The 144179-nt window shown below is 32.0% G+C and overlaps 3 protein-coding genes across 4 annotated transcripts in view; 2 read left to right on the top strand and 1 right to left on the bottom strand.

Moving 5' to 3' along the window:
* Positions 1-48939, top strand: part of LOC145260597 (choline/ethanolamine kinase-like) — a 152259-nt gene extending 103320 nt beyond the window's left edge. Inside the window, exons 4-9 of the mRNA XM_080118874.1 lie at positions 26328-26435; positions 27266-27324; positions 28006-28090; positions 32159-32267; positions 42479-42649; positions 48695-48939. Coding sequence (XP_079975000.1) covers positions 26328-26435; positions 27266-27324; positions 28006-28090; positions 32159-32267; positions 42479-42649; positions 48695-48766 — 604 coding nt within the window. The 3' untranslated portion in view covers positions 48767-48939. The remainder of the gene's footprint in view (positions 1-26327; positions 26436-27265; positions 27325-28005; positions 28091-32158; positions 32268-42478; positions 42650-48694) is intronic.
* Positions 48940-63751: 14812 nt separating this feature from the next.
* Positions 63752-83615, bottom strand: LOC145260596 (U6 snRNA-associated Sm-like protein LSm8). The gene is made up of 4 exons (XM_080118873.1): positions 83478-83615; positions 77405-77445; positions 73731-73858; positions 63752-63986 (listed from the first exon to the last, which is right to left on the bottom strand). The coding sequence occupies exons 1-4, from the start codon at positions 83506-83508 to the stop codon at positions 63896-63898; spliced, it is 291 nt and encodes a 96-aa protein (XP_079974999.1). The 5' UTR covers positions 83509-83615; the 3' UTR covers positions 63752-63895.
* Positions 83616-83778: 163 nt separating this feature from the next.
* LOC145260595 (uncharacterized) lies at positions 83779-142069 on the top strand. Of its 2 annotated transcripts, XM_080118870.1 has the most exons (19): positions 83779-83985; positions 94952-95133; positions 97644-97829; positions 101837-102001; positions 102306-102449; positions 108791-108901; positions 111417-111527; positions 114039-114155; positions 114985-115116; positions 118063-118431; positions 120495-120519; positions 121811-121862; positions 123076-123160; positions 126046-126266; positions 127710-128056; positions 130364-130443; positions 135657-135795; positions 138815-138949; positions 141764-142069. In XM_080118870.1, exons 1-19 carry the CDS (start codon positions 83961-83963, stop codon positions 141868-141870), a joined length of 2733 nt encoding a protein of 910 aa, XP_079974996.1. In that variant the 5' UTR covers positions 83779-83960; the 3' UTR covers positions 141871-142069. The 2 variants fall into 2 exon arrangements, with proteins under 2 accessions (XP_079974996.1, XP_079974997.1); XM_080118871.1 differs by lacking the exon at positions 111417-111527.
* Positions 142070-144179: the final 2110 nt, after the last annotated feature.

The raw sequence follows: 144179 nt of genomic DNA, 5'->3' as shown, positions 1-144179 counted from the left end.
CAAATAATGAAGAATGTCTGACTTACTGTTTGGTTTTTAATGTATTTCTAATACTTTTTATTTATTTTTGAAATTTTGGATAGGAGTGAATTATCACAATTTGAAGACCTAAAGAAAACAGAAAATGTCAATCTTGACTTTGCTTTTTAAAATGTTTTTCCTTAATTTTCTTTCTTAATTATTAAGAGAAGAGAAGAGGAGAGGGGCTAGACATTAAAAAAAAAAACGACACCGGATGTTATAAACATCAGACACGAGATCATTCAAATGAAATTAAAGAACAACAATTGAGAAAAGAAAGAAAATAAAGTATAGAAAAGAAAACGTCTTATGGAAATAGATTGGTGTTCTTCCTTCTCTTCTTCATTGAATAGGCTTGTGTAATGGGAGGATATATATTTACAAGTACACATTGCTCTTTATTATAAAGTGAATTATTTCATCATTAACAAATGCAGTTTTCAGTTATAATTAGATTAGAAGTGTTTTAATTTGAATAGTTCTGTTTCAGTTGAATAATGTTCGCTTTTTTTTATAAATATTAATAAGCATAATATACAATATAAATGTATTTTAAATTCAATGCTGATGGCCAAGTTTAAATATCAATAACACTTCTAGTATGTTAAATTTAGTAGCAAAGTCTCACATGTATTTGTTTCTCGTTTATATGTAACTTTGATAGATGCATATTATGTTTTTACTTACTGTTAATTGAATATGTATTGAAATAAAAATAAAGAAACATTTTTAAAAAATCTTCAATTAAAAAAAAAAAAAAATGTAAGGTTGATCATATTTTTAATTATTTTTCTCTTAAGTCCTTTATCCAATAATATGTCACTGCTTGGGCAATGCCGGGTAAATACAGTTAGGAATTAATTATTTCAATGAAAATAAATAAATAAATAAATAAAAACACTATTAATAAAGCATGTTTTATTAGTTTTTCCTTGCCTGTCAGTCATTATCATGCGACATTGACAAATTTGTATCATAATCCATTCAATTTGCAATATTTCTGAGCCAATTTTTAAAGTATATTATATATATATATATATATATATATATATATATAATAAAGTGTTTTTGAATATGTAATTCATGTTTTTTATTCGTTGAATTATTTTTACAGTGAGTTAAAACTGTATTTGCGTCAAACAACAGAAAATGAGAAACAAGATTTTTTAAACATGTTTTTACAAAGTTATAGCAGTCAGTTTTTATCAATATTCTTGGAATTGTACTCCAAATCAGAGCATAAATGAATTTCTTGTGAATTAGTCTGTGCAAGTATTTTTGGTCCACCGATTTTATCATTGGCATTCGTGTGTCTGTTAGTCCGAACGATTGGCAGATAACCATCCATTAGTTTTTCCTGAAATTTTGCCACAAATTGTATTTCCATAGATGTGCACAGTAAAAAAAATTTTTTGCAAAAATTTCTGTTGCGTCCCCAGGGGCTCAAAAGAAGTAAAAAAACAAATGCCCCAAAATGGCTAAAAATGACATGGTTGCCCCATAACTTTTGATCTATTTATTAGATTTTTCTGAAACTTGGCTAAAATGTGAAACCCATTGTTCTTAATATAAATCCAGTATGGGTGACCTTAGCAAAATTCTGGTTCGCATCTCTCTGGAACTTTTAGTTCTAAAAACGTCCCTTTTTATGGCTCTTTTTTCATATTTCTCAACAAAAACTTAATATATCTGACTGTATAGTGGTTTTTCATGGTAGTCAACTCAAATATATATGTGTTAAGGCCTGAAACTGCACCATTATCCATTTATACTAGGATTCGGCATCCCCAAGGGCTCAAAAGAGGTAAGAAATGCCAAAAAATGACACGTTTTGCCCCATAGCGTTTGATTCATCCATTAAATTTTCCTGAAACTTGCCCAAAATGTGGAGGCCATTGTTCTTAATATAAATTCAGTTTGGTGATCCTGGCAAAATTCTGGTTCGCATCCCTCTGGAACTTTCAGGGCTAAAAAACATGCCTTTTTGGAGCTCTTTTTACATATTCAAAAACTTGATATTTATGTCAATATAGTGGTTATACATGTCTGAAGGCGTGAAACTGCACTGTTTGTTCATTTTTTTTTTCACTGGGATTCGGCGTTCCCAGGAGCTCAAAAGGGGTCACAAATGCCCCAAAATTGCAAAAAATGACACTTTGTACCCCATAACTTTTACCCCATCCATTAGATTTTTCTTAAACTTGGCGAAAATGTGAAGGCAACATTGGCCCTTTACACTTCTCACATTCATCCTTTCTTCACTATTTTTTTGTGGCGTCATCTCACATGCAGCACCAGAGGAGGACCATACATGTGCAGCTTATTTTCCATATAATGGTGTCTATTTTTAACCCATAATTGTTTAGCTTTAAATTCTTATAACTTTTGAACCACTAGAGTTATTTGCATAGTTCAAACAGTTTTGAATTCCATTTACTGAGCTTTTAAATAACAATAATCTGATATAAAAAAAAATAAACTTCTAATGCTTATTTATACTTACTTTTAAATTTAAAATCTAATGACTATATTTTATCAAATTTATGTTTCTTTTTGAATATTTTAAATTTTCCCCATAAAAAAAAAATGAATCTATAAAATATTTTGAAAAATGTTGAATCAATTTGATGAGAAATTAATTAGACAATGGGAAATATTTTAGCATAAAATATTGCAGAAGTAAAAAAAATATGCAATAGAAATTTGAAGTAAAAATTATGTTGAATTATATTTTCAGGATTGATATCATGGCAATGATATCAATCCTGAAATGACATAATCATGTGCAGAAATGTCACTGCATTGCATCAGTGATGTTGATGTTCTTTTACTGTTGATGATAGTCCTTGTTTTGCTACATGGAGTTGATGCTTAACACTTTAATCATAGAAATGCTTCAAGAGACTCGGATTAAGTGCATGCTTCTTGTGCTGTTTGCTCTTTGTGTTATTTTGCGTCGTTTTCCCCCTTGCTAAACTGCCTCGATTTTAATCATTTTTCCTATTAATTTCAACCAATTCTATATACAACTACGTAGGTTTAATATTCCATTGTACAGAATTTAGTTTGTTTTCTTTCCTTAGCTGATCTAGTGCACATTTTTAAACTGTTAAGTAGATTTACAACTAAAATATGAAGATTGTAATTATTTTTCCAGCTGGTCTTTCATGATTAACACTTAATGTTATTATCTGAGTTTATTAGAAACTTATTTCAACTTAATCTATGCATTTTATTTCAAAGACAATAATGTTCGTATTTATTTTTTTTATTATTCAACTAATACATGTCTACTGACAAACAATTTTGACAAGTAGGAAATACAATATTTATTGGGATTTTGTCAGCAATATTCATGTCAACAGCAACTACTATTTTTATACTAACCCTTTGATACTTTGATTACTTGTGTCTAATTTGGATATGGCATGTTGATTAAACTGAAATGGAATGCGATAAAAGTCGTACTTCATTCTATTTTGATTACGAATAATTAATTTACATTTAGTTTTTGTTTCTCACACACACGCACATATACAGGGTGACCAAAAAAAAAACAAAAGCTAAATGGAAGCCATCTAGAACATATGCTGTAGAACGGAGAAAAAAGGCCAAAGACTCTAGTGTTTTGATGATGTTTTGAATATAATACACTAGTTATGACCAAACTTTCATTTCATTCGGACAAAACACTAAGAAATGGGGCCTAATTAGAGTTGGGCCCGTTTTTTGGGGGGGGGTCACTCTATATAAATGACCTTGTCTGTGTGCAGAACGGTCTCTACCAAAATACTCTGTCAATTTTTAGTCTTTTTTTTTTTTTTTTTTTTTTTTTTTATTACATTTTCACCCCAAACAAGGCAAATTGCCACTTTGGTGTAGGGGGCTACTATCAGGGGCAACAACTACTGGGATACTATGTAGGGATTTGGGCAGCAAGATGTCGGTTCACGATACACTTGAACTTCTGCACGTCAGTACTGTTGGGGAAGCAAGGACCTGGAATGGAATTCCAGAGTCTAGCGGTTCTGGGGAAGAAACTATTGGAGTAAAAAGATCTTTTACATCTAGGGATCTCTACAGAGTTGGAGGGTGGGATTTAGCAGCCTGTCGGGTTTGTCGAGGGTGCTCACGTCGTGGGGGCACAAATATTGCAGTTCGTCAGAGCATTCACCACTAAAATACTTGTAGAAAAGGCAGAGGGATGCAACATTTCGTCGATGGGACAGAGGCTGAAGCTTAGATGCCAGTTCAGGGCCTATCAGGTTTGCAACTCTCTTTTGAATCTTGTCAAGGAGCGAGAGACTAGTAGCAGATGCACCAGCCCAGATGTGACAGCAATACTCCATACATGGGCGAATGGTGGCCTTATAGAGGTACAGGATACTTTCGGGTGTTAGTAGTTGTCTAGCACGGTAGAGAGAGCCCACCTTTCTTGCAGCGGCCCTGGCAATGCCTTCAATGTAATTGTTCCAACTCATGTTTCCTGTGAACATTAGGCCAAGGAGTTTGAAAGATGTACTCTCAGATAAAGAGTCGTTGGCCATTGCTATAGGTGGTAGAGAGGATTTCTTGTAATTATTGAATGAAACTGGTTTAGTCTTGGCAGCATTGAACACGACCAACCACACAAATATAGGGAATTTGTACCTGCGGAACAAATTCAATTTGTTTTCAACTGGTAAAAATAGCTGCTAAGGGTTAAAATTGAAAAAAATTGGAACTTAACACGTGTGTTACTTCTAAGCATGCGCAAATATACATTTATACCTTTCACAACATTATTTTTTAAGTTTTTATATGTGTATTTGCTCAGATGATAACAGATAAGGCTGGAGAGCTACATATTTTGGTTTCAATTCTAGCTGATGGCAGCGAAGTCATATTTTTTTTAACTTTTGAAATCACTACTATATATTGGGTACAATATAATTATCAATAAATTATTGACTCTACAATAATAAACATGAAATCTGCATTCATTAAAATATATTTAAGCGTCTTTTATGACTGGGCAACAACAGGCAGCCTGCTAGTATGTGTGTGTGTGTGTGTGTGTATATATATACATATATATATATATATATATATATATATTATATATATATATTATATATATAATATCTAAAGTTAGATATGTTCGTATCTATAGGATTCACTCCTAAACTAATTGATTATAATTATGAATTTTAGAACAGTGCTAGGTGTAAGGGTGGGTAATATTTGCTATATATATATATATATATATTGTTACAAACAGCCACCGCGACATCAAATATTTTTTCTTTATCTGCTAGCGATAGGATAAACATTTGATTGTATGTTCAAACTGAGCGAGAATCCACGAATTCCTTATCCCTTTAAACCCCAATATTAAAGTCAATCTGAAGGAATCTTCTTCCACTGACCGAGGACAGAAAAGGTGATGTATGGCAGCAGAACAGTTATTACACTGTGATCCTATCTCGGAAACCAAAGATTCAACCAGCTAGAAATATTTCATCAGCCAGGGAGAAAGGAAGAAAAAAGATTTCATCAATTCTATTTTTAGAACCGAGATGCAAAACTAAGAAAGAAAAAAAGCAGGAGGCGAAACCCCCTCTCTCACACATTCCGACCAGAGTCCAGCCTCATTTCTTCTCTGGCACCCTTAAAGGAAAAAGTATGCCGGTCAAAGGCGAACCATGGAAAAGTTATATTGGAATACCAAAAGCAAATGCCGACAGGCATGTATTGAAAAGAGGATGAAAAAGAAAAGTATTGAAAAACTGAACTTATTATTTGAATTTCTTTCTCCCACAAGAGAACTCATTCGGACTAAATGTATCGCTCATAAATTGTGAAAAGAAAAAGAACAAAACAAGACAAAAAAAAAGAATTGTAAGTGCAAAATTTTGTTTCTCTTTCTGTCAAGCTGAAGATTGAATTTTTCCTCGTGGTCGTGGAGTCTAGTCGCGTTGTTAATCCCTTTTCTTTCTCTGCAAGATTTTCACTCAGCTTACATGTTTAAAAATACCCCCAAAATCCCATAAATGTTGAATATATTTTTTTTTCTCGTTAAATCTTTCTTTCCCTATCTTTAATAAATGTACTTCATATTATTTGGAAGTGTTTGCCTCGTTCTTTCTCGCAATTTTACTGTGTTCGACTTTTGTGTTTATTTTGCATCCCGCTTGTTTCATGTGAACAAATTGCCATTTTTTTTTTTTTTGTTTTGTTTCGACCTTTTTTTGTAATAAAAAGGAAAATTGAACCTTGCTGGGACCTTGACCATACCACTAAGCAGAAAATTTGTCTGCCTGCGATAAACGTTTGCTTTTCATAAATTCCTTTCCATATCCTTTGTTTGCTTTTTATTTTTTTAACCCCTTTCCCCCGTCACGAGTGTGACAATATATATAAGAAAAATTAAATATATATGAAAAAAATGGCTCAAGCAGAAACATTGTGTTTAATAACATTTGTCTTAATAAAAATATGCTGCCTAAATACGTAGGATAATATATATATATATATATACTAGCAGTTCAGCCTGGCTTGGCTCTAGCCCTATGTACTGGTGATAACTTTATGTGCATGCATATATATATATATATATATATATATTAAAAAGTTTGACTCGTGTCGAGGTAACCTACATCTAAAATTTCAAGTGTATAGACTCAAAATTATCGGAGGAATTTGGTAGTCTGCAAAGGTCAACTCTTTCAACTTTGACCTCTTGGCAGCCAAAATTTCGCCCCAAAACTGATTAAAAAGCTCGCTGCATGTCTGAATACCCTTTATGTAAAATTTCAAATGCTTAGACCCAAAATTGGCTGAATAGTTTGCTACAGACTGCACAAATCAACTCTTTTGAACTTTGACTTCTTGACAGCCAAATTTTCGCCCAAAACAGATTAAAAAGCTTGCCCCATGTCTGAATACACTTTATGTAAAATTTCAAATGTTTATACCAAAAATTGGTTGAGTAATTTGGTAGAGACCACAGAGGTCCATTTTTTTTTTTCAACTTTAACCCTCAGTTTTGGCCCCTTAACATCTATTGTTTTGGGCTCAAATCAAATTAAGTTTGATCCATCTCCAAGTAACCTACATCTAAAATTTCAAGTGTTTAGACTCAAAATTGGCGGAGGAGTTGGGTAGAGTTTTCAAAGGTCAAATCCTTAAACTTTGATCTCTTGATAGTTAAATTTCTGTCTGAAAACCGATTAAAAAGATTTTCCCAAATCTCAATACCCCTTATGTCAAATCTCGAGCTTATAGACTGAAAAATGACAGAGTAGTTTGGTAGGGAAATGTACACACACACAATTTCACTTTTATAGATATATAAACACACACACACATTCTATTATAGTTTGTTAATTAAAGATAGAATAAACAAGAAATTCTTTTAAATAATAATTAAACTAAAAATCAAATAGAAATTTAATATTGATTGAAGTGGATGTTTGATAGGAACCAGATATGATCTGTTGAGAAAAAGGAATGCATTGTAAAAATACAGTACAAAATACAAGGGATAAAATCGACAGACTCTACTATGTTATTTATAGAATTTCAAAAGTAAGACAAAAAAAACACTGGAAAAAGTTTAACCTAAAAAAAAAAAAATAGTTTTTAAAAAATTAGAAAAAATAATTGTATATTTGTAAATAAAATGATTTTCAAAAACCAATGTCGTTCAGTTTTGTCATAAACTTTTTGGAACACATTTGCATTAATAAAAACATAAATGAAAAATTTGTGAAAAATCTGTTTTTCACTATTAGTCTGGAGATGTTTTTGTTGACACAGAAGATTCTGTCGATTATTTGGCTCTGATCTAACAGATTTTTTAAATAGAAAAAAAAGCATTGTTCTCGTTTGTTTGAAATACTTGTTAAATAGTTTAACACTAGCAGGCCATCCAGTGTTGCCCGGTCGTAAACTATGCATAAATATTATATTTTAATTAATGCAGATTTCTTTATTATAAACAAAAATACCACAGGTATTAAATGTAACGTTAAATTCCTAACAAAAAAAAAAAAAAAAGAGAAACGGAAAGAAACTGAGACATATGCATGCGAGTATTATATTTTTTCTAAACAGTTCACTTCTTGTAGGCAAAAACATACTTCAAATAAGATTGAAACCAAAACCTAAAGTATGATAACCAGTAGATCAGCTTGACACTATCTTTGAAAAATGTTTTCAAGCCTACTTATGTGAACGATTTGCGTATGCGTAGTCATGAAACAGTCAACAAACAGATAAAAATCTGATGACCCCCCCCCTCCAATACCAATTTTTCACTTTTTACCCCTTAGCCTTTTTTTCTGGATGAAAACCGATTAAAAAGTTTTTACATGTCTGAATACCTCATATACCAAATTTTAAGTATGTAGATCAAAAAATTTGTTGAGTATGTAGGTTGAGGTTCTTCACACATACACGTTTTCACTTTTATAGATATATGTGACAAACAGAATATTCCTGAATAATTTTCTTTTCTGTATAAGAAATCCTTTGAGACTAGGACAGTTTCTATTTTGTTTGGATTTACTACAAATAATAATGAAAATGTTTTCAATACTTTTTGCAAATAGTCTAATAGTTTTCATGAATAGTAATGAAATAAAAGAAATCAATGTTTTCTTATGCGTTTCCAAATAGATGTTAAATATTTTAGATTGAAAATATTGTTCAAATAAATTTATCTAATGCAGAATATTTACACAGGAATTAGTTTGATTTTGCCAAAGAAATCCTTTTAGACTGTGACAAGCTTTATTTTGTGTGGAGAGCAGGATTATCCACAAATAATATTGAAACTAATATTTAAATACTTTACTTTTGTAAATAGTCAAATAGTTTTTCATAAATAGAAATTAAAAGGAATGTAAAAGTGAGGTAAGAATCAATAGTTTTTTTTTTTTTAGTTTCATTATTTAAGAAATGCATTGTTTTGTGAATGTCAAAAATGTAACTTGCATGTAAAAGCATATCTCACATGTGTGAATGCATGCGACCATTTCTTTGCCAAAGCATAATCCAGAATGTTTACAGAAAGTATAAGCAATGGGTATTCTGAATAGCAGAATGGCATTCCTTTAATCTGTAAACAGGGGCGACTGTGATATAGATTTCTAAGCTATTATGTAGACAATATTCAGGATAAAATGAAATAATTTAGGTGATTGAATCAAAGTCCCCTTCTATTAAAGACCCGATGTAACTGGTACCAGTGAGAGTAGATAAATACTAGTGAGTAAGAATGGCTGCTACCTTCTCTCCTTTCTAGGGCAATTGCTCTTGTCATATCTAAGGCATTTGATAGGGTATAGAATGAAGGTTTACTTCACAAGATCTCTAGCTATGGTATAGCTGGAAATGTCTTAATTATTAAATCATTTCTTTCTGACAGGTTCATAAGAGTAGTAGCTGATGGGCAAAAATCAGAAGCTCACAGTATTAATGCTGGAGTCCCTCAGGGGTCCATCCTGGGCCCAACTCTTTTCCTGATCTACATTAATGATCTTCCACATCACATCCTTACATCATTTGTAGGCATTTATGCTGATAACACTACCATCTATGGTAGCACATCTAAGACAGTAAACGACCAAGTTCTCTCCGATTCTCTCTCCTCTGATCTTGAGCACGTGGTACAATAGGGAAAGGAGTGGCTGGTTACTTTTAACGCATCTAAAATCTAGCTTCTCTCTTTATATCATCAACGTTCTGATCTACATCTGGCATCAATTGAAATGAATGGCTCTCGTCTTGAGGGGCCTCAAATTTTGACAAGCTTCTGGGCTTGACCTTTATCCCTGATCTTAAATGGAACAGGTGCATCAAATCTGTTGCCAAGGCTGCTGGAAAAATGGTGGGATCCTTCTATCGATCCAGTAGATATCTCTATTTATATAAGAGTCAAGTACGTCCAAGCATGGAATACTGTCGCCACATCTAGGTAGGAGCTGCTAGAAAGGACTTGTCCTGCCTTTATAGAGTTCAAAATAGACTTTGTAGCCTCATAGGAGATATCCTTTTCTCTTCCCTGCAACCTCTGTCTCACAGAAGAGATGTTGCGAGTTTGTCTCTGCTGTATCGTTATTTTTGTGGAAAGTGTTTGACTGAGCTTCAATCTATGGTCCCCCCTCGCCAAACGTTCACAAGAAACACTCGTCTAGCTGAAAATACTATCAATAATTCCCCCCACTCGTTATCTGTGCCTAAACCTAAACGTAGATTCCATGAACAAAGCTTCCTTCTTAGAACTGCACGCCTGTGGAATTGTCTTCTGTTTTCTTGCTTTCCAGCTGACTATAATATGGTTGTCTTCAAGTCTAACGTGAACAAATTCTTGATGAGTCGTTCCACTTGTTAACAAATTTACCAAATTTCCATTTCTAACGATTACTATATTGTTCAATTTCTACTGTACACTCTTTAACCCTTATCCTCGAGTGGCCTCTTGGCCTTGATAAGTGGTGGTGCCTATGTAAAAAAAAAAAAAAAAAAAGGTTTATTTGGGAGAGTCCAGTAACCCGTTGAAAATATAAATATTGAAAGAAGACTATATGAATGCATGATTTCTGGAAACACATGAGGGATTAACCTAATTGAATAGTGGAACAGATTAGCATGTGGACGCTTTGGTTATTAAGCTATTATGTCTTATTGTGTTATTGTGTGTGGTGATGATCGGCTTTGCTTTATTGTAGAGATACATTTTGCTTGCATGAAAGTAAGTTTAAGAGAATAGTTTGAATATTAGAATGTATAAGTTAGACATTGCTTAGAATTTTTTTTTTTTACATTTTCAACCGGAAGTTACATTGTTATGAGATAGGCAGATCGCTAAATAATGGAAAACAGTTGATGTATTTGAAAAGAAAAATGGGGAAAAGAGAAGTTAATATAAAGAATTGAATTGGAAGAAGAAAGAAAAGGCTTTAAACGCAAACAAAGGAAGGTAGAAACAATTGTATGCTAATAAACTATTTATAAAAATTGTATATATATATATATATATATATATATATATACCAGCAGGCCAACATGAAAAGTGAGTGATTCAAGAATCGCAATCCCATTTTGGATGGAGGATCATACACTGACGTGTGTGTGAGTGTGTCTGTGTGTGCATTGAAAGAGAGCAGAGCTAAGTTTGTAATTTGAATCACAACCTCCAGAAATAAAGTGACCAAAATTTTCACTCAAAATGATATTTATTTATCCACGATAAAAAAAAAATAAAACTGCTGTAATAAAATGCAAACCGTCATAAAAAGATGGTGAATTAATCAGATATTCAAAGCAATATGCAAATTAGTTAATCTTAGGGAATCCATCACATACACATGAGTAATCTATATAATTATAAAACTCAAATGACCTTGTAACAATCTATGTAACCCACTTTCCGGTTTACGACATCCAGTTGCGCATGCGCACATGACCTGCGCACTGAAATATTAACGTTATTTCGAAATTATTATTTAACATGGGAAGAGTGGGGTTTAAAATAACTTAAACGTAATACAGAAATCAACGATGTAAAAAAAAAAAAAAAAAAAGCAGATATATCAAAATTTGAATTTAACTATAATAAGTGCTATGGTATCTGTTCAGTGCACATTTACCTATAAGTATGGCTAACCACTTATAATTCAGTAATTGTAAAAAAAATTTTTTTCAAAAATAATCAATTATAATAAACAGAACGATTCATAGAAATCTATCTATATTCTTTTTTCATTTTAATATACTTTCATAGAAATGTTTCTGTTATGTCAAAAAAAAACTTTTCTTTACTTCACAAGTGTCACGCTCATACATGAATTCCATAGCTAATATAACATACTGACCCAACAGGTCACGGGTAGTCTAGTATATATTATAAAGCTACTGTTCTGTTTTGAATATGAATTTAGTGTTTTAATCACCATATCAACGAATATGTGTGTTTATATATGTTAAGACGATTTTTTTGAGTCCTCAAAATCCGTCTTCTTGTAACATGGAATGAAAGAAAAGAACAGGAGGATAAAAAAGGGGCAAATAAAAACTAGACCCAAAAAGTAAATTAAGTCTGATTTTTATTAAAAGAAATAAATAGCCATTGCTTTTTGTTGCTCAAAACATGGTTAATAAAATTAACCTAATTAATAAGTTAAAACAAAAGCCAGATAACATACATAGATAAAAGCGGGGTCTCTACATAAAAGACAATTATTTAAAAATAATTATTAACTCCAGTGAGAAAGTTAGTTTGTCCAAAATGATAACAAATTGAAGAACAAGAAATACTCTCGCTTTTCAACTTGAATAAAATGAATTGTCTTACTTGATTATAATGTAAGTGACATGCAAAATCTTTTAATGTTTGTATTTTATACAGACAGAGTTTTAAAAAAAACAAAAAATAAAATTTAAAAAAAAAAAACAGCCTTTCCTGAAAGGAAATTCTGGAACTTCTAGTTAACCTGCTCAGATTAACTTAAAATGTATCTTTGGCTCTCTTGCCATCATACTCTTTCATCATTCTTTCTTTTGGAAACTCTCTTTGGAACTCTCTTCTTTAAATTAAAAGGAGAGATTAAATAAAATAAGTTGATAAACTTGAAAACTTGATCAACGGAGCCCAAAGATGTGTCCGTTCTCTTAAGGGAATCTTTTGGAATTTATTCAAAATAGTCGCCAGAGGCGGTTTTGATGGTATTTGAGAAGGGAATCTCTTTCCTCTCACGCCTTTTTCCCTTTGGTCATTACTAGTCCCTCTGCCATGCGAAATAGGATGGGGGGGGGGGCAAAGAGGATGACAATAATGACCAGTGATGAGACAGAATGACAGGAAACCCTCACTGACAAGAAAACCGGCCTCCCCACCATATTTTAATACTGCTTAATGGCTGAAGGGTTAAAAAAAATTCTCAATGTGCAAGTTTTTCTGTATGTGCATAATAACGTGATGTTTATATCTTGTAGCTTGTTTCTTCCAATGTTTTGTCTATTCACTAAAATAGTGTTATTTGAAACAACATTTCATTATGTGGGGAAAATCCCAAGTGCCCTTTTTTTTAAAAAAAGTTCATAGGGCATCACTTTTAACTTTGTTTAGAATACTTCTGGCTTTCAGAAATGAATTGATAATATGCAACTCCCTTTTTTTTTTTTCTTTTTTTCAGCTGTTTTTACTATGAGAAAAAATATTCAGCAAACAATTGTTTAAAATCTTCTAACAGGATCGTGTATTCACTCTTATAAATGCATTAATAATGAACCCATTTATTTACTCTAGTCATGTATCATGCTAGCAAAATCAATTCTATGATGACCTGCTGTCTCATACCACGTGACCCGTTGCTATGCCTGACAGCTGCAGTCGTTGAATTTATGCTGCTGAGTCATCTAATATGACAGCCATTAAAAAAAAACACATTTATGTATAATAATGTGCTTATTCACTATTTAACAAATCAGATCGTCTGATTGGCAAATACGAAATATGCAAGTAATTTAAGAATAACTAATGTTTAAAAATGAAAATCTGATATTAGTCATTGTAAAATGAATTGCTCCAAAATTGAATACTATTGTCTCGTCAACCAGTTTAAAAAAAAACAAAAAAAACTACTCTTTGTATTTTATTTTAATGTAAGTTTTATGTAAAGAATATTTAGCTGACAGTTATTTTTATGGAAATATTAGTGTTAATGTAAGTTTAAAAAATTACACACCTAAAATGCACTTTTTATCATATTATTAGTCATATTATATTATCATATTATTAGTTGTATTATATTATTAGTCGTATCATTAATAGTAGTATCAACAATACAGTAACAGGACAGTTTCTAAACACATGCATACTCCTTCTGTTTTTAAAGTTAAGATAAATTCTTCTAGACTGAGGGAAATATGTGCTCATTAAGAAATAAGGACACTGCTAAAAATAAAGAATTATTAATGGCAAAAGGAAACAAAATGTACTTTTCGCCTCATTGTTATCACGTGCCATGATGAAGTAAATTTTTTATTGGTAACATAGTATTAGTAATAAAATATGTGCACACATTCTCTCTCTCTCTATCATTAATAAGCACACACATTAAAACAAAAAGTATTGACAGGATGAAAACGTTTGCTCAAAGATTAATAAGAGACTATAGAAGTTTTGTTAATTCTGTTGTAATACATTATTTGTAATAGAAGATAACTAATGGCATCATTGTTTTGAAATAATAGAATGTGACGGCCATGTTGACTGTAATGAAAAGTATTCTGTAGTGTTCGGTAAATGCAACATATAAAATGATGTATGTCTGAGAAGCTGATGAAACTGTCGTTAGAATTGGAAGTGGATATAAAAGGGGATTATTCATTAGCTTCTGAGGAAATGAGTTATTTGTAAAGATAAAATCACATAACAAAATGAAATATTTCCAGTGATTCACGATAAACATAGACTATATTTGCTTCGGTGGTGTATGGGAGAGTAGAAGTAGAAAGAAATCAGTGGGTAAGTTGGCCTGCTGCCACCTAAGCATGTCGTATTTGGGAGAGTGAATTGGCATGGAAAAATTGTAGCAATTAATGAATTGTAATTAAACAGACTGATTATTACCAGAAAACATGCATAAGATACAGGCAGGTAGTATGTCTAGTTTGGATTAATATGTAGCCCTAGTTTTTCTTTTCTTATATTGTCATTTTAAAGACAGGAATAATCATTTCTATTTTATTAAGAAATGACATCTCGGTAAAATTCATGCTTTCCTCAGATATTAAAAGTTAACAACGTAAGGAACAAAAAAAAAAACTTGTTTTTTTCATTGATGTCAGTTTTTTTTCTATGCTTTTTAATATGGTGTGTTCTGCTGAAATATCCAGAATAAAATAATTTCTATTTAGAAAGTTAACTGATCAGATATTGTGTATCTGTGTGTATAAATGCAAATAAGTGATTTGTAAAATTTAGAAAAATAAAAACTGATGAATTTATAGATCAAGTAAAGATTAGATACCCCATAGCAAAAGACAAAGATTGGCGAACATTTCAAGTGACACCGGTTGTTTGAGCTTGATATTGCTGTTGGTTGTTTGTAAACATGTCAAATAGCAGACATGGCCGAATGTTCGTGAGCAAGATTTTTTAAAAATATATTTACAAAACTTTTTAAGATTTAAAAGAAAAAATATATATTTACAAAACATTTTCTTTAATATTAAATATTTACAAAACTTTTAAGGATTAAAAAAACAAAACTTTTTTCTATTTACGCAAAACTTTTTAATGTAAGTAACAAAACGAACGTATTTAAAGAAAATATATTTAAATAAATGGGTGTCTTTCTCAGTGCATTCTTTTTATATATTTACAGAACTTTTTAATAAAACTAATATATATAAATAAATGGTAAATTTTTACGATGTGCCCCAGCATATTATAAACACTCCAACCTCCCTATGTTAAGAACAGCTTTTGGAATAAACACCCCAACCTCAAAAGCCGTTCTTAACATGGGGTGGTTGAGGGTGTTTATACTATGCTGGGGCAGGTCGTAAAATAATACCAAATGAATAAATAAACCAATATTATAACTGAGAATTTCAGATGATGTCAATTAAAAAATACATAATTTTAAATAAAATTATTATAACCAAACTTCTTAATGACAGAAACAAATATAAAATTTATTCGGATTTTTGCGACCAAGGTTAATTTTTATGTACAGCGTTTTTTTTGTTTTTTTATATATATATATCTTTCTTTGTGCGTTTTTAATACAATGTAATATTTATTTAAAGTGCGATGTAATAGGTGGTCAGTGAAGGAGAAATCCTTCTAGACCGAGGCAATTTTTATGCATAATAAAATCACAAGTATAAGCAAAACAATCGAGATTTTAAAAAATATATTTTATTCACATATCTTTTATAACTTTTATTTTTATAAAGATGAAGTGTAGTCTCACACAATACAAATCTTTTTATGATTTTCATTTTTATTTAAAAAAATAAAAACTTGCTATTTGCTTGCTTCTCCATAAAGACAAATTAAGTACAATTAAATTTAGTGTCCGAAATTTTCAGTTTCTAATGTTTTGTAATTAATATAGGTCATTCTTTTTATTTTTTTTTTTTATTTTTATAATTATTATTATTATCATTAGTTTTATTAAAGTTCTGTAAATATATTTTGTTAAATTTACGTTCATTTTGTTACTTACACTAAAAAGTTTTGTGTAAATAGAAATTTTGTTTTTGTCCTTAAATGTTTTGTAAATATTTAATATTAAAGAAAATGTTTTGTAAATATATATTTTTTTCTTTTAAATTTTAAAATGGTTTGTAAATATATTTTTTTTAAAATCTTGTTCGCGAACATTCGACCATGTCTGCTATTTGACGTGTTTACAAACCACCACCAGCAATGTCAAGGTCGAATAACCGGTGTCACTTGAAATGTTCGCCAATCTTTGCCTTCTGCTATAGGGTATCTAATCTTTACTTGATCCGAATTTATTTGAAATAGTTAATTAAAAAGAAAAATGTAATAAATAATTTTAACTTGTAGTATCATGTTTTAGAATAAAATAATTTGGGAAACAATCGACCATATTTTTAGTTTCTTATATTTTAAATTGAAATTTTTCCTTTTTTTTTTTTTTTTTTAAGTAATATAAATTTTTCTTCTATGTGTTTCCACATTAATAAGTCTTACATGTTTTCTTGCTACTTATATTTAATTGCTAACAGACATATTTCTTTTTTTTACTATTCTCATAACTCTTCTTCATACGTGAGTAATGTATACCTCACAGGTAAATTACATTATTACTTATCTTTTAATGCAGGATTGAAAATCCCAAGTGAAAACCTTGATAATATCAACTCTTATCAACTATACTCCATTTCATGCTCTCATTTTCTAAGATGCCTTTCATCTGGTGGTGACTCGTGTGTATTCATATCCATTTGTTATTTTTTTTTATATCCTTATTTGTTGTCTTGTAAGAGTTAAGAAATTAAAAATAACAGAAAACCATTTTTTAAGGACTATACATAATTGTTCAAATTAATTTCATTTGTAACTTTGTTGGTCTTGAAAAATTTGATAAATCAGAACTTTCTCGGCAACTTACTATCTTATGCAACAAGGTTTGTTGTTCCATTGTTTTTGTTTTGTTTCTTGCGTTTTTGTTTCACTTGTGTTTTTTCTTGTTTGTTTTTGTTTTGTTTCTTGCGTTTTTGTTTCACTTGTTTTTTCTTGTTTGTTTTTGTTTCACTTGTGTTTTTTCTTGTTTGTTTTTGTTTTGTTTCTTGCGTTTTTGTTTCACTTGTGTTTTTTCTTGTTTGTTTTTGTTTCACTTGTGTTTTTTCTTGTTTGTTTTTGTTTCACTTGTGTTTTTTCTTGTTTGTTTTTGTTGCTTGCTCCTCGTCTGGATCCGTGTCTCGCCCTTCATTTGGATCAGGTCTCACTCCTGGTCTGGATTACTCCTGCATATTTTATCTGTATTTGTGATTTGATGATGGAACGTGTTGCAAGAGAGTGGTTATCTAATGTATTAGTTTATATAATAGAAAGCAAATACACTAACTTGCCTTGAACATCCTTTACCATTATATTCGTCTCCACATGGCCACCCAATAATCTGTCTTCCCTAGTGCTTTCTCCATTTTTTTTCATCTGCCTACCCTACTTTCCAATTTTAGTGATGACATTGACATCTCGTGAGGCCGAAATGTGAAGACATTAACAATCTGAAGCAGAAATACTAACATGACTAAATTCAGCATTAAACGACCCCCAAAAGGCTTTATATACTGTTAAACAACCAACCATATCTAAACAGAATACTAACCAATTTATTAATAACTATATCTAGTATTGCCTAGGAGTCTTTTTCCTTTATTTTTTGGTTCCGCTTTTGTTTTCATAAAGTCAAATGTAATTATTACAGTATTATTGAGTTATTGGTTATTAATAATTATTAATTGAACTAAATTTTTATAAAACTATATGGCAATGTTTCAATTTTTATCAAATTATTGGATGTAAAAAAGCTTCCAAAACTTTCAATCAGAAATTAAGAATTTAAAGCCAGAAATGACTTTCTATTTGATAGGTAAAATGCTTCCTTTCAAATTTCAAAGAGTCACAAAGTAATTCCTTCTTTTTCTTTCAAATATTAACAAAATATTAAAATGGCTGACTTGTTTATGAAGAAACTGTCCTAAAAACGGAAAATCAAAATTAGTCTGACAATGAAGGGAGTGATGATAATTTGCCGTAATTACAATGAAAAAGTTTTCCATTTAGTATGAAGAAAATCAGTGTGAGAGACAGCATTATTTGTATGACGTCACAACGTCACAATTTTTTTTTTTTTTTTTTTTTTTTATTGCATTTTGGATTTCAATAAGTAATTGATTAGAAATAATGGTGAATGATTAAAAAAAAATCTGTAAGTCATGTAAATGCGAGAAACACAGTTATACAAGAATTGGTCACACCATATTTTTAATATAGATTATTTATTCAAAATAAGTTTCCATTATTTCACATAAAGTAAAAGCTTCCTTACACCATCTCTCTTCCTTTACTCTTCCTCCATTATTGACCCTCCCCCTCCCCAATCTCTTTCATTCTGATGACAGAGGAATAGAGGGAGAGCAATAGCTAAAAAAAAATGTATTCTTACTAACAAATTTCAGTTGGTATGTCCAAATCATAATGGAGAAAGCAAGAATAGAAAGTACATCCAGTTTCTGATTGGTTATGAAACCAGTCAACCTACAATAAAATTTAAGAGCGCAGTTAGGTCGTGTGTGTGTGAGATTTAACATGTGAAAGGTCAAAATGATTGGTGTACAAAGAAAAAAATATTCAATAAAAAATAAATAAAAGCTTTGTTTAGCTTAAAATGCAATAAATTTAAGTTTTATTTTATTAAGCTTAGGTTAACATCAGTTATTACCAGGTATTTCAGGTTAAACATCACTAACAAGCATTTTTTTTTTTAATTTTACATTAATTTATTTTTTTAATTAGTATTGTAAAGCCATGAATGGATTTAGTGACAAAAAGCAAAGCTATGTGTGACGTTTGTCATAATGGTAAAAAAAGTAAAAAGAGAGAAATAAAATTCTCATGTTTTTCTTTTCATTGCAAAATATTATTTGAATTCAGTAATGTAATGAAAATTATATTTGTTTTAATGTATTCCTGGGCAACACTGAATTTTTTGTCTTCCCCGTCAAGTATATACCACATACGAAATATACTACTGTATTATTATATACACCTGCTCTATAAAAGACATTGAGCCCTTTCCTACTGACCAAATACCACTTACTAAGTGTAATACTGTATCATAACACAAACCTTCTGGATGTTCTGTTTAAATTTCATCCCCTCTCACTACCAATAATATTTTGTTTAAAAATTCTGAGACGTACAAGAATACTTTCAGAGGTATTAAAGGAAGATAAACAAAAAGCAAAATTTATCAAAAATCGAATTCTTATTGGTGATTGATAAAAATTTGATTATTAATCTTTGTATTTTTATCAATCTTATATTTAACATTTATGTCAATGTTATATATTGAGGTGACCTTGAGGGACAAGGATAGCGAGGAACTTATCATTGATATTACATGGGAAAATGTGGGAAGAAGATGAGAAACAGGAGTCAGGAACTATATTATTAACAAGCAGAAGTCAGAATTTACTCAGAGGCAAGGGAAAGTATTGGCATGCAATTCTTAATTTAAAAAAAAAAATCTTTTTCTTCCTTTGTCTGAAGTTTGTATCTCAGATAAAATAAATAACTATATGATTTGGGTATAAATACCTTTGTATCAGTTAACTGCAATTAATGACAAAGCAGTCAAAGATATGTTCCTATGAAGATGTGCCTAGCAGAACAGTTCTATCAAACCAAGTAAGCCATTCAGTCATCACGATTCTCTTAAACTCTTTTATCCCATGGAAGCATTGTCATATTGTCACCAAAGTAGCTAAACCAGTGTTTCTCAACCTTTGATGACCTATACTTACTGAGTATCCCAACACTCATGGCGCCCTGCATTTCAACTAAAAAAAAAAAAAGCAGATTTTGTTTCATGTTGTTTATTTAGTTATCTGAAATTATAAACAAAAGTGAACATTTTGCTGTTGAGCTTGTGTGACAAGATCTCTTATATTCAGCTCCGTTTTGGGCACAGTAAGATGAATATCGTTCTTAATATAAAGATGGTTTCTGGACTTTGTTTTAATAGTTGGCAAGTCAGAAAATGCACATTCGCAAAGGTCTGTCATAGTGAATTGTATTACAGTATTGTAGATGTCGTCTTGCTGGGTAAGGGATACACCTCCTGAACAGACAACCAGAAGCTTTGTTACTGAAGGTTAGCTTCATTGCTTTTGAAATCTTGAACTCTGTCTGCTCTTCTGCTTCACTTTCAATAAGGTTCAATTTCAGTGATGAAAGGGTTTCTTGTGGCCTGGAACATCCAGTGGTGCTTTATCAAAATAAGATTTTAACTCAGCAGAGAGAATTTCGAGATGTCTAGTGATGCAACTTTTGATGCCAATAAAAAGTTTAATCCTTTGCATTTTCAAACGCTCATCCAAGAAAGGAAATAAGGTTGTAGACCTAGCCTTGATTCGTGCCTTCTAGTTTTCAATTTGAGCAGACTCTTGCAAGCTTTTCTTGGACATCATTGACTGTCACATCATCATCTTGGAAAGATTGGTTCATATTATTGAGTTCACTAAAAATATTGGTCAGGTAGGTGAGCATCATGGCAGACTCTTCATTGTCAAAGTAGACATCAAGATTGTTTTCATTCTCTTGTAGAAAGACTTCCACTTCCATATAGAGTTCATACAACTGAGAGAAGCATTCCCCCTCTCGATAGCCAATGAACTTTAGTGTAGAACAGAAGTCCCATATGTTGCACTCCCATTTTGTTGAAAGAGCCGATTTTTTGCCTTTGCATGAATGAAGTTGATCACTTTGACTGCAACAAACATGGTAGTAGTGTTTTTAATGCAAGAGCATGTCAGTGTAGTGAACTGTGGGAAGACATGTGTAGCTATTCATTCTTGACAAGTGTGATGAACCCTCTTCTGGTGCCAATTACTAGCTAAGTCCATTATGGTTTTGCCATCTGTTTCTGTTGTGGTGGTCAGAGTATTGCAAAACAAAAATTCTTCATTTATCTTTTCTTCTGTTTTGTATCAAGCAAAGGTGATCAATTGGCTCTCTCAAGCAGTGTCTGTAGACTCATTTAATTGTAAGTTAACCTGGAGCATACTTTGCTGGATTTCAGAGCAAACTTTGACATACTTCAGTGGCCATGTCATCAATCCATTGGCAGATTGTGTCATTAGAAAGCGAAATTTGCTGGATCATTTTTGCCTTTGGTTTGAACATCAGTTCCACCATTTTCTTTGTACATAACTTGATAAGTCTCTCTGCAATAATGTGCAGTTTCTTGCAGTTTACGTTTTGGTATGCCAATTCATAGCCGGATTGTTGAGCAGGTTTTTTTTCTGGACGAAATCCAAATTTGGGAAGTGTCATGTACATTTCGTAAACAGAGTATCATCACAATCCTTCTTCCTTCACGGATACATCTTGTCACGGTGGTTTGAAAATTTGAAAGGATGTAGTGATGCATTTGACATCACCACTGAGCAATGCAAACATTGGATGCATTCCACGTCATCTCAAGTAACATTTGTGAATCCAAACTTGATGTGGCTGTTATTCCATTTTCAAACCTTCAACATCTTAGAAATTGGAAAATGGAAAAATAAAAATTAATTTAAAAGGAGTTGTGCTTGAGGGCTATACCGATGTGGTTCTGACATCATCTCACTTGAAAAGTAAGATTCTACATTTCTTTATTATTGCATTATATTCCAATATCTACTTCATTTACAGGTAGTAACGGTTAAGTTAGGTACTATTTGGCTCTTATTTCATTCTGGTTTTACTCTTATTATAAAATTTAATGAGTGTTTTTGTAGGGCTTGGAACAGATTAGACAATTTACATGTAAAAAGCCTTTCGGTATACAAAAATTTCCTAGATATAAAAACCAAATCAAAACAAATTAATTTTATATCTAGAGGTTCCACTATATAAACCATGACTTTTTTTCATGGCTGGAGTCTTGTCATCTTATTTATACATTGCAAGTGTCTACATTTTGAATTACATTTTTCCAGCATCCTCTTATGGCTCCCCAATCAAAGGTCTATGGCTCCTCCCTTAGGGGGCTATGAGCTCCTGTTGAGAAATCTAGAACTGGACAATCTAGATGATATAATACATTAGTGTTTACAAATGAGATTTCCCAAGAGGCAATTTCTGTATGCCCTTTCTCCCAACTAAATTTATATTTGTTATAGGGTTAAAAGTGTAAATGACCTTTTTAGATCACAGTGAACGTTGCATGGAAAGAGATATGGAACATACAAATATCTGTGCGTGAGGTCGCCAAGCTAATCAAGAACCTTGATTCCAGTAAAGCAACTGGCTCTGATGGCATTCCAATTATAGTGCTGAAAAAGCTCCAACCAGAACTTGCCCCCATACTTACAAAACTGTTTAAGCATTTCCTTAAGGAGAAGTGCTTTCCAACACCCTGGAAAAACTCATCAGTGTGCTCTGTATTTAAGAATTCAGATGAAAAGTCATCTCTCTCTCAGTACAGACCAATAAGTCCTGTGTGTCATGAGTAAGTTGTTGGAATCCATATTAAATAAAGAAGTAGTCAACCACCTCAACAGAAACAACCTTCTTAGTGACATGCAATATGGTTTCCGTTCTGCCAGATCTATAGCAGATGTGCTAACAGTTATATCTCATAGGATTAGTGAATCTCTCAACAAAGGCTTCCTTTCTAGGGCAATTGCTCTTTACATATCAAAGGCCTTCGATAAGGTATGGCATAAAGGCCTACTTCACAAGATCTCTAGCTATGGTATAACTGGAAATGTTTTCTCAATTATTAAATCATTTCTCTCTGATAGGCTCATAAGAGTAGTGGTTGATGGGCAGAAATCAGGGACCCACAGTATTAATGCTGGAGTCCCTCAGGGGTCCATTCTGGGCCCAACTCTCTTCCTGATCTACATCAATGATCTCCCAAAACACATACTTAAATCATTCGTTGACATCTATGCTGATGACACGACCATCTATGGCAACACATCAAAGGCCGTAAATGACAAAGTTCTCTCTGATTCTCACTCTTCTGATCTTGAGCGCATGGTACAGTGGGGGAAGAGGTAGCTGGTTACTTTTAATGCATCTAAAACCAAGCTCCTATCTTTACATCATCAACGCTCTGATCCCTATGTGGCATCAATTGAAATGAATGGCTCTCGTCTTGGGGAGGCTCCATGTTTTGAAAAGCTTCTGGGTTTGACCTTTACTCCTGATCTGAAATGGAACACGTACATAAAGTCTGTTACCAAGGTCGCTGGGAAAATGGTAGGATCCTTCTACTGCTCCAGAAGATATCTCACTGCTGATGCAATTCTCTATCTATATAAAAACCAAGTATGTTCAAGGATGGAGTACTGCTGCCACATCTGGGCAGGAGCTGCTAAAAACAGGCTTTCCTGTCTTGACAGAGTACAAAATAGACTTTGTGGCCTAGTGGAGGATGCCCTTTTCTCTTCCCTGCAACCTCTCTCCCACAGAAGAGACGTTGCGAGCCTGTCTTTGTTTTATCACTATTTCTATGGCAAGTGCTTGTTTGAGCTCCAATCTCTGGTCCCCCCGCGCCAATCTTTCACAAAAAACACCCGTCTAGCTGAAACTACTGTCAATAATTTTCCCCATTCTTTATCTGTGCCTAAATCAAAATGTAGATTCCATGAACAAAGCTTCTTTCTTAGAAGTGCATGCTTGTGGGGTTCTCTTCCATTTGCCTGTTTCCCACCTGACTATAATTGGGATGTCTTCAAGTCCAACATAAACAAATTCCTGATAAACCGCCCTCTTAAGGAAGACTCTTTATCAAATCTCCATTACTAACGATTACTACAATATTATCTCATTCATTACTGTGCACGAATAACCCTTATCCCCAAGTGGCTTCCGGGCCTTGATAAGTGGTGACTACTATGTAAAAAAAAAAACAAAAAAAAAACATGGTATGGTCATAATCATCATATGATTATGATAATTACACTTCTCTCATTTTTGTTCTAAAATCGTCCCAGAGATATGATTCTCTAAATTTTGCAGAAAATGTGGATTTTTTTTTTTAAGTTAATGATAAGCATTAAAAACTGCACTATAAAATCTTTTGTTCCTTATCAAAAAATCTCTCATTCCTAAAGCATTTTAAAATATCCACATAAATTTAAAAGTTAGCCATTTTTAATTCGTGTAGATCAAATGCAAATGATGTTCTTGACATTTGATCGCATGAACAATTTTTTTTTTTTTTTTTTTTACTGAATGTGACAAATAATTGGTCTGGCTTTTGACATGATTAGACAAATTTTAAGCTGCTGAAACTCATCATCATCATCATCATCATCATCATCATCCTCATCATGTTTTGCATACAAGCATGTACTGGATGGCTTTAGGAAATTGACTTCCCAACTAACTTATCTCTTACCAGGTTTTTATTTCTTTTTCTCTCAAGCCCATCCTTATCACTTCCTTCCACATTTTCCTTGGCCTTCTCCTATGAACTAACCCTGCTACCCCAATTGTTCTCCATCTACTAATCCAAGAACTCTCATCCATTCTTTCATGTGATTATACCATCAAAGTTTTCTGTTCTGCACACCTTTATCAGATTTAATCTTCCTCGGGCGTCATCAGATCTAAGCTTATCTGTAAGAATCACATTACACATTCATGATATCATTCTCATATCATTTCTCAATATGTAACGCATATTTTAATTCTCACTGGCTAGATTTAATTTCCATACATTATCATACTGCGTTCAGATGCCTGATAAACTCTTCCCTTGATTGACAGTGTTAAAACTCTGCTGGATAATTAATGGCAGAAATACAAGAAGAATTTTACAAACTTTAATTTTGTACTAAATTTAAAGAAATGATTGTGTAAGTTGTATTTGAAGGCTATAACAATGCAGTTTTAAAAAAACAAAAAGAATCTATTTGCTACTAGACATGGTAAAAAGAATAATGTTGAAAGAGATTGTCGGACGGACTTCCTCATCTTGGTTGTTATAGTCACAATGTTTCGGCCGTTTTGCCTTCCGGCCTTCATCAGGTGTTTTGTATCGAACTGGGAAACCGTTTGTTAGGAGTCTCCAACCCAACCCTTTATTATTATTACGGAGGTACCGTGTTCGGACTCCAGCTAGGCTCTGGGACATAGTTGCTGATTCTCTGTTTTGAATGTTACTTTTCACTACCTTCGTTCAGGATTGAACTCAGAATGTTGAAAGATTTCAGTAATTTTCAATTAGAGCATAATGTGTCGAATGAGGATGCTGTTGTCGTGTCATTCTTTGAATTTTCGACGTATATTTCATCTTCAGAAAAAAAAATATATATGTACAACATTTGAGCACAAGGTAGAGTAGTTGCTAGTGTAATTGCAAGAGTTAGGATTGGATGGAGTAAGTTCAGAAAACTTTTACCATTATTAATCAGCAGAGTGTTAACGTTGTCGACAAAACAGAGGCTATCAAGCATGTGTACACAGTGTGATGATATAAAAAATTGAAATTTGGCTATTGAGGGTTGAGAATATGTGTACTGCATGGTGAGAAATGAGGTGAGAATGATGTAATGCGTAATGCGAGTCTCAAAGACAAGCTTAGTTCTGGTGACCTCAGGAATATTAAATGTTAGCAGTAAAAAGGGGTGATGTAGGGGAGACTTCAACACTATGGTCACATTGAATGAATTGATTACAGTTCTTCGTTTGTAGATGTAGAACAGTTAAAGTAGCAGTTTCAGTTCACAAGGTGTAGACCAAGGAAAACATGGAAGGAAGTGATAAGAACAGACTAGAAAAGAAAATGGAATAAAGACCTGGCCAGAGATAGATTAATTTGGAAGTTAGTTTTTAAAAGTTGTCCAATGCATCCCAGCAAGTAAAATGGATGAAGTTAATATTTATATATGGAAAAAAATTATGAGCTTTGCTGGACAGTATTATTGCATAACGGATCATAACCACTCTGATTGTATTTGAATTCTCCCTCGCATATCTTAGAATAGATTACACATCTTACAAGAATTTGACTGTATGTAAACTTTTTTTTTTCTTTTGTTTTTAGGTGGATGAGTGAAGTGAAAGAAGCGTTCCTTTGCAATGGCTTAATTAAGAATGAAAAACTTCGGAAATCATTACCTAAGAATCTAGAGAAAGAAATGCTAGACCTTTTGTGAGTATATAATGTTTTTTCTTTCCCTCTGTTTTCTTCCTTACCTTTTCTGTTTGTATAGATGTTTAGAATCAGCATACAACCTTTTAATCCTTGTTTCTTATTCAGCAGTTCAAATGAAACTTATTAAGTTATTGCTTTGTTTGAATAATGTTTTCTTGTCAGAAAGCAATGCTTTATCAACACACAAAATTCAAAGTTTTACATTGTTTTGAATTATTTGCAACAGTAACCACTTAAATAATTGTAATTTGTAAACTAATAATCCCATTATTTAACGGTTAGTACTTAAAAATTATGTAATTTTTTTTTTTTTGTTAGTGACTGCATTTATGTCAGAACTGGCAGTGTTATTAACTGAATTTCTTCAAGTGCATGCAATAGAAATAAGACAATTCCTCCTTGAAGTTGTTTCTTTATCTTTGTTGTTTCTTGCTCCCATATACTAGTTATTGTATCCTTTTTCAAGTGTCTACAATGGTAGACATAACCCAACCACTGCCACCACCGAAAATACCGAAAAAAGAATTAGCAGGAATTTTTTTTTTAATATAAATGAAAAATGATAAATGTGAGAGGGCATTAAGTGCAACAAGTTCATCAGAGACAAACAATGCTGTTGACAAGTCTTTGAATAATGACACTGACTTTAAAAAAGATTTCTTTGAAAAATTATCTTTTTAAAAAAATTTAAAAAAATTTATTTTTATTTTTTTTTTACTAAATATAAAATTTGATATTTTAACATGAAATATTTTTATTTATATTACTTTTATTTCTGTTTATTTAATATTTTCTATTTTTTAATTTTTTATTTTTTATTTTTCCAGGGATAACCTTGAAAAGATGGATTCTCCTGTTGTGTTTTGTCATAATGACTTGCAAGAAGGTGATATTTTTGTTTTTCGTTTTATAATCTCTTTTTTATTTAGTTAGTTAAAAAAAAAAATCTAAATAATTTGGTTAATTTGTAGGGTTAACATGTTCAGGTGCATTACAACACGAAAGTGCATATATAATGCATAAGATAATGGTCACTCTGTCGGCTGGATGTGAGGTTGGATAGGCAATCCTATGGTCACATCGTCCTCTAATATCTATTCAATCTGATTCTTCAAAAAATCTAAATCTTATTTGTCTCCCAAAGTAGATAAAAGGTGATGGCTGAGTGTCAATCATGTTAAGAACAAAAAAGATTACCGATGATAAAGAGTAATGTTTTTTTTGTTTTTTGTTTTTATTTTATTTATTTTTTTTTTTTTTTGAATGGTGCTTTCTGAAAGTAATGTTTCCCTCTCTCCAAAGAATTTCCTTCTAGGAGTAATGTTTCCATTTTCACTGTAAAATTTCCTTCTGAGAGCAACATGTTCTGGCTATCTGCTCACTTTGTGAAAAAAAAAAAAAAAAAAAAAACAATGATGCTCCCATTAATTCAAACCAGATTGTTTGAACCTAGTAAGTCTATTCACAAAACTGCGCTCACTCATACTTTCAGACTTATAAAAACCTTACAAAAACAAAACAGAAGTTCTTTTGTCTTTTTGCTGATGACTGTATTTATTTTTTTCAGGAAATGTGTTATGTTTAGATGTTTGTTCCGACCCTTCTAAAAAATTGACTGTGATCGACTGGGAATATTGTGCATATAATTATCGGTGAGTACATACCTTTTATACTATAATTATACTAAATGTGAGTTACTCAACGTTTGTTTCCATAAGGCTTTTTTCATGTATAAAAGCGAAAATGTGTGTTAGTGTGTCCTTTTTTCCAGGGGGCGCTCGGTTGGCTCACTCCTTAAAACTTTTTATATGCTGTTAAATCATAATATCTATGACTTAAGAATGGGGGTCACGTCTATCTTTAATTTACCCAACTTTTACGCCCTATTTTCGAGATTTTTTTCAATCGCTGCGTGTTGATTCGGCTTTTTCGTATAAAAGCGAAACTAATTCGAGGCTGGCATTGTTCCCAGCGCGATTACCGGGAACGTCCAGAAAGCAATCAGCTTTGATCAATGCAGAGTTTCTCCTTATATCAAACAATTGCTATTCAATTTGGACAATCCCCTTTTCAAGGGGAGCTGGTTTCCCCCACTTAACATTTTGGGGAAACAAAACCACCCAAAGTTGGGTAAACAAACCCCAAAAAACTGCCCTGCAGTAAATGTGTTAATTTCGCTACTTCTATTTGACCTCATTAAGTCATTAAATGCGGGCACCTGTCAATTCTGTTTCAACTTAAATAAATTCAAACGTGTTTCAGTTACTCTTTCTTGATGGCCGAGCGGGTAACATGTCATGTTTTTTTCACACTTTATTTTCCAACTTCATCTCAAGGCTTCGGGTTTGATCCTACCTACCTACCAAAACTTTTTTTAAACTACCCCCCCCCCGACACAAACACCCGGGCAATGATTTTTTTAATAAGTTTTAACATTGTTTCTTTTTACATAATATTTCAACAGGGTTATTACTTTGCTTATTCTTTTGCTTTGATTTACTGCTCCCCTCCCCACCGAGAACACACACACCTCTAAACACCCGGGCAATGCCAGGTACCCCTGCTAGTTATATATAAAGCAAAATTGTATGTCACAGCATTACAGTTGAACAGTTGATCTAAGAACTAAACTAACCATAAATTGGGAATCAGCACTGTTGAGCCAATGTCCTTAATGATGTTAAGAAATTCCTGAATCTTTATTAAAAAATTAGAAGTAGATAAAAACATTGGAAACCAATGCTTTGATATTGATAAGATCTCTTTTCCAGTTTCGATTTGCTATAGTGTTTCAGTCATTTTAATCATCATGAATCTGAATAATTTTTAATTTTTTTTAAATAAAAAAATGGATGAAATGTAGTCAATAGATGAGTATTATTTATTAACAACTACGGAAGACAGTAATTGCAGTGAATGCAGTCAGAAGATTCAGAGTTCTTATCCGTCGCGGTTACCACCTGACGAAGGCCAGAGGAATAGTTGGCCAAAACGTTGTGAAACAACAAAGAAAAGATGATAATAATCCGCAATAAATAAAATCAATAAATAATACTCATCTCGATGAATTCCAATTAAATAATATATAGTCAATAGATGTTCTTAACTTCTACTCTTGGCTATAAAAGTTGATAAACACAAACAGGTATTTCAATTAGTATATAATATTTAAAACATATTTGTTATCAAATCTTTGTATATAAAACAATGTCTGTATATTGTTTGTGCAAAAGGTTAGAAAATCTACATAAAATCCAAGTGTATTGTGCAAAATTTACCAGGGAAGACAATCTAACTGTTACTGAATTGCTGCATTATATTTATACTGCCTCTGGGATGTGTGCATTTCATGGAAATGTACACAACCCTTGGACGATTAGCATAAATTTTTCATTGATAATCAAGATTCTGAGATGTGGTATATTTTACACACTGGTTCATTAGTCAATGATAAAAGGGAAAGCTAAAAAAGAATAAAAAAAAAAATATTGCTTCAGAAAAATACAGAGAAGATTATTAAGATCTTAAAGAGCCATAGACTTAATAAACTTACAGAAAAGAAAGTATTTGAGCATAAAAAATATCTTTAGAAAAGAAAATGTTAAGTAATAGCTAAATTCCAAAAGGTTAGAGGGGGTTCCACACATGGTCAGAAGGTAAACAAAGTTCATTTATATAAAAAAAATAATACTTGCACTCTTCAATGTTATACGTAGAAAGAAGACCATGAACAAAGCTTCTTTCTTAGAACTGCTTGCTTGTTTCCCTCCCGACTTCAACCTGGATGTCTTCAAGTCCAACACAAACAAATTCCTGATGAACCGCCCCCCCCTTAAGTAATGACACCTAACCAATTCTCCAATACTATTGCTACACTATCCCTTTGATTACTGTACACACAATAACCCTTATCCCTGAGTGGCCATTGGGCCTTGATAAGTGGTGAACTCAAAAAAAAAAGGGGGGGGGCAATAATTCTTATGGGGAGATGCCCAAAGAATGCTGAGATATTTAAAGGGATAGTAAACTATGCCATAGACAGCTAAAAATAGATCAAAGATGAGCACTGAAAAACTTGGCCAGTGAACGGATTTGAAGAAAACCCTTAAGAAAAATGGACTTGCGAAGAGAGATAAACACCAAGGAATCAACAACCCTCTACATGCCAAATATCTACATGCCCCCATCTTTAAGTGACTCATGAAAACAGAACTCCTTATAACTTTAAATACTTAAATCAGATTTTAATGAAATTTAAACTATATGTATAAGACACTAATTCAAGAGGGTTTGCCAATATATCAGTTTCTTCTGATTATATAAATTGATCAAATGAAGGGAGGGGACAGTAAAACCAACAAAATTAATCTTTATATTAATACGACAGTGTGTGTGTGTGTGTGTGCTATTTTGTGTGTCACGCTTATATATTTTCTTCCAAGTGACTGTCGTTTAATTGTTATGATCTTCCATTTCTTGTAATAAATAATTTTACCAAGAATTCTTCGTAAGTTTTGGTTTTCGTTCAAGCTGATGTACCTAAGTCATGGATATATTTTTTTATTTTTTGAAATCACAACTTTATAATATATAAGAATCGATAGAAAATTGACTCTGTAATAATATATACAAAATCATAAAGTAAAATCATATTAAAGCATATTTTATGACCAGGGTACACCGAGCGTCCCTGCTAGCTTAGATTAATACTTTTGCAGTTTTAACAAAAGAGCTACAATAATATCAGAGCATCTTCATTTATACTGAACCTACAGAATGCCAACATCAATATATTACATATAAAAGAGTCCACTGTGGAGTTTCCACAGGTCTACGCTAGTAAGAGTATTATAAGCATAGTGAAAAAGTACATAATAATGATTCTCATTCAATCATGAGCAACGTCGGGTCTTTCTGTTATTTTATTATAAAAGAAAAAAGTAAATGCATTGACTAACAATGGTTGATATGCCATAAAATCTAATCATAAATATTTTTTTTAAATCTGTTAAATTGACAAAACTTTACAATCATGATATACATTTTTATAAATGCTTCAAGGGAGATCTTCAGTGATACACTACCCTCATTGCTGATTTCGGGTTTCGCATCATATCAGCTTAGAAAACAACTCTGACCTGACTCTGAATGCACTAGATCATCTCCTTCAAAGCTATCGGCTATGTGTGCCAACCCTGCAAAAAAAAAAAAAATGTTCTGAAAACCTACGACTTTTCTTTTCAACAACACGACAGTAAACATAATGCTTTATTAAAAATAAACCAAAGTAAATATTGGGAATGGCATGAAACTCAGTTCTTCACCTTCTTTCCTACTAATTTTTTTTCCATGGCTTTGATCTTTTTAGCCAAATCCATTTGGATGCAGCTAGCATTTTACTTATAATTTCCTTATAAGCACAAACCCCTGTTGCTCCCACTATGCCTGCTTTTGCATAGTGACTGACCTATAAAACCCCTGCAATCAAGCTCTATCGAGTAAAAGTGACTCTTCCATTGTTCAATCAGTTCCTAGTATTTTTCTTCTCTTGTTTGGTAATGTGATTGATTCTTCCCATGACATGACAGTTCCCAGATTATGCATTACATCGAGGTTTTTTTTTTCTGAATGCAATATCAAGTTGGATCTTAGCATTGTTTTGCCATGTGTCTAGGGAATAATTAATAATAATTAAAAAAGTTCTTTTTTCTAATTTTCAGAGGTTTTGATTTTGGTAACCATTTCTTGGAATGGTGTTATGATTATGACGTGAATGAGCCGCCATATTTTCATTTTTATGAAGACAGTTATCCAAATAAGAAACAACAGGTAAGAAGATTTGTAAACATGTCCGTGTTAAATATTGCTTTTAAATAAAATTGTCTCCTCACATAAATGAGGTTGTTCTACATCTCATCTTGTTTAAATGTGGAAAGTGATAATGTATGTACAAACATGACTAAACTCATCTCCATATATAATAAAATAGGAAAGATTATTCCCATCTGGAAAAAAACGTTATAGCTTTGCAAATGCAGACACCACATGCAAATTCAATGTGGTCAGACTACTAGCGAATATCTGCTGTAGATTTTGCACATATTATCACTCTCTTTCATCTGTTATTATAAAATCTTATATTTTTTCTTAGGAGAGTCATATTACGCAATAAGACATATTCATCAGTAGTAACACGAGTTTCATTAATTATTTTCTCCTCGATGAAACTGGGAACTTATTCTACATTGGTCACAGTTCTAACAACAGCACTGTCCATGTTCAGTTTTTACATTTACTATTACTACTTTTGTCGGATACGCTTGGAGTAATAATCCCTTCAAGTTATAGCCACTTTTTCATTGGCTGCTTACATGCATTTAACAGATTTAGAGAATCATGAAATAAACACTTGCTGAACAGTTAAAAAAAAAAAAAAAAAAATCACAAAATAAACTTTCATCGCCCGGCAACATAAAATCAGATAGTTTACGCCTTAGACAAACACCTTTTGTCATCATAACGCCTATACTTCTATTCTTACATATTGCCTTAATACAGCAATTGTACCCTTTTTATTCAACAGTGTCCAACGAGTGATGTCACCAGATTTGTTCACTTTGAGTTTTGTTTAGTCGCTGGGACTGGGCTGTTTTTTCAATGCGGGTCCTGGTTGCTGAGAGGATCCGGTCGGACAGGTTGCTACTCTCCCCACATTGCTTTTGATAGAATGCATGACCTGTTCAGACCTGGTCTCAAGTCAACGTCACTGGAAAGTAGAGGTCATTTCACATGAAAAGAAGAAAAAAAAGTTGATAATTGGGCTTATTATATGAAAATAATGATAATTATTTACTGGAAGTTATAAAACTCTGATCATTCATAAGTTTCTGACTCAAGATGCAAATGCTAGGGAACTGGCAACTTCTATTAGTAAAGTTGAGGCGATTGACCCCAAGTCTGAGGGCTTGTCTCTTTACTGTGTGGCTTTGAACCCAGTGAGATTTAAGTCAAGGGTTTTTTTCTCTGAATGGTGTTGGTCCCTCGGCGGTCATGCAGTATGTATTCAAGGTTATTTTTGCCTTTCATTATATTGAGAATCAGGCGGGCTTAACCCCGATTCTTGATCCACAGAATTTCATTTCACAATTCTCAGTAAACCAATCTCAGGCAGTTTTTTTGAAATTCTCAAGTCCTGAAAAAAATTGTTCTTTTCTTCCTCAAATCTGTATCTGACTACCACTCTCAACAGGAAGGCCCCATTCACCCTCTATTACCTTCACCATCACTCACATGGGAGGGTTCCTTATCCTTTTACTCCATTTGCAAAATCAAGGGCTTTCCCAAATGCTATTTCATACAAGTAAAAAATAAATTGGATGTCCTTTGAGAATAACCAAATACCCAAACAATAATTAATGAGCACTTGAATTCCTGTCTGCTATCTTGTTTTTCTTAACCAAAGAAACTTATAATATCTGGCCTATATTTCGGGTGACCCACAAACAAATTTAACTACCCTGAGGAATAAGGTTACTTGTTTTTCTTAACAAAGATGGCATTGAGATGAGACTTGTCAAATTGCCGAAAGTCTCCATTTCTGATATTTTTCAAGATATCTTTATAATCCAAGACATCAACTTTTAGAGTTAGTGTTTTTTGTTTGTTTTTTTAATGTTCATTTATGTCAACGCAATTACCATGGAAGGGAAACGGATTTCTCTTTTATCAATTCATTATATCCACCATCATCCTCATCATCCTCATCATCATTATTGTTGCATCCAACGATGTTGTCACAAATACCCAATTGTAGTCACAGTCACTAAATTGCCCTGTGACTTTATTGAGAGAAAAAAATATTCTGTATAGGCATTAAACAATTTTTTTTTACCAGATCTGTCCTGGCTTTGTGTCAGACTTTCACCAGGCAATGCCAGTACACAGGTTCTGCTAGTAAATAAATTTCTTTTACTCCTACAACTAATTTGTTGTTTTAATGAACTTAAGTGTAATTGATATGCTAGCTTAACCACAAGTTGTATTCACAATAGCCCTCATCCTTTTCTGAAGTTAAAAAAAATTTATGTTTTTGGTTCGTGTTCAGATTTCCTCTTATATTCAGAAACAAAATTTTTTTAAAATCTCTCTGATGTATGTACTTGCGGCAGAATGAAAATGTCATATTCCAAAAATGATGTAAATTGATCAAGTAGTTTTATTTTTAAGTAAGGAAATCAAATTTTACAAGTAAGCAAAAAGCGACTGTTTTATGATGCCATCTTGAAAAAACAACAGCAGATAATTAAAAATTGTGAGATCAGCCTTGTAATGCCTATGATTTCCCAGTAATCGCTTAAAATCATTTTAAAAATGATTTTCATTATAAAAATAAAACTACTTGATCAATTTATGTGATTTTTAAAATATTATCTTTTCATTCCATCCTGAGGATGTACGTAATAAAGATTTTTCTGTATTTTTGTTTTTTTTAATATAGGGGAAATTATGGACAACAACTAATTTTTTTTTTTAATTAAAAGAAGCGCCAAAATGCATTTGGAAGGTAAAAAAAAAAGATCTAATAACATAGTCTGAACAATATAAAGTTTTATTTTAAATATTTAAGACAGATATTTTATTTTTCTCTTTTTTAATAAATATTTTTAACAATCTTTAATAACAATTATTTTTTTTACTAATGAAATACCCACTGGCATCACCATTAGACAAATTACTAGCTTTTGATTTCCTAGTAAATCCACATTTAATTGATGGAAACTTTTGGAAGCTATTTACATTCACTCATTTTATAAATAGATTGAATCAACATTTATGGCATAACAATAAATAATTATAAATGTTGATTTAATGTTATAACAATTTGGTTTAATTATTTAATGACAAAACTGTATCATAATGATTAAATTTAACTTTTGAAATCCTACTGAAGAAATAATTTGGTAAATTAAATAGTAAAGTTTTAAAAAGATAAATATTTCAAAGCCAAACACCCCTTCCCCGAAGAGTGAGAGTTAAATGTTTGAAGGGCAGTTCCAGAGAGCTACCAATGCAATTCACTGTACTTCTTCAACCAGATTGGGTTCCTTTGGTGATCCCAATCAAGAGAGTTTGTTAACGAGGCTTGTATAAATCAGATGATGCTATTATTTGCTCGCCCTGTGTTGCTGGAAACATGCTATCGTGATCCCCATCCCTAAACCAGAGAAAGACAATTCAGATCCACAAAATTTCAGATCAATTGCATTGACAAGTTGTCTCTGCAAAACATTCAAAAGAATGATAAATAAATGACTGAATTGGTATCTGGAAACCAACAACTCAATTGCCAACCTACAAAGTGGTTTTAGGAACAAAAGAAGAACAATGGACAACATAATCCGATTGGAAATCTTTGTCAAAGAAGCTTTCCTTAAAAAAGAACATGCAATAGCTATCTTTTTTTATTTAGAAAAGGCTTATAATACAACATGACGATAGGATATAATAAAAGACCTATGCAATCTTGAATTAAAGGGCGGACTACCCATCTTGATAAAATATTTTCTATCTGACAGGAGTTTTAAAGTAAGAATCTGACCAATCCTATCAAACATAAAAATACAGGAAGAAGAATTCCCACATGTACATATTTTATCAGTCACGTTCTTTAATATAACAATCAATAATATTGTAAATTGTCTAAGCAATGAGATCATTGGCTCCTTATATGTGGATGACCTTGTAATCTGCCATAGATTAAAAAATAGTCATACTTCAGAATGCCAACTACAAATGTGCATAAATAAATTAACACAATGGGCCACAGAAAATGGCTTTAAATTTTCAACAACCAAAACGAAATGTGTCCGTTTCTGTAATCATAGGACCACAATAACCAATCTTAGAGGAACAAAAATTGAAATAGCTGACCAACATAAATTTCTGTGACTTATTTTTGACAATAAGTCCCAGAAATTTATCTTGGTCAGCTATTTCAATTTGCATCTCTCATTAAAATATTTAAAATAAAATGTTTCAAAACCCTACAACTATTAAGGGTTGTAGCAAATACTGAGTGGGGATCAGACTGCTCATCACTCTTAAAATTAAAATGTGAAAAATTAGGCTAACAATATTATCTGAAACTCAGATCAAACCCCAAAAATTCTGCCTATTAATGCACTTTCAATCCCAACTACACACATTTATTAAAAAAAAAGAAAATGCAGTTAAACCCTTTGGACTCTACATGGAAGAAACCATAAAACCACTTACTGACAATTCAATAGATCAAACCAGCATCCATGAGGAAAATCTCACAGAACTTCCACCCTGGCTGTTAAATTAACCTAAAGTCATACTAGACCTGACAATATATACTAAATCCAATACTCACCCCACAGACTATAGAGATTCTTACCCAAATCGGACACACGTTTACACAGATGGTTCTAAAGATCCAAACAGAGTGGAATGTGCCACTATTTCAGAAAACACTGGCAGAAAAGATTACCAAATAACTTTTCAATCTATAATGTAGAAAATTACAGCCATAATATCTAGAGAAAACTCTAGATATTATCACCAACCAAAACTCCAATAAATTCATAATATTTGTAGACTCATTATCAGTACTTGAATCATTAAAAAATCAAAAATTAAACCATCCCTTACTAATCAAACTGTTACAAAAGATTTATTCTATCAGACAACACAAAACTTTCTTCATCTGTTGGATTCCTAGTCACTGTGGTTTCCATGGAAATGAAAAAGCTGACATGATAGCCAAAAATTCCCTAAAACTCTAAATAAGCGCCATAAAGGTCCCACATATGGACTACAAATGTTCAATAAACAATTTTATTATAAAGAAATAGCAAGAAAACTGGAACAATTGCCAAAACAACAAACTCTTCTAAATTATGCCTATACTTTAAAAAAAAAAAAAAAACCTACTAAATCTCAGAAAATCACATAAAGAAGTAGTAGTCTTTTCACATATCTTGATAGGACACACATACATAACTCACTCCCATATACTAAAAAGCGAACAACCTCCCAAATGTATACCATGTCACAAACCTTATACGGTGAAACACTTCTTACTTGACTGCTATGACCTCACAAGAATTCATCAACACTACTGCAAGGCCATAAACTTAAAAGAACTCTTTGAAAAGGAAAATCCTAAAACCATTCTAAATTTCCCAAAAAGAGCAAATCTTTACCATAAAATATAGATGCCATCAAATAACAAACGATACCAAAACATTACTCGAATATACCCAACAAAAATCAACTCCGAAAGCATCTAAAAAAATTTAAATTTTATATACAGCATTAAATGACCCAAACAAACAAACTATTATTGGCCTTGGTCTCCCTGATATCTTTCTAGTCAGAAAGATTTTAGGTAGGTTTTTATGCAAGTTTGTACAAAACCCTTAATAAAAGATTAATTTACGATACAAAAGTACAGAGTAATTTTTAGAACAAAACAATGAAAAGTTTATTTCGAAAGAAAAAGAACTTTATTTCCAAAGTGAAAGAAAGAAAATAGAAAGTTCTAGGATGTTTTTGTGTTGAGAAGCAGTAACTTGAAGTGTCCCCAGGTTGTCCAGTAGAGATTTTCAGTGAAATAATCACAGCCTGGGGGGAGGGGGGGATCAGTCAACAGAGGTTCTTCAATCCTCATTTCCAATGTGATTTTTCTGACAAAGGGTGAAGAAAAAGCTGCTTTCTATGTCAGTAGTGCTTTGTAAAGAGTAGCCTGAGATGTCGGAAAATTTCTGTTTCTATGTCTATCCTTGTGGTCATATCACTAGTAAGGGTGCTGGAGGTAAACGTTTCATCTGGGCTGACACCCGCCTGATAGTCAGGGACCTGAACCTTGGATTAACCACTAAGGAGGCTGTCCTATCAGCAGGTGAAAAGTACCGGGGCTGCTGTATTGCCATTTGGTGAATGGATTCTGGACCATACAGTAATTTCTGGGAGGGCTTCTCGATGCCATACTAGTGGGTAATTGTTATGGCTTTACCTTATGTGCCACAAAAAAAAAAAAAAAAAAAAAAATTCTTGTCTTTTTCTCTCTTATTTTCCCTCTCTGTCCTGCTCCAACCAAGTTTACTGACCTGCTCCACAAACCTAAAACCTCAATCATGACAAATCTCCAAAAAAGAAACCCGAATAAACCTATAACCCCATCCACCAACGTAGACCCCTACTACCAGGTCTCCTTCTCCAACATCAGGAGTCTACGTTCCAACCTTCCAGAGGTTGAAACACAATTACAAGAGACGAAACCGGACATATTCTTTCTAAGTGAAACTGGCATAGGGCCAACCACTTCTCTAGACGAATTCATAATTAAAGGATACTCCAACTTAACATCTAAATCTGACCCCCAAGATCGCCATGGGCATGGAATATGTGCCTACATCAAAGATGGCTTTCCATGTGGTAGGGATATCTCCAGAGAAGACCCTAATTTACCTTATTTGTGCTTTTGGGTTGCACTAGCTTACACCACTGCATTTAAATTTGCCCTCTATTGCCCCCACAACAATGGGGTTACTATCTTTAAGAACATATCTGAGAAAATTGACCACATCCTGTCTGCTCATCCTTCGGCTAACATTCACATTTGCGGTGACTTCAATGTCCATAATGTGGAATGGCTGACCCACTCAAATAAAACCGATGACGAGGGGAGGTTTTGTCATAATTTTGTCATTGCCTATGACCTCACTCAGATTGTTCACGAACACACCCGTGTGCCCGATACACCCGGTCAATATGCAAGCCTTCTAGACCTTTTCCTCACAACTTCCCCTGAGCTGTGTTCATGTTCTGTTCTATCTCCTCTAGGATCCTCTGACCACTCTGTTGTAGCAGTTAAGATAAAAATGAAATGTAATAAGTCTTCAGACGTACTTCTCCACCGTACTGTATATCGATACTCTATGACTGACTGGGATAGCTTCTGTACATTCATATCTGACCTACCTCTGCATTCCATGTTTAAGAAGGATGGTTAATTATAGGCATAGATCGATTCATACCATCCAAAAAATTCCAACAAAAACCAGCTAGCCATAGTTCTCCCCAGAATGTGCTGCTGCCATCGCGCACAGAAATCACTTTTTCCATAGCCACTAACATAATAGATGTACTGAGACTAAAGCTGCTTTCAGGACTGCCAGCAACCACTGTAAAAGAGTAATAAAAAATGCAAGAGAGCTATATGCTCAGTCTGTTAATTCCAAAGTAGCTGAGCAGCAGCTTGGTTCCCACCAATTCTGGCAAATAGCAAACAGGATCTTAAACAGAAGTGTGCGTTCTATCCCAACTATCATCAATGGACCTCAGGTCATCTCGTCAGCATCAAACAAGGCCAAACTATTTGCAAAGAACTTTGCAGCTAATTCTACCCTATGCGACAATGACCATCAACTCCCTTTATTTCCTCCTATAACAGACAACATGCTATGCAACATACAAATATGTGTGCGTGAGGTCGCCAAGTTAATCAAGAACCTTGATTCCAGTAAAGCAACTGGCTCTGATGGCATTCCAATTATAGTGTTGAAAAAGCTTCAACCAGAACTTGCCCCCATACTTACAAAACTGTTTAAGCGTTGCCTTAAGGAGAAGTGCTTTCCAACACCCTGGAAAAACTCATCAGTGTGCCCTGTATTTAAGAATTCAGGTGAAAAACCATCTCCCTCTCAGTACAGACCAATAAGACCTGTGTGTCATGAGTAAGTTGTTGGAATCCATATTAAATAAAGAAGTAGTCAACCACCTCAACAGAAACAACCTTCTTAGTGACATGCAATATGGTTTCCGCTCTGCAAGATTTACAGCAGATGTACTAACGGTTATATCTCATAGGATTAGTGAATCTCTTGACAATGGTTTCCTTTCCAGGGCAATTGCTCTTGACATATCGAAGGCCTTCGATAAGGTATGACATAAGGGCCTACTTCACAAGATTTCCAGCTACGGTATTACTGGAAATGTTTTCTCAATCATTAAATCATTTCTCTCCGATAGGTTCATAAGAGTAGTGGTTGATGGGCAGAAATCAGAGGCCCACAATATTAATGCTGGAGTCCCCCAGGGGTCCATCCTGGGCCCAACTCTCTTCCTGATCTACATCAATGATCTTCCTAAACACATACTTAAATCATTCGTTGACATCTATGCTGATGACACGACCATCTATGGCAACACATCAAAGGCTGTAAATGACAAAGTTCTCTCTGATTCTCTCTCCTCTGATCTCGAGCGTGTGGTTCAGTGGGGGAAGATGTGGTTGGTTACCTTTAATGCATCCAAAACCAAACTCCTATCCTTACATCATCAACGCTCTGATCCCCATCTGGCATCAATTGTGATGGATGGCTCTCGTCTGGGTGAGGCCCCGTGTTTTGACAAGCTTCTGGGTTTGACCTTTACTCCTGATCTGAAATGAAACACATACATCAAGTCTGTTGCCGAGGTCGCTGGAAAGATGGTGGGATCCTTCTACCGCTCCAGAAGATATCTCACTACTGATGCAATTCTCTATCTGTATAAAAGCCAAGTACGTCCAAGGATGGAGTACTGCTGCCACATCTGGGCAGGAGCTGCTAAAAACAGCCTATCCTGCCTTGACAGAGTACAAAATAGACTTTGTGGTTTAGTGGGGGACGCCCTTTTCTCTTCCCTGCAACCTCTCTCCCACAGAAGAGACGTTGCGAGCCTGTCTTTGTTTTATCGTTATTTCCATGGCAGGTGCTCGTCTGAGCTCCAATCCCTCATCCCCCCTCGCCAATCTTTCATGAGAAACACCCGTCTGGCTGAAACTACTGTCAATAATTTTCCCCCACTCTTTATCTGTGCCAAAATCCAAACGTAGATTCCATAAGCAAAGCTTCTTTCTTAGAACTGCACGCCAGTGGAACTCTCTGCCGCTTGCCTGTTTCTCACCTGACTACAACTTGGACGTCTTCAAGTCCAACATAAACAAACTCCTGACAAACCGCCCCCTTAAGTAAGACACTCTATCAAAACCCCCCAATACTAATGATTACTACAATACTATCTCATTGATTACTGTACACGCAATAACCCTTATCCCTGAGTGGCCTTCGCGCCTTGATAAGTGGTGACCCCCATGTAAAAAAAAAAAAAAAAGGTCTGTCTTCTTTGGTGGTCTGATCTCCTCTGGTCCTACTAGCTAGTTTCTGACAGGTGTAATTAGTTCCTTAAGGGACATATAGGATTAATGCACCCTAGTAGCTGACTGGTCAATACGTGGCCTCATCAATCAGCAAGGGGGCATTAATCCACAAAAGAAAATAGTTTGTTATGGTGACTGCTACAAGACATGGGTACTTGCAGAAGGGACCACATGAAAGCTGCCAACATTCTAAGTGAAAATGTTTCTATAGAATGAACTGGTTTCAAACTTGGTTGTCAGTCCATGTCAGGATAAAGGTAATAATAAAGGAAGAATAAGAAAGTAGGAATATCACCACATTAAATCTGTAGTTGGAGATATATATATATATTAGCTAGCAGAAAGCTTATTTTGTTTGTTTTTTGTTTTTTTGTTTTTACTTTTTTTTATTTAACTGGCTTTACAAACTCCTATTTCCTGATTCAAACACTTTAAGCTGGGCTAAATGAGAAATTACAATTTATAAAATACTAAGAAATATTTTAGAAAAATGCAACATGAAAAATCATTTTAATTGTTTATTCAATTAAATTTTTTAAATTTCTTTTTTATCCATTTTCTTTTCATTATTTAAAATTATTTTTTAAAAGCTTTTTTTACTTTAACTTTTCTTTGTTTTTATTGTTTTATGCGTTTTCTATACAAACATTAGATGTAAACTGTTCTTTGTTTTTATTGTTTTATGCATTTTCTATACAAACATTAGATGTAAACTGTATGCTCACCATTCCTTTTTTTCTCTTTCTAATTTAGTTGAATAGTTTTTTGTTTTTTTTCTGATGAAGCTTTGAAAATTTTTCTTTACTTTCAGTATGAATTTTTTGAAGCTTACCTTTCCACTTATAGTAAAACAGAACCAACCGAAAAAGACCTGCGACGATTGTATATTGAGTCCAACACCTTTACCTTGGCATCACATTATATGTGGGGCTTGTGGTCCCTTGTGCAGTCAAGAACATCAGAAATTAATTTTGGATATTTGGTAAGTAAAATGCTGTCATTGTTGGAGTGGTGAGAAGCTTGTCGCAGAAAGCTATTTTGTAGTCATGTCACTTTATGTATTTATTAGACTCACCTGGTTTGATAACAAGAAAAAGGTTACCAGGTTCCAGTTAAGACAGACTTCTCTACAATTTAAATGTTTCATCAACACAAGATATCGTTTGGAAAGAGTTAAAGAATCATATTCAACAAGGTGATTCTGCCAATGTATATGTACTATAGAAATATAATGGAATCCAAGTCTTTAGTCATGCTTCTTATGCAAGTTACTGCCCTATTGACTGGAGCTGTATAATACACTAACTGCCCATCTGTAGAGGGGTAAGACCCCCCCCCTGTCCTAATGAGGCCACCTGTTGACTGTGGATGGCAACCTGTAAGGTGTTGGGACGGAATCCTAGTGATGGAGCAGTGATTGATCCAGCAATAGAGTGGTTAATGGCTTCCAACACACCACTTTGGCTTTTACTTGGGCTGACAGGTACTCTGATAGGGCCTGATCCAATCAATCGACTGGTCTTGACATACCCTAGCTCATATGCAGTTATTTTTCTCCCGAACATATTATCCAATCTGCTCAGCCTTATATAAGCAAGGAGGCGAGAACTGAGGGTCAATTGTATTAAAAGAAAAAACTGACACCTGTTGCATTATTGAACAAAACCCAGAATTTGGCAGAGAATTGGATTTTCTTTGGCACAAGTATATTAGTATTGTATCCCTGTTTCGGTCAAGGTGAATGGATTCATTGCCAACCATAGTTGGACTTGGTGGTGGGTGGTGGAGCATTGAACCAATGAAAATCGAAACTCAATCATGGCTTTCTCTTTTTAAAAAAATCCAATTTAGATTCTGATATCGACTTAAACTTCCCAAAATTTATTATTGAATCATTGGATGAAATTAAACTTGACAAATTATTCCGTTTTCTGATTGAAAAAGTTATATCAAGTAGCTCAAATAAAAAATGTTTAAAAATTTCAAAATGGCAATCTGTTAGTGGAAGTTTAAATGAAGAAACACGCAGAAAATCTGTTCAAAATGAATAAATTCCACAACATCAAATGCAAAGTACGTCCACATTAATCTAAATTAAATACCTCAAAAGAAGCAGAGAGCTTTCAATAGCAACGCCAGAGAAAATCAAAACAGCATTAAAAAAAAAACAGGGTGTGAAGGAATATAAGAGAATTACCATCAGACGAAACAACAAAACTATGCAGAACTATGCATCTACTCACGCTTGATAAACCATCAATACCAGAAGATATTGGAATGGGCTAGATAATAGAAAGAGTAGAACAATTCATACCAGCTCGCCTACAATGTTTCAAATGTCAGAAATTTGGTCATCACAAAGACTTTTGCAGAGGACACCAAGTATGTGGGAAGTGTGGTGAACGTGACGCAAACCACACAGTGAGTGCAAAAATATAAAATGGGCAAATTGCCACGAAGAACATCCTGCCTTCTCAAGGACCTGCAATGTCTTCAAGAAAGAAAAGATGTGAAATACACCAAAAATTCACCATTCTCAGAAGCTAGAAAATTGTTAAAAGCTATATGGGAACAAAAATAATTTGACAATGGTAAAAAAAAAATCTCAGGACAATACTCAAATAGATAATTATATAAAAAAAACTTACAGAAAAGTTAATAAATTTGAACACAAATAAATGGCCATCATTTCAAGAAAAGCTTAAAACAAATGTATTCAACAAAAACAAAAATCTATTACGAAAACAAAATTAAATGTGGATAACAATGTAGAAATGCCCAAAGAGAGTTCTCGGACAACTGAATCTACAAAGTGAAAGACGTCAAAGATCACCAATCCGACCTCCAACCTAACAGAGACATGATTGAAAATAAGACAAAAGAAAGTACAGGTAAAATGCAGAACTCGAGTAAAAGAATAACATAACCTGCTTTGATAACATCAAACAAAGTTGCGGAATCTACCTCTGCATTCCATGTTTAAAAAGGATGTGTCCTCCATAGCATCAGATCTGACCGAATGGTTAATTGTAGGCATAGACCGATTCATACCATCCAAAAAAATTCCAACAAAAACCTAACAGCCAGCCATGGTTCTCCCCAGAATGTGCTGCTGCCATCGCGCACAGAAATCACTTTTTCCATAGCTACCAATGTAATAGATGTACTGAGACTAAAGCTGCTTTCAGGACTGCCAGCAACCACTGTAAAAGAGTAATAAAAAATGCAAGAGAGCTATATGCTCAGTCCATTAAATCCAAAGTAGCTGAGCAGTGCTTTGGTTCCCACCAGTTTTGGCAAATAGCAAACAGGATCCTGAACAGAAGCGTGCATTCTATTCCGACCATCATCAATAGACCTGAGGTCATCTCGTCAGCATCAGACAAGGCCAAACTATTTGCGAAGAACTTTGCAACTAATTCTACCCTATGCAACAATAACCATCAACTCCCTTTATTTCCTCCTATATGCAGCATACAAATATCTGTGCGTATAAAAAGCACTGTATGAAAACAACGCTAGCAAATAAATACTGGGAACTTAAGGAAAGCGGACATTTACCAGTAATTGAATGGAAAATAATAAGACAAGCTACCACATGTAGAGACCTAGACGACCCATGTAGATTATGCCTTCATGAAAAATTTGCTATCCTGTACTTTAAAGAACCCCAACATCTATTAAACTGTAGAAGAGAAATAGCGAACAACTGTGTTCACAGGATAAAATTTACTCTAGGATAGCGATACAAAATTTTAAAACTAACAAAAACAATAGAAAATAAACAAATTAAATAAAATAAATTAAATAAACATGAATATACATAAACTATCACACATATATGTTGTGTGTATATATATATACACACATATATATATATATATATATATATATATATATATATATATAAACTAACATAGAAAAAAACTAACCTAGATTTAAAACAGGTCAAGAAACTCAATATCCAGGCTAAATGGAGCACACACAAAGGAACAGGTCAACCAGAGGTCAAATAGGCCTTTGTCCGGTAAGTGCATGTTCATTGGCTGATAGGAAGGGCGCGGTGGATACTAGAAATCTGATTGGCTAACTAAAATCTCAATAGAAGGTGCGTATATAAAAACGACAGACAACCACAAAATTCGCGCATAAGCCTGAAGAGTCCTAGAGTGGATGAAACGCGGAATATTCTGTGTAGCTTAATCGTCATATATATTTCATAACTTACTAACTAGCTCTACTTACATATTGAGCATTTGTGAAGTAAGTACTTAAAGTTTATGCATAAATTTATACTTTCATATATTAATTTTATGTGAGTAAATGAAGTAGTTATATATATGCACACAACATATGCAGGCTGGATTTAATCTTTAGATAACTCACAGTGGTTGATATGCCATAGAACCTAAACAGCCAAATTAAAATTGTTTATAAAATGTATATCTATTGAAAATTTATAGTTTGATCTATAACTGTTAAATGTATTGATCTGTTAAATATGTAAACTTATTGAAATTGCTCTTTACTTTTTCTTCAACTTTTATAAAATTTGGGTTAGCGTTAATGAACCAAAATGGGTTGATACGTTGTAAAACAACCAACCAGTCGTCCAAGTTATGATGAGAGGTGAGCAAGGAAATATACCATCTGTTTAAGTTGGCATCTTAACTATAACTTGTTTATATTTGGCTGCCAAACGGTTTGAGCAGAAATGAAAAAAAGACTTGCATACACAAAGTGTTATAATCACATGCTGTATCACTATGATTAAATAACATATACAAAAAATATATATCTTAATTGTATACTGCAGCAGTCATTATACCTGCTACCCTCAATTCAGATATAAGAAAAAGGGTTACTTTGTATTTGTAACATCTCACATATTGGCATGTTACCTTCTGTGTGTTGTCTTTAAACATGGCTCCTCAAATATGGCATTGTGCGTGATCTTTGAACACGGCTCCTAATTATGTCGGGTGTTGTCTTTCAACATGGCTCCTCTAATATGTCATTGTGTGTTGCAAATTGATCAAGTAGTTTTATTTTTAAACCGAAAATTATTTTTCTACGAATTTGAGTTTTTTCAATGTCCTAATACTGGTCTATATAATGGGTATATATTAGTGTCTTTGTAATGTATCTAAATCAATACATGTTATATAACCAGCTTAATAACGTGTGCATATATCTACATTTATTAAAGTGTATCTGTGATCATCTAGTGTTGATTGTATGCACTGTGTGTGATCATTTAGCAGTGTTTCGTTTAATCTTTCTAAAGTTTGTTGTGGGTGTATACCGTTCAGATACTGTTTCTGACTGGATGTTTGTCTTACAAAGAGATGAACATATTTCTTTGGTTCAAAATCAGATAAAGGAATATATACCTTCTGGAATAGTTTCTTGACATGCTGTCCTGAAATTGAAGACCCTTCCCTCTAAAGAACTCATGATGACAAAGTTATAACATCTCCATGGTTGCAACGACTTTTGTTTCTCTGAGTGCACACCTATTTTTCTTTTGTTGTTACATCTTCTCTAATTTCCCAGCCGAACGTGTCCTGGCTGACAAAGCCAACCTTCTCTCATGGATATCTCCCAACTCTGCATCTCTTAACAGACTAACCTACTACATGGTTTGTCCCGTGAATATTTATAAAATCCTTTCTTCGTTAGTTCGATTCTATGACATCAGATCCAGGTCAGTCATTATTGTCAATCTTATTGCTTTGCTAACTAAATTTTAAAGTCTTTTATTATTATGAACTAAAATTCCTAAATATTTCATTATAAAAAAAATCTAACTATAAATATGTCCCTCCATTCTTTTTACTATTAAAACATTTTTCTTAATCATTCCTTTTTGTTATTGAAGTATTATTTTTTTAAAACATTGACAATCGCAACCACTTTCACGTTTTTATTTTATATTAAAAATGTCTCCCTATAATATCGCAAGCTTAAAAAATTTGGAGTTATTTCTTTTGTTTTTAAAATGGCAATGCAATATCATCTCTGTTCGTTTGGTCACAAAATTTAATTTTTTGATTTAAAAATAGAATTATATGATCAATTGATGTAATTTTTGGTGTTTTTCTTTTGTTTTTAATAGAGAGGAAATTTTGGTTAAGCACCATCACTTACATGGTAATATTAAAGTTGTTTCATTGATTCAATCATTTTGAGATGACATGTTGTATAAGACTGAAAATACTCTTTTTTTTTTTCCTAGAATTTTCTGAATCATCTTTCACCAATATAAAAGTTCACAAACAAAAAAAATGAAAATATAATCAGTTTTCATGAAACGCCATGCATCAACTTGTCAGGTTCATTGTCAGTAATCTTCTAAACTTCAGTGACAAATTCATGTATTCTGACAGCATCAGATTGTTGATCTTGTGTTTTTCTCTTTGATGTCACTTTGTAGTTGAATCAATTCTTTCAATTTTTTTTTTTTCTGACTTTTTTTATACCTTCTTTTTCATTTCCATGTTGAGGAAGTTTGAAATCTCTTTGTTTATCCTCATGAAAAAAAATTTCAGAAACTACCTTGAACCAAGTGTAAAAGAGATTCAAACAATTGCACTTAAAGGATGGTTAGAATTTTAAAAAGATCTCTCTGGTAGACTATATGAGATAGTGGGTGAATGTCTTGCATCCGATAGGATGTCCCATCCCCAGCTTAAATAAAATGATGAGAAAATTAAAATAAAAACAAGTAGTCTTTATGCCTTGCACAAATATGTAGGCTCACAATTGCCCATAATCAATTATTCTGACATATAACAGAAATAGTCGCGCTTTTCATGAAGACCAAACTGACAACAAAAGTATAAAACAAATATATGCATAAAATTAGCAGTTGAACTGTGTATCTTGTGAATGTGAGTTTAATAAAAGTTTTAAAAACTGAATTGATATATTTTTTTTTTTTCACCTTTCCTTCTGTTTCCACCTTTCCTTTTCTGTTTTACAGAATCTGTTTTTCACATTTCTTTTTCTTTTCTCCTACTTTCAGGAATATGCTATGAACAGGTTTGAACAATATAAACAGATGAAGTCTCAACTTCCCTCCATCTTGGCTGAATAGTCTACACTTTTCCACAGCAGGATTTAAATTTTTTATGTATCTGCTAATAAATAATACAATGAACGCAAAAAAGAAATGAAGAAAAAGTTGTTGAGTTGCACTGCTGATCTTCATTATGGTTTTGAGGTGGCACACAAGATAGCACCCCTTCCTCCCACACACGCACACAAAAATTAAACTGAAAGAAAGAAAATTGACAAATAGAAAAAAAAAACTGTTAAAAGATAATCATACAAACATTTATTACTTTATTTTGTTGAAATTGCATTTTAAAATCCACAACTTAACTTTTTTAGTTCTTGTCCAGAATTTCCTTTGTATTAAAAAACAAAAATTTTTAAAATCTGTGTAATGTACGTATCTATGACAACAAAAATTCCATGTTCCAAAAATCACATAAATTGAGCAAGTTTTTTATTTTTTTTATTTTTAACTGAAAAAATGAAATTTTATAAGTAAGCGAAAAGGAACTGTCTTATGTCGCCATCTGGTAGAAACAAGGGCAGATAACTTCACAATAATTCACACTTGCAAGATCGACCTTGTCTTGTAAGATTTCCCATTAATTACTTGAAATTGTTTTAAAATGATTTTGTTTATCAAAATACTACTACTTCATTAATTTATGGGATTTTTTTTTTTTAAATATGATCTTTCTGTCACGGGTACGTATATCAAAGATTTTTCTGTATTTTTCATTTTTAATATAGAAGGAATTCTAGACAATCATCCCCATTATTTTTCATTCTAATTTATAATGTAATTTTATATGATTTTCTTTTGAACATATTTTTTTTTCTTGTACCAATATATATTTTTAAAAATTATTAAATTTCCATGATAATTTGTTATTTTCTGTCGATGAACAAGATCTGACCATGAGCAAATTATCTGCTGTTTTGTCAACAATAATCAAATGTGTATTAATATTATGCTCTATCTCTAATGTTGAGCACTCTAATTTTGTAATTAAGGCAACTTATGAACTAAGGATACTTCTTAAATGAGAATCTTGTAACCATAAAATGATTGATTTTGACTGGTTAAAATTAATGGATGAAGAGATATTTTCTTGTTTAATGGCCGATTAAATTGTTTCATCTGTTTAAATGGATTTTTATTTATTTTTTTTTTCATAACATAAATTTAAAATATGTCAGCATTTTCTGAACTATTTTTGGCTATTTTGAAAACTTAGAATTTTATCTTAATATGATTTGTTTATTCTTGGTTCTAAGGATTTATTATCTTATATCTTATCCCCTCTGTTGCCACATGCACTAACACAAACACTTACAATGATTTTTATTTCTTGACATTCAGTTTGACATATTTTAGAAAGATTAAGCCTACTACCCCATCCCACCAATAAAACGATTGGACAACAAATATTTTTATCATACAGCATTTGTTATGAAAATATCAACTGAAACTATTAATAAATGACTGTCCCTACTGATATCCTAAGAATGCAGTGTCCTCATTATGACATGAACTATATCTGGTGATGAGTCCTCATTTAGAGTTTAGGGAGTCGGTACATTTGTTAATCATTATTCCTGAATACCATCAATGAGGAAAATAAAATCAGTTGTGAGTATGATATGAAATTGCTGCCAGAGATCGATACACAAATCTCCATCTTGAATAAATATTTCAAAATACTAAGATGTTAAAATGGTCATCAAATGCTATAAAATAATCCAAACTAATGACATAAATTTTTTTTTTTTTCTTCATTTAAAATCACAAAACCCTCCTTCAGATTGACTTAAAAACCTTGAAATGATATTAGAATCATTGATCCAAAGGATTAAATGTAACTAACAATTCTGCTCCTCCTGTTTCCTTCAATTAAGGAGATGTGTGGGGGCATGATTAGTGTCAAATCCTATTATGCTCATTCAAGCACTTGTACAATTAAGGAAAGGTAGGAGCCCATCCTCCCTATTTTGTCCCATTCTTAGCACAGCAGTTTATTTACAACTGCTTTTGCTCACTTGTTGCTATTGCTTTGCAATTTAAGTCCTATTTACTATTTGATATCATTGAAATAAAAAATTATTGATGAAAATATAAAGAGAAAATTAAATTGACTACTAATACTACCATGACTACTACTACTAATTATAATAATAATAATTATTATTATTATTTTTTATCTATATTAAGTGAATGACATTCTTTTGGTTCTTGTCCAGAATTCCCCCTAAATGAAAAAAAAAAAAATCTGTATGATGTACATACTCATGACAAAAAAATATATCCTAAAAATTTATAAATTGATCAAATAGTTTTATTTTTAAATAAGAATCAAATTTTATGAGTATTGAAGGAGTGACCATCTTGCCTGCCATTTAAAAAAATAAAAAAGAATAAAAAAACAAGCGATGTAAACTCAATAATAATTCATATTAGGTTTATGTTGTAATGCTTACGAATTACTATTAAAATGATTAAAATTATAAAAATGATTCTTTACAAAAATGAAGCTATTTGATCAATTTAAATGATTTTTGGAATATGATATTTTCATTTCATTACAGATACATACATCATACAATTTTTTATTTTTTATATTTTTAATATAGATGAAATTCTGAACCAGAACCATTTTCTTTCCCTTTTCATTATTTTTTTAGATTTATGCCTTTCTCTCTTCAAATAGCAATTTGTTAGACGCAATGCTATAGCAGTTTAAATTTTAGAATCCGACTGAGAAAACATCTATAATCTAATATAGATGTTTTCTTATTAATATTTATGGTGTACTTTGCAAACCTAATGTTACTGATTAGCACACTAAAAAAAATCACTTTTATAACTATTTCATTCCTAAGTCATTGTATTAGTATCACAAAGCTAATAAAATATGGTGACATATTAGTTTCTCTTGGTAAATTGTTTTCTACTAAATAAAATAGTGGAAGCCGAAAAAAATGAATTCATTTTAATAAAGCATTTATTTTTAAATATGTAAGTATTCCGCAAATTAGCATTTATCAATAACAAAATTTATATTCATTTGCTAGCTATTAATCAAAATTTTTTTTTTTTTTTTTTATTTATTTTTGTTTATGTATTTTAATTAAAATGACTGCTTATAGTTGTGTTTTTATGAATGTGTCCTGAAGAATATTTCCTGGAATTTGGTAGAGACCCCCCCCCTCACCTCCAAATGTGCATAGGTCTTGTCAGTCATCGACCGTTTTTGCTTTTCAGTGGTGTCAGCCAACTGTTAGCGTTTTTGTTTGGGAAGATCAATATCAAAATGGTTGGAGGCCTTTTCAAACTATGATTTATTTATTTTTAATCTAAAGTGTTTTATTCAAATATATCCTTCATAATAGCCTAAACCTTTCAGAGATCTAGTTGGTATTTGGGTTCCTTCTCGGCTGTGAAAGTCGAGCTATTTTTTTGACCTGGGGTCATTACGGTTATTGCTGGTTTGCTCCTATTTCCTGATGTGACAGAAGTCAATTTTATGCAGCCGGCCAAAAACGCTGCAGATTTTCTGATTTGGTTGCTACCCTTGCCTCATGATGGCCAAAACTTATTTTTGGTGGATGGCTAACAGTTACCAATGTCCGTGCAAATTAATTTGAACGCCGAACCTCTACAGGATACCAGTTTGAAGATGCTATCAACAAGACATTGTCTGAAATAATGTAAATCCAGTTTATGATCGAAATAAATACATTTTTGAAAAATTAAATTGATATTTCAGTCGTTTAAATTTGAATGAAAATTGTATCATATTGACTTGTATGCAAAAAATGTGTTCTTGTGCATTGGATTTCAAATAAATGCATTTTCAGTACACTTGTGTTGAAATTAGTAAAAATTTCCAAAAGTATCAAAAATAATTGAAGAGAAAAATAATTACAAGTAAAAATAAAATTTAGCGTTTTATCAGATATAAATGCTAAATTCCAGGGAAGTTAATTGCAATTTATGATGTTTTCACAAAATAATTGGATTATTTTTTGATATTGTAGCAAAATTCGAAAATTGAATTTCATGTGAAACCAATGGTATCTAATGAATTTTCATGTCGTATTTAAAAAAATAAATAAAAATGGTAGAAAATTAATTATTAATGAAAATAGTATTTGAAGACCATTAACAAAAATTGAGTTTTGCAAAAAAAAAAAAAAAAAAAAAACTGGAGAATTTGATTGTAACAAAAGGGAGGTAAATCTTTTCTGAAAATTCCAAATCTTTGGACAATTTTAGCAAATCTTAATTTTTGCTAATCATCTTCGAAAACTGTTTTCATTAATAATTAATTTTCTATCTTGTCGTTTTTTATAATTTTTGGATATTTTTATTACTGTAATATAATTCAGTAGATTCCATTGGTTTCACTTGAAATTCAATATTTCGATTTTCGGATGTTGCTACAATAACGAAGAAGAATCAATTGTAATCCGCCATTTCAAAATAGAAAATGACAGTCCACTCATTTACAAACATATATATATATATATATATATATATATATATATATATATATATATATATATAATTAGTTCTACCAGATCTACTCAATCACATTTCATAATATTTGTAATTTTTTTACTAATTTTAACATAACACATAAGTGCATAATGTTTTTCGTACCTAAAATGCATTTTTTGAAATCCCATTATATTGCACAAGCACTAAAAAATGTTAATGTGTAACAGAAGTGTGTGTGCATCAAAATTAGTTGCACCTGACGCAGCTTTTTACTTTTCTTTTTTCATTTTTAAAGTTACATTTAATTTCAATATTTTTTGTTCATTATTGAAAAAAATTGTTAGAAAACTAAGATGTCTTTATAAAATTATTGCATGTAAATAGCTTCAGAAATGTTTAAAACAATAAGAATTCTGACTTCCTATTTGACAATTTAAATGCTTCCAAATACGTTTTAAATTTTGATTGGCCACAAAATAATTCATTTTATTTATTTATTTATTTATTTTTATTATTATTTTTTTTTCAATTAAAAAAAAATTAAAATGGATGCCTTGTTCAAAAATTTAAATGCATTATGATGCATTTAAATTTGTAAATTATTATTTTTTTTATTGAAATCACTCCAGACAAGGCAGGAAGCTACTTTATGTAAGGAGTTAAAAAAAAAAAGATGATTATTGCAAAGACAGATGCCTATTGACCTTTGTCTTCAAAATACAAAGGTTATAAGTAGAAGAAAAACAATTAGCAGAAATATAATTTCATAAGCCTGCAGTTCTTGGAAAGCTATTGGGATTGGAAGTTTTATAATATTGTGGTGTCAAAACAGTGAATGTGTGAAGACCACTTGACAGTCAAACAAGCTGGAACAAAAGAAGCAGTGAATAGATCAGACACTTCCAAAGACCACCTACCATAATTGTATTTATAGTAAAAAAACCTGAGACTAGCAACATAATGTCTATGAGAAAAAGGGTGGGAAGCCAATCAAATTACAGGCACATTTCTGGTAAATCTGTCCCTCAGATTCATCAACTCCAATATGGCAACATACAAGGTCTGATAGATTTATAGAGAATTATCTCAACAGTGAGAAAATGTTTGGATTAATAGAGAAAATTAACTTTATGAGAGCAGAAAGAGCAATGGATTTAATGTATGAATTATAAGATTTCATGAGAGAGATCAAAAAGTTTCAGTCAATTTCTCCTAAAGAAAAAAGCCATCCCTGAAAATCTCAAGAAGAAAAGGGGCACACCTACGATTGAAAGACACAAGCTGGGGCTTAACAGGATTAAACAAAACAAGCCATTTTATACCCCAATTTACAACTGGACTTAAAGCAAATTCTAGATCAGCTGCGCATTCCAAATGATGCCAGGGAGATGGGCGAGAAGAAACAGTCGAATAGAGAGGAATTGAATCAGGACTGGAAACCTTAGACTGGTCAAGATCAGAAATAACGCTAGCAACCATCTTCAGAGTAATAATGACAAAGCTGAGAGAATAATCAGTTTTGAAAGGAAAATCAGGAAGAACATCAGAGTAATCAAGAGAAAAACTGTCAACAAAAAGATGAGCAAGAGATCAGCCTTATTCTTAGAAGATGAAACCACCTGAAGATCGTTAAATAACAGACTGCCATTATTAACAATACTATTATCACAAGAGCCAACCTTTTAAGATAAAGTAGTCGCAAATCCTTTGAGAATATATTGCTTTTTTTGTAGGTATTATTGGCTCTTCTGAAGGATTATCTGAAAGTTTCAGAACCATCCAGACGATCAGTAATGACTACGGCTAGGACAACAGAATATTCTTACCATTGTTTTGAGTTTCGAGTATATATATCTGACACAGTTAATCAACCGAGAACCACATCATTTTATATAAAAGCATATGAGATATTAACGGATACACACACGAGTCAAAACAATGCAAAGAATATGCTGTTGCCCTAGCCCTAGTAATGACTATGATGGGAAATAACAGAAATGTAAGTAAATAAGAACCAGAGGGTAGAATAGGCTTTTGTTTGTAATTTACGAAGAAGAATGAAGGTGTCAATTCCAACAAGAAGCCAATCAGTAAATAATTCAGTAGTAAGACCATTAGAAAATATAACAACCATAGAACGCCATGATATGTCATATACAAAGCTGCAAAGTGTATCCCAATCAACCTTTTTGTAGTTAAATGTCTTTATATGGAAGGGATGATCAATAGAAGATTTCATAGAAAAATCAACGACTGCATGATCATGAATAAGTCAAAAATGAAAAATATGCAATACGAGTCAGAAACAGAACCGAGAAAAAGATCAAATAAGTTGATGAAGGTCATTATTAGGAAGAAGGTGACAGTTTGGGATAAGTCATGAGCCAGAGAAAAATTGAGAAAATTTCCAAGGCTGCTGCAAAAAATGTAGGCTCTCTCTACTGTGCTAAAAGAATACTCGCACCAGAAAGTATCTTTACAAAACTAAAATTCACCTATGCATGGAGGCTTGTTGCCACATCTGGGCAGGTGCATTTGTTACTAGTTTCTCAATCTTAGACGGGGTTCAAAAAAAAGTTTCCAATCTAATAGATCCTGCACTATTGACCAAGCTCCAATCTCTGTCCCATCCCTGCAATGTTGCATTCTTATGCCTGTTTTGAAAGTATTTCAATGAATAAAATAACTACACTTGTGTTCCCCTCGATATATATATTCCTGGCTAACCTGACAAGCAACAAAATCACACCCCTTCACTGTAAAGATCCCTACAACTCGCTGATCAACTCTCCACAGTCCCCTGTCAGACACGATTCCAAATAATAGCCTCTTACAGTTCAAGTGGCAATATGCTTTGTTTGGGGGTAAAAAGAAGTTAAAAAAATTTTAAGCAGCAGCAGTTATATCTGTGCAATTGGTGAAAATGATGAGCAATGACGTCATCAATACTGCTTACAACAAGCAAGCAGTTATTCTCAGAAGGGGAAGAGTACAAAAATAATAAATAGTAAGTGAAGTGCAGCAAAGACATATAAAAGACACACACAAGCTTTGGGGAAATCTCTGCAAAGAATAAGGATAAGACCATGTAAATTGTGGACAAGAGGCAAATACGGATATACATGTAGATCATTGCTATCAATGATTAGTTTCATAAAGAGTGTAAGGATGTGAGATTTTCCCAAGAGGAAAAGTTTGATTTAAGGAAATAGAAAGGTGTTTGTTGTGTGGATTTATAGAAGGCATAAAAATAAAAAGGGATAGAAAGGTAGATTCACTTCAAGACAAACTAAGACTGGAAAAAACCCTCACTACTAGTGGTTAAGCTACAGGACTCCAAACAGGCTAACCAAAAAAAAAAAAAGCCTTTCAAGAGCCTAATAAGGATGGAAGGGATTACAAAGCTGATTGACAAAAAGTCTACCCCTAAACTGGTTAAGTGATTGACTAGAAACTGGTGTTTTTACCATGACACCATCAATAGAAGGCTTTTCAATTAAGGTTAAGATGGGCCTTCTCTCCAAGAGATAAGGCTGGCCACGCCAGGCACCAACCTGGTATTTTAAAGAATTTCGAGTTCAAAGGTGAACATGAACCATAAGGTGAGTTAAACTATTTAAATACTCACATATATATTTTTATGTACTGCATGTATTTTTTCTTAATCCAACAATTTCAAAATTGTCAAGTTTGATTCTAAATAGAGCAGTACAAAAGAAATGTACATTTTCTGATTCTGTTAAAAAAAAAAAAATGCCAAAATTTAAAAAAAATGAGAGGAAAATCCTTTTCTTTTACTACTGATAAGAATATCATCTTAATTGAAATTTGAAAATGTTCATTGGTCCCCCGACAAAGGAAGGAATGGACCTAGTAATTCATTCCTGTTCGTTTGTTCACACTTTTCTCACTTGAATTTTTTCTTTTAATTTTGCACAAACATTAGTCATTGTTAAAGTAAATTTTTGTCAGAACAGATTTTCTAGAATAACTTTGGAAGTTTTTGTGGAAACACTACAAATAGAGAATATCTTAAGATCAACAATAAATTAGGGGTCCAACAGCCTCCAAAAGTTGTCTGGAGCCCACCCCTCCACTGCTGACAGAAAATGAAGCAATCACGACCACCCAATAGAAAGTCCTTTCTCCAAACTCTTCTTTTCTTTGTGTTATTTTGTCCAACTTTAAAATTCCATTGAGAATTCACCTCTTAAAATAATCATGAATTACTTCCCTCAGTCATGGAAGAGTGCTGTAGTTGGAGGTGAGAGACACAATCTTTTTTTTTTGTTTTACTCTTGTTCACCCCAAACAAAGCATATTGTCACTTGGACGTAAGGGTCTACTATTTGGTTCCATGTCTACAGGAGACTGTGGGGAGATATTTGTTCATATTATATTTAAACTTCTACATGTTAGCACTTAAATGCCGACTGCACACTATCCTCGAGTGTCTAAGGTCTCTCTGTACCAGGGTTTGTCAGAACAATCTGGCATGAGGATACTTTTTCATACAAGTAAACCCTCACCAAATATTCAAAATCACAAAGTGTTCACAGCCCAAATAAGATCTCCCCGGTATTGCTAACCAGCACTTGCTTTTACAAAGAACTAGCCTGGGTGCCCAGCGTTGCCCGAGTGTTTGGAGGTGTGTGTTGAGCAAGAAAAAAAAAAAAAGCGGTTGTAGGCAGGCTCGAACCCGTGACACGAAGGCAGAAAAAAAGTGAAAGAAAATCTGACGCCTTACTTCTACTCCATGATGCAACCGGAAGTTCGGAACATTAAAATTAAGCAAAGTCAATCCAACCGATACAATGACTTGCAAAAAATCGACCCCTCCTTGTAGAAAACTGCCCAGTTGAGGGTGAATGAATTAATGTTTTTGGCTGATTTTTCGATATTTGTCGTCTGAGACGAAAATTTTAGACAGACATACAAACATACATTTAAACAGACAGGTGAGATTTATAGTATAAATGACACCTTTATAATGTCACATGCAAACATACATACATACATTTAAACAGACAGGTGGAGATTTATAGTATAGGTGCATCTTCTCCAAGACACCGGACAAAAGAAATCCTTGTCCTAGAACTCAGTAAGACCAAGAAACCACAAGAAAGATATATAATAACATATTTTAATGGTCAATTTAGAAGAGGAAAATTATATTCCCAACTTTTTTACTCAGTCAATGTTTAGGAGGTTAAAGAGAACTTTAATCGAATATCTATGTATCGCATATAAAGGTCAAGTGTTAGCCCCAGAAAGAGAGGCCTCTTCATTTCTGAGTAGTTTGACTGAAGTATAATGAAACATCATAGTACAATCAGGGAAGCAGGAAACAGGGAGAGAATTCCAAAGTCTAGCAGTTTGAAGGAAGAAGCTATTATTAGAGTAAGTTTCCAAACATCTAGAAACCTTACAGTGAAGGGTTAGGATTTTGCTGCTAGGTGGGTTTTTGGGGGAATATTGTACACCGAGTGGGTATAAGTGCAATGAATTCATCAGAGCACATTCCATTAAAGTATTTGCAAAACAGACAGTAAAAGTAATATCTAGTATATATAAATTATTACAAGTGGAGTCAGAACTTTTAAAATTTCAAGAGTTCTGGAATCTATTGAAGAAAAAAAATTGAAGAAAAATCTGTATGATGTAAATACTTGTGATGGAACGATAAAATCATATTCCAAAAATCATGTAATTAATCAAATGGTTTTATTTTTATAAAGAAAATCATTTGTAAGCAATTAATGGCAATTCACAAATCTCACAAGTTTGAATTATTGAGTTATCTCCCTTTGTGATTTTTTTTTAATTGTTTTCAAAACGGTAAACAAGACAGCCACTCTTCAATTACTCATAAAATTTTATTTTTTTATTTAAAATTAAAATTTGATCAATTTACGTGATTCTTAGGAATATATTTTTGTTTCTTCAGAGGTACGTACATCATACAGATTTTTTATTTTTGTTTTTTAATATGATGCGAATTCAGGACAGGAAGCAATTTCTTTTTTTCACAGATGGCTGGTTGGCCAGTGCTATTCATAGGCATATTTGATGGGAGGCGGGGGGGTAAACAGTTGGCCATATGGTGTCCTATGATCATTTTGTTTTTCTGGGATTTGATGTTTGGTTGGTCCTCGGGACATCTCACTGTCAGTTCAAGTTTGTGTGCCTCTTAGAAAGAAAGAAAGGGGCACTGAAGCTTATGAACGGTGTTCAGTTGGACTTGTGTTTTGATTTGGGTTGAGCTAAGAATTTTGGTTTGCAAACTTCTTAATGAGTATCATCGTAACGTTTTAATGAGTATCATTGTAACGTTTTAATGAATATCATTATAACATCTAAATCATTATCATTGTAAAATTTTAATGATGATCATTGTAACATTTTAACGAATATCATGGTAATGTTTTAATGAGCATCATTATAACGTTTTAATAAATATCACTTACATTTTAATGATTATCATGGTAAAGTTTTAATGAGTATCATCGTAATGTTTTAATGAATATCATAACATTTTATAGCATATCATTATAACGTTTTAATGAATATCATAATATTTTATAGAGTATCATTGTAATGTTTTAATAAATATCATTGTAACATTTTAATGAATATCATAACATTTTAATGAATATTAACATAATCTCCAAAGAAAATAAACCTTTGCTACTTGTTTTAATCTGTGATTTTATTTAATGAGAGAATTTTTCACAGCAATGACTGAACACATTGACACTGACTGGCGTCAGAATCAAGTCAAGACTTTGACCAAACACAATGATTGGATGATCTCAACCTGTGCAGTAAACACACAGATATGTTTATAAGTGCATCGGATAGCAATACAGAAAAAAATCCACAGTAAGTATTGAGAAATTCACAACAGCAGGGAAGTGATGGTGGCTAAATGGTTAATCACATGAAACTGTCAATCTGAGTGTTCAAATGCAGTTTGTTTCACAGAAACTTTCAATTTAGGGATGTTGGCAACCTTCATCTGGTGCCTTTCGTAAATATCCGGTCTTTACAGAAAGAATTCTAACAAGAAGGGTTGAGTTTATAGATTACTAGCGTTGTTCATCTTATGTTACCCATGTAGAGATATATTGCTGGTCAAAATGTTCCTTAGAAAAATAATTTCATTTATCTTGTTTATAATCTTTTTGGAGATTATGATTGGGGAAATGAATGCCAACAATAATCATCTGATTCATACAAAATGAATAATGCTCACCAACAATCAGCAGCAGCAGAATGAACAAAGAGAAAAATAGTACAAAAAGGAATGAGTGAAGAGACTAGGACACAATATGTGTATCTGCTATTGTCACTGTAGGTTTAGTATTATTAGACTGGGTTAGTATTCAAAAGAGCTGGAGAAACAAGATTTATAGATTACTAGCGTTGTTCATCTTATGTTACCCATGTAGAGATATATTGCTGATCAAAAGGTTCCTTAGAAAAATAATTTCATTTATCTTGTTTATAATTTTTTCGTTGAAAGGAAGTTAAAAATAACATTTGGAATATGAAATCAAGTAAAAAAGGATTCAGTGTAATGTCGTATTATTTGGATTCTTTGGACTACTATTCTCATTTTGGATGTTATTTTCACGCTTTGGTCAATGTAACCTCTGACCTTCTTCAGGTGTATCTTGTCAAATTCAGAAATCTACACAGAATTTTAATGCAATCCACGAGATAGTATGTCCTTGTTCCATCAGCCATGGCGGGATAGAAGTCCTAAGTAATTTGCAGTTGTATTTTTGAGTATCGTCCACACTGAGCATGGTAAGTCACACTCCAGAAGAGTGTGACTTACAACTTTATCAAATACTTTATCCACTACTCAGCAGGTTCTTGCGGACAATTTTAGTATGAATTTTAGGAGTCTTAAACCAAAGATTCACAAGTTCCAAAAGATACACCTGGAGAAGGTCGGCGGTTATATCAACTGAAACATGTAAATAGAACTCAAGATAAAAACAGTAATCTGAAAAATCCAAATAAAAAGAATAATCAAACGTCATCTCCAAAATTCAAAAACAAAATAATTTCTGTTTTTAAGTTTTAAAATAAAATGCCATTCTTGACAATTATTGGATTGGTAGATTAAAAGTTCCATTGCATGTAACAAAATAAATAAAAGTCTATTTTTTTATGTATTTATTTATTAAATTTTAATCTGTCGTCCCTTCCGGTATTTTTGTCATGTTAAAATTTAAAGTTAACCTTCACTATTTCCGGTTTGGTGATGGATGCAATGACAAACACGATTTTTTCACTGATATTTCAAAAGTCATCCCTTCTTTTCGATTAAGACTAGTCAATCGAAAAGAGGGGATGACTTTTGAAATATTGGTGAAAAATAGTGACCCCTCCCTGTAGAAAAGTGCTCAGTTAAGAGTGAAGGAATTAATGTTTTTAACCAATTTTTCGATATTTGTCGTCCGAAGGGTTGAGTTTCAAAACGATATTGATATTGTGAAAATCCATTGTCTCTGTCAAATGTTTTAGGCAGAAAACATACAGACAGGTGAGATTTAGGCAGAAAACATAGACAGGTGAGATTTATATTATAGTTGGTCTCTCAATAGAAACACTAGTCCCCATCACTGCATCAGTTTTTAATCAGTAAGAGCATTCAGCCTATAAAAGTTTTGCCTCAGTTAAAGAAATGACCCCCAAAGAAAAATGGTCAGAGATAAGTTTGAAAGTCAATTTATAAAAGCCGTTCAATGCATACTAGTATGTAAAATAGGCGTTAAACCGGTGAGGATGATGATACACAAGAAACCACCATTTTATAATGATGATAATAGCCATAATAGGATCCAGATGATTTCAAATTTAACGCAGCCTGTTTTTAGGCATTGATAAATCTAATCTAAAAGTTTTATGAAAATCTGGTCAGGAATTACTTTGTGAAGTTGTTGACGATTGACAGGTTCTATAGAACCGATTGTTTATTTCGCTTAATGCAAAGTGAAATAGGGAAGTTCAAAATAAAATAACAGAAAAACTTTTTTATGAAAATTGTTTCAAACAAGGCGTGAAGCCACTTGATGCATGGAACTAACAAGAACCAAATATGATTATCACAAAGACAGGAGATGCCTATTGGTTATCGTCTTGATAAGGTAGGTAGGAGGAAAGCAATCAGTAGGTAGAGAGTTCCACAAGCTTGTAATTCTTGGAAAAAAAAAAAAACACTGGAACAGGAAGCTGTATTACAATGAAATATCAAAACAGCAATTTGATGGCGACGACTAACACATGAAACGATCTGGAACAAAGGAATATTTATGTGTGAGGCAAAAGTATTTGTGCACACCAAAAATTATGGAAAAATATTGATTAGAATTTTAACAAAAAAATAAAATTTACTGTTTGAAATCAACAAACTCCAAATCACAAGACAACATGGCATCTTCAGATTGAAGGGGAGATAATCTATTACGACATGTTGACTTAAAACTCATAATGGCATCGCCTCAATGTTTACTAAAAAATATGAATAAAAAATGAATTTTATTTATTACTAAAATTTTTTTATAATTTTCTGTATTTTTTTTGCCGACACAGATACTTTTTGCCTGGTATGTAATTATATCAAATAGTTTTCCTGTTATTTTATTTTTAACTTGTTGCAATATTTTTGGCATATGAAGAGGGTATGACTACAAAGATTTGAACAATTATATTGGTACTTGTACAGTTTAATCAAGACATTAAAAAATGAAAATATCGAGAGAAAAAAGTTATATTGTATGTATCCGTTATGGAATGAAGTTCTCCGAAAAAAAAAAAAATTCACTTAATTTGATCAAGTAATTTTTTTTTTACAGCGAAAAAGCAATTTGTTATGATACCAATGAAAAGGTAACAATATTTCGATTTTTAGGAAGAAAAGCTAGTATTTAAGATGGAGGGGGAGGGGGGCGCTTTAGACTAAGTTATCTTCCCATGGTGTGTTCTAAAAATTCAAACATGGCTGCCTCCAGCGCTGTCAATAAAAAATTGTTTTTTCCATTGTAAAAAATAAAAAAGTAAATAAAAAAATACTCGATCAAATTAAGTGAATTTTTTTGAGATCTTCAGTCCAAAATCGATATGTACAATATAACATTTTTTCGATATTTTCATTTTTTTATGTCTTCATCAAACTGTACAAGTACCATTATATTTATAATCGTGGGTGATAAGAACAAACCAATCAGATGCCAGAATTGCTTTATAAAATATACTAAATCTTTTTTAATTTTTCAGTTATAGTTTTCTGTCTTGACATGAGAAGGAAACTACACTCTGAGGATTTTAACTGGATTAATTATTTACTTGGAAAGGCTTCTCTGATTGGATTGATGCTGCCACTTTTTCTTTGCTTGGAACTATTACATACAAGAATGATCCTGCACTCAATAGAACTACCATGTTCAACTTAAAACTAAACAACCTGTTTGATAAACATAATGAAAGGAAATAAGTAAAAAAAAAAGAAAAAAAAAGCCACTTTTCATTTTATTTGCAAATAAAAATCCCCCCTTTTTGTGAAAATGTCCATGTTTGAAAATTACAATAGGATGAATTGAAAAATAATTTTTGTTTTTTTTAATGAATAAAAATAAATGAAGAATTCTGTCGGTATCAATGAAGGACGGGATTGAGTGGTTCTGCTCGAATCGTGTTTAAGTCCAACGATGAATCAACGTCATCATCAATTTCTCCAATTACGGCTCTGAAAAAGCAACAAAAATATGAAAATTTAGCATTTTTGTACAAGCATGTGTGCAACCACATGCTCTCCCACTCAAGAATAGTCGCCAACTCTAAAGTTCTGAGCTGTAGATTTTTTCTGTGTCATTGTCACGCACATTGGTGACTGCCAAGAAGATGAGCATGGGTTCAGGAATATAAAAAAAAATAATGCAAGAGAAAACAGACTCCAACACAAAAACCACATTTTGTTGAATTCTGGCAGTGTGTGTGACACCATCACCAAGGTCCACATTTACATCATCATGTGGATCTGTTCCAAGTCACAACATTCCTTCAAATACCCTCAACTGGAAACTGTCTTCAACTGTTGGAAATTGTCACAAAACTCACTACCACTCCTAAAACTATAAACTAACTCTAAATATATCAAACTCTACATCCGATTTTTTGCCTTAGTTTTCACCACACTTTGATTAACAATCCTATTTTAGCTTCCTTTGTGCGCCTTGGTGAACAACTTCCTCTTTATTGTCTTTCAACGAATCACATTTCCTATACTTTTGTTCTGCTGATCCACTTTTTATTCACTTCCTAACACTTTGCTTTTTTTTTGGGGGGGGGGTCCATAATATCGTATGTGTTCAAACTATTTATGATTCAACCTCACTTCAGTTCGTAATTCAAGTTTGTTTTTTTTCAAATTCTTCTTAAAACTAAATTTTCAGTTGTTTAATTTGTAGCAAGGGAATTGCGTGTGAGAATAAAAATAAACTAGATTTGTAAAATTTAACAAAAAAAAAAAAATTTTTTTTAAATCAATTCCTTAATTATTTTTAAATTTTAAAATCTAAAATGCAGTGTAATGGTGTATAGCAGTGATACATGGCCAGTGAATGCTGAGAACATGTGTTTCACGGAGAGAAATAATAATGATAACAAAGCATGTGTAAGGTGAATCTAACAGATAGGCTCAGATCTGATTATTGCAGAGGAAGATTAAATCTGGACAGTATAGGAGGATGTGTGCCGAACAGTAAACTTGGATGGTATTACTAGGTTGAAAGATTTGATGAAATTTCTTCAGTTAGTAGATAAAAAAGTTGAGGTCAGTCAAGGAAACCATGAAAGGAAGTGATAAAAATGGATGTGAGGGAAAGAGAGATAAATAAAAACCTGGCCAGAAATAGGTTGGTTTGGAAATCAATTTCTAAAAGCCATCAAGTGCATGCCAGCATGTAAAACAGATGTTAAACCAAACATGATGATGATGATGATGGTGGTGGCTGAGCTTTAAACAGAATGCAAGGATGTAAGTAACCAATGTCAAAAACAGCTCAATTCAAAATTAATTTCTCAACCTGGACGAGGGAGAGGGTCAAAGTTCCTTGTGTATGTGCATGCGGAGACAGGGCAACACAAAAGACAACAACTAAAAGTAACTTAAAAAGCCATCAAGTGGACATATTGAAAAAGGAAGTCATTCTTTGATGAAACGAAAATCAGTTCTCCCCCAACTCCCACATCATGACTTGCCACAGCAAAATCAACATTTTCAGTTTTTATGGAGAACTGTCATTGGAGGGAAAAGGATTTTGGTTGGTTGTTTTTGTTTTACGGCATATCAACCCTTTTGGGGTCATTTAATACTGAATCCAAAGATTTTGAAGAAAAATTTTTTTAATAGAATATATTTGTTGTTTTCATGTCGGTTTCTATTTAACCCGTAGTTGGGACCCTAACAGGTACTACCACTCCGGGTCAAAGTGGACCTGGAAGCAATGGTAATTAAAGGGTGGCTCCACACTCCCCAAAGCCCACAAGCTGGAGCCTCACCACTGGATATAGTATAAGGTCATATCCAGGACCCCCATTGAGGGACTTTTACATTCTGCAGGGGGGGTGGTCGGCGTATTCTAATGCCCAACCGACAGGGCCGAGGGAAAAGGAAGGAACAAAAAAAACCTTGAGAGGAAGATGAAGAAAGAAAAAACAGAAAAAGAAAAATTAAGATAAAGTGAGTGGGAGGAAAAAAGAAATATAATCCAACCAAATAGTGACAAAAAATAAAGATTTGGCACAAATATACCTTGTATGGATTACAAAAGAATGGAGAACTCACATTCCTGAAAGCATGAACATCAAGTCACAGAGTACACGATTAAAAATAACAAATGGATTTAAAGATCAACTGACACATTTAGCATATATACGTGAATAAAAAGAGAAAATACATAGAATTGCTTCCTTTTCTTTCAGATATTGAAATCCATATTCTCACGTTAGCCAGAACACAAACCAACAAGGATAAACTTTTTAAAAAATTTTTGTGTTCTACTGGCTTTTTAAACTTACATATTACAATTCAAAATTAAACACTTAGATCAAGGAAAAAAAATTATTACATATTGTCACTAGAAAAAAAATAAATCCACTAATTAATTTCACGCAAGCCATGCAATTTCCTCATGATCAGAACATTTGAAAATATCGCAGTTGAAAGAACATACAGACTTTACTTTTTTAGTAATGATGCCATGAGGAAGGATAAAAAAAAAAAAAATAAATAAATAAATTGATTCTATTCCTGATGATGACATTATATGGGCAAAATTTGTATTATAAACAAATATATACTAAAAAAAAAATTAACTGATTTTAATTTTAGTTGAGTGATTCTTCCTTAGCTGATATCTATCGAAGTACTGACCAAGATTGATGTTGCTTGATGTACAATGATCAAACGAGAGATTTTTGTGGGAAAAAAAAAAGTTTGCATTTATTTCCCATTGTTATGAGATGGCATTTTCCTTATAAAAAATGAATAGAATATTAAAATATTTAGAACAATCTGGAATAATCAGGAAAATTCCATGCAGAGACCTATATAAGGACGCTCACTAGCAGCCACATTAGTTGCTAATTTGTTGAGTTGCCAACTTGCTGTTAAGAACTCTGGTAATGTTTTTAGGATGAAAATCCAACCGGAAGAAATTCCTTATAAGCAAACCACCACATCATTTGAAGAAACTGGAATTTCAGTAAATACAAAGATTTCTATATATTTTCTCACTGACCAAAGAATTATATTTTATTATTCTTCTTATTAGTATTACTCATACATAAAACATTTGGTTTGAAGTTAGTAGTTATTATCTCCCTTTTATCGTCAACGCTATAAACCTTATAATCGCTTTTAAAGCTAGTAGCAGTAGTACTAAGTGTATTTCCTTGTAAATATTATTTGTATGTTTTGTTTTATGTTAAAATAAATATTTCTTTCTGAGTTTTATTTATTTTTTTTTTTTTATTTGTTAGTGTTCATATCCCTGGACAGACATGTAACACCCACAAATAAAAAAAGTGATATTCAGCTTAATAAAGACATTTTTATAAACCCATGCACCAAGCCCTATCATTTAGACGCCAGTTCTTCAAAACTACCAGACGAACATCCTGAAGAACTGTTAAGTGGTGAAGTTTAAAAGGTATGCATAACAAGAAATCCGACAACCAGTTTCTTGAAAGTTGGCTGCCCGGATTTATTTTTGTGTACAATTTTTCAGATGATATCACATGCCTCTCATCATCAGTTTTGACCCTCAGATCTTTTGATCATTCTGTGTACCCTCATGATCCTAGTTCTGCCATTCAATTTTACACATGCAAAATGGAGCCCCTATATATATATATATATATATATATATATGTATAAAGTGATCTTATCTGTGTGTGCACAAAAAGATCTCTACCAAACTCCTCTCTCAATTTTTGGTTTCCAGACTTAATATATGTGGATTTGGACCTATGGCACAAATTTGGTTTTTTTTTTTTTTAAATAATAAAAATAGCTGCTAAGGGGTCGGAATTGAAAAAAATTGAACTTGACAGAAGTAAGTCAACTAAACCGGTTACTTCTACACATGTGCAAATATTCATTTATACTTTCTAAGGCTGGAATGCTGAATGATTTGGTTTTGATTCTAGCTAATGGCACCTAAGTCATTTTTTTTCTTTTTTTTAAACTTTTGAAATCACTACTATATAATAATCAATACAAAATCTGCATGAATTAAAATATGGTTAAGTGTATTTTACTATCAGGCCATGTCGGAGGGGCAGCACTATTATATATTGGGTTGGTTCTGTAATAATAATAAATACAAAATCTGCATATATTAAAATATCATAATTAAGCATATTTTATAACCACTCAATGCTGGGCGGCCTGCTAATAGGTAATATTAAAAATGTGAGTATGAAAAGTAATATGGTTAAGCTTAAACATGAAAATGAAAAGGACAAGATATTCTAGTAAAAATATAATAAATTTATAACTTAAAATATTGCTACAATAGGAATTAAAAAAAAATTCTATTTAACATTATATAATCAATTCTTAATGCTGCAATATTTTAAGTTATAAATGTATTATATTTTTTACTAGAATATCTTGTCTTTTTCTTTTCTTCACCGTCTAGAGTGCTACCATTTTATTTTCTTAAGACCACTGAGGATAGCCTCATCGAGAAATAAAATGCATCATATACTTTGAACGTTACAGATATCTTGGTGGTAGGCTGAAACAATTGTATGCTGTAAATAAAAACCTGACTTTTTAATGAATTTTGTCCCTTTACATATGATGCGGTTTATATAATAATAATAATAATAATTATATATATATATATATATATATATATATATATATATATATATATATCATCCAGGGATAGATTATTTTCAAAATGGTGGACAAGATGGCCCCTCTTCTGTTACTTATAAAATTTTATTTTCATATTTAAAAATGATACTACTTGATCAATTTACGAGACTTTTGGAGTATATTTCTTGTTGTCATGGGTACATACATCCTACAGATTTTTCTATATTTTCATCGCAGATACATACATCATACAGATTATTTATTTATTTTTTTTTTAATATGGGGAAATTATGGACAAGAACCGAAATTTACTTGTTTACATACTTTTCACCACACTACCAGTAGCCAAGAGAAATTATTCCTTACAGAAGAAACTATTACTTTCTCTACCAGAGAGCTCAACCTATAATTGGGGACCATATGACAGATGACTCTCTCTCTGTATATATATATATATATATATATATATGTATACACACACACACACACACAGATATATATATATTTTTTTTCATGGCAAGTGCTCAACTGAGCTTCAATCTATGGTCCCCTCTTGTCAAACTTTCACAAGAAACACTCGTCTAGTTGAAAACACTATCAATAATTCCCCCCACTCTTTATCTGTGCCTAAACCTAAATGTAGATTCCATGAACAAAGCTTTTTTCTTAGAACTGCATGCCTGTGGAACGGTCTTCCATTTTCCTGCTTTCCAGCTGACTGAAATCTGATTGTCTACAAGTCCAACATAAACAAGTTCTTGATGAGCCGTTCCACTTAACAAATTTACCAAATTTCCATTACTGACTGTTACTATATTGTCCAATTGACACTAATTGACACTACTCGAGTGGTCTCGGCCTTGATAAGTGGTGATCCCTATGTAAAAAACAAATAAAAAAATATTTACTATAATAACTATTAAATACCTACGTCTGTAGGTATTTAATAGTTATTATAGTAAATAATAATTAAAACACTAGTGTCTACTAGTGTTTCATTCTTTCGGGAATCATCAGTGCAAGGTGTCACGATTAACACCAGTCGATAGATTTGAGCCCGGGAACAGAAGCCATCTCTGGCTTCATTAGCAAGAACCTAATCCATTCAGCCACCGTTAACCACGAGAAATACTCTTGAAATTTAAACATTTATTTTTTAAATGTTTGTTAACGTCTTTCAGAGTGATTTAATCATTATATGATGATCTGCGCACAAGAGTTAAATTGACCAACTTTTATTTCAACTGAAAGTGCTCAACGATAAGAAACGAGTTTCTTAAAAGAACTGACATAATTATTTACTATAATAATTATATATATATATATATATATATATATATATATATATAAATAAATAAAGTATATCATGCACAGACAGCTGTTTCATCATCTACGATGTATGGGTGTGGCTAGGCATAACCAGTGTATTCATGCTAAGATTCAAAATATATATATATTACACATATGTGTATGCTAGAACTTTTTCATCCTAAATGCTACACAATTATGCACAATATAAAAACTATGCATAAATAGAACTGAGCATAATAATTATATGAAACATGGTTTCCGTTTTGCTAGATCTACAGCAGATGTGCTTACAGTTATATCTCATAGGATTAGCAAATCTCTCGACGGAAGCAACTTTTCTAGGGCAATTGCTCTTGACATATCGAAGGCTTTTGATAGAGTATGGCATAAAGGTTTACTTCACAAGATCTCTAGCTATGGTATATCTGGAAATGTCTTCTTAATTATCAAATCATTTCTTTCTGATAGGTTCATAAGAGTAGTAGTTAATAGGCAAAAATTAGAAGCTCACAATATTAATGCTGAAGTCCCCCAGGGGTCCATCCTGGGCACAGCTTTTTTCCTGATCTACATTAATGATCTTCCAAATCACATCCTTACATCATCTGTAGACATTTATGCTGATGACACAACTATTTATGGTAACACATCTAAGACAGTAAACGACCAAGTTCTCTTTGATTCTCTCTCCTATGATCTTGAGCATGTGGTACAATGGGGAAAGGAGTGGCTGGTTACTTTTAATGCATCTAAAACCAAGCTTCTCTCTTTACATCAATGTTCTGATCCACATCTGGCATCAATTGAAATGAATGGCTCTCATCTTGAGGAGGCCTCACGTTTTGACAAGCTTCTGGGCTTGACCTTTACTCTTGATCTTAAATGGAACACGTACATCAAATCTGTTGCCAAGGACGCTGGAAAAATAGTGGGATCCTTCTATCGATCCAGTAGATATCTCACTGCTGATGCAATTCTCTATCTATATAAGAGCCAGGTATGTCCAAGGATGGAATACTGTTGCCACATCTAGGCAGGAGCTGCTAGAAAGGGCTGGTCCTGCCTTGAGTTCAAAATAGACTTTGTAGCCTCGTAGGAGATGTCCTTTTCTCTTCCCTGCAACCTCTATCTCACAGAAGAGATGTTGCGAGTTTGTCTCTGCTGTATCGTTACGAGGGGTGTGCAATAAGTAATGCCCCTGACCCACTTCCCACAGCAGTAGAGCAATGATACTTGGCACAGTTATTAGTCTTTCTTTACATAGGAACCACCCAGAGTTATGCATTTCTCTCATCGTTTGATGCAGCTCTGGAGACCGTTTTTGTAGAACACCCCAGGTTGGTCCTCCAACCACGACGTCACTTCAAAAATCAAGGCTGCATTATCTGGGAAACGCTTTCCTTTCAAAAACAACTTCATGGCTTGGAAGAGGTGAAAGTCAGAGGGTGCAAGGTCAGGAGAGTAAGGAGGATGGGGCAGGATTTCATAACCACACGCCCGTGCTTCTCATCTTGCGACATGCGAGTTGTGGACCGGAGCGTTATCCTCCAGGAGGAGGGTACCTTTGCTGATCTTGCCCCGCCTCTTGATTTTCATAGCTTCCCTTAATTTCCTCAAAAGTGAAGCACAATAGGCTCCTGTAATTGTGGTACCCTTTGCCAGGAAATCTGTCATCACTACTTCGTCCTGGTCCCAGAAGACTGTGAGCATGACCTTGTCAGCGGAGGGCTGCACCCTTGCCTTCTTTGGAGGTGGTGAGTTCAAGTGCTTCCACTGCATTGACTGGGCTTTAGTCTCTGGATCATAGTGATGGACCCAGGTTTCATCCTGTGTAATCAGTTTTTTGAAAAACTTTGACTCATCTTCTTAGCACATCTCCAAATTCATCCTCAAGCACTCAACACGTTCTCGCTTCTGGAATGGTGTGAGCAACCTGGGAATCCATCTGGCAGATACTTTATGCATATGCAAATGGTCATGAATGATAGTTTCCACAGACCCTGTACTAATCTTGACATCTTGGGTTATTTGGCGAATAGTAATGTGCCGATCTTCCAAAATGGCAGCCTCAACTTGAGGGACAGATGCCTCATCAATGGCAGAAGGGGGGTGGGGCGATCAGGTCTGGGAGCTGTTTCCACAGACTTCCGGGCATGTTTGAATTCACAAGGTCATATATCACCATAAGTTTCTTTCATTTCATCAAAAGTCTCCTGTGGTGTGTGTCCTTTCAAATACAAAAACCGGATCACTGCTCAACATTCAACTGGCTCCATTTCACACCTGACTCAGTTCAAACACCTGTAAAACAGAAACCACAATTAGTTCAGAGCTGTAATTTTCCACATAACCCGTAGAGATATAAATCATTGCACATGCAAAATTTCAGCTAGATCAGACAACTGGAAGTGGGTCAGGGGCATTACTTATTGCACACCCCTCGTATTTTCATGGAAAGTGTTCGACTGAGCTTCAGTTTATGGTCCCCCCTCGCCAAACTTTCACAAGAAACACTCGTCTAGTTGAAAACACTATCAATAATTCCCCCCACTCTTTATCTGTGCCTAAACCTAAACGTAGATTCCATGAACAAAGCTTTTTTCTTAGAACTGCACGCCTGTGGAATTGTCTTCCGTTTTCCTGCTTTCCGGCTGACTACAATATGGTTGCCTTCAAGTCTAACGTAAACAAGTTCTTGATGAGCCGTTCCACTTGTTAACAAATTTACCGAATTAAACGATTACTATATTGTCCAATTTCTACGGTACACTCTTTAACCCTTATCCTCGAGTGGCCTCTTGGCCTTGATAAGTGGTGATCCCTATGTAAAAAAAAAAAAATAAAAAAAATCATCTAATGAGAAACTATAAAAAATAAATAATAAATTAATTTAAGTTTGTTTTTCAACGGAATATGCAAATTAGTTAACCTGTATGAAGTCACTCGCATATCCATGACTGAGTATATTAAGTTCATTTAAATAATTTTTAAATAGAAAAAGTAGGCTTTTAATATAAATGTCAGTATGAAAAAAAAAACAACTTTATATGTGTATTCCTTCAGTTATTCTGAATTATTTAAGAAACCAGAAGTTTTGGTAATTTTGGAATATTTTATTTATATTTAGTTTCATCTTTTACTTTCTTTGGCCAATGTCACTTTCCACAGGTCGGCCTGCTACAACACTAACCTCCTACAGTCATCCTTTTAAGAAAACAGCATCAATCTGGAGAGAAGAATCTCTTTTTGCCCACCCCCTTCTGTAACGGTGAGTAATTTCACAAAGATAATGAATATTTGTACCAAAGATCTTATCAAAAAAGATTATCAGGAAACTCTTGGCAAACTTGCACTTGGTTTGATATATTTTGAATTTGAAAAACAAAAGATAAAAAAAAATAATAGAAAAAAAGAAAGAATTCTTTATTTTCTTGTTTTCATTTTAGAAATTATTTATCTATTGATTCATATTGTCCTAATTTTGTATTCTTGTCTGGTCACGTCAGTTGAAGTGGCATGGAATCTGGAATGAAGTGGAGTGACCTCAACTCCGGCAAACAAGAAATTAAGAGAGAAAAAAATCTAGGGGCTTATACACCATAATGCACCACAAACACAATAATGTGTGAGGGTTTTGAATTGGATGACAAATGATTAGAAGAAGAAGAAGAAAATGTAAAAAGAGAAAGAAAGAGAAAAAATAAAAATGAATATTTTCATGTTTTATAGAAAATTTAATTTCAAGTTGTTTAATAAAAATAAAATTGTTAAAAAAAAACATTTACTTACACATTGTCTCCTCGTATAATATACAATCCAAGTACAACTTGCTCCACGCCAGACGTCGAACTGAATACACGCTCATGGCTCTCATCCAAGATGAGATTAATTGTCTGATCAAAGCCTTTCAGTGTGCCCTGTACAAACAGAACAAAAAATAGACTGGATGAAAAATAAAAATAAAAACCTTAAACTATTTTTTTTTTTTAATCCTTTAAGATGAGGCTTCATAATTTGTTCATTCATTGTTTTTTGCAGACAACCAAATCCTCATCTTAATAAACTGTTGTTCTTTCACCATGTTTCAGGCCTTCTTCAGGTGATTAACAATGACAGGGTAGAAATGCTGAGTCTTGTAACTAGTAATTACTGCCTTCCATACGTGTTGTCTTGAGAATCATGGCACAGTGGATAGAGGCTTTGAGTCTCTATGGTTTCAGGTGAGCATTGCTTGAAGATAGCAGTTTCAATCCTACCCAAGAAGGCCAGATGATTAATTGGCCAAAACATGGTGAACTGACAAGTATGGAAGACAGTAATTACTGGGGATACAGTTAGAAGACTCAGCATTCCTATCCCATCGCGGTTAATCATCTGCAGAAGGCCAGAGGATGAGTTGGCTGAAACATGGTGAAACAACAACAACGATGAGATGATTCCAATATATTTCCAGATTCTGATATAATTATCGATTCTGTTCTAAATTTCAAATTTCGATTCTTTTAGAATTTATAAATATTTAATTACAATTGTTGCTTTTGTTTTTTAATTTTCAAATTACTGTAAAACTCACATGCAATGTCCGCATTTATTTTTGCAAACGTGAAAAATACACTTTGGGAGGGAGGTGTCATATATTACAGGAGTAAATCTTTCTAAATATTTTCTCAAATATGTTCCTAATAATTGATTAAAAACTGTGAGATAACTAAAAATTTATTTTTCTTTTAAAATAAAGCTGACTTGTATCAGTTCATTATTAGTGTACAAAGTGCTATTTGAATTTTTTCATAAACAATTTAAAATAATCAATGATTGGTATGCAAAATAAGACAGTGCAAGAAAAAAATAGTTACCAAACCTCTCCCCTCATGCTATGAGTTTTTAAATAATAATGTTACTATTTAGAAAATCATTCTTAACATGGGGAAGAGGGGGGTGTTACCTATTCTGTGCCTTCCCTCTATCAAAAAATGTTCATATATTTTTTTATCTTATAGGATTTGGTTGGTTATTAGTAGGCCTATGACAACAGCATATTCTTTTCCTTGTTTTGATTCTCAGGTATATATCCATTGATATCTTATATGATTTTATGTAGAGTGATGTGATCCTCGGTTGATTAATTGTGTCTAACTGTGTCGGATATATATTCGATGGTAAAAACAATGAAAAGAATATGCTGTTGTCATAGCCCTAGTTATTAGATTGATTTTTTTTACTGTATAAAGAAAAACAAGACAAATAAATACTAATAACAATAATGTCAAAGTTGTAGCAAATCTAACCTTCCCCCCAACGAAATGTTTTTTTTAGGTGATTAAAAACTTGGCCAAAAAACAAAAAAAAAAAAACAATAATTTTAGAATTTAGAGTGAGAGTTCATAGACTGATGAGAAAAAGAGTAACATTAAGAAACCTTGTTAAAATTGAGGAACTAGAAAATCAGGAATTCATTGTACAATGAGCTGCAAAACTTAATTCCTACAAATCACAATATTTTTAGATTATGCTTGCTACAAACCCCCAAGATGGTTGATGATTAGTTCACAGCTTATATTCTTCAGTCATGACGTTCCCTTCACAGTCATATAGAAAAGTGAAAATACAATGCTGCAATTTTTAATGATGGGACATAGTTTAATGTGCTTGAAAACATAATTACAATCTAAACAAAATTTCCTTTAATTTGACATACTACAAAGCATATTTTAATCTTTTCTATGAATCATGTCGTGGTGGCCATTTTGGATTTTCCAGTACGGTGTGATGATAACAAATGGTAATGTCCATCAGAATAATACTTCACATGACGATAACGCCGCACCTACCATTTTTTTAAAGTTGTTTTTATGATGTTTCTACTTAAAATTGGCAGAATGGAACTCAAATATGCTAATTTGTCTGTAAGTTACCAAGTGAAATGGTCGTAAATACATATTGAAGATGTGATAATATGTTCAAAATTTCATCATAATATCTTTAAAAAATCTGAGGATACAGCCTTTTAACGATGGGTTAGTCTGTAAATTGTGCAAATTTCCTATCATTTTTAGTCACAAGCTAATATGCATTTGAATAGGATTCACTGAAGACAAAATGTCCAGTGAACCATGCATTTTCTAATACTTTGAATGGTCATAACTCCAGTTCTAATGGGCCGATTTAAAAAAACTAAAGCCCATATTTCTTTATTTTTTATGCTCTTTTCAATAATGCCCAATTTGAATTTTTTTAATGTAAAGAAAAAAATGGTCTTGTATTACTAATTATATCTAAAAACTTTTAGTGTGAATACAATAGATCTTGTAAAGCATTAATAAATGGCACCAAGTTTATTTTTGTAGCACAATTAGTCACTGAATTATGTAAACTTGTTGGAAATTAGAAATTGTATAATTAAAAATACAAGTTTCAAACTAGTGGAAAATTCTTACAAATATAATGTCATATTTTGCTAAATAAAAATTAATCATAAGAGCAATAATTATTAGATGAAGTCACCTTAAACATTGGGCAAAATCCTACTCCTTCTCAAAATAAGTGAACAAAAATAACACAGCAATGCAATTTGACTGTTCATATAAGATTCATTTCAACAGCTAACACATTAAATCTTCGTAATATGATTCATAGCACATTAGAGAGTAAACTAGATTTTTCTTTTAATAATAAAAATCAATAAAACAACTCAGATTTGGACTATGTAAAAACAAACAATTTGATAATAGGGTAAACATTTCATTCACTTAAGTTTTCATTTCAACTTGGGTATTTTGTAAAAGACAACTTAAAATCATATATTAAGCTCAACATGACCCCTTTTCCTTAAAACATCAGTTTTTATATGCATACAGACACATAATACTGTATGCATTAACCAGAAAAACATCAAAATTAAAATATAAATCGACCATTTTTGTAAACCTAATTTAAAATAATCTGAAAAAAAAAAATATTAATAATAACAATTTTGCATTTACAAAGAGAAAAGATTAAATTTTGTTTACATCCAAATGTTATTAAAATATAAAAAAAAAATAAAATAAACAAATTATCAAAAGTTGAAATTAAAAAAAATTTCACTAAATTTACCTATTTTTACACACTGGCTGATGATTTGTGACACATATTATAAGCCTGACATTTATAAACGTTATATTTGTTTAATATTAATTTGTAACTCAAATTAAATTTAATATCAATAAGCAAAAAGTTAAATAACCCAAAAAGTGTTGATATGCCATAAAACAGACAAACGAAACAAATCAACAGCTTCAATGGGACTTGAACTCGGTTTACTAATTTTACAGTTTATGTAACTATGATAATAAAAAGAAAAAGGAGTTCAAAATTAAATTCCAGAATCATTTTGTGTTGGATCATAAATTTAGAAACAAACTATTGTTCAGGAAAAAAAAAACATCAGAAGGCAAACAAAAGAAAAAAATACAAATTCTCACCACAATAATTCGTCCATCAGCAGTTACAATTGAAACCGTTTCTGTTTTTAGTGGTCAAGGAAAAGATGACATATATAAAATTTAAGATCAAATAAAATAGTAATAAACTCATTTTGAAAACTTATTTAGCAATTTTACAAATAAGTTTACAATTTTACAAATAATTTTATAAATAATTTTACAAATAATTTTATAAATAATTTTACAAATAATTTTACAAATAAGTTTACAAATAATTTTATAAATAAGTTTACAAATAATTTTATAAGTTTACAAATAAGTTTACAAATAAGTTTACGAATAATTTTATAAATAATTTTACAAATAAACAAGATATTTGTTTATGTTACATTTAAACTTCTGCATATCAATACAGCCAGGGAAGCAGCCAGCAGGAAGGAAATTCAAAAGTCTAGCTGTTCAAGGGAAGAAACTATTAGAATAGAAAGCTTTCTGACATTTAGGGACATCAACATTGAAGGGGTGAGATCTTATTGCTAAGCGGATTTGTCAGGGATATGTACGCCGAGGGGGTACAAGTGCAACGAGTTCATCAGAATACATTTCATTAAAATATGTGTAAAACAGGAACAGTGATGCAATACTGCGGCAATGAGATAGGGGCTGGAGCTTGTTGATAAGTGGCACCGATTTTTTTTTTTTTTTTTTTTTTACATAGACATAACCACTTATCAAGGCCCAGAGACCACTCGAGGATATGGGTTAAGAGTGTACAGTAGTTACTTGGACAATATAGTGATCGTTAGTAATGGAAATTTGGTAAATTTGTTAACTTAAGTGGAATGACTCATCAAAAACTTGTTTACGTTGGACTTGAAGACAACCATATTGTAGTCAGCTGGAAAGCAGGAAAACGGAAGACAATTCCACAGGCGTGCACTTCTAAGAAAAACGCTTTGTTCATGGAATCTACGTTTAGGTTTAGGCACAGATAAATAGTGGGGGAATTATTGCTAGTGTTTTCAGCTAGACGAGTGTTTCTTATGAAAGTTTGGCGAGGGGGGAACCATAGATTGAAGCTCAGTCGAGCATTTGCCATGAAAATAATGATAAAGCAGAGATAAACTCGCAACATCTCTTCTCTGAGACAGAGGTTGCAGGGAAGAGAAAAGGACATCTCCTATGAGGCTACAAAGTCTATTTTGAACTCTATCAAGGCAGGAAAAGTCCTTTCTAGCAGCTCCTGCCTAAATGTGGCAACAGTACTCCATACTTGGACGTACCTGGCTCTTATATAGATAGAGAATTGCATCAGCAGTGAGATATCTACAGGATTGACAGAAGGATCCCACTATTTTTCCAACGGCCTTGGCAACAGATTTGATGTACGTGTTACATTTAAGATCAAGAGTAAAGGTCAAGCCCAGAAGCTTGTCAGAACATGAGGCCTCCCCAAGACGAAAGCCATTCATTTTAATTGATGCCAGATGGGTATCAGAACGTTGATGATGTAAAGATAGAAGCTTGGTTTTAAATGCATTAAAAGTAACCAGCCACTCCTTTCCCCATTGTACCACGTGCTCAAGATAAGAGGAGAGAGAATCGGAGAGAACTTGGTTGTTTAAGGTCATAGATGGTAGTGTCATCAGCATAAATGTCTACGAATGATTAGACTGATAACTCTTTTTTAGACCTTATCTAAGAGGAAGAGACTAGTGGTAGATGCACCAGCCCAGATGTGGCAACAATACTCCATGTATGGTTGAATGGTGACCTTGTAGAGGTACAGGATACTCTCAGGTGTTAGTAGTCTTCTAGCTCAATAGAGGGAACCCACCTTCTTTGCAGCAACCTTTGCAATGTCCTCTATGTATTTGTTCCAGTTCTATTGCCCGCAAATGTTAGGCCGAGGAGTTTGAAAATAGAATTCTCAGGTAGGGTGCTATTTATCATGGATATAGGGGGTTGGAGAGACGTCTTGTAATTCTTAAAGGAGAGCAGCTTAGTTTTACTAGCATTAAATGTTATCATCCATTTGCGACCCCATTCCACTATAGTCTGGAGGTCATTATCATAAAAACTACTTGCGGTCGACAATTATAAGTGTGATATCCATCTAAAACAGACTCAAATACCCCTAAAAACCAACCTTTTGAAAGGTGAGTGTTTAGTTGGTACACATTATCGAAAGTTTTTTTTTTTTTTTAAATCGAAATTTCAAGTGGCATTAAGAAGCACCTAATTTTCATAGCGTTTTGGCCATGAGATTATAAAAACGACACGTTATGAAATAATAGAAAATGTTACTATGAACGATATATATTATTTTAAAGGAAATACAACTGAGAAATTTTTCATAAACATTTTGGTTGATCTAGCAAAGTAACCCCTGGACAATCGATTTCCTACCTCGCTTCATGTGACTAAACAAGCTATCTGACCTCTTATTACTTTATTCACCACCAATATTTACGGTAAGTAGGTACGGGCAAAATGAATGTCGACGCTCAAAATGTATAAACATTTTGACCCCTCCCTTATCTTAAAAATTCACCAAAAATCAGGAAATCAACCAATTTTAATAAAATTTTCAGTATTTATCAAATAATGATTGCGGAGATAATGAACAAATTATTTTTATTTAAATTTTAGTGAAAATGTATTATTTTGTTTAAACAAAAAATACCTTTACTAAAGTTATAGTTTTCAGTAGTAAATAAAAAACGCAAGAATTTATTTTTGCTTTTTTATATAAATAGAGCATCGTAATTTGTAACAATAAAAATAAAATAATTTTTACAAGAACATTACGAAAAAAGCCCCTAAAGTCCATATTAATGAATTCGATATAACTCGAAGAAAAATGAATTTCCCGAACTACCGATATTTCCATTGAATTAAGCATTGTTTATTTAATATTTTCATAAAAAAAAAAAAAAAAAGGTACTAGTGCACTTCTAGCAGTGTCAGAAATTTCGTGAAAATAGTGAATAATTCCACCCCATCTTTCCAAGCTTATAACTCCTCGAAAAATGTAATTCAAGCCCTAATTTTTTTTTTCAATTAAAGGAGTAAGGACCAAGGTTTTATTTAAAAAAAAAACAAAACAAAACAATGTGTTTTTTTTTTTTTAAAAAGGTTTTAAACTTCGGACTTTACAGGTAAATTTCTAAAAAACTGATTTTTTTTTTTTGTTTTAAATTTGAATATATTATTTATTGACCTTTTCTCTTCAATTTGTGATATATAAACCTATTAAACATAAATTAATTATTTACTTTTTAATAGACATTTCAAAATGAGAGGCGTAAATTATTCGACCCCCTATCTTTCTAAGCTTATAACTCCTCGAAAAATGTAATTCAAGCCCTAATTTTTTTTTCAATTAAAGGAGCAAGGACCAAGGTTTCATTAAAAAAAAAAAAAAAAAGACAAAAAGAAAAAATGTGTTCTTATAAAATAAGGTTTTAAACTTCGGACTTTACAGGTAAATTTCTAAAAAACTGATTTTTTTTTTTTGTTTTAAATTTGAATATATTATTTATTGACCTTTTCTCTTCAATTTGTGATATATAAACCTATCAAACATAAATTAATTATTTACTTTTTAATAGACATTTCAAAATGGGGGGGGGGGCGTGAAAATGGGGGGGCGTGAATTTAAAAAAAACGTTTGTCTAAAATATTATATTCGGTTTATTGGAAAGAACATAAAATTTCACATTGACCCTGAAAATATCGTAAAAATAGAATCAATAGAAAAATTTTGATAGATTTTTAAAATTTAAAAATTTAAAAATATTGAGTTTAAAAATTGAAAAATATTGAGTTCGGAAAATTCATTACTGTTTTAAAAAAAAATAAAAATATTTTTATTACTTTTAAAACAACTGTAATAGTTTATTTTGGAAGTATAATCCATAAAGAAAATAAATAACCCACTTTTAACAGAGAAATTACGAGATTTTTATATTGTATTCGCAGTTTCGTGTTAGGGGTGTCAAAAATTCCTACAAAAATTCTGATACTGCTAGTGCACTTCTTGATCCGTGCTGAAATAATAACGTTATTATTTAGAAAGCCATTCTTAACATGTGGAGGGAGGGTGTTTTGTACATATTCTGTACCTTACAATTGAATAAAAAACAAATAAAACTTTACTTAAACTTGGAAATGCGATTTAAAAAATAGCGCGGATCAGTAACTGCATTAGCACCAAAAAAAAAAAAAAAAAAAATTATAATAGCAAAAATATTTCTACTTTTTTTTTTTTTTAAATTACAGATTTCGCATAAGTTTTATATGCAAGATTTTAATTTCCTTGCTCGCAAGAATGTGAAACTTTCGGCGTAACATAATTTTTATAAAAAAAATAATTTAAAAACAGGAACATAGAATAATTAAATTAAAAATGGTAAAATTTATACAAACATTTACAATAGAAATGTACGGATGCCCGTCTGGAGGAAAAAAAAAAAAAAAAAAAATCCAGCACCCTTCCTTCCTTACATGAAGTCATTTTCAGACAGCTTTTCGACTGTCAGATTTTGGGCTTCCGTACATTCCGTATTTTCAAAAGTATGGTTTGTTGTGGTTTTGTGAACGGCAAAAACACTCGGTTTTGGTTCTAATTCAGCTATTTTTTGTGCAAACAAGGTGCTTTTTTTTTTTTTTTTTTTTTTTTATTTAATTCAATATCTTAGGATTTTACTTTACTAATTATCTTTGAAATAGACCCAGAAAACTAATATATTTATCTTTAAAAGGATTTTTACAATGAATTTATTTAACTTCAAAATTTAGCTGAATTGGTTAGCTCGCCGTGAAAACATTTTTCATAACTTTTGGGTTTGTATTACTGTACACATAGACTCGAAAAAGTTGTCAAAAAAACAAATATATGTTATCAAAGGCAAGATAAGTTACTTTTCTACCAAACTGGATATATTTTTCGTGTTTTTATTCAATGTAACATGTTTATTCAGCTCGAAAAACAGTGTTTACCGATGTATTGGAAAATTCAAGATGGCGTCTGACTCTCTCTTTAACACGATAAGTTTGGGAAAAGGTGTTATAAATAAAAAACTGGATAAAATACTGTTAAAAACCCGCTCAATATATATTACCGTGACAGTGACATAGGTTGACATATATTCGGCGGTTTTTTAATAGTATTTTGTCTAGTTTTTTTTTTATTTATAACACCTTTTCCTAAACTTACCGTGTTAAAGAGGGAGTGAGGCGCCATCTTGAATTTTCCAATACATCGGTAAACACTATGTTTTTCGAGCTGAATAAACATGTTACATTGAATAAAAACACTAAAAACATATCCAGTTAGGTAGAAAAGTAACTTATCTTGCCTTTGATAACATTTATTTGTCATATATTTGTTTTTTGACAACTTTTTCGAATCTATGTGTACAGTAATACAAACCCTAACTTTTTTTTTTCACGTGTACAAATATTTTTTTCTTTGGAAAATTAAGTTTAGTTCTTAATCTTTCAAATACAATCAAAAAGTATTCGGAAACCTACAAAAAAATTATGATAAATCGGCTTTCAAAACTAGGACCCCCTATCCTTATTCGTTTATTTTTGCCCATACCTAACAGTAAGCCTACTTCGTCGGCTATTTCTTTTAACGCAAATAGATCACAAATCAGTTCGTCAACCAAAATTAAATTGGGTTTAATTTCTCAATTGTATTTTCTTTAAAACAAGTTATATCGCCAATAACAACATATACCACAATTAAACGTTTAGTTTTTCATAGACCAGTATTTTAAGCAAACACAACACTACATTTTGGAAAACCTACTACAATCACATCTGAATATTCGAACTGTTTGAATCATAAAAAGGTGTATTGAATAATAAAATCAACACAGTAAGTACTTAAGATTATAACTGCATATTATGAAGTAAAAAATTGAAAAACAAATAATAATATAAGAAATTAGTGAAATAAATAACGAAAAAAAACAAAACTTTCTTTTCGTATACCGGCATGGTGTTTGATAACACGCCGTTTGATTTAACATTTTATAAAGACAAATATATCAGTAAAATACAGACAGAAATCAAATACTCGCTGCTTAATAAAGGATACTGCTGATATAATTTTCAAGGGCTGAAGCCATCCTGAAGTTATCAACTATTCAATAATGTAGATTTGCTTTGCTTTTTTTCCAAATATTTCGCTACCTCCTTACGAAGCTTGTTTTCGCCGCCATTAGTCTTAGAATACAACTTACTTTGTTTCGTATTTTAATCATTCAAAAAGTTTAATTATTTTAAAAATTATTTTTAAAAGTCTATTAATTTAATTTGGTTTAGTTTTCATGTTGTTGTTGTTTGAACTGCTTTATTTTTATTTTATTTTTTTAATACGAAACTAAAAAGGTGCCTGTATTCAAAGGCAACCGTTGTTCTTTATACACATGCGCCGTTACTGAGGACGCAAACAAATGTTTTGTTTTCGAAATGTTTTTTTGTGATCAAGTCTCAACAAGAATTCGCCGAACAAGTTAAAGTTGGACCCTTAAAAAAAAAAAACGTCTTTTTCTTAACGTTATTGGAATATTTTAAGGAGATGACGAATGTCAAGCAAGCTCGTGGTAAAAAATTTTTATTCTTATTCAATTCTAATATTCTGAGTCTGTTGTTCTGTTACGTGAAATATTTTATTGAACAAACCAGGTAAAAACCGCCGAGATTTGAATTTGTTTTTAACCGTGAATGACTTTTTTCTTGTTGAAGAATGACTTTTCGTTCGTCCGTCGGCATTTTTTTTTTTTTCTTTTAATTATAAACATAAATAACACAACTAAATTATTATCAACAAACTACAAAAATAATTTATTGTATTTATTTAACTGCGAGTTTAGTTTATTTTTTCCGGACTATGTTGGTCCGTATGTTGGGCGTTACTATTTATTTTTCGGCTGCTTTTGGGCTGATTTGTTCTCGGACAGTCTTCGTTATTATTGTTCAGTCCCACTGTGAGGTACTTCTGCAGTTTACGCACGGTTGTTTATTTTGGATAGAATTGTTACGGTATTTTTGGTTTTTATGCACTTATGTTAACGTGCTATTTTTTAAATAATATTTTCAAGTTAAATTCAAGTTTCACAATATCTTGTATTGGTCCTAATGCACTTACTGATCCGCGCTATTTTTTAAATCGTATTTCCAAGTTTAATTAAAGTTTTATGATATGTTTTAGTATTTTTTTTTTCTTTGTTAGGTAAAAGATTAGAATAGGTGACAAGGCCCCAGTTTCCATGTTATAATTGGTTTTTAAAATGGGTGCTTTTTCAGATTGGCACTGGTGGCAACAGAAAAGTCTGAATGACGTACCGAGTACATGTAGACTGTACTCGTAACAAGTTCTCTAACGAGTACGTACAGAACGAATGCCATATTCCTAAAATCACGTAAATCGATCAAGTAGTTTTATTTCAAACTAAGAAAATTAAAATTTACGATTTTTAACGATTTTACTACTAAACTGCATTGAACGTAAGGCTGATTTTTCACCTTGATACTTCGATTTGAGTTGCCCTCTCTTTCTTTCATTGGATTTAATCATGGCCGACGAAAACACCTCGACTTAGTCGTAAAATTTAATTTTCTTGAATTTAAAAAAAAAATCACGTAATTTGATCAAGAAATTACGTGATTTTTTTTTTTTTTTTTTTTTTTAAATATTTCATCTTCGTTTCGTGACTGGTATTGGTACGTACATCATACAGATTTTGTATTTTCTTTACTTTCAATTGTCGCCATAAGTACCAATCTAAATATGCACCCAAAATCTTATTTCAGCACGGGCCGTACGTAAACTGCAAAAGTACCGACGGGGTGACTTTCCTATTTTTCGCGCCAACAAGCATATTGCCACTTAAAACGTCGTAAACGTTTGGAACGGGTCTAACTATGGCTACCGAGCTTGTGGTCTAACAGGACCGTGGGAAGTTGTCTGTGTCTACATTACATTAAACTTCTGCAGGTTATTACAGTCAATGAAGCAAGAAACGAGAAGGGTATTTCAGAGTAGCAGTTCAAGAGAAGAAACTATCAGAGTAGAAGGCTTGCCAGTATCTAGGGATCTCAATAGTGAAGAAGTGGGATTTTGCTGCTTGTTGGGTTTGTCGGAAATATGTACGTCGAGAGGGCACAAGTGCTATATGTTCATCTGAGCACATTCCATTAAAGAACTTGTAAAACAGGAACAGGGATGCAACAGTGCGATGATGAGACAGGAGTTGGAGTTGGGTTGATGGTATGGGACCTATTAGATTTGAGATCTTTTTTTGAGTGAGCGACTCGACTAGCGGTAGATGCACTAGCTTTGATGTGTCAACAATACTCGGTGCACATGAACCTTTCGCGCTCCCCTTACAAAGTTCACGTGAACCAACATACTCTCCTTTAACCTTACTACTAACCTTAATTCTTGTCGAGAATCCCCCTTCCTATATATTAAAAACAAAAAATTTAAAAAGTCTGATGTATGCATCCATGACGAAATGAAAATATTCCAAAAAATTGCGTAGTTGTATTCATTCAGAAAATCATTTTAAGCGATTAATGAGAATTCGTAGGCATTACAACATAATTTTAATAAGTATGAATTGTTGAGTTATCTCCCGTTGTTTCTTAACATTTTTTTTTTTCAAAATGGAGGGCGAGACGGTGACTTCTCGGATACTCATAACATTTGATTAAAAATAAAACTGCTTGATCAATTTACGTAATTTTTGGAATATGATATTTTCATTTCATTATGGGTAACATACACCATACATATTTTTCTTTGTTTGTTTTTTTTAATATAGAGGGAATTTTAGACAAGAACCCTAATCTTATGCCCCACCCCCACTCTTAAAAGAAAACCTAGAATAAAATTTTGTTCTAAAAATCTTTGATCATAATTCAGAATATTTGCAAAAAGAAAAATTGCTAAAAATCCAACAAATTAGTACGGTTGATTAATTAAGCCTTTCAATGCTTGCAAATCGATAAAATTTGGCAGTTATTTTAGGAGCTTACGGCTTCAATATAACCACCATGTAACAGGTCAATGTGAAATGTTTTGTTATGTAATATCAATATTTATGGTGTTTTCAAGTTTCAGAATATCTGTTGCTTAAGGAAAACTAGAAAAACTGGCTCATTATTTGTTGCTCTTAGAAGTGGAAGACATCTCACCTTAAACGGATCATTTGAAAACTTGTATATAATAGTAGTCTTTTTTGGTGAAGTCTTCAGAATAAATTTCAAACTGACCCAGCGGTCAGCTTCTCCTGAAGCCCACCTCCTGCTAATTTCAAAGGAGTAGTCAATATGATGCTTCTTGTTATATCATGTTGAGGAATATTCCACGCAAAATTAATCTTGTGTAAAAGTTGGCATCATCAGGATAATAAATCTTACCTGGTCCTTGCTATTTCGTGGTAAAGTTTATTCAAATCTAATTAAATTTAAATTTTCCATGAAATGGCAAGGACCAGGTAAGATGGATGGATTTCTTATTTATTTATTTTAGCATGTATGTGTAAACATAATAATCCCTAATCTGAGGAATATTTTAACATGTATTTTGTGTGATAAACATATTTAAGTACCAAAGGACATCTTTTTTTTGTGGCAGGGGTAGGGGGTCACCGCCAACCCCACAACCAGATTGCAATATGGTCATCAGGAATCAAGATTTTTTTAAAAGGTTATGTAGGTATTTCTGTATGGACTAGAGTTGTATTCTTTTTGGGAAAAATTGGGCTTTTTTTTTTAGGTTAGAATTGGTAAAAAGGCTTCGAATCCCTGGGTAAGAAAAGGTAATACCCCAAATCAGTTTACATTCCATTATGTGGTCTACCCATTAACCTTAACAATTCGATAGATCACGTATTGGAAAAGCACCTTCAAATCTCATTGTGAACACAAGATTTTGTGACAAAACGTAACAAAGAAAATGTAAATCTTTGCAGAAATACATTGTGCATTTTTATTTGTATGGCAACAATATATTTCTTGTCAGCTTTATTGTTTGTCTACAACAACTTATAAATGAATGAAATGTCTTCATTTTTCATGACCTTAAAACTTTTTTGCACATTCCTACATGGTGAATTTCAGCAATAAACCACGTGCTCAGAGAATTAATTTAAATTCTCTCCCCACACGAATAAATTAATTTAAATTCTCTCCCCACACGAATAAATTAATTTAAATTCTCTCCCCACACGAATAAATTAATTTAAATTCTCTCCCCACACGAATAAATTAATTTAAATTCTCTCCCCACACGAATAAATTAATTTAAATTCTCTCCCCACACGTTTCTAATCTTAACAAAATATGCAATATTCTAATTTCATATGTCTAACCCTAACACCAAATGACTGCTTTTCTGTGATTTTTTTTTTTTACATTTAAATCAATTTGCATTTTTATCAAAACATTTCCTGTCGAAAAGTATCATCATTGATGTACTACACCAAATTCAACAGACTTCTTTCTTTTTTTCATATAATTTTATTTAAGTTATTTCCAGATATTTGTGACGTATTTAAATAAAACTAGACCAACAATGACCAGGTTAGTAGTCATTATATTATTAAATAATCAAGAATTGTTAAATGTTTTCATAAATATATGAACATTACAATTACTGTTACTGAGCATTATTTCTTCATTTCATATTAATCAGATGATTATTGTTGGTATTAGTTGCCCTGATATCTTTCTAGTTAAAATTCTTTCTGCAAAGATATTGGATACTTACTGGAGGTACTACATGAAGGTTGCCAACATCTCTAAAGCGTTTCTATGAAATGAACTAGATTTAAACCTGGCATACCCTGGTTGTTAATCTATGTCGTTAACCATTTAGCCACTGTCACCTCCTTGCTGCTGCTGCTTTTGAACAAACACAAACATAGATAATGCGAAGCAGTGGAGTGTGTAAATATCTCCATTTGACCATCTGTAAAAAGTTGAATATTGAATGCAGTAGCAAGTCTTGGGAACATGTACCAGAGAGAACAGTTGAAATAAGTCATGCACAATCCCTTATGACTATGCAATTTCTACAGCTATGTACCTATAAAATAGAGCTATTAAACCTGACATAGTGATATGGAACAAGAGGAAGAAAGTAGCACCCCTAGTTGAAGTTTTCCTAATAATGCTGGGCTTAACAGAGTTGAGAGGGAGAAAATAACAAAATACGAAAATGTCTTATGTGTGACATGAAAAGAAATTGGAATCTTAAGAAGATCTCTATCATTCCAGTAATTATAGGAGCAACCAGTTTTATGAAAAAGAATTTCAAAAACTACTTGTCAAATATACCCGGTGAACCAAGTGCAAAAAAATTCAAACAATTGCACTCAAAGGAACGGTTAGAGTCTTTAAAAGATCTCTTGGTTGGACTGACTGACATAGTGATATGGAACAAGAAGAAAGAAGCAACCTTAGAAGTGCCAGATTAAATAGGACAGAGGGAGAAAAATAACGAAATATGAAGGTCATGCACAAGCTGAAAAAAAAAATGTAATCTTTGTAAGATCTCCATTATTTCAGTAAATAAAGGAGTCAATCATGTAAAAGAATTTCAAATATACCCAGTGAACCAAGAGCAAGAGATATAAACAATTGCACTTAAAGGGACAGTTAAAATCTTGAGAACCTCTCTCTGTTGAAATGTATGAGATAGCAGATGATATCTGGTAAGGATGCCCAACAGCTAAATAAAAACAATAAGTATTTTCTAAATCAAATCTATTGACAAAAATAGCAAAGTGCAACAAGTCATATAAAGGACAGAATATGTGTACATCTATATATTGTTTGAATATTTTGTCCAAAGCAATTTTAATTCTGCATATGATATACGACATGGTCACCATCTCTAATAGAATCAGAATCACGGACTGAGAATGCTAACATTCTTCTAATCAAGCAAAAGTGACTATGGTGCATCCTTTGCTGGGATATAACAATTTTTGACACATTTGATATAACAATGTTTGTTGACACATTTGATATAACAATGTTTGTTGACACATTTGATATAACAATGTTTGTTGACACATTTGATATAACAATGTTTGTTGACACATTTGATATAACAATGTTTGTTGACACATTTGATATAACAATGTTTGTTGACACATTTGATATAACAATGTTTGTTGACACATTTGATATAACAATGTTTGTTGACACATTTGATATAACAATGTTTGTTGACACATTTGATATAACAATGTTTGTTGACACATTTGATATAACAATGTTTGTTGACACATTTGATATAACAATGTTTGTTGACACATTTGATATAACAATGTTTGTTGACACATTTGATATAACAATGTTTGTTGACACATTTGATATAACAATGTTTGTTGACACATTTGATATAACAATGTTTGTTGACACATTTGATATAACAATGTTTGTTGACACATTTGATATAACAATGTTTGTTGACACATTTGATATAACAATGTTTTTTGACACATTTGATATAACAATTTTTTTTTGACACATTTGATATAATTTTTGACACATTTGATATAACAATGTTTTTTTACACATTTGATATAACAATGTTTTTGACACATTTGATATAACAATGTTTTTGACACATTTGATATAACAATGTTTTTTTTACACATTTGATATAACAATGTTTTTTTTACACTTTTGATATAACAATTTTTTTTTACACATTTGATATAACAATTTTTTTTTACACATTTGATATAACAATTTTTTTTTACACATTTGATATAACAATTTTTTTTTTTACACATTTGATATAACAATGTTTTTGACACATTTGATATAACAATGTTTTTGACTATTTGATATAACAATTTTTTTTTACTATTTGATATAACAATTTTTGACTAACAATAACATCTATCACATTTTCATACATATATTCATATAGATCAACAGCAGTTACTGTTGCCGCTGCTGCTTTCAAACGAAAATAGACAAAAATTTATGAAACTCTTGTAATGTCATAATAGATGAATGCTAACTCTTTGGCAACTTTTGAAAAAAATAAAGCTTTTTTTATGCCAACCACACGTAAATATATATTTCTTTTTTGATAATCATTTGTTAAAATGTTAAGTAGAAGAGTCCATGCTGGATGATATTGTCAGTATGCATGGGTTAAGAATAAGAGAGGCAGTAAAAAATCAACAGACCTCCACTCCTTCTGGTTTAACGATTCTGTGTGCAAGTATATGTATTTACAATGAATATAATTTGTTATCCACTCTGCCCTTCTTTCTATCTCCTACCCCTTTTTTATTATTATTCGTGTTAGTCATCACCTCCTACTGCTTATCTTATAATTCAACTTTTGTACAGATATAGCATGTGCACGATGTTAGGCAAGTGAGTTTGAATGTGTAGCAGTAATACGAGCAATAACAGCAACAACAATGCAGAGAAGCAATCTTCAAATCATTCAATGTTTGCTTGACTTAGATGCTTAGTACTGATTGGATCAAATACTCAATTTCTATTGGTTTCAGACAATTGGATTGGATCAAATACTCAATTTCTATTGGTTTCAGACAATTCAACCAATCAAAATTAGTCTCAGGAGCTAGGTACCTTTTCTTAAATCTAATATAAAGAATCACATTCACATGTTATGACAGCAAGAAAGCCAAGTTGCCTAACGAATTTTTGTCACTTTTTTAAACACTTCTTGGTGTGCAAACAAAACTCCCCATGGCCTTTGACTATTGGCATCATCAGCAGGTGGACTTTATTTCTTAAGATGTCGACATTGCTGTACATGGATTTATTACTTTAATATGAATCCTGTTAGTCTCACAAACTTCCTACATACATACAGTTATAATAATATTTTCTTCATCCAGAGAAAAATAGTTTCTAATTTAATAGACCCCACACTGTCTACCAAGTTCCAGCCCCTGTCCCATCACTATAATGATGCATTCCTGTGCTTGTTTTACAAGTAATTCAATGGAATGTGCTCCAACAAACTAGCTGCATTTGTACCCCCCTCAATATAAATACACCTGACCAATTTGACAAGCAACTAAATCATACACTTCCATAGTAAAGGTAGCTTCTTTTCTTGAACCACTTGACTTTGGAATTCCCTTCCTGCTCCATTTCCCCTATTGTACAAGCACGCAGAAATTGTAATGTGAACAAACCTCTTGCTGCACAACTCCCCACTTAAGATGTTCCTATAAATCTGGTCACTAATTCACAGTAGCACCTTACATGTCAGTGTTGTATTGTGCCTTATTTGGGGTGAATTAAAGTTTAACAAAGTATCCTTAAATGGAGCAGTATTATTACTTTGAAAATAACATGCATTCAAAAGAATTCTGTCAGTCTTTAAAATCTACCTGCATCTTCACGAAAGCTGTATATGAAACAGTTGAACTTAATTTACTGCATAGTCTTTATTAATAAACACAAGTTGCTTTTTTTCTTTTTTTTAATATCTCAAGTACTCTCAGCATACCTTCACAATAAAGCAGTTTTTACTTGTTTTGTATAATGACGGAGGTACTGTTTAAGAGGCTTATATAATCTTTAGGTTGTAGAATGTTATCTAACTAATGTTAAGTAACACCTAAAAAAACATGTTCCTACTTGCCACAAATAAAAAAAAAAAAAAAAATCCAGCCAATCAAGATGGCCTCAAAAGTTACAAATCACATTCTTAAGTCGGTTATTTTTGAAATAGCCGTTAAATTTCCTTTCTTCTCTTCACACATTGGTGACCTCGTTTCATTTCCTTATTGTTTCTTGTTTTACTATCGTGTGAACTATGTCTGGAAATAGACACCTGCATTTCCATCCTCTTTCTCTCTCTCTCTCTAATTTTTAACTAGAACAATACCCATCCCAGGACAGATAAAGTTAACTCCACCTACCTAAACGAAAGCTTTGCACCACTTTTATGTCCACTTATGAAAATTCAAATCATGATCTAATTAAACCTAGAACTTTTGATCAAAATCCATTACATGATTTTGATTCTAGAAAATGTCTCAAATTTAACTCTTGATCATAAGGAGTCTTTAAAAAGAAATTGAAATTCAAAGAATCATTTGTAACTGGATCAAATTTAATGCAAATCTGAAATATTTTAATTTTCTATATTGTTTTATATTGTCTAAAAACTTTTAAATATTGTCTAAAAAGCCTCAAAATATTTTCTAAAAAGCCTTAAAATATTGTCTAAAAACCCTTTAAAATATTCTTAAGAAATTTATGCGATTTTTTTTTTTTTTACTTTCATGTTTGTTTCACTCATTGTCCTTATCTTTTTTAAATTAATTTCTTTTGAAAAACATTTACATTTTTTTTGAAAGGTTATTTAATACAGGCATATATTTTATTTGAAAAAAGTTTTTTTACAATAAAATCAATTGGATTCCTTTAAAACCTATAATTGTTTTTAAATATTTTGTAATTACTGTTGTGTTATGAAATGACTGTGATTGCTGAAAGTGAGCAGGTGTAGTAACAAAGCTGAGGAGTCGGTTGCTGTTTTCACACCGCATGTCCAAACTAAAATATCCTAGCACATGTCTCAAATTCTCATCTGCCATCCTCATTGAGGCATTCCACAACCATCAGATAATCACCAAATGGGATGCGACCTACAGCTGCTTGAAGATCATGATAGAATTGATTTTTGTCCTCAACTACATTGAACATTAATGCATGGATGACTGATGCTGATGCTGATGATTGCTCCATTAAACTGGATTCTCATCAACTGATAGGAAATTGGTTCCCACGCCAAAAGATGCTTGTTTCAGAATTGAGTGTGGTGGCCACGTTCTGTGGTAGATCATTGCGATAAAAATGGTACATGCAATCTACACCTGATACCTTGATATTATGATGCCCAGTACCAGGAAGCATACCAGTGCCTTCATTCAATCTTGCCATCGTCAGTCCTTTCCGATGATTCATTGGTGTAACAGCATTTTGTAAAAATTTTGTAAACTCATCACCGGACCCACTGGTTGAGAGACTGGTGTTTTAGTTACAGATACTCTGGTAGAAATTATATTTTTGTAAATTGTCTGTCATGTAACAGATAAGCTGATCAAATCTTTCTCTTTTCTCGATTGCATAAGAGAAAGAGATGATGTTTATGATACCTGCTCCCATCCATCTCTGGAGGATGAGTTGGAGGTATTATGTATGCTGTATACTGGAGAAGAATATTGTTAAGCGCCAGATTATTTTGTGCTCTCATTTTATTAAGAAAAAAGAGACAACTGAGGCAAGAAGAAAGAGACGTCACTATTCACTGAGCAACAACTTACGACATGTCAACAAAACTAGACTTCAGCTATGTATTACAAGATGCCAACCAGAGATATTTTGTTTTGGTCTGGAATCAAAGAATTGGTCCATTTGCTACAAAAATTTCTTGTCGTTCAAGTGTTGTTATTCCATCTCAACAGCAATTCAGTGAGGCAAACATCTTAAAAGACAACAGTAGACGTGTACAGTATAATTGAATTTCGAACAAATGCATTTCAGGTAAAAAAAACTTATGTATTTATGTTTTTTTACCTGAAATGCATTTATGAAAAGTTTTTATTTGTCTTAGTCAAACAGATGAAACCACTGACGGATACCTTGAAACAGTGGCATTAGACAACGCGATAAAAAAACATGTATAGACACCTGTATGTTTGTATAAAGACTTATTTTGTTACTGAAAATGTAAGAATAAGTGACAAATGATGAAAACATCTGAACACGAATAGTCTAACTGGTGAACATTAAACTTGGCACAGCAAAAAATAAATGTGCACTCCAGAAAAGATTGCCCCTTTTTTTGCTTACTAACGAGCCACCATTAAATTAAAAGGTTTAACGAGATGTCAGTTGAAAGATGATCAATATTATGAGAGGATTGAAAATAAATGAAATGGATAAAATTTGATGACATATGGTTTATGGCAAATTGACATTGAATTTAAAGATGACCATCTTGTACCCTAAGGGAAACAATCTCTCAACACATCCCCGAGTGCATGCATCACACCACAAAGGTCATCAACCTCATTTGATTTTTTTCTGAGACTTATTTACTTGACTTCTGATACAATCCTCCAACTACATAGAATTTAGATACCGCCTAAGATGGTGTACTGCTGCCACATTTGGGGAGGTGCTGCTAGTCTTTTTCTGTTCTACCATTATTTCTATGGAAGATGCTAAACTCGGTTCCAATCTTTGGTTCCTCCTTGAAAGATATTGAAAGAAAGAACTTGTGTTCCTACCATCACCACAAAGAACTTTCTTAACATCAAATGGAATTTTTATGGACAGTTTCTTTTCAAGAATTTTTCATATGTGGAACATGTTATCACCGAATTGCTTTGATCACATTAGTAAAAGGAAGATAATACTATTCCACTTAATTGTTCCCATAAATATCTCTCCCTCTCCATCTATCTCCTCTTCTTCATCTGTTTCCTTCTTTTTCCTTCTCTCCCGCTCTCAAACAAATCCAATTATTGTCTTTTACAGATGTCCAGTTTGAGCCTTGTTTGCAGAGAAAGAAAAGATTAGACGGTCCTACCACAACACTCTCGAGTGACTTCAACAACTTGAACAATGCAAATATCGAATATATCCTGCTTGGTAAAAACGATAAATTTCAGGACAATATCAAATATAAATGCCGACCTATGAGACCTGATGATCCACAGGTAAGTGATTTTATCACACAGCTGATTTTATTTTAACTTTTTAAGAATTTGGTTATGTATCACTGATACATAACCAAATTCTTAAAAAGTTAATACTATCAGAGCTCTATTTGCAAAAAATAATCACTTTCTTGATTTTGATGTTTTATCTTATAGAAATCAACTGCAAATGATTGTTTTTATTTTTAATGGAAATTGCTCCAGACAAGGCATGAAGCCACTTGATGTATGGAGCTGAAAAAAATAGTACTTCAAGGTCAAAAACTTGCCAATAAGTCTTAGATAAAATAGATTCTGATTCTCTCTTTGCCAAAAACATTGCTCCTAGAATGTGAGGACTAAAGGACACGATAAAGGAAGCAAGAGTTATGCGGCTGCTGAAAGTAAAATCCAAAGTTCACTTTCTACTTTCCATATTTATATTTAAAAATTGAATCATGTAAAAAAAAAAAAAAAAAAAAAAAAAAAGAGCCGGCTGGGTAGGGTGCTGGTGTATTTGATCAGTACCAAAGAAGTTCTGCTCTGTAAAACTTGGGATCATGTGATATTATTTTAGACAGTGTAAGCTGAAGAAATGTACCCTCCTCTGAAATTATCATGCATTTTTCAAAGAAAAAAAAAAGCATTTACAGCAAGAACTTTAAATTCTCTCCGTCTATTTACCTAAAACCAAATGGAGTTTCTTTCTTAGAACATCCCATTTATGGAACAAGATACCATGAGTCTTCGTCTCAAATGACTACAGCATGGTCATCTTCAAGTCTAATGTAAAGCAATACTTGAATAATCAATTCCTTTTAAGTAATCTTTTGACCTTTCTACCCAATGTTTTCAATCTTCTTGTGGTGATGATCATCATCTAATTGACAATTTACTAACCTAAACACTCTTATCCATTCTTTTAAGCTAACCATACCATAGAAGGTTGGTTTTCTGCACCCAACTTCCTATACTGTCCAGATTTAACCTTCCTCTGAGGTCATCAGATCTAAACCTGAGGTCATCAGATCTAAAGACTCACATTACACATCCATCTATCATTCTCATATAATTTCTCACTACGCAACACTTGTCCTCAACCTTAACCAGTTTTCACTTTCATACATAATCACATACATTGTACATATGTCTGATAGACTCTTTCTGTGATCAACCATGGTAATGCTCTGCTAATTAGTAATCGCAGAATTTCCCGGAACTTTCTTCATCCACTTTTAGTTTGTGCGTTCACACTAGTACCTGTATCGTCCTATGCTCCACCAGTATCACCAAGGTAACAAACGTGCAATGTCATGCACACCTGCACACACACACACACTGACAAAATACCAAGGACGTATGTATGACATGAAAAGAAAATGGAATCTTAAGAAGGTATCAATCATATCAGCCATTATGGGAGCAACTGGGCTAATGAAAAAGAATTTCAAAAACTATCTGGCGAATATACTCAGTGAATCAAGTGCAAGAGAAATGCAAACAATAGCACTTAAAGGGACGGTTAGAATCTTAAAAAGATCTCTCGGTTGGAGTAACTAAATTAATAGGAGAATGTTTGGCATCCAGTAGAATGCCCCATCCCCAGCAAAAACAAAGTGATAAGAAAATTCAAACAAAAAACATAGACGTATACATTTCTAACATTCATGTCATCTTCCACATTACAAACATTCTTCTACAAAAACAAGAACTCTTTGTATTATTAGAATTCTTCAGGCTACTGTTCTCATCATGAGTGTTATTTTCACAATGTTTCGGTTGATGTAACCTCAGACCTTCTTCAGATGTATTGAACTCTGGAATCTTTTTGTCAAACTTGGGAATCTGCATGGAATTTCGAATGGAACCCTTTACTTAATCCATAGGGGTAACATGCTCTTGTTCTGTCAGCCATGACTAGATAGAAGTCCTAAGTAATTCATAATTGTATTTTGGGTCGCTCACACTAAGGATTAAACCTACAACCTGCAAAAGAATGTCACTTTTATCAACTGGATTTTTTCCAAGTAACTCTGGCAAATAACCAATCCTCGCTTCAAAAATTCAGAAACAAAAACTTTTAACTAACAATTTACTTACTCAAAATATCTTTCACACTACTGTAAATTTATTTTAATGTTTTCTTCATTAATCAGGATTTTCTTTTTTTTATTTGTAGTACCTTGTTGGTGAATTTAGCACTTGCTAATTGGTGACCCATTCTCTTCCATAATCATTTTTATCTACTTTTTCATTTGCATTTTATGAGATTGTCAGTATGGGTCGTAGTATATTTCCAAAAACATTACCATCATCTATACCCTATCCAAACGAGGGTCCACGCCACAACCTAAAAATGATACTGGTAACCAAAAAAGGACCTACCATATTGAATATATTTAGAAAGAAAAAGTGTAACCCTACATGAAAAACTATTAATTTATCCGACATTATAAACTGTTGTGATATATCTCAGATGAGTTTTGTTTCAGAAGTAATTTATGTGTTTCTGTTCGTTTTTGTCTTTGAAGGTTGATGATAAGGGAAATGATCTTCCAACAAAAAGTCTACAAGACAACTCACCAAAACATTCGGAATCTGATCAGTACATCTTACTTGGAAATAACACCAAATTTGCGAATAACATTGTCTACAAACTCAAACCTTTGCCAAATGGGACGACGGTTATAAATGAAGAAGACAAAGAAAATGCTTTGGTAAATAGTTTTTACTTTAAATCTTTAAAAGAATTTTTTTTTTTTTTTTACATAGGCTTCACCACTTATCAAGGCCCAGAGACCACTCGAGGATATGGGTTAAGAGTGTACAGTAGTCAGTTGGACAATATAGTAATCGCTAGTAGTGGAAATTCGGTAAATTTGTTAACTTAAGTGGAACGGCTCATCAAGAACTTGTTTATGTTGGACTTGAAGACAATCAGATTGTAGTCAGCTGGAAAGCAAGAAAACAGAAGACAATACTTACATATTTCCTACAACTACATACCTAGAAGGCAGAACGATTAAACTTGACATAAGGATATGAGACAAGAGGGGGAAAATAGCAACCCTAGTTGAAGTCAATGTCCCTAATGATGCTGGCTTAAACAGAGCTGAAGAGGAGAAGATAACTAATTACAAAGATCTTATGTTTGACATGAAAACAAACTGAAATTTTAGGAAGATCTGCATCATTCCAGTAATTCATGAAAAAGAATTTCAAAAAATACCTAATGAATATACCTGGTAAACAAAGTGCAGGCTAGATAAAAAAAAAAAATGCACTTTAATGGACAGTTAAAATCCTAAAAAGATCTCTTGGTTGGAGTTTGAAATAGTAGGTGAATACATCATATTTGGTAGGATGCTGCATCCCCATCAAAAACAAAAAGATGCTGCATCCCCATCAAAAACAAAAAGATAAGAAATTTGAAGAAAAAGAAGTAATGAGAGAGAAAAACTAAGAAACTAGAACATGCATATATTTGCTAATATGAAATTCTTTACATTCAGAGAAAAAACTGAGAATATAAAGTAATCTCCTTGAAAACTGACATCGTTTTGGTTACAGACGTGTTTATTATATTTCCCTTATTCATTTTAATAAAAAAAATTTATTATGTACATACACTTGTGCCCGATATTATTCATACCCCTCGGATCTTTGAGATTTCTATAAGAATATTGCTCAAACCAGAAGGTAGACAATATTAAAGGGATTTCAAACAATAAATCAAGCATAAGCATTTAATTTAAACTCAACAAATAAATAAATTATGCAAATTTGAAACATTATACAAAGAAAAACAATAATGGCACTAGTTCAAAATTATTCATACCTCTCTTACTAATAGTCAATAGCATGCCCTTTATTCTTAATAACTGCCTGTAACCGTTTGGGATATTTATCAACAAGGTTTTTACAAGCATCAACACTGATTTTTGACCATTCTTCAATGCAGTAGTTCTCCAAATCCTTCAAATTTCTAGGTTTCCGCTTTTTAACCTCAGTTTTCAATATGTGCCAGAGGTTTTCGATAGGGTTCAGGTCGGGACTCTGGCTAGGCCATTCCAAAACATTAATTTGATTATCCTCAAACCATTTCTTGACTATTTTGGCAGTATGTTTTGGATCACTATCCTGTTGAAGGACCCAGTTTGGTCCTAAATGGAGCTTCTCCGCATCCTGTCTAATGTTTTTCTGGAGTATCTCCAAATATTGCTCCTTCTTCATGGTTCCATCTATCTTGACCAAACTACCTGGACCACTAGCCGAAAAGGAGCCCCAAAACATTAGGCTACCACCACCATGTTTCACCGTGGGTATGGTGTTCTTTGGGTTGTAAGCTTCTCGTTTCTTACTTCAAACGTAAGAAGCATCCATATGGCCAAACAATTCAATTTTTGTTTCGTCAGTCCACAAAATACTTGAGAAAACGGACTCTGGAGAATTCACATGGGTCCTAGCAAACTTTAGACGTGCTGCAAGGTGTTTTCCGGTGTGCAATGGAGTCCTTCTTGGTCTTCTTCCTTTCAGACCATTTTCATGCAGAGTCCTTTGCAATGTTTGCCTTGATATTTTTATGCCAGAAGACTCCAGATTTTCTAAAATGTCCTTATTAGTGGTGGTTGGATTTGCATTAACACTTCTTACAATATTCCTGGTGGCTCTAGCAGACAGTTTCCTTTTCCTTCCTCTACCAATCAAGTTGTTTGTTGTGTGGTGGCTCTGGAATTTTTTGATGATGCTCTGTACTGTTGCTGTAGGGACCTCAAATTTCTTGGAAATTGACTTGTAACCTAAACCATCCTTATGTGAATTCACAATTTTAGTCCTAAGATCATTACTAAGCTCTTTTTTCTTCCCCATTCTAATAATTTTTATTCTTTTATTGGTTTTCAGTTGATATCATTTTAATTTCTGAAACATGCAAAAAACGAAATGAAATTAATCAAAGGTTGTATAAAAGCATTCAAAATAAGAATCAAGCAGAAAACAAACAGTCAGAAACTCGATTAATACTGAAAAAATAAGGGGGTATGATTATTTTTGAACATTGCAGATTTTATAAATAGCTGTATATTTCTTTTATTACAAGTATCCCGAGATTTTAAAATAACGAAAATGATCAGAAGAGGTTTATTAAGAATATGTATCAATATGGACGTAAACAATAAATTCTTACAAAAGTTACACCTAATAAACTCAATTTTCAAGGGGGGTATGAATAATATCGGGCACAAGTGTATATATATATATATAGCTAGAGAATATTATTTGTAAATGCTTCTAGACTACAATGAATATTTATTCTACTGGCTATTCAAATGGAATGTTTTATTTTGTCCTACTGCTACGATGTCATATCTGTCTGGCAGTGAATTAAATATGTGTTCAGAGATAACGGTTAAAATATCTGCAATAGAACAGGCTTGTCTAAATCCATACTGTTGCTCAGAAAGAAGTTTAGCATTAACGAGATGGTGGAATAGCACTTGATTGATTGACTGAAAGATTTTAGTGAAGAGGGAGAGAAGAATAATGTAGTTATTATTAAATTGGTAAGTTTTTTCTTCAGAATTCTTGAATACTTCTACTACAGAGACAATTTTCCAACTATCAGGAAAGTAGAACTCGGCAGGACATTTGTTGAAGAGCTTAAAGAGAACCGGGGCTAGCTCAGCAGAGCATTTCTTTATTAGTGTAACAAGTATGGCATTACACCTTGGAGGTGTCTAAGTTTTTATTATCACAGACATGAGAAGGAGTTATTGTTGCAATATTTTCATCCAGGGCTTCTCTCATTATCAGTGATAGACTTCAGTCATCTAAACACTAATAATTCCGCAAAGACAGTTGCGTTCTTTTCAATGAAGTTGGGGTCGTTTCTGTTTTCAGGTTGTGTTTGTAGTACTTTGTGTAGCTTTTGGATTCGTAGATATCCCAGAAATTTAACTTGCCACAATTCGAACAGAAATTTAACTTGCCACAATTCGAATTTTGATTCGGATCCATCGAAATAAAGACACACGCTGGGCACATAACCTCTAGAAGTGTAAGCCATTTTGAGTTTCAGAACAGTTTCAGATGGAACTGTCTACTACAAACAAGTCACCTCCCAGGACTTGTGTGTAACAGCGAACCATCTGAAACTGTTCTGAAACTCAAAATGGCTTACACTTCTAGAGTTATGTTCAGATTTATGAGTGTGGCTTCTGTTCGCAAAGGGTGCGATCAACAGCATAAGGAATCTAACCTCTACACTAACATATTTGCTACATGTCATATCTGTCTGGCAGTGAATTAAGTGTTACTTTCTATTGAGTAGTTCTGAACCCTTAAGTGTTTGTTGTTTTTTTTTATTCATCGTTAATGTTATAGGCAGTATAGGTTCTATTTAGGCAATCAATGGAACCTTCATAAGTATTATTAGTACTAAAGGTCATTCAAACAGATCTGTGAATTATGGCAATTAAAAGGTGGTTTCACACTTCCCAAAGCTCCCAAATTGGGGCTTCACCTCTGGATGTCATATCGAAGTCGATGCATGTATATCTACTAAAGTATAAGCTGAAACTGAAAATCCAACTTCAAATCTCTTCTTTTATCACATGATCAAGCTAACCAATAATATTGAGCCACTGCTGACATCGATAGTCATAATGTTTCAATTATACCTTATGACTGATCATGGCTTGCTTTACTGACTTCTTTTTCTTTTCAGTTTGATGACAATGCAAACAGAATAAAAGCACAAGAAGGAATAACTAAATTAGAGGAATACATTCTCTTGGGTAAAAATGACAAATTCTCAGATAATGTTGTCTACAGACCAAAAGTGAGGCGTGAGTTCATTCCTAATGATGGTACTGCAAATAAAAACAGCCCAGTAAGTTTTTCACTTTTTTTTACATTTTTTCCATCACAGAAACTGCCATTATTTTGTGTGTGTGTTTTTTTCTTCTTTTTGTAAATTTCAAGATTTAAATCCAAATGATCAAGATTTAATAGGTGTTTTCTTATCCAAAGATAAATCCCAGTTAAAATTTTCATGAAAATCCAATCAGTAGTTAACAAACAACTAAAAAAAAAAACAAAAGAATATTGCTAAAATTACTGAACAAATGAAATATTTATTGTACATGTAAAAGTTGGAGATTAATGTTTTGTTTTGTTTTGTTTGTTCTTTTTAGATCAAAGCCACAGACTATTTTCCTGTTCAAACTAAACCACTTGAACCTGCCCCAGTTATTGATACTTCAAAATTTCGTGAGCCGCCCAAGAAATGCAAAAATCCAGTTGAAACAAATGACTCAGAAATCGTAATAAAAAAGAAAGTAATTTCAAAAGAAAATTTTTTGCTTTATTTTGTTTTATTTGTTAAAGTTTTTTCAAATTTTGAGTTTTCATTTGGTTGTGTCTGAAGTGATTTTCATGCTATTACTTACTGTCACCTGGTGCACATCCGTTTGGAGATGCTTGTGTGCACCTACGACAGTCGGATAGCAAATGCCTATGATAGCAAACACTCTGAAGACAATTTTTGCTCATTTTATTAAACAGCTTTATTCACTATTAGCAGAGCTACTTGATATTGCACAGAGAAGTAGTAATTTATTTTTATATCTTATTATATATTTCTTATTGTTGTCCAGTGAGGATTGAGGACATGGGTTGCATGGAGGGAAATGATATAAGAATAATTTATGTGCAATGTGTTTCTTAAAGACAAGCTTAGTTTTGATGATGATAGATGATAGAGCAATGCGTGAAGAATAGTAAACTTTGATGGTATGGCCATGTTGGAAGAATGGATGACAGTTTTTGGGTTAATAGGTGTAGAACAGTTGTGGTAACAAGGGTGGAGTAAAGAGAAGATGCAAGTGATAAAAATGAACCCGAAGGATAAATAAAGACTTGTCCAGAGATAGGTTGGTTTGAAAGGTTAATTTCTTAAAGTCGTCCAACACATGCCAGCAATAATTTATTTATTGTGGACTATCATCCTCATCTTTCTTAGTTGTTGTTTCATGACATTTCGGCCAACTATTCCTCTGGCCTTCGTCAGGTGGTAACCACAACGAGATAGGAACTCCGAATCTCCTAACTGCATTCGCAGCAATTACTGCCTTCCATAGTTTTTGTCATCTCACTACGTTTTGGGCCAAGTAAGCCGAATAAAATGTGGTGAGACGACAACAACTATGGAAGGCAGTAATTTCTAAGGATGCAGTTAGGAGATTCAGAGTTTCTATCCCGTTGCGGTTACCACCTGCCAAAGGAATAGTTGGCCGAAATGTCGTGAAACAACAACTAAGAAAGATGAGAATAATAGGCCACAATAAATAAATTAATAAATAATACTCATCTCAATAATGAATCCCAATTAAATAATATACATGCCAGTATGTTGAACCAAATGATTATGTCACAACAAATAAATAAATGTTATATATTATGTCGTCACAACAAATAAATAATAAATAAATAAATCTTATATAATATGATGTCATAACAAATAAAATCTTACTGTAAAAATCAAAACAACTAATTTTGGTAAAATTTACCAAAAAAAACGAATATATATATATATAAGTTAAATATAATATTCAAGGACAAATATGCAAGTAAAGTTTTACAAAAAATATATGAGACAAGTTGTACTTCAACAAATAAACTAATTTTTTTACCTATATACTGGAAGCTAAGCTGGAACAGGCATTCTTCAAGTACATATATAAAAACAAGTGGTATATTCCAAGTAATAATAAATTTATATTGACAACATCCATATGTATATTCCAAGTAATAATAAATTTATATTGACAACATCCATATGTATATTCCAAGTAATAATAAATTTATATTGACTGACAACAACATCCTCTTCAAACTGCTTGATTTTACATTATGCAAAACTAGGATCACTACTAATTATTTTTCAAAGATCACTATTATTTTTCTGCAATACTCATAACACCATATTACTTTTCTTTACAGCCCCATCCAATTCACCTCTAATATATTTGGAAGAAGCTAAAATGTTGAAAAACTCTGAGTTGGTGTCTTTGAATTTCATTTAAATCTGAAATCCATATTTGAAGTTTTAAAAGAGTTCTGTCTCAATGGGTCACTCAGAGATAGGTTAATGTGGAGATTTTGGATCACTTCCATTGTATTTCTTGGAGAATTTTATGCATGTGATATAACATTCATCAAAATAGGGTATAACTGAAGTTTGGAAGGAGTTTCAAGTTAGGACAGAACTTCGAGATTTAGGACCACTTTCATTATCTTCTCCAAAAACTGTATTGAAATGATTTTGAATTTCATAAAAATAGGATATATTTGAAGCTTTAAGGTAGTTATGTTCTGATAGCCCCCATAGGGGTACATTTAGAGATTCAGAAATACTTCCTCAGTAAATTATACATGAAAATACACTTTTAGATTTTATGTACATTCTTTAACCTTTCTTGCTGCAGAGAGCACACAAACATTACACACATATACAGACATTGAGTTTATATATATATATATAGAGAGAGAGGGAGAAGAGTACAATTTAAGACTAAATTATACTTTACATGAATTTATTGTTTGATAGGATACTCAAATAAGATTTCTTTAATCCGCAGTTTCAAAGAAATGCGTTTTTCTAATCAGAGGAAAGATATTAGCAAATGAATATTATAGTGAAGCTATGAATTTGCTGATACTGGCATAAATTGAATATTATCAATTTAAATATGATCAATACAAAAATTGAACTAATTTTTCAATAAAACATGAGGCAAAATACAAATGCAGCAACTTTGAAATGACTTAGCCTCTATTAAATCCTGTAAACTACCTAATTACTAATTTTAAATAACTCCCACATCTCACATAAACATTGATAAGCTTACTTTCTGAGAAATTAACCCTTATTTCTTCCTTTATAGTTTAATTTCTTGAGTCTTCACCTCACTAATCACTTTGATTGCCCATAAGGTGACAATCCTCTTTTGAAGTTCTTTAGATTCTTTAGCCTCCTTTTAATAGTTGTATATTTAATTATAATCTTGGAATAATTTTCTAGACTTTCCCAAACATTATAAAAATAAGATTTGAAATCTAAATTCTATTTTTCTAATCCTATGATTTATTTTAAATTTATCTATATATTATAACTACTGTTAATTTTATTATAATTATTTTTAGCTTGTATGTCAATATTATTATTGTTATTTCCTTTTATAATTATTCATACCGTGATTATCATTATTACTATTTTCATTACCATTGATAACAATATTATTATTATTAGTAGTAGTAGTATTGCTATTAAGATTATATCTATATTAGTGCCAATATTTTTTCATCCATTTCTTTCTTCTATCTACTAAAAAATCATGCTATGCCTATGCATCTGTTCAATTATGCATTTTTTTTATGCATAACCTAATTATTTCAAAGACAATCTGTCTTGGTCATGAAGACAAATTTTCTATTGTATTTCACTTTCATTGTATTTTTGAAATCAAGTTTTCCGTCATTACTAAACTTTTTAAACGAAAATGAAAGATTTGTTACGCTGGTTCCCTAAGTGAAAAAAAACTTTAACGATTCAAAATACTCTTTATTTCTTGACTGCTTGCAAACAAGATCTTTCTGCAGACTTGGATTACACATATTTTTAATTTGGATCTATTTGTCAACATTATAAATCTGACTTCTTCATATGAGAACATTGACTCTTATGATCATTTCGCTTTGGAAATACATAACCATTCCATATGCTTTCATCTGGATTTTTAATCTTAAATTTTTAATGACTTTTTTTTTATTTCTTTTCTCCAGTTCATGAACTCTTTGCACTGAAACTTTTTTTTCATTTATGACCAGTTTCAATTTATGCCAAATGAATATTATAGTTTCGCTATAATATTCATTTACTAATATCTTTTCTCTGACAACACATTTTTGTGGATTAAGAAAATCTTAATATTTCTTATTTGAATATACTATAGAACAATAAATTCATGTAAAATAAAATTTACAGTCTTTAATTGTGTTCTTCTATGGCAAGCTCTGTTTCCTATTTTGATTGTATTGAGCTTTTTTATTTGGTTGGGATTACTATATAAATATTAATATTTACATATGCTTTAAATTTATAGAAGCTTTTGGCTTGTAAACTTAATTTTTACTCCTTATATATATATATATATATATATATATATGTATATATATATGTATATATATATGTATGTATATATATATGTTTTCTGTATAAAACAAATCTTTTTTAGCTCTTTGTGACATGAAAGTTCTTGCAGAAATTTTTAATTTTGATTTCAAACGATGTATTTTCAAATAAGTTTTTGTTATAATACCTTTACTTTATGTATCATTTTAAAGAGTGTTTTTCACTCTCATTGTTTAAATTACAATCGTTACAATTGTCTTTTTTTTCAGAACGTTGAATACAAGACGGAAAAAAAGCAAATTCTCACAATTTTATTATTGAAATTCAAGCTAAGCTGAAAAGCTGCTGAAACAGCTCGCAATATCAGTGAAGTGCTTCATCCAGGAATCACTGCTGAATGCACAGCACAATGGTGGTTTAAGAAATTTTGTGACGGTGATGAGTTTTGAAGATGATGAGTGTAGTGGTCAGCTATTGGATGATGATAACGATCAATTAAGATAAGAGCCTTAGTCAGAGCCAACCCACACACAACTGTTTGAGAATTTGTTTCTGAATTAGACATAACATATACAACGATTTCCAACCATTTGAGATTTGAAAGACAAAAAACTTGATAAATGGTGCCTCATGAATTGAACGACAACCAAAAGGAACACTGTTATGAAGTGTTATCTTCCCTTCTTTTACGCAACAAAAATGTTCCCGTTGCGATGAAAAAGTTCTTTATGACAACTGGTGATGCTCAACTCAGTGGTTAGATACCAACAAAGTTCCACGACATTTCCTGAAGCATGAGTTGCACCAAAAGAAGGTCATGCTATTTTATTGGTCTGTGACTAGTCTCAGCCATTACAGTTTTTTGAATGCAGGTGAAACCATTTGACTGGGAAGTATTGCTAACAATTGGATGAAATGCATCAGAAACTTCGACAATGACACTCGGCATTAGTCAACAGAAAAGGCCCAATTCTCCTCTACAACTGCCCAACCACACATTGCTAAACTGACCCTTCAGAAGTTGAAAGAATTGGGCTATGAAACTCTGCCTCATCCACCATACTCTCCAGACCTCCCACCTACTGACTACTAATTTTTCAAGCATCTCGACAACTTTCTGCATGAGAAATGCTTCAAAAACCTAAGCGATATCAAAAACGCTTTCAGTGACTTCATTGCTACTAGAACACAAGGACACAAGATTTTTATGTTACTGGCATAAATACACTTGTTTTGCGTTGGCAAAAGTGTGTTGATTCTCATGATGCTTATTTCGATCAATAATTTTTGTTTGAGCTGAGATATGTTCATCTAAATTTAAAAGTTAAAAACCCCAAGAACTTTCTTTTTCAACTTGATATGTTCTCATGAGTACTGTTCTTTTTTGTTTGTTTTGTTTTTTATTTTTGTTTTTTTGTTACTGATCAAATAAATGGAATTTTCATTTTATGATGTAATGTTTTATTTCAATTTAACAAGGTGCTAGTTTGTTTCATTTAGAATTTTTGACAATATGGTTCTCAAAATAAATTTAACGCTTAATGGTGTAGTTTGATTGCAACATTGCATGTCCTATGTATATAAAGAAATCATAGAAGACTATCTTTATTAATGATGGGTGTTTCAAATCTTTTGAAACTTGTATGAACTGAAAATATTGTTGTCATGGCTATACTGCAGTAAATGTCACAGTGATCAGCAGCAAATGAAATAAAATTAAACTAATTTTTTTTAATGATGAAATGATTCTTATTGAATTTATTTGTAATTGTTATATTTATTTATTTTAATATTCGTGTGTTAGACTGATTCAAGTAAATTGTTATATCAATTTATTCCAATACTAAAAAATATGTTAATGATTTATTTTTTCAACTTTATTAATTTTTATTAATTTACATTCACTTTACCTCCATTATAAAAATGAATTAAAGTTTGTTCACTTTATTTCTTTATTATCATGGCAATATTGTTCATATGGAATTGATTTCATGATCTATTTTTTTTTTTCATTCAATTGACCTTTATCCTTATAAAGTAAGATATATTTTATATGTTCATTTATTCATGTGGACAGGAATTACCCATAATCTCATTAACTGATCAGTACAAATTTTGAAACACAGTTGCTATTGAAATATATCAAATCTGCATTCAATTTGATCCATAGCCACTAATAAATATTGTTTGAATTTCCTTCAGTTTCTTCTTAAGACCTTAAATTTTATCCATATTATAGAATCAAAATTATGTCATGGATTTTAAATAAAATTAGAGTAAGGATTCTAAAGATAACTTTAGTATCATTGTATCTTGTCTTCATAAGAAGATATAATCATGGTGCAAACTATTTTTTGAGAAGTTAATTTTACTTGTCCCAGAACTTTTTTTTTTTTTTTTTTGCTAAATATAATCTAATTAAAATTCCTAAACCAATATAGTAACTATGAAAGCCTTGTACTATACGTGTATGTTTTTCATTGACAGAAAATATCTTCTGCTTCCCAAGATGAATCTGAACAAGATGTGAGACTCCCTCTTGATCATCTCCTTTCTCCAAAACAAGGAAGGGAAGAAAAAAGCCAAACTGTTTTCAAAGTAAGCACTCTCTTTTCCATATTCATAAAATTATCAAATAACTTCATGCACAGAAACGTAATTTTTTAAAATTTACTATTAATTGTATATTTATTGAAATAAAATATATAATATCACAAAATATAATAAAGTTTTTAAATTCTATTTTAAAAAAGTTATTTACAAAATTAAAGTCACCATTATGCATTTCAATTTCTTCCTAATTTAAATCGTTTTAATAGTTGAAAAAAAAATTACTATCTGACCCTTCAGGATTTTAAAAGAATTTGGAAGCATTTTAACTGTCAAATAGAAAGTCATTTTTGGGTTTAAAATTCTTAGCAAATCCTCATATATTTGCTATATATATATATATATATATATATATATATATATATATATATATATATATATATATATATATAGACTAAGTTTTAAAAGCTATTCACATTTATTTTTTATTTTTTTTTTTTTTTACATAGGAGTCACCCTTATCAAGGCCCAGAGGTCACTTGAGGATAAGGGTTAATGAGTGTACAGTAGTCAATGGTATAATATTGTAGTAATTGTTAGTAGTGGAAATTTGATAAACTGGATTACTTAAGGGAGATGGTTCGACAACACATTCAATAATAGAAATTAAAGCAACATTACAATAACAAAATTAGTTATAGTTTTATAACAATTTGGTGTAATAATTGGATAACCAAATGATTTAAATTTAATTTTCAAAATTACATTTTTTTAATAATCAAATCATAAATAAAAGCAGTAAAATTAAAAAAAAAAAAACTAAAGATAAAAAATAACTCGGGTATAATGTTCGTTAAGTACAGCTCATTTATTGTAAGATCGTTTTGCATCATCCAACCTATCCGTGAACGAATGGATCTGGCATTATTTTTTCATGTAAGATAATCAGTATTACAACATGTGAATTTTTTTCGTGTTTTTTTTTTTCACTCATTTTCACCCCTCAAACACGGCATATTGCCACTTGGAACATAAGGTGTTACTATTTGGGATCGTGTCTAACAGGGGACTGAGAGGAGTTCAGCAGTGAAGTGTCTGTTCAGATTGCTTTTAAACTTCTACGGGTTAGTACAGTCAGGGAAGCAGGAAATAGGGAGGCAACTCTAGAGTCTAGCAGTTTGAGGAAAGAAACTATTATAGTAGGAGGCTTACTAGCAGCTATGGACCTATCTCAACAGTAAAGGGGTGGGATTTTGCTGCTTATAAGATTTAGTTGGGAGTATGTACATCAAGGGCACACAAGCATTAGGAGTTCATCAGAGCACATTCTATTAAAGTACTTGCAAAACAGGCAAAGGGCTGCAACATTGTGGTGGTAGAATAGGATTTGGAAGTTAGTTAAACCCTTCTCTTGCTCGTTCTTATAGAACAAAGCCAACATTTTTTCAGAGAAACTGACTTTTGAAATGGTTAGGAATTCTATGTTTGCCAGAACTACAGATATTTCCTTTCTCGGGACTAATTACTCTATCAGTGATTGAGAGTCTAGTCTACTTTACTATTTTATCCAAAGCTAGAGGAGGATTGATGGGTTTATACCTTTCCAAAGGATATTAGAAAAGGCAGTTTTATATCTCCAATGTAATTTGAATATAACATGCTAAGCTCAAAATCCGTACCAATAATGGTTACATTGCTTTCATTTTTATTGCAAAATATTTTATTGTCCTCCATGTTAATTAGAAAGAATTTGTTTTTTGAATTTTTTTTTTAAATTGTAATCAATAGTGGTTTACCTGATTTAATTACAATAGTTTAGTCCCTCTTGTATGATGAGGATGAAAATTTCACCCAAATTGGCAAAATTCACAGATTTTCACAAAATAAGCACTTATGTTTGCCCCTAAAATCCAACAAAACTTTTCATTAATGTTTGTTTAAATTATTCAAGTAGTAATGATCACAAGGAAAGATCACTCATGATTTACTTGTTTTTAAAAACTTTTCATGTGATACCTTAGTAATTCAATGTATGAAATATCATCCATTCTAAACTTATGTAATATTAATCTGTTGGTGTTACCTGGTAAGATGACTTTGTGTTAAATTTGGTCACAGATGCACATTCATGTAGATATTAAAGTAGTGAGAATTCAGAGATGAGATAAACATTTATAAATTCATGTGTATCAGAATTTATTAACTGATCAGTTGCTATTCATATATCTCAAATTTGCATTGAATTTTTCACCAATTGAGCAATAACCTGAATTTCCTTCAATTTCTTTTTAAAACCTCTTAAGCTTTAGATTTTATCCATGTTATAGAATCAAAATCATGTAATAGATTTTGAATAAAATTAGAATAAGGATTCTAAAGATAAGGTTTAGTATCATTGTATCTTCATAAAAAAATATAAAAGTAATGTAAAACTATTCTGTTTGAGAAATTAATTTTACCTGTCCCAGGACAGGTATTCTTCTTATTAAATATAATCTAATTAAAATTCCTAAACCAATATGGAAAACCTTGTACTATACATGTATGCTTTTCTTTATTACAGAAAAAATCTTCTGCTTCCCAAGATGAATCTGAACAAGATGTGAGACTCCCTCTTGATCATCTCCTTTCTCCAAAACAAGCAAGGGAAGAAAAAAGCCAAACTGTTTTCAAAGTAAGCACTCTCTCTTCTATATTCATAAAATTATCAAACAACTTCATGTGTGCCCATATTTCATGCATAAATTTGGATTTTGATAATTACACATTGAATTTCTAGTATTAATCGAATGTTTATTGAAATATGTAAATCTGGAAATAATCACGTAAATAAAAACAAACAGTTAAATTAAAAAAAGGGAAAGATAAAAGGACTTTAGTGTAATGTTTGTTAAGTACAGCTTATATAAGACCATTTTGCATTGTCCATCCTATCCAAAGCTAGATGGAGGAGCAATAGGTTCATACCTTTCCCAAGGATTTGAGAAAAGGCAGTTTTATAGCTCTAATGTAATTTGAACATAACATAATGTGTATCAGTAAAAGTTAAACTGTTTTCATTTTAATTGCAAAAAATATTGTCATCAATGGTAATCAGAAAGGATTTCTATTTTCACACTATCCATTATTCTGTTATTCTTTCCTTTGGATTTTCTTTTTGCACAAAATTTTCCATGAAGTTATCTAGCTCTGAACACAGAAAACTGACGGAGCCAAAATTTTTGGGATAAAAATTTTTTCTCATGATTCTAAAATACCTGAAAAATTGATTTTTTTTTTTTTTTTTTTTTTTTTAATTATTTCCTTCATTAGTTTTTGTTCAAAATCTATCAAAAGTTGGAATAAATGCAAAAATTACTGATGACCCCAATACCAACTTTGCTTGTCGTTGAAGAGAACCAAAACTGTTCCCTTCTCCCAAAAGATAAAAAAATTGTACATTTTCACAAATATCTGAAAGTTCACTCATTAGTTATTTGTCAAAAATCCAAGAATAGTTGTTATTAATGGGTGTTTACATGATTAATTATTGGTGATCTTTTGATAATCTGCTTTGTGACCATCTAGGGTATTGAAAATGCTCACTCCTTCAAATTGACAAAATTATGATCAATAGTTGTTTATTTGATTGGGGGTGAGAAGGGCAATGGACGGTGTTAATCTACGATAATACCAAAGATATATTGCAATATATTCATTTTTAAATGGTCATAAAATTCGATTTCAGTTTCTTGTAAATAAAATGCATTACAATTCAACTTTGAGTTTGCTAACTTCTTTTCTTTTAATGGATACAATGTATTTTTAAGAAATTGCAACATACTTATATGCATTTACTGTAGACTATTTAGAAAACATTAATTTCTTTAGATTTTCAGTTACATATTCTGATTCTGTGCACAACAATACACTTATATGGTAAATTTAATTGCTTAGTCTTGTGTTTTAACAAAGATATAAGATTTTTACTGAAAAAGTAGTGTAAAAATGTGACAAAATGCATATGGTCTTAAAGAGGGAAAAATATCCAAATGTGTGAAGCACAAAAGTAGTCATAACTTCCTTATTTTTAATCAGATTTAAAAAATTTAAAAAGATTCTTTCTTAGCTTATCAAGCTCTTTCTATATATTAATGAGATATTTTAAGCCATTTAAATTTTTTCATGTATTGCTACTTAAAGATGATGTGATAAAAAAAATTGGAATTCACTATTTCAGTGAGAGTTCATTTAACGATTACAAAAAAACGTTTTGGTTAATATATTTATTAGGTTGTTTTGGCTTATTTAAAATGTCATCTTGAAAATTAAAAACTGTTTTTGAAAATTTTTATTCATGCTCTAACTTGATTCAATCTGTTAACATGCCTATAAATACCTAGTTTGTAAAATTTATGTGAAATATAAATCTAACTCATGTTCAATCGCTTCTGCTAACTTAAGACCATTTAAACGTCTTTTTTTAAAACTTTGAAATAAATGATAATTCAAGGGAGCTAGGTTCGGAGAATGTACAAGACGGAGAAAGATTTCTCAACCAAATCCTCCTCAACGATCTTTAGTCAATAGTGCTGCATGAGGAGGAGATGAGCATTATCACGATGGAGGATGTTGACTAAAGAAGATCATTTTCAGGTAAACATGAGTGAGAATATGTCAGAAAAATATGAATGATTTAATAATAATCTAAAAATATGAATGATTTAATAATAATCTAAAAATATGAATGATTTAATAATAATCTAAAAATATGATGCTTTAATAATAATCTAAAAATATGAATGATTTAATAATAATCTAAAAATATGAATGATTTAATAATAATCTAAAAATATGATGCTTTAATAATAATCTAAAAATATGAATGATTTAATAATAATCTAAAAATATGATGCTTTAATAATAATCTAAAAATATGATGTTAAAAAATAATCCCGGTGATATGTTTAAGTAATAACAATATCCATTAAATAAATTACAACGGTTTAAAACACCCAGTCTACAAACTGACAAAAACTTTAGCAACTACCTGATAAAAACAAGTTGTATTATTTGCTTAAAGATTCTCACAGAAGAGAGGATTCTATTATGACACTGATGCTCGAGATACAAATAATCCAAAAAGTGAAGTTTATCTTTTAATTGATGATAATCTTTTATATTTTGTTTTTCTTGTTATTTTCAGAAAGACAAAACTGATGCTGATAAAGATGTACTTGCAGGAAAATCTGTGAAATTTCAGTCACCACCTCCAGCACCTCGTTCTCCAAACCCATCAAATGTAAATGAAGAAACTGACAAGGTAATCATTTGTATTTCTATTTGTTTGATCTATTTTATGGTTTCTCAGCCACTATAGCATGATGCTGCATGTTCAGTGGGGTTGCATAGGTGCATTCTGTAGACAACAGGTCAGTTATATCTGGCTCAAGTGGATGGAGATTACAATATCCAAGAAGTTGGCTGGCTCTTTGAACTAATGTTTTCTTGGGTACAAGGTTCCATTTTGTGATTGTGAGTCACTGAAGATTTTTCAAAAATTATGTTTATACAAAATGTAAGTTCCCCATGATCAGTTAGTTTTTATGTCCATAAATTAACAGCTGATGAAAGAAGAAAACCACAGCAAACATCATTAGGGTCAGTGATTGCTGAGAGGGATGACAGTATGGTTCTATATTAAGCTGACTGATTGTGTTCAGTTAAGAGATGTTATGATGGCAATTCTGTTGTTCGATATAGAAACCAACTGACAGTTTAAACTCTAAAAATAAAACGTTATTTATTTTAAATTTGAGTTGTGAGTTTGTTTTAAAGGAAAGCTTGTTTGATTGATACAATGTCCAGCATCAAAACTGAGTACTAAATTCAGATGAAGACAATGTGCGGTCGATCACGATCTGTGCAGTGAATGCACACAAACACCAGTTCACATCTGGCACCATTACCATTGGATTGCAAAATATAATACATATCACAGACACACAATCTTAATAGTGCAAAAATCTTGAACTAGGAAAAGATCTAATAAAATTTAATTTTTTATCTCCCCCTCCACTTTTTTTGTTTTTCGATTTTTTTTTTTTTTTTTTTTTTTCTATAAGTATCTTTGAAATATTTTGGTGTTTCAGAAATTACTTGGTCTCCTCCATAAATCAAAGATCTACATCCCTCCTCATTCATGTGTAATACAATCTGAATATCAGAAGAATTTTACTTGGAAGAAACCTTTGCCAAATTTCCCTACAGCAGCTGAAAATAAGGTAAGTCATGTCATTTATTTATCCTTTTTTAAAGGTGAATTTATGCATGCTAATCTATAAATATACCTGTGCTAGTTTGTTATATAAAGGACAGTTGCCTGTGTGTGTGTGTGAATGTACAGTTTAAAAAAAAACACACACACATAGCCAATATATTCTTTTGCAGCAGTTCCTCATATAGTCACAATTTTTTATTTCTTTTTTATATTGTTTTGGAAGTCACTGACTGCTAAGAGAATTTACTAATACCACACAGTGACGATAGCATCATAATACTGACAGCTGACAAAGGTAATGCTACTGTAGTAATGGACAGAGAAGATTATTCCAAAAAATTAGCAGACCTCATAGAATCTGGCAACTACTGCAAAGAACAAAAAAATCCGAACCAAAAAACAGAAAGGAAACTCTCACAGACCCTCAGCAGGATCAAACATCTAATACCCCCTGCAAAATATAGAGAACTGACTCAACACCACATTAGGCTACCACACCTATACGGCCTACACAAGGTCCATATAGACGGCGGCATCCTACTAAGACCCATCGTCAGTGAACGAGGCTCTGCATGCTACCTTTTGAGTTGATTCCTAGTGAATATAATAATGCTAATTATGAGCAAATCCTCATCATACGTCCAGAACTCACCTGACTTTGTTGAGATAATCAACAATGCTCCCATCCATTCCAACCAAATGGTGAGCCTAGACGTAGTGAGTCGCTTCACAAAAGTCCCAACCGATGAGATCCTAACAGTGGTATGGGAAAGCCTGACCTCAGATACCACACTGAAGGAATGCACATGCATCCCAACTAACAACTTAATGGAGGGGCTATCCCTCTGCATAAACACCACACATTTCATGATGGGAGCCAATATATGCAGACAGGAAGAGGGCCTAGCCATTATCGCCAGTGCTGGCCAACATATATATGGAGTAATTTGAGGAACTGGTAATAAGATCAACTCCACAAAAACCAACAATGTGGCTATGATATGTGGATGATACTTTCATACTCTGGCCTCTTCAGTAGGACATTCAAGTACTGTGTGAACTCAATTAACCCATCCATTCAGTTTATGCTGAAAAGGAACATGACGACAAACTATCTTTCCTGAATGTATTGATAACAAACACTGATCAGAGTTTTTATGTCGTCTGTATACCGAAAGCAAACCTCCACAAGACAGTACCTTAACTTTAACTTCCACCATCCATTTGTCCATTTGCTGTAAAAGCAGGTATAGTCCAATGCCTACAACATCGAGCGAGGACAAAATGTAATAACAGCATTACATATCAAAAAGAGATGGCCAATCTAAGGACAACCCTCCACTGAAATAACTACCCAGAGAGCATGACATCAGCTCCGGAAGATCTAGATCAAACACCAAAAGATACCACCCAAAAACCCACCACAGTCTGCACACCATACTCAAAAGGCCTATCCGAAAAATTTTGTTAAATATGCAGTCAGTATGATATTAGGACAATATTCAGGAGCAACTCAACACTCCCAAAACACTTTGTACGAGTAAAACCCCCGTCTGAAAAGCTCATGTGTTTATGAGATTTCCTGTAAATGTGGAAAAATCTACAAAAGGGGAAACGAGCTGCCCCCTCAAAGTAAGACTAGAAGAACACCGAAAAGCTGTCCTACATGGAGAAATCGAAAACTCAGCCATATCAGACCATATAGGAGAGAAAAAGTCACCCATTCCCCAATGTGGGATGATGTTAAAATATCAGATATAGAAGAAAGATGGAGGGTTAGAAAACTCAAGGGAGCAGCACATATGTTGGATGGCAACAACATCCTAAGCCGTCCAAGTATTGGATTTGGGATCCACTAATTACAAATTTTTATGGGGAAAATAAGAAAAAAAAAACAAAGAACATTATTAAAAAAGGTATCTTTCTTTCGATTTTTACCCTTTCACAAAATACACCCAACCCAAGGAGATAATCCCCCCCCCCCAAAAAAAATCTTTTTTTTTCTTAGAGTTGCCTCCCTTACACTGTTTTCTAGAGAAAAACAAAAACACATAAGATGTCTATCCACGTTTTCATAAAAAAACTTTTTTTCACTAATAGTGACAATTAATAGAAGGATTAAATTAAAAATTGAATCATAAGTAAGTCTTGAAAAATACTCTAGTGACCCCTGAAAATTGTCTTCTGTTTTTAATTTATGGACACACCCTCAAACCCAAGGTTCGATTTCTTGCAATGCAGAGCTAACCCCCTTTCGTTAGTTGAAAAAAACATGGAGTTTACACCTGACGACGATCAAAGATTTTATCGATCAAAACGTTGTGCCAATAAACCCAAGATGAGAATAATTGTCCAAACAATCAAAATAATACAAACATTCATATCTCATCTAAAAAATGCAGAACTGCAAAGGAAAATCTATCAGTACATACCTGTGACAAAACGAAAATATATTAAAAAAATTATGTAAATTGATCAGTTTTATTTTTATAAAGAAAATCATTTTCAAGTGATTAATGGGAATTAGTAGGCATTACAAGATAAATCTAGTATGAATTATTATCTCTTTGTTTTTTGATATTATTTTCAAAATAGCTGATGAGACAGTCAAGAGACAGAATACTCATAAAATTTGATTTTTTTATTTAAAAATAAAACTACTTGATCAATTTATGTGACTTTTTGGAATATGATATTTTTTTCATCACAGATATGTGGATTATACAGATTTTTCTTTTTTTTTCTTTTTTTTTTTGATACGGGGAGAATTCTGGACAAGAACCAGAAATTCTGCAAAACTCAAAAAAGTGGATGACATGATGAGGGATTATTTTCTAATAAACACCACGTGTCAAATTTTTTATTTAAAAACCAGAATCTGTTATTAAGTAGATTGGTTCTCATTTACCAGATTAGATATTTTCAACCTTTTTTTTTTTTTTTCTTTCAGAAAACCTTCCAGTCAGTTTCCATTTTTAAGGCCAACACCTCATCCCCTGATCCCATCCTTAAATTATCTGAATATCAGCGAAATTTCCAGGCATGGACACCATCACCCACAAAACCGGCATCTCCGATTACATCTGCTGGAAAGCCTGTTGTAGATTCAGAGGAAAATGTGCAAAGGGAAGCGAAGCAGAAGGTAGAAAAATTGTCTCCACTTTGCATAGCTGCCCCAAATATCGAGATGTATTCATCCAATCAGAGAACCAACACAGACAGAGATCGGGAGTCAAAGGAAGATGGAGCAGACATCAGTGTGACAACTCCAGAAATGTCTGCAGATGATGATGAAGACAATGATAAGCAGGGAAATTCTGTAAGTAGAAAAAAAAATGAACAAAAGTAAAAACAAAAAAAAACCCAAATGTTTAGGTGCATATTTATAAAGAGATACACATAAGATATGGCAAAATAAAATTAAATAACAGAAAAGTTTATGAATACAATTGTTTAAATATTAGTGAACACTAAAAATTGCAGAAAATTATCAAGTAAAATTTAATAATAAATAAAATTAACTTGAATTAATTTGAAGTTAATAAACTCCAAACCAAACAAACCATGTAGTCTTCATATAAGAAGAAAGATAGATACTCTACAACATGTTAGCTTGACACAAATGTTACTTGAAGGTCGTTGACTCCAAATAATATTTCACATGCATTGCAATATAAAAATATTTTGCATGCATTGCAATATAATAATATTTCACATGCATTGCAATATAATAATATTTCACATGCATTGCAATATAATAATATTTCACATGCATTGCAATATAATAATATTTCACATGCATTGCAATATAAAAATGTTTCGCATGCATTGCAATATAAAAATATTTCGCATGCATTGCAATATAAAAATATTTCACATGCATTGCAATATAAAAATATTTCACATGCATTGCAATATAAAAATATTTCACATGCATTGCAATATAAAAATATTTCACATCCATTGCAATGTAATAATATTTCACATGCATTGCAATATAAAAATATTTCACATCCATTGCAATATAAAAATATTTCACATGCATTGCAATATAAAAATATTTCACATGCATTGCAATATAATAATATTTCACATCCATTGCAATATAATAATATTTCACATGCATTGCAATATAATAATATTTCGCATGCATTGCAATATAATAATATTTCACATGCATTGCAATATAATAATATTTCACATGCATTGCAATATAATAATATTTCACATGCATTGCAATATAATAATATTTCACATGCATTGCAATATAATAATATTTCGCATCCATTGCAATATAAAAATATTTCACATGCATTGCAATATAATAATATTTCACATCCATTGCAATATAATAATATTTCACATGCATTGCAATATAATAATATTTCACATGCATTGCAATATAATAATATTTCACATGCATTGCAATATAATAATATTTCACATGCATTGCAATATAATAATATTTCACATCCATTGCAATATAATAATATTTCACATGCATTGCAATATAATAATATTTCACATGCATTGCAATATAAAAATATTTCACATGCATTGCAATATAATAATATTTCACATGCATTGCAATATAATAATATTTCGCATGCATTGCAATATAAAAATATTTCACATGCATTGCAATATAAAAATATTTCACATCCATTGCAATATAAAAATATTTCACATGCATTGCAATATAAAAATATTTCACATGCATTGCAATATAATAATATTTCACATCCATTGCAATATAATAATATTTCACATGCATTGCAATATAATAATATTTCGCATGCATTGCAATATAATAATATTTCGCATGCATTGCAATATAATAATATTTCACATGCATTGCAATATAATAATATTTCACATGCATTGCAATATAAAAATATTTCACATGCATTGCAATATAATAATATTTCGCATGCATTGCAATGTAATCAACAATTTTTATTTTTTCATTATTGTATCATTTCGATTAATCATATTTCTACTTTAATCTTGGTTGATGATTTTAAAAAATTTTTAACTTCAGTAACGCATCTTTTCCGACACGAGAACCTATATCAGATTTTCAACTAAACTCTTTGTTTAATCGTCAAATGTAAATTATCATTCTGGCCACCATGACCAGGTAGAATGGTTAATTATGTTATTCATAGTTATTGCCTGTGGTAAGGATTGAACCTTCAACTTCCACAAGATCACCACTAAGTGAACAAAACCAATTGAAGGTTACATCAGCAGAAATGTTGCGCAAAATAATAGATGATGTTTGTAGTCCAAATAGTCCAAATGATAAAATTTGTATGTGGAAAAAAAATAAAAAAACAAAAAATTTATTTTAAGTTCTAATGATTGCTTTTAATTTTCCAGGTGAAAAATACCGAACATTTTGAATGTAAGTCTATACTTTTGTATTCTATTATATATTTCAACTTTATCATTATTGACAAAAATGAGTTGATAGATAAAATTCACCACACATATTTTTCTAATCTATTATGTGTGTCCGTCTTGATATAAAGAAGAGAAGAAGCTTGCAAGTTGATTGGCAGAACATTGTTGTGGACAATCATGGTTTTTATTTTGAAGACATTTTAGTTGTTGCTTTTAAATAAATTCTTGCATGATACTTTAAAAAATTTATTTTCTAATTTTTTTTTTTTTTTTTTTTTTTAATATGGTATTTACTTATTTACTTTTCTAATCCAATTTATTTTTCTAATTAACGATTAATGGGCTTACTGAAATATTGCTATAAAGGTTGGAATGATAAATTTGTTGCCCTAAAGAAAACAACACTACAGCTTTATTTCAAAACTTTTACTGGAAATATCAATTCTGGTAACTTGATTATGTAGTAGAGCTGACATCTATTTAATGTAGCTGCCTTCAGCCTCAATATGGATCCGAAACTGGGAGCATGCCTTTTCCACAAGCGCTGATGGAAGCTCGGCAAATACTTGGCAAATGGCGGTGATTAGGCTGGTTTTGGTGTTGTGGGAGGTCATGTTGGTGATGTTCTCTATGTATAACCAAATGAAGTAGTCCAGCAGGTTCAGGTTGGGGGAGGAGGGAGCCCAGTGAGAGAAGGGTACAAAGTCATAGCACTTCTTTGGACTTGTGGGTCACACTCAGGGTCTACCAGTGGCCACCTGATTGCACCAGGGGATCACCACACTCTTCAGCAAATTCAAATACACTTTCGTGTTGACTTTTAAGTTGACTTTGAAGATGTGAGATGGCATGATATGACCCTCACTTGAAACCACACCAAAGACCATTAGCGTGGCTGGAAACTTTGTTTTTATCACCCTGGGCACGTTCCTGTTATTTGTGGCAATCCAGCGATGCATTTTGAAGGTGCTGGCAGTTGTCATAACTTGGATCGGTAGAGAACATGAGTTGTACAGCGATGAATCTCCGATCTCGCTCGTTGAACATTGTGTCACTTTAGACATGGTAGAAGGCTCCTATCGATCTTGGGATTTGTGCACAACTGGCTAACTAGTAGATGGTCTGCAACAAAAAAGAAGAAAACCGGTTTTTATCAAACGGAAATGGAATCATGTTGTCTTTTCTGAGACAACAATTTTATTGTTCCACCCTGCATTGTTTTCATTTTTTATGCATGAGAATAATTTATTCAAAGTTATGTTTTAAATCTTTAGTTGTAAATAATTTTTCAGCTGTAAATAATCCAACTGAAAAGACAGCACCTGTAAATCATCTAGAAAATCTGTAAGTATTATTTGGTCTTTCAATCTTTTGTTATTTTAAGTCATTTTAATGGCTTTTATGTATTCAATTAGATGCTTTTCAAGCCAAAGCAAAATAGTCTTTCAATTGATATGCAAACATAAAGTTAAAATTATATTCTTGAAATAATTTGACGGCATCAATTTTATTTTGTATTATTTCTACAGTGTTACATTATTTACTTTTCTTGAAAAAATAAGACAAAAATCAGAAATGTTTTTTTTTTAATATTGAATAATCTTGATATTATTTTTTTATACCTTAAAAAATAAGACTTTTCTTTTTTTTTATCTAAATGTTACTATTTTTCTTTCTGTTGACAGACACAGCCATGTGAGCAAAATTAACTATTTATGTAACGATATTACTTATACAGACACAAGTGTCAGCAAAAAAACGTGTGATACACATACACACGTACATGTAATGTAATATATCAGTAATATGTATACATGATGTGTGTGTGTATACACAGTTTTGTAGCTAATATTAACAGTAATTTAATACTAGCCTGAGATTTATGCTGCTCTGGTTCAATAAACACTGTCTTTGTTATCATTTTTAAAAACTTTTAGAAACAATGAGTTAGATTCAAAGTCATCTTTACCAGGCACTTGATGTAGTAGAGTCTCAGTTTGCGATCATATCATCTATATCGTAAAAATGAATGTACATGTGTCTGACATGTTTTGCAATATGAATAATCATGTATGCAAATTGAATTTTCATGAACACCAAAGGGAGGCTTAATCCTTATAATAACAGATAATAATAAAAAAGAAAATAATTTCTTTCACTTTTAATAGACACAAAAAATATTCCCTTCCTCTGTTGAAAACACTTTTGAAGTTTGCTGATTTTAAGAAAAATGAACACAAACCTAATTAATAAGAAAAGACAACTTGAAAAACTGATGAAAGCACACAAACTTTTTCTTATTAATTAGTTTTGTCTTATCTTTTAGTTTTGCCTTCATTTTTTATATTTTTTAGGTTTGTTTCAATAATTTCAAGGGATGATAATTGCAAAGCAATAGCAAATGGGCAAAACCAACTAGTTGTTAATATTAGTGATAATTCATCCATGGATTCACACTTCAAATTCTTCAATATGTCATCATTTTTTTTTTTTTTACTCCCCCTCCTCCCTAAATATCACCTAATTTTTTTTATTTTTTCACTAATTTTCTTTTTAGGTACTCTGAGTATACAGCAAATTTTAAGGCTCCGTCCAAATGTCATGTGAAAAATGCGTGGGATGTGTCGACTCCTGCTGATGAAGTAAAACTTTTGACATTCTTTGTTTTGATATTCTACAGAAATTTGTAAAGAATAATATGTGATTCGATGGTAGATTGCTTGATTTGTGTTTTTGTTCCGATCCTGTGAAATGATAAGCAACATGAAGGGATTGAGATGAGGAAAACAGTTTTTTTCCAATGGATGAGGATTTATGCTCTCTCGATTTATTTGAGAGAAGCTATGAAAATAGAAATGCCTAACTTAGCATGGATAATAAAACAAACTTGTATGATATTTTTCGTAAGAAGGACACATCAAATGAAAGAAAAGCAAAACCTTTTTATAAACAACAATGAAAGGTATTCAAGTTCCCTCCAACATTGTGTGTGTGTTAGCAAACGTGTAAACCATGTCAAAGTGAATGAGAAATGAAGTAAGAAAGTTTAGTTTCCAAAAGTGTAAATTCTATTTACAAAATTGTAAATTATTTTTCTTTAAAGTCACCACTGGACAACACTATGATAATAGAGCTAGTTAATGTGTGTGTGTGTGTGTGTATATATATATATATATATATAATATATATTTGTTATTGTTGTTTTTTCAAAGCGATAAATATGGTTAATGTTGGCTCCGCCTCGAAGCTCATTTTTCTTTTCTTTTTTTTTATTTACTTAGAAAGTCGTACTTTAATTTGTTTGAACGTATATAACATTTTTATTTATTTATTATTTTTAAAACAGTAATCTATGTACACACGTGTTTCGAAGTAATTACCTCTCGTCAGCGTATCTCAACTGTTTCTAGGGATCGAACGTCAGACCATGTTTACCACAGTCCGGTGCCTTAACCGTTAGGCCACGAGCCCTAGATGACTTTACTGTTTATTTTTATCGCTTATAAAAAATTATATATATAATAAAAATAAAAAATTTATTATATATATATATATATATATATATATATATATATATATAATAAATTATTTATTTTTATTATATATATAATTTATAAAATTATTATTTATTTTTATTATATATATAATTTTTTATTTTTCCCTATCTTACTCTTCTCTTACTTTTTGTACTTAATTTGTCCTGCTTAATATTTTATAATTTAATTTTGTTTATCAGAACTTCGTTGTAAGATTTTTTAAATTAAAATTTTTTTAATTTTTTATAGAATTTTTAAATGTTTTTAAAAAATTTAATATTTTTATAAATTAAAAAATTTTCTTGGTATTTCATTTTCTCATATATTATTTTGTACATTCTTTTAGCATTTATTGTTCTTTTCTGCCCTTTTCTCCTTTATTCCCATCATATCGCCTTTTTATAAAATAAGTTTTTTCAATTCTAATTTCAAAAATTTAAACAAAGGAGATAATGTTAGCATAGATTGCAAAGATCAATTCCTAAATAATTTTAAAGCAACTAAATCAGTCGTCGCACAAAAAGAAAACAAAACCTTTTTTCTGAACAATAATGACAAATATTTATGTTACCTGCACCGTTGGGTGTAGGTTGGTGAAAATTAAGAAAGGAATTTCTTGATTGGCTTTACTTTATACAGAGTGATTGGAAAGTAACTCCTTAATATTAAGTGACTGTAATTTGTTATGAAATATAATTCTTACAAAAACTGAATATAATAATAAAGTGTATCGCATGAGGTTTTATTTAGAATTTAATATAGGTGTTAGCATTCAACACTAGGTTTTCAAGATGTTTGGGAACCACATCAACTGATTTTGCAAGGAACTATCTTTCTCTTACTAAGGAGTCGACATTTATCAAGGTTAAAACTCGTTTGGATATTAGGGTTAATGAGATGATTAGATTGGCAGCTGAATGGTGATGAATATTATTAGAGGATTTCAAATCTCCACATATCACCAACTTAAAACAATAGCTAACCCAGAAGACAGCATTTTTTTTTCCATCATCAAAAATGTTGCTCATCGAATGTGAGAACTAAATAAAAAAAAAATAAAGGGCAACCTCACAACCCTCATCCTTCCCTTTCATTTCTTGTAAGAATTATAGTTTACCAATAAATTTCAAGAATAAGGAGTTACTTTCCAATCACTCTTTATATTAAAGAGATTAGATGTTACCACAAAAACGATATTGAGATTTAATTTGCATGAAGATTTTTCATCGTATGTTTAATAAATTTTACGTTTAAAAAAATATTTCTACCTTGTGTGTTAGTGAGAATTGTTATTTTTTTTTGTTTTCTTTTTTTTAAGTTGCAATTTTTGTACCAAAATAAAAGAATTTCGAATTCATTTTTCCATAAATTTGTAACATAACAAAAAATATTTGTGTAAATAAAAAAAATAATTTCTGATAGATTTTCGTAAGAGATTACATTTATTTTAAGTTTAAGTCCAGTCTCATTGGCAAACATTTATGTGTAGGTGTATTTTACCATTTATTCCTAAACTGTCCTCCCTAATGTATGTATTTATCTATTGTTATAAATGAACAAAATTTTAATTAATGCGTTTGATTCATATTTGGATTATTCAAATTACTGTTATTGTCTTGAGTTTCATTTTCACATTTCTACCAATGTAAACTTCTTGAGGCATATTTTGTCAAACTCAGGAATCTTTCTGTCAAATGAAAACCTTTATTTAATTCATGACAGTAGCAGGCTCCTGTTCCATCAACCATGATCAGGTAGAAGTCCTAAGTAATTTGCAATTGTATTTCCAGTTTCTACAGAAAGATTTCCTAATTAAACAAGATACACCTAAAGAATGTCAGAGGTTATATCGGCCGAAACGTTGTCAAAATAACATTCAAGATTAGAACAGTAGTCCAAAGAATCTAAATATGAATTATCAATCTTCATTTAAAAAATTAAAAAAACATAAAGTGTTTTATTTAATTGAGAACTTATTTTTGCAATTTTAGAATATCCAAAGTGATAGCTCAGTTCAAGGTGACTGGTACTCTGAGGTTTTAGACCTGCGACGGAAGGCTTCTGAATATCGTCATCGTGCCGAAAACACACATTTCTGTTCCGGTCGCATGGGACAGCTGTTATTGGATGAAACTCAACCATGTGAACCAGCTGTCTCAAGAGAAGACGTGAGAAACCTAAAATCTGCTGGCATTATTTACAGTAAACATAAGTAAGTACATTTTTAATGACTTCATAATATTCTTAGATGTTTGTTGTATGTACCCGACATTAGCCAGGAGGGTTTTTTTTAACTTTCACTTTTTTTTTTTACTATGCCATTTGTGTTGTTGTTTTCACCAAATTATTTTTTTTAATACGATTTTGAAAATTAGACTTAATTATTTGGTATTGTTTAGTTATTACATTATTAATTTAACTAAGCTGTTATAAAATTATAACTAATTTTGTCACTGTAATTTTTTTTTAATCTCTATAATATTATTGGATGTAAGCAGCTCCTAAACTTAATTTATTAATACATAAGGATTTACTAAGAATTTTAAAACCAGTTTAAATGATTTTCTATTTGACAGTTTAAATACTTTCAAATTCTTTTTAAATTTTGAACAGTCACAAAATAATTCATTCTTTTTGTTTTTAATTGTTGCCAATAATTGATTAAGTTGTTTATGAAGAAGCTGAAATGTATTATGGTTATTCTAATTTTATAATTTTTATTTTTGTAGATAGGATTTTAAAAAGTTATTTTTAGTTTGTTAAACTATTGCATCATTGATTTTAATTAATTAATCTATCTATATAATAAAGTAAAATCTATTTTCCTCTGTACATTAAGACATTATAGATTAATAACCAAATCTTTCTTACACTAATCTGTTCCACCATTCAATTAGCATAAGCCTGCATGCATGTTTCCAGAAATTATGCTTTCATTTTGTCTTCTTTAAAAAATCTTTACATTTTCTCTGGAATAGCTGCTTCCCCCAAAATAATCACCCCAAAAAGAAAATGACTTATTTTACTCACTACTAATATTTACTCCTACTATCACCCTTTACACTGAGACCTAATTTTTATGAAATAATAATGTCATGAACACTATTTGTGTTTCACTTTTCATAATACTGCTTTTTTTCTGTTATCTACCAGGCATTTTTGATCAAAATAATTACTGTTCTCAATTTTATGGAGTATAAGAACACTTCATTATTCAAACTTATATTTTCTTCTTTTTATGTTCATTTCAAATTTTGAACATCATACAATTTATATAAGAAAATATTAATATACTAGCAGGACCCATGTACCAGCATTGCACGGTGGAAGTATGCCCCATACTTCACCTGTAAAAAAAAAAAAAAAAAAAATCAATCAAACTATGGTTGTTAATGGGAGTCACTGTTGACCCAGTATAATAGTGGAAAAAATGAATGTAACGTGGTGAAGTACCGATGCATTTCATATATGTATTTATATATTGAAGTATTTAGCTTCCAAATAATCGCTGGTGCTACCAGATCAGGTTGTCTGAAGATATTGGCTTCCTGATACAAAATGCATCACTGTATTAAATATGCAACATGATTACAAAAAATCAGACATCAAAATGGCAATCTGATTTTCATCAAACATTTAATTTTTCTTATTTTAGTCTGCAAAATCCTACAACAGTTCAAAACAGCCAATTGTCTTCTGACTCTGCTACTGAGTCTCAAATGATACTGGAAGATGTTAGCAATGATGCTGATGTTAGTGTTCATAATAAACCTGAAAAAGATGATGATGCTAACTGTCCCCATACCATGTCAGAAAATGATACCATCTCTGCAGCAGCTCCCAAGGAATCCTCACCAGAAACCGAGTCACAACCTGTTGGTCGAATTCCTACCCCAGAACTCCAGGAACAGCATATGATACGCCACCATTTAGACAGAACCACCCCAACGAAAGGAAATCTCCTTATCACATCACCAATGACCCAGAAACAAATAGAAGCTTGTAAGTGATTTTATGCAATTATTGCAGTTTGTTTTATAATCTGAACTCTTCCATTTTATTTGACAATAGAAACTAAATTAAAAATTGTCCAAAACTTCAATTTACTAAAAAGTCAAATCAATCTGTTTATTATTTTTCTGAATGTTTTAAATTAGACAACTACCTCGTTTAAATATTATTCTCACAATGTTTTGACTGATGTAACCTGTGACCTTCTTTAGGTACATCTTGTCGAACGCTGGAATTTATGCAAAATTTCAAAGAGAACCCTTTCACCAGAACCATAACTATAATTGGATAAAAGGATTAAGTTATTCTTAGTATTGTCTGCACTGAGGATTGAACCTTCAATCTCCAGAAGATTAGCACTTAGAACTGATCATTACTTAGCACTTATATCTGTTACACCACAGGTTCATGATTTCATTTGAAACTCCATACAGGTTTCCAAGTTCAACAGAAAGATTCCCAAGTTCAACATGATGCTCCTGAAAAAGGTTGGATGTTACATCAGTTAAAATTGCTCTAAGAATAACATGAAAGATGAGAACAATAGTTTGAATGGTTCAAATGTTTTATTTGTTTTCTTCTACTGAATGATTCAGCAGATAATTTGCCTTTAAAGCATAACAGAAGCCATCTTTTTCATTTTTCCATTTGCCTGTAGATTGAGAGTCACAACTTTCCACCACACAGAGAATATTGCATTATTGGCTGTTTAAACATCTCTTCTAGTTTTAATAAATAAAAATGTGAAATTTATTCAAACTTCCTACTAAAGAAATTGTATTCCAAAGTGTTCCTTCTCTTAGTTGTTCTACATAGTTTTTATGCAGCATAATAATGTTAACATACTTATTTTCATTAAATAATTGAAATTAAACAACATTAAATCTGGATAGGTGACTATTTTGAAATACCAGGTGCTGTATGTGGGAAAACGATAACATTTTCAAAAATTAGCATAAAAATTCTCTTTTCGTCTAAGCAGATTACACATGCAACTGGGGACTGAAGATTATATTCCTTAGAAACTTCATTCTTTGGAGGAAGTCAGCTGAACCAGCATCCCACACCATCACAAGATCAGATTATGTGTGAAGACAATAGAACTGTGCAGCATATTTCTGAATATGAGAACGTTCTAAAGTATAAAGACCACTTCAACTTGGATATCATAAGAAAAAGATTTCTAACCTGGCATAATCATCTTGACATGTCATTTCTCATTAGAGAATCAAAGTTAAGCAACATTGAATCTGGTCAGTACTAGATGGGTGACCATATGGAAATACCAGATGCTGTATGTAGGAGACTATGACAACTCTCTGCAAAAACTAATGTTTCAAACAGATTGCAGAATGACAATTGAGTTTTTTTTTAATTGCTTTACCAAGACTTGAGTTTCTAGTTTATTCTACTATTTTACCCAAAGTTGTGAGTAACTTGTTTTTTACCTTGATTAGTTCACAAAAACATTACTTCAACCAATGTTGGTGCCACCATTTTTTAAAGGAAATTAGGCTTGGGATAGATTATTTTTCTTATATATTAAACCAAATAGTCTCAAGTCCATGGAGTTCATCTTAATATATTTATTATCATTGGATTCTGGTGTTAATGGGATTGCAAGAATTAAGAGTGGGTGGAGTAAGTTCAAGAAACTTCTACCGTCATTACTAAGCAGCAGAGTGTTACCACGATCAATCAGCCATCTGTACACAGTGTGATGACACCTGACCAGTAGCACATACGTTGCATCAAATAAAATGGTATGAGAATGATACAATGGACGTTTTATGTGAGTCTTAAAGACAGTCTTAGATCTGATGACTTCAGAGGAAAATTAAATCTGGAGATGTATAGAAAGATATGTGTAGAAGAATAGACTTCAATTCTATGGCTATTTGTTCTTGGTTGCTAGTTTCACAATGTTTCAGTTGATGTAACATGCCCATAAGGATATGTGGCGCAATGGTTAAAGGCATTAATTAACAATCAGTTCTAAGTGACAATCTTCTGTAGTTTGAATGTTGTCTAGGTTCTCCCGAGTTCAAAATAAATATTTCCAAGTTTGTAAAGATGCACTTGAAAAAGGTCAGAGGTTACAATGAACAAAACGTGAAAACAACAAACAAGATGAGAATAGAAATTAAAATAATATCATTTATTAATTTTTATCTTGAAAATTCTGAAACATAACACAAGTTGATTTATTTCTGTTGATTTTCAAAATTTTTTATCTATGAAAAAAGTTTTCTTTCTAATTAACTTTGAAATGTTTTTTATTGGTGTCGTTCTTTGCAGACAACGCTACGGAACATGCCAACAGTGTTGGATCACATAGTTTTTCTGATGCTGGGATGAAACCCAAACATTGTGTACAAGTCAGTTCATTTTAATATTGATTTTACTGTTTGTAACTAAAACCATATTAACAAATTTTGGTTCTTCTTAGTAAAATTTAAAAATTGAAATATAGAATTTCAAGTAAAATCAATGGTATTTACTTGATTGTCATATTGTAATAATGGAAATATCCAAAAATTACGAAAAACGATAAGGTGGATAATTTTTTTTTTTTTTTTTTTAAATATTTGCAAGCTTTTCTTACATAATATCATAAACTGAATAGCACGCAATAGTAACAGGGGAGGTAATTAATTTATGAAAACTTTCTAAACTTAAGCCAATTTAGGAGAAATAAGTTATTTCCCTTGTGTGTTACGTCACATGTTATAAACGAAATCGTTTTGTTTGTTTGTTTGTTTGTTTTTTGTCGTTGAATTATGGAAATAATTGTTTTATGTAATATTCCAGTAATATTTAACTAATTATGACATGACAATTAAATAGATAACATTGCTTTTAGTTAAAATTAACATATGCAAATATCATTGGTTTTTAATGCAAACTCAAGTTTTCGACTGTTGGATTTCAATATTTTGATAAAGAAAAAACAAAATTTTACAATAATATTATGTTGTTGTTTCGGATCTTTATCGCATCGCTGTTTGGTAGTCTTCTATGCAGTGAAATTAATAAAAAACTACTTTTTTTTTTTTTTTTTCCACAAATATTTGAAAGTACACTCATTATTTTTGTCCAAAATATCCAACAAAAAATCTTATTAATGGTAATTTACATTACAGGTGAAAGCAGTTTGCGATCTTATAAATTTTAATAGAATGATGCATCTTGCATGCATCTCTTATCATAATGAGTGTGATTCAAGGTCTAGCAGTGGTCACAGGGTGTTAAAAAATGTCTTCTAATATTAATGAAAAAGTGTTGAAACTTGATCAGAGCATCACTTATGTATGGTAATAATAATGGACTTGTTGCCACAATCAATAAAATAATACGACTCAGAATCATTGGACGGTTTCTCTCATTTCTTTTTGCTTCTTTCTTCATGTCAAGGCCTAAGTAAATACAGCATAATCACATTGACACATCGGTTTTCGATAGATCACCCAAGTTAAGCAACAATGAGCATGATCAGTACCAGATGGATGACCACTTGGAAATACCAGGTGCTGTCAACACCTCCCTGCAAAAAAACTGGATATACATGCAACTGGGGACCACTTTTGAATTTGATATTCTTGAGACACTTCTTTGTAGGAAACTAGTTCAACAACTAGTGGATGCTGCTGGATAGATAAGCCACATCTTCTTAAGGTGGATGCTGCAGAATATATAAGCCATATGCCAGTTGATTTCAAACATTAAATAATCTCAGTTAATTGTTTTTAACTTTTTTTACAAATAATTTACAGATAATTTATGAGTTGACATTTTTTTTTTATCTTGAAGTAGATTTGCTTATTGCAGTGTAATAACTTGTCGTTCTCATTAGTAACCTATGATTTTGACATTTCAAGGCTACTTCCACTGCTTCATCTAGGTACAGCCTCATCATGTTCGCCATAATCAATACTAATATCTCTAAGTTATGTTGCGTTTGCAGTAAAAGAGTTTATTCATACAATTTTAGTGTATGTAATACTATTGAACCCACCACGCACCCACTATGTGTTAGAAAGTGAAAAAGAAGATAAGTAGAGCAAAATTATAGGAAGTGATGTTGGTAGAAAGAGAATGGAGGGGGAAGGTCAGTAAGGCACACAAAAGTAGCTGAAATAAGATTGTTAATCAAGGTGTGGCAGTGACTGGGACAAAAAATCGGACGTAGAGGTCAATATATTTAAGATTAGTTTATAAACTAACTTTTAGATTTATTTAAGGTTAGTTTATGGTAGGGGTGCTAGTTCTATGGACAGTTGACTGTAGATTGAAGCTTAGATCAGATTGGGACAGCAAAGATGAGTTAATGTCAGCCAACAACAAAGAGGCCTTGATAGACACTAAGATATGGACGTTAGCATTTAGAGGAACATGGTGTCACACATAAACCCAAAATATGATTGATGTCTACAAAATGCATCAGAGTTTTCTTCTAAGTTTAGTTTTTTTATATATTTGTAAGCCAGTGTTTGCCCTTGTCAATCACCTTAGATACAGACCAAATTCTGAATAAATGCCGGAATCACGTGCAAGCCATAACTTGAAGGGGGATCCCACGCGAGACATAACTTGAAGGGGGATCCCACGCGAGACATAACTTGAAGGGGGATCCCACGCGAGACATAACTTGAAGGGGGATCCCACGCGAGACATAACTTGAAGGGGGATCCCACGCGAGACATAACTTGAAGGGGGATCCCACGCGAGACATAACTTGAAGGGGGATCCCACGCGAGACATAACTTGAAGGGGGATCCCACGCGAGACATAACTTGAAGGGGGATCCCACGCGAGACATAACTTGAAGGGGAATCCCACGCGAGACATAACTTGAAGGGGAATCCCACGCGAGACATAACTTGAAGGGGAATCCCACGCGAGACATAACTTGAAGGGGAATCCCACGCGAGACATAACTTGAAGGGGAATCCCACGCGAGACATAACTTGAAGGGGAATCCCACGCGAGACATAACTTGAAGGGGAATCCCACGCGAGACATAACTTGAAGGGGAATCCCACGCGAGACATAACTTGAAGGGGAATCCCACGCGAGACATAACTTGAAGGGGAATCCCACGCGAGACATAACTTGAAGGGGAATCCCACGCGAGACATAACTTGAAGGGGAATCCCACGCGAGACATAACTTGAAGGGGAATCCCACGCGAGACATAACTTGAAGGGGAATCCCACGCGAGACATAACTTGAAGGGGAATCCCACGCGAGACATAACTTGAAGGGGAATCCCACGCGAGACATAACTTGAAGGGGAATCCCACGCGAGACATAACTTGAAGGGGAATCCCACGCGAGACATAACTTGAAGGGGAATCCCACGCGAGACATAACTTGAAGGGGAATCCCACGCGAGACATAACTTGAAGGGGAATCCCACGCGAGACATAACTTGAAGGGGAATCCCACGCGAGACATAACTTGAAGGGGAATCCCACGCGAGACATAACTTGAAGGGGAATCCCACGCGAGACATAACTTGAAGGGGAATCCCACGCGAGACATAACTTGAAGGGGAATCCCACGCGAGACATAACTTGAAGGGGAATCCCACGCGAGACATAACTTGAAGGGGAATCCCACGCGAGACATAACTTGAAGGGGAATCCCACGCGAGACATAACTTGAAGGGGAATCCCACGCGAGACATAACTTGAAGGGGAATCCCACGCGAGACATAACTTGAAGGGGAATCCCACGCGAGACATAACTTGAAGGGGAATCCCACGCGAGACATAACTTGAAGGGGAATCCCACGCGAGACATAACTTGAAGGGGAATCCCACGCGAGACATAACTTGAAGGGGAATCCCACGCGAGACATAACTTGAAGGGGAATCCCACGCGAGACATAACTTGAAGGGGAATCCCACGCGAGACATAACTTGAAGGGGAATCCCACGCGAGACATAACTTGAAGGGGAATCCCACGCGAGACATAACTTGAAGGGGAATCCCACGCGAGACATAACTTGAAGGGGAATCCCACGCGAGACATAACTTGAAGGGGAATCCCACGCGAGACATAACTTGAAGGGGAATCCCACGCGAGACATAACTTGAAGGGGAATCCCACGCGAGACATAACTTGAAGGGGAATCCCACGCGAGACATAACTTGAAGGGGAATCCCACGCGAGACATAACTTGAAGGGGAATCCCACGCGAGACATAACTTGAAGGGGAATCCCACGCGAGACATAACTTGAAGGGGAATCCCACGCGAGACATAACTTGAAGGGGAATCCCACGCGAGACATAACTTGAAGGGGAATCCCACGCGAGACATAACTTGAAGGGGAATCCCACGCGAGACATAACTTGAAGGGGAATCCCACGCGAGACATAACTTGAAGGGGAATCCCACGCGAGACATAGTTTAAAAAAAAATCAAATGTAAAACATTTGAAAGTCATCGCATCTATTATGAGCAACTTGAGAAAAATGCATGCAACATAAATCATTCTATCAAAATGTTTGAAATCTGAAACTGATTTGACCTGTAATGGATAACAAAAGAGTTTGTTGCAGAAATGCTCCTCTTAGAATTCATCAAAGAAATTGCAATTGCATGGAAATTTTTGTACTCTTGTTGGTGTTTTTATATGCTTGCTATGTGGAAAAGAATGTACTTTAGTTTGAGGATTGATCATAACAAATTATCCGTTTCCTTTGAAAGAGGTCCACATCCTTATTTGTATGAGTCATGACTTAAAAAACTGAATCACTTGATTTAAATTCAGAGTGTGACGAGTGACCGAGTGATCAAATGACCAATAGGTAGAGAACAATGGACTAAGGATTGAACAATGCGCATGTAGGTATTTTAGGGGGAGGGTACTATGGGTCAGGGGAACAATAAGAATGATACTTGACAGGAGCGGAGATCAGTCAGATGCTTAGTTAGTTGAAGCCTGAACTCAGAGGCAGGCAGTTGGAGTTTGGATACGACAGAGAGTAATTAATCACTCGGATATTCCCGAGGGAGATCGGGAAGATTGAAGCTGAGTGTGGGCAGATCAGACCAAAAAGTACATCACTGAAAACGGACGTGACCAGGCAGATCAATTGACAACATCAGCGTTGCTACTTTTTGGCAACGCAATGTATTCCACACACATATGCACGCAGAGGATAACTGATTGAATTCAAGTACTTCTCTTGAATGATTTATCGTGGTGTGATCACGAGGACGATCAGGCTGCAGGCATTAAATAACCTGAAAATGGTTGCTATACCATAATATCTTGGTTTTAATCTTACTGAAGTGACATAAAAGTGATGCAAAAGTTTTCTGTTCAATTTTACATGACTTTATTGAATGGAGGCCATCTTAAAAAAAAACACTATGTCAAAGATTTTTCATTTTAGGCCAAATTTGAACGTTTTATTTAAATCTTAAAGAGTTGACATTCAATGATTTAAAATTTCACAAGTTAGTTTAACTATCAACTCTGACCTGGGGTACATGATATTTACACTTGTGACTCTCTTAACAATAAAAATCAACAGTTTTCATTCTGTAAGTTTATTTTTGTTTTTTTTTGTTTCAGACTTGTTCCCTTCCATCTAAGATCAATAGTGTACGCACTTTTGGAAAACCCAGTAAAGATGCTCGCATTCTGGGAGACCAGAGAAAATTTTCTTCCAAACCATTTCATAAAACATCTTCTGTACAGGAATCACAAAGAAGTAAGCTGATATTTTCCTTGGCATTAATTTTGAATTATTCCAGATGTTCCTAATAAATGATCGGAACCATCCGACTAAAATAAGGAAATGAAGAATATAATTTTGAATTTGATTTTGATGATGCTTTTAAAGCTTAATAGAATATTATTTTAAGGATGCCAAACATTGTTTTAAAGCTATATAACATCCCAATAAATTTCACATATTTTAAGTTTAGGCTGTAATATCTAGATATTGAAGTTGGAATGTAATATTAAAATTGGAAGGCATGTCGTGGCTGTCTTGATGCATTTGGACTGAACATCTCTTAAAGATGAAATGGCAACCTCTCCTTGTTGGTTGAGACAAAACTTCATCAGTTGTTGTTAATTTTAGTTAAACTTCATCAGTTGCAGGGAGGGAATTCCAAAGTCTAGCAATTTGAAGGAAGAAACTATTAGAATAGAAGGTCTTCCGGCATCTAGAGATCTCTACAGTATAGGTGTGTGCATGTGGGTTTATGTACATCGAAGGGACACAAGTGCTATGAGTTCATCAGAGCACATCGCATTAAAATACTTGTCAAATAAGTTACATTATAGCAATGGGACAGGGGTTGAAGTTTGGTTGACAGTGTGGGGCCTATTATGTTGGAAACTTTTTGTTGAACCCTGTCTAAAAGTGAGACTAGTGTTAGATGTGCCAACCCAGATGTGGCAACAATACTCCATGCATGGGCCAATGGTAGCTATGTAGAGATATAATATATTCTTAGGTGTGTGTAGTTTTCTAGCAAGGTAGAGAGAGCCCATCTTCTTTGGAACAATCTTGGCAATGTTTTCCATGTATTTCTTCCAATTCATGTTCCCTATGAATGTTAAGCTGAGGAGTTTGAATGAAGAGTTCTTAGGTAGCATATTATTAATTTTAATATAATTATTAATTTTATTAATATTATTATTATTATATTATTAATTTTATTATTATATTTATATTATTAATTTTATTATTATATTTATATTATTAATTTTATTATCATTATTATTATAATTATATTATTAATTTTATTATTATTATAATTATATTATTAATTTTATTATTATTATAATTATATTATTAATTTTACTATTATAATTATATTATTAATTTTATTATTATTATAATTATATTATTAATCATATTATTATAATTATATTATTAATTTTATCATTATTATAATTATATTATTAATCATATTATTATTATAATTATATTATTTATTTTGTTATTATTATAATTATATTATTAATTTTATTGTTATTATAATTATATTATTAATTTTATTATTATAATTATATTATTAATTTTATTATTATAATTATATTATTAATTTTATAATTATAATTATATTATTAATTTTATTATTATTATAATTATATTATTAATCATATTATTATTATAATTATATTATTAATCATATTATTATAATTATATTATTAATCATATTATAATTATATTATTAATCATATTATAATTATATTATTAATTATATTATAATTATATTATTAATTATATTATAATTATATTATTAATCATATTATTATAATTATATTATTAATCATATTATTATAATTATATTATTAATCATATTATTATAATTATAATATTAATTATATTATAATTATATTATTAATCATATTATAATTATAATTATATTATTAATTATATTATAATTATATTATTAATCATATTATAATTATATTATTAATCATATTATTATAATTATATTATTAATCATATTATAATTATATTATTAATCATATTATTATAATTATATTATTAATCATATTATAATTATATTATTAATTATATCATTAATTATATTATTATAATTATATTATTAATTATATTATAATTATATTATTAATCATATTATTATAATTATATTATTATAATTATTAATCATATTATAATCATATTATAATTATATTATTATAATTATATTATTAATCATATTATTATAATTATATTATTAATCATGGCAATCGATGGTTGAGAAGATTTTTGTAATTGTTTAAGAAAGATTTGTGTTGTCAAAATTTAATGATACCATCCATTTACGTCCCACTTGCATTACGGACCAGAGGTCATTCTGTAGAATTTTCCCCTCATGTCTGTTATAGAGTGTGGTATCATCAGCAAATATACTCATCTCAGAAACAATTTTATCGGGGAGGTTGTTTATGAATATAAGAAATAATAAATGCCCAAGGATCAATCATTGTGGCACACACACATTTATATCATGCTGTTTTGATATACGACTATCGAGGACAACCTGGATTTTTCTCTTGTCAAAGAAGGATCTGATTATATTAAGTATTCATCCAATAATACCGTATGATTTCTCATAAGACGTTCATGCCAAATCCTGTCAAATTCCTTAGCCTCCTCTGCCTTGTCTAGTACATGGTATACACGTTCAAATATTATAGTTAGAATATCTGCAGTTGAACAAGCTTGCCTAAATTCATATTGTAAGTCAAAAGAAGTTTAGTATATATGAGGTGGTGGAGTAGTGATTGATTGATTAACGACTCAAAGATTTTGTCAAAAAGAGGAAGGAGGCTAATGGGGTAATAATTGAGTGGGTCATTTCTTTCAATAGAATTCTTGAAAACTGGTCCAACAGAAGCAATTTTTCAGCAGTTAGGAAAGCAAGATTTGGTAAGGCATTTTTTGAAGTTTTTTGTTATATCATAAATATGAGAAGGAGTGATTTTCAGATCATCGAGTGTGGCTTCTATCTGTAAAAAGAAATTTTGGAGGGAGTGGTTTGTCGAATCTAATGTGGAGTTGGAAATGAACTGCCAGGCAAGCAGGTTAGCTTTCTCAGTTGCTGTGCGGGCAATCTAATGGTTGTTGGATAGTGGGAGAATTGTTTCTTATTCATTATTTATACCATACTGCTATAAATTTTATATTCAAGAGAAATTTCCAGTAATTTTTATAAAAGATTACCTTTTCTGCATGAAATTTACCCTCTCTTTGTTTTTGCCAGTGAACACATCTCCAAATGTAACGCTAAGATCAGGTAATAAACGCCCAAAAAAGATTCAAGTCATATCAGAGAAGAGGCCAGCTGGAATCAAAGTGAATTGTCCAATGCCAGAAACTCTTACCTCAACAGACAAGGGTATGTATTGCTAATGGGAACATCTATCAAAACAATTAATTTATAGATTTCTTAATTCACATACCAACAGTTACTCAACAATGCCCAGGTCTCAAATATATCGAACATGATGAATAAAATTTGCAAAAAGTATAAACCTCTTTCTTCCCATTTCAATTAAATGCTACAATTACTCTTCTGAAAAAGTTGTTTACAAAAATAAAACATTTAAAAAACTTTTAATTATTTAAAACCAAGCTAAAGCATTTTTTTTTAAATTATAATTAACAATTATTTAAAATCAAAAACATGAATTCTACAATTCATACAGTCTGATATGTTCCTAACTAAACAATTCAGACGTTTAAGTCAGCTTTTAAAGTAACACTCATAAGAAAAATTGGAAATATGTATTTGAAGTTTTAAGGGAGTTATGTCTCCATGAATTATTTAGCAGCAGGGCATGTAGATATTTGGTGCATAGACGATAACATAGAGATTTAGGAGCGCTTCCATTGTCTTCCATAGAGATTTTAATACATATACAAATTTCATCAAAATAGGATATATTTAAAGTTTTAAAGGATGTTTGACCCACTCCACCTCCTTTAATTTAGAGTGCATTTATTATATACAACCACTTCCATTGTCTTCCCTAGAAAATCTTATATATAGGATTTAAATTTCATAAAAATAAGAAATATATTTGAAGTTTTTAAAGGATTATGCACTTATAAACTTCTTAAAGGTGCACTTAGAGATTTGGGAATACTTCTATTGTCTTCCCCAGTACATTTTATATAAGAATAAAAGATTTTGTGTAGATTCTCTAACCTGTATTTCTATAAGAAACGCACAAACATTGAGTTATATTTAAAAGAAATGTGGTAAATTTTTTACAATTAACTTTGTAGGTTTATTTGTCTTGCTTTCCTAAAAGAGTATGTCTGACATAAGGTCAGTGTAATATGAGATACCTGACTCTAAGACATACCCAAGGTAGGTTTAAAAATCTTGGGTCTTACTTGAAACAATGTCAATTGTTACATTAAATGTCATCAAAAGATGTAATATTGTTAATATAAATTTATTTTTACAGCATATCAATGCTTTTATGTTATTTTAATGTCAAATCACAATAACTAATGCAAATGTTTCGTTGAAGACGTATTGCTATTTTTACCTCTAGGTTGAGGTCATACTTTTTCTAACTGTATTAATGCATAACTGTATTAATGCATAAAAAATTTCCTTTAACAATTATAAGAAACTTTTCCAACCACCGATTTTCATGGCAAATAAAACCCTACCTGAAAGTCATACATTCAAACTTCTCTACCTAACATTCACAGGTAACATGAACTGTAACAAAAGCACAGAAGACACTGTCAAGGCTGCTGCAAGGAAGGTGTGTTCCATGGAGTTTTATGGCCACATTTGGGTTAGAGCATGAGCTGATAGTCTCTCCCTTTAAACAGGATCCAAAAACGAGCCTCTAATCTATTAGGTCCTGTACTGTCTAGCAAGCTCCAACCTCTGTCCCATCAATGCATCCCTGTGTTTGTTTTATAATATGCTGCAATAATTTGCTGCACTGGTGCTGTTTCAGCATAAATTGAGGTGAATCAAATTTAAACAAAACAAAAAAATTAAGAATAAAGATAATAGGATTTGAACTTGGTGGAGTTAAACCAGCTTAAGCTAATCATACTCCATCCTTATTCTTTCTTTGATACAATCACAAAAATTCTGGTGCTACCAGATCAGGCTGTCTGAAGATCCCAGCTTCCTGACCTAAATATGCAACATTGATGTTAAGTTGTATTATTTGGATTCTTCAGATTACTGTTCTCATCTTGAGTTTTATTTTCACAATGTTTCAGTCGCTGTAACCTCCGACTTTCTTCAGGTTTATCTTATCAAAGGCGGGAATTTTTCTGTTGAACTCTGGGGGAATCTGCACAGAATCGAAGGGAACCCTTTATTTAATTCACAGGGGTAGCATGCTCTCATTCTCTCAGCCTTGTATCATATTTTGGAGTATCACTGGCACTGAAGATTGAACCTCTAACCTTCAGAAGAGTGTAACTTTAGAACTGAGTCAAGGGTTCTTGTGAACAATTATAGTGTGAATTTTAGAAGCCATAAACCTATTGTTTTCTAGATGTACAATCTTACGACTTATTATATTCATTACTACACACACACACACACACATATATATATTTCCTAAGTAACTAGAGACCTCTTCAAGTGATACAGCTTATACCAAAGCAAATTTTGCTTTTGCGTAAGCTATATCGCCTGAAGAGGTCTCTAGTAACTAGCTGACCGAAACATGCTCATGACTGTGCAGAGGCATATTACTGCTTATGTAAAAACAAATAAAGTGTATACCCTGCTCTAGTTTGGTATTAAGCATTCTTGTATAAACCTCATTAAACTTCATCGATTACTTAACCTCTGGAAAACAATAACCTCAGATTATATATCTCTCCTCTACAAAACCACCAAACACCAGGAATAAATCTTTTAAGGCATAAACAACTTGAAGCATGAAAACTTTTACTAAAAAGAATGGATTTGGCATTAAATAACCCAAAGTGTTGAGATACCATAAAACAAAACAACCCAACCAAACCAATCACAAAAAGTACATATTTTTTAAAATGTATTTGTCATTGTTAAAAGGGAACTTACAGATGCAAACTTCAAATGTATGAATAAAAAAAATTTTTAATTGTAAAAAAGTTATATATTCTGCTTTTAATGCATTCTTTCTTTCTTTTTCTTTTTGTAAAAAAATTAATTGAATTGAATTTTTTGTTTTTCCAGATAAAACGGATTTAAATCATGATTTTCTCTCACAATCTTTGGATTCAAACAATTCTTTGGCAACTGATGTTCTAGAGAGAACACGTAAAAGGCTGAACTTTTGGTGATCATTCATCGATTTTTTTTTTTTCTTCTTTACATTTATACTATCAATTTTATCTGAATTTATATTTTCTATTTGAAAATATTCTGAAATTATCTTATAAAAATATTTATACGGACATTTTTGCTTCATACATATCATAAAAAGATGAATTAAACAAATGTTTTTATATATCTACTAAATAAAGTTTTATACAAAAAAAAGTATTGTTTTTCATTGAATACAAAAAAGTATTGTTTTTCATTGAATACAAAAAAGTATTGTTTTTCATTGAATACAAAAAGGTATTGTTTTTCATTGAATACAAAAAGGTATTATTTTTCATTGAATACAAAAAGGTATTATTTTTCATTGAATACAAAAAAGTATTGTTTTTCATTGAATACAAAAAAGTATTGTTTTTCATTGAATACAAAAAGGTATTGTTTTTCATTGAATACAAAAAGGTATTGTTTTTCATTGAATACAAAAAAGGTATGGATCAATGTGACTAACATGTAGACTTTTTTATTTTTAGAGAAAATATTACAAGTTACCAAATCATCAATTCTCTGATGAGAATATTTAAAAGATCAATATTTTTAATGGGACGCAAAAAATATCTAGATTTACATCTAAAAGTTTCCCTTAATTCGGCTGCTAATGGGTTACGTAATCATCATTATGGTAGTCTGACGCCATTTCACCGTACCACTATCACACACCAGGTAGGTCTTCAGAAGTGCATTGCGAGTCTGTTGTTAGTTGCTTGATGTGGTTCAGTGTCATTTCCCCACTAGACCACATCTCTGTTTTGACATCCGAAAGAACATCGCTGACGATTTCCTTCACTTTCCAGCAAATCTGGTTCTTCTTTCTTTGATTACAGCTGAGATCCAATGAAGATGTTCTTTGTCTGGTGCTATATTCAGATGTTAGGAGCAGCTCTTAGCATTCTGGTGTACGCACCATCAGTTTCCTCTCCAATCTTTTTGTAGAACACCCAAGCATTACTTTGATATACCAGAACTGATGTAATAATTGCTTCCAACAAGTCATGTTTCATCTTTTGACTTTCAAATTGTTTTCATCTTGTCCGACCCAGGTTTTACTGATTCGTAATTTTCTTTTGAAACTTTATTGCAAATATAAGTAAACATATTAACATTTTTAGATAAGTCCCATTTACAGTGTGGAGATAAGAACTCCTATCCAGTTTCCCCAGGTTACAGAATTGTCTCTAGACATAGTCAGCTGTAATATATAAAAACACAGGCTGCTGTCTGCCAGGGTTACAGTGAATCCATAAGAAATGACAGATGAACATCCCAGTTTAAATCAATGTGCATCATTGATTTAAACTGCGCTTTAAGTAAAAAAAAAAATAAAATAAAATAAAACCGCATTGTCCATAGACAAAATATCAAAAGATCTAATATGACTTGTGCAAATATATTGTTTACGAAGTGTGAATTTCATTATCATTGCAGAAATTTAAACCAATTGACATCAGTTTATAATTATCAGCACAAAAATATTTTATTGAAAAATTATTCTAGGTAAAAAGAAAGTTTTCACAGATTCTTGACAACATTTGTCAATATGATTTAACAACATTTTTATAATACTGAGTGTCTAACATTGTGTGGGGAGTTTTATCCCCACCAGAAATAGCTGTTTGTCTCTTTAACATATAATTAGTTGGCTCATTGGATAGTGACATCTTCCAGCAGTAATAGCAATAATAACAATATTTTTTTCTCTTCTTGTGACTGGTTTTGTTTACAGCTTATTAACCATTTATGGGCTATTTAATGCTGAATAAAGTCAAATTTTATCTCCCTAGAATACTTTGCTTAGACTATATCATTCTCAGAAAAAAAATTTCACAGAGTACCATCATTACTCAAGAACAGGAAAATGGAGCACTCCAAAAAAAGCATCCCATCAATAACACTACTGCCAGAATACATTGCTCTTTGGCATTAGTAATCTTTGTTCTCCATATGATTGACCTCATCTATTTGGCATAAAATAAAAAGGAGAAATAAGGTTTTAAAATATTTTTTGAAGAATCAGACTGAATAATACAATTGAGGATATTAGGGTATGACATAACCAGATTGATTGGATCAGACCTCTCTAGTCTCCTGTTGAACCAAAGTGGAAGAATGGCTCAGCCACAGAATCTTGTTCTAAAACATTGGTCACCAACCACAGCCTACTGATGGCCTAGTGTTTTCTGGGTGGAGAAATGCATACCAGTCTGCATGAGGTTGAAGTTGTGTCTAGAAACAATAAAGCAAGAACAACAAATAACTCCATTATCTGTTC

The sequence above is a fragment of the Euprymna scolopes genome, chromosome 36 (genome assembly GCF_053919585.1).
Source record: "Euprymna scolopes isolate OS-2025 chromosome 36, ASM5391958v1, whole genome shotgun sequence".
NCBI classification, from domain to species: Eukaryota; Metazoa; Mollusca; class Cephalopoda; order Sepiida; family Sepiolidae; genus Euprymna; species Euprymna scolopes.
The sequence above is the reverse complement of the archived record's forward strand: the minus strand, read 5'-3'. Positions and strand labels throughout refer to the sequence as shown.

Excerpts from the sequence above, each read along its gene's own strand:
- LOC145260596 (XM_080118873.1), bottom strand. The coding sequence starts at position 83,508 with ATGGCTTCAGCCCTTGAAAATTATATCAGCA. Across the intron at positions 77,446-83,477 it reads CCTTGAAAATTATATCAGCA|AAACGGTTTCAATTGTAACT; the intron begins GTATCCTTTATT and ends CACTAAAAACAG. Across the intron at positions 63,987-73,730 it reads ATTATACGAGGAGACAATGT|AGCCGTAATTGGAGAAATTG; the intron begins GTAAGTAAATGT and ends TTGCTTTTTCAG.
- LOC145260595 (XM_080118870.1), top strand. The coding sequence starts at position 83,961 with ATGACGAATGTCAAGCAAGCTCGTG. Across the intron at positions 120,520-121,810 it reads AAATACCGAACATTTTGAAT|CTGTAAATAATCCAACTGAA; the intron begins GTAAGTCTATAC and ends ATAATTTTTCAG. Across the intron at positions 128,057-130,363 it reads CCAGAAACAAATAGAAGCTT|ACAACGCTACGGAACATGCC; the intron begins GTAAGTGATTTT and ends CGTTCTTTGCAG.